Source organism: Mustela putorius, unplaced genomic scaffold, assembly GCF_011764305.1.
Source record: "Mustela putorius furo isolate JIRA1106 unplaced genomic scaffold, ASM1176430v1.1 tig00000997_pilon_pilon_pilon, whole genome shotgun sequence".
Taxonomy (NCBI): domain Eukaryota; kingdom Metazoa; phylum Chordata; class Mammalia; order Carnivora; family Mustelidae; genus Mustela; species Mustela putorius.
The window spans coordinates 888921-993768 of NW_025421527.1; the positions used below are offsets into that span (position 1 = coordinate 888921).

The 104848-nt window shown below is 58.7% G+C and overlaps 2 protein-coding genes and 41 non-coding genes across 43 annotated transcripts; 20 read left to right on the top strand and 23 right to left on the bottom strand.

The window, feature by feature from the left end:
• Positions 1–3017: 3017 nt before the first annotated feature.
• TRNAD-GUC lies at positions 3018–3089 on the bottom strand. Its single transcript has one exon. It is a non-coding gene; the product is annotated as a tRNA-Asp (tRNA).
• Positions 3090–3917: 828 nt separating this feature from the next.
• On the bottom strand, positions 3918–3989 carry TRNAG-UCC. The gene has a single exon. It is a non-coding gene; the product is annotated as a tRNA-Gly (tRNA).
• Positions 3990–4547: 558 nt separating this feature from the next.
• On the top strand, positions 4548–4630 carry TRNAL-CAG. Its single transcript has one exon. It is a non-coding gene; the product is annotated as a tRNA-Leu (tRNA).
• A 5589-nt stretch (positions 4631–10219) lies between these two features.
• TRNAG-GCC lies at positions 10220–10290 on the top strand. Its single transcript has one exon. It is a non-coding gene; the product is annotated as a tRNA-Gly (tRNA).
• A 5528-nt stretch (positions 10291–15818) lies between these two features.
• TRNAE-CUC lies at positions 15819–15890 on the bottom strand. The gene has a single exon. It is a non-coding gene; the product is annotated as a tRNA-Glu (tRNA).
• Positions 15891–16195: 305 nt separating this feature from the next.
• On the bottom strand, positions 16196–16267 carry TRNAG-UCC. The gene has a single exon. It is a non-coding gene; the product is annotated as a tRNA-Gly (tRNA).
• An 835-nt stretch (positions 16268–17102) lies between these two features.
• Positions 17103–17174, bottom strand: TRNAD-GUC. The gene has a single exon. It is a non-coding gene; the product is annotated as a tRNA-Asp (tRNA).
• Positions 17175–17800: 626 nt separating this feature from the next.
• Positions 17801–17883, top strand: TRNAL-CAG. The gene has a single exon. It is a non-coding gene; the product is annotated as a tRNA-Leu (tRNA).
• A 1620-nt stretch (positions 17884–19503) lies between these two features.
• On the top strand, positions 19504–19574 carry TRNAG-GCC. Its single transcript has one exon. It is a non-coding gene; the product is annotated as a tRNA-Gly (tRNA).
• Positions 19575–23223: 3649 nt separating this feature from the next.
• On the bottom strand, positions 23224–23295 carry TRNAE-CUC. The gene has a single exon. It is a non-coding gene; the product is annotated as a tRNA-Glu (tRNA).
• Positions 23296–23600: 305 nt separating this feature from the next.
• Positions 23601–23672, bottom strand: TRNAG-UCC. The gene has a single exon. It is a non-coding gene; the product is annotated as a tRNA-Gly (tRNA).
• An 834-nt stretch (positions 23673–24506) lies between these two features.
• Positions 24507–24578, bottom strand: TRNAD-GUC. The gene has a single exon. It is a non-coding gene; the product is annotated as a tRNA-Asp (tRNA).
• A 633-nt stretch (positions 24579–25211) lies between these two features.
• TRNAL-CAG lies at positions 25212–25294 on the top strand. Its single transcript has one exon. It is a non-coding gene; the product is annotated as a tRNA-Leu (tRNA).
• A 1620-nt stretch (positions 25295–26914) lies between these two features.
• Positions 26915–26985, top strand: TRNAG-GCC. Its single transcript has one exon. It is a non-coding gene; the product is annotated as a tRNA-Gly (tRNA).
• Positions 26986–30638: 3653 nt separating this feature from the next.
• TRNAE-CUC lies at positions 30639–30710 on the bottom strand. Its single transcript has one exon. It is a non-coding gene; the product is annotated as a tRNA-Glu (tRNA).
• A 306-nt stretch (positions 30711–31016) lies between these two features.
• TRNAG-UCC lies at positions 31017–31088 on the bottom strand. Its single transcript has one exon. It is a non-coding gene; the product is annotated as a tRNA-Gly (tRNA).
• An 837-nt stretch (positions 31089–31925) lies between these two features.
• On the bottom strand, positions 31926–31997 carry TRNAD-GUC. The gene has a single exon. It is a non-coding gene; the product is annotated as a tRNA-Asp (tRNA).
• Positions 31998–32610: 613 nt separating this feature from the next.
• TRNAL-CAG lies at positions 32611–32693 on the top strand. The gene has a single exon. It is a non-coding gene; the product is annotated as a tRNA-Leu (tRNA).
• Positions 32694–34318: 1625 nt separating this feature from the next.
• On the top strand, positions 34319–34389 carry TRNAG-GCC. Its single transcript has one exon. It is a non-coding gene; the product is annotated as a tRNA-Gly (tRNA).
• A 3661-nt stretch (positions 34390–38050) lies between these two features.
• TRNAE-CUC lies at positions 38051–38122 on the bottom strand. Its single transcript has one exon. It is a non-coding gene; the product is annotated as a tRNA-Glu (tRNA).
• A 305-nt stretch (positions 38123–38427) lies between these two features.
• On the bottom strand, positions 38428–38499 carry TRNAG-UCC. The gene has a single exon. It is a non-coding gene; the product is annotated as a tRNA-Gly (tRNA).
• An 831-nt stretch (positions 38500–39330) lies between these two features.
• On the bottom strand, positions 39331–39402 carry TRNAD-GUC. Its single transcript has one exon. It is a non-coding gene; the product is annotated as a tRNA-Asp (tRNA).
• Positions 39403–40027: 625 nt separating this feature from the next.
• TRNAL-CAG lies at positions 40028–40110 on the top strand. The gene has a single exon. It is a non-coding gene; the product is annotated as a tRNA-Leu (tRNA).
• A 1627-nt stretch (positions 40111–41737) lies between these two features.
• Positions 41738–41808, top strand: TRNAG-GCC. Its single transcript has one exon. It is a non-coding gene; the product is annotated as a tRNA-Gly (tRNA).
• A 3654-nt stretch (positions 41809–45462) lies between these two features.
• On the bottom strand, positions 45463–45534 carry TRNAE-CUC. Its single transcript has one exon. It is a non-coding gene; the product is annotated as a tRNA-Glu (tRNA).
• A 7-nt stretch (positions 45535–45541) lies between these two features.
• Positions 45542–48831, top strand: LOC123393710 (basic proline-rich protein-like). Its single transcript, XM_045086532.1, has 7 exons — positions 45542–46291; positions 46440–47198; positions 47484–47586; positions 47830–47957; positions 48017–48144; positions 48244–48545; positions 48698–48831. Exons 1-7 carry the CDS (start codon positions 45542–45544, stop codon positions 48829–48831), a joined length of 2304 nt encoding a protein of 767 aa, XP_044942467.1.
• Positions 45841–45912, bottom strand: TRNAG-UCC. Its single transcript has one exon. It is a non-coding gene; the product is annotated as a tRNA-Gly (tRNA).
• TRNAD-GUC lies at positions 46748–46819 on the bottom strand. The gene has a single exon. It is a non-coding gene; the product is annotated as a tRNA-Asp (tRNA).
• On the top strand, positions 47440–47522 carry TRNAL-CAG. Its single transcript has one exon. It is a non-coding gene; the product is annotated as a tRNA-Leu (tRNA).
• A 320-nt stretch (positions 48832–49151) lies between the features above and the next one.
• Positions 49152–49222, top strand: TRNAG-GCC. The gene has a single exon. It is a non-coding gene; the product is annotated as a tRNA-Gly (tRNA).
• Positions 49223–52875: 3653 nt separating this feature from the next.
• Positions 52876–52947, bottom strand: TRNAE-CUC. Its single transcript has one exon. It is a non-coding gene; the product is annotated as a tRNA-Glu (tRNA).
• Positions 52948–53256: 309 nt separating this feature from the next.
• TRNAG-UCC lies at positions 53257–53328 on the bottom strand. Its single transcript has one exon. It is a non-coding gene; the product is annotated as a tRNA-Gly (tRNA).
• An 835-nt stretch (positions 53329–54163) lies between these two features.
• On the bottom strand, positions 54164–54235 carry TRNAD-GUC. Its single transcript has one exon. It is a non-coding gene; the product is annotated as a tRNA-Asp (tRNA).
• A 630-nt stretch (positions 54236–54865) lies between these two features.
• Positions 54866–54948, top strand: TRNAL-CAG. The gene has a single exon. It is a non-coding gene; the product is annotated as a tRNA-Leu (tRNA).
• A 1629-nt stretch (positions 54949–56577) lies between these two features.
• TRNAG-GCC lies at positions 56578–56648 on the top strand. The gene has a single exon. It is a non-coding gene; the product is annotated as a tRNA-Gly (tRNA).
• Positions 56649–59724: 3076 nt separating this feature from the next.
• Positions 59725–80822, top strand: LOC123393711 (nascent polypeptide-associated complex subunit alpha, muscle-specific form-like). Its single transcript, XM_045086533.1, has 7 exons — positions 59725–59797; positions 60516–61427; positions 61606–61766; positions 61848–61936; positions 62366–62821; positions 80040–80252; positions 80297–80822. Exons 1-7 carry the CDS (start codon positions 59725–59727, stop codon positions 80820–80822), a joined length of 2430 nt encoding a protein of 809 aa, XP_044942468.1.
• On the bottom strand, positions 60302–60373 carry TRNAE-CUC. The gene has a single exon. It is a non-coding gene; the product is annotated as a tRNA-Glu (tRNA).
• TRNAG-UCC lies at positions 60679–60750 on the bottom strand. Its single transcript has one exon. It is a non-coding gene; the product is annotated as a tRNA-Gly (tRNA).
• Positions 61565–61636, bottom strand: TRNAD-GUC. Its single transcript has one exon. It is a non-coding gene; the product is annotated as a tRNA-Asp (tRNA).
• On the top strand, positions 62126–62197 carry TRNAE-CUC. Its single transcript has one exon. It is a non-coding gene; the product is annotated as a tRNA-Glu (tRNA).
• Positions 64817–64890, top strand: TRNAN-GUU. Its single transcript has one exon. It is a non-coding gene; the product is annotated as a tRNA-Asn (tRNA).
• TRNAE-UUC lies at positions 74613–74684 on the top strand. The gene has a single exon. It is a non-coding gene; the product is annotated as a tRNA-Glu (tRNA).
• On the top strand, positions 80287–80359 carry TRNAV-CAC. Its single transcript has one exon. It is a non-coding gene; the product is annotated as a tRNA-Val (tRNA).
• Positions 80823–104848: the final 24026 nt, after the last annotated feature.

Genomic DNA, 104848 nt, shown 5'->3' on the forward strand with positions numbered 1-104848 from the left:
CCAAGCAACAGAATCTACTCTAGTTTATTTAAATATGAAAGGATTTAGGGTTAGGGTTAGGGTTAACCCTTATCTGGAGGGCTTTGCCCTTCATGGAGGGGTTAGCCTTTGTAAGGGGCTAAAGGGCTAACAAGACTAGCCCTTTATGGAGGGCTACAGATAACTCACCAGGCATTGGGAAGCCTGAAGAAAGAGACTCCAGGCTGACTTCCAGGAATAACTCGGGAAATATTCTCTATGCAAGGTTACCACGCTCTCTGGCAAAACTGTTACAAAATAAATGACAAAGTTTCTGCTGTTTCCAGTCTCCCCCTATAGAACAAAGTTGCATTGGCCCCTATTTACTGGTCTAAATTTGGATCTCTGTGTCTCTCCATGTAACTCAGTTAGAAATCAAAATCTCACTGAAGTACATCCGGTTGGTGAAACTTAAGTCATAACCAGAACCCCAGCTGCAGAGGAATCTAGAAAATGTCATTTTTAGCTCCCCAGCCTCAACAGCACAGGAAAGTAAAGCAGAATAATGCTGGAGCAGGTGTTGAGCAAACCATCTCACGTATCGACTACAATGAGTAAACCGGAAAGTAAAAATAAAATAAATCCAACACCAAATAAAATATAAGCAGAGCATGTTCCCACCTCTGCCTCGAACATAGAGAATGAGGGGATGAAAAGTTCTAAAGAAATCCGTTGTCATGGACTAGGGTGGGCATATTCTGATAAACTGTGGCAAGGGTCTGTGCCTCTTTTTGTTCTTAACAGACAACCACTCACTCCTGGGAGTGGAGAGAAGGAAGGGCTCCAGGTCTATGTGTCGGATTCCTCCCAAATTCCTGTGGAAAAGATCCCAATGGTGTAAGAGGAAAATTTATATCATCCCATTGACCCACAATATCTAAGAGAAAGTTTGCCATCTATTAGGTTCATGATAAACAGCTCATAATTCAAGTGGAGTCAAAACTGTCTTGGAAATCAGAGTGGGACATCATTCCCAGAATTGAATATCAAAATCATGAGCAAGAAAAGACAAGAAGGGACAGCAGCATAAAAGAACACAAGCTGTTGTCGCCTAGTCATTCACAATATCCAAGAGGAAGCTTGATATTTTCTGGTTTCTCTATTGTCTCGTGGACCCAAACTGGGACTAGAGTCAATTATGTGTTTTGCTTTGTTTGAGAGGGATGTTTGGATTAGTAGCCGTGAATGATGCAATTTCAAATCAGTGGTTGAGGGATGGGCAGTCAATGAATTGAATGGAGAACCATCAGGTGGAGGGTTGGGAATAGAGTTATAGACTTACCCCATGTTATATCTCAAAATAACGTCAGAAGAATTAAAGGGATAATATCAAAAAGCAAAAGGAAATAAAATTACTAAAAGGAAAAAAGGGCAAAAACTGATCTGATATTGGTGTGGGGAGGAATTTTCTATATATGAAAACAGTTTTAAAACTACCAGGGGAAGTATTTGACTACATGAAAATTAGAAACTTCTGAAGTTCAAAAACACTATGAATAAAATTAAAAAGCAATCCCACTTTCCATCATGGTGGAGAAGCTTGCTAACCACTCCATAGATAATAATTATAAACTCGGAACAAAAAAAAATTCATCTGTAAGGCAATCAAATCAGATTGAAAATAAAGAGCATTCAAGCCCCAGAAGAAGGAATCAAAATGGGTGAGATCCTCATCATGAGGGCACTCAGACTCAGAGGTGTAAATGAATGCAGAAAACTAGTCTTACTCCTCAGGGCTTCAGTGAGGTAGGGCTTAGGGCTGCCAGAATGGATGGAAATTGAAGAAGTCAAACGCAGAAAAGAGATAGTCTCATCCAGGAAAACCAAATCTGCAAATCAAGCCCTCCTATCTTTGGCTCACCCTTGAACTGAGTATGTACTGACCACAGATTTCATGGAGGCCATCATGAAAGTAATTGCTGGGGGAGTGAAAGAGTATCCAGCAGAGATTTCAAGAGCTGGTTCAAAAGCCAGAAAAACACTGTGACAACAAAGCTGCTCAAAAACAGGAGATTCTTTAAAGAAATGATGACGTGGCCCTTAATATAGCACAACGAAGCCATTAAAATAGTGTTTTAGACTAACATTTAATGAATTTAGAAATAGTCACATTTTAAAGTAAACACCCAAGTAGGTTAAAAAACGATTTGCACAATGTGATTGCAGCTTCGCATTTTAAAAATGCAGAAGAGCTAAACACACAGCAAAATATTAGCAGGGACTTCCTGTGTGATGGAAATATGGATGCCTCTTCTTTCTTTGTGGTTTGCTTATCTCCCATGTTTTCTACATGGGCTATCTTACTCTTATATTCAGGAAAATCAGTATCTTTTCAAAGCATGAGCAGCTACTGTGTGCCAGCTGCCAGTGCGCGGCACTACTTCAAAGGACTTTAGCCCCCAAAGAGTCTTGAAAATTCTTGGCTCCTCCACATTACAGATGAAGAAACCAAAGCTCAGAGGGAAAAAATGGCTTGAACAAAAGCAGAGCTGCTTCGTGGTGAAAGGACCGGAATTCTGATTGCCGGACGAGTGCTCAGGTCTGTTGACTCACCTCGGTTGTAGTGAGGCCGCGGAAAGAGCGCCAACTTCTGAGAACGTGGGCTGGCCTCTGCTGGGTAGCGAGGTTCCCGGGAGAAAGAAAGAAGGAGGTAAGTCGTTGGTGTGGGAGAGGACCAGAAAGAACCGGACAATTTGGAGTACAAGACTCAAGGTAAGGCCCGGATCCTGAAATTGTCTTCCAGTGGGCAGCAAGAAATCATGGGGATGGGAGAAGGTAAGCCCAGGCGCAGGCCTCTTGGGTGGAAACTGGCTTGCAGAGTTAAGAACCAGGGTCAAAATAACCGTGCCCTCCAGTACTCCTGGCCATCATCCAAGAAACTCTCATGTGACAACCACGCTCCTAGAGAGAACTAAAATTATTTGGGAATAACTTTTGTTTCTTCAGTAAGCAAGAATGCAGACCAAGGAAGGGGGGGAAAAAAAAAGGGCATCTTCTTTCTCCCCGTCGGGGAATCGAACCCCGGTCTCCCGCGTGACAGGCGGGGATACTCACCACTATACTAACGAGGAAAAGCGCAGCGCGCGTCTTAAATTCATTGTTTAGGAAGTTACTTCTAAGATGCCGGGACACTGAACTCCGTGGAAGATGCCGGCAGCGCCGCGCCTTTCCTGCCTCGACTGGCACGTCACAACGGACAAGGGGAGAGCCCTCCGAGTATTTAAATTTTCTTGCAGCCACGTTAAAAAGAAACATGTACTAATTTTAATACCACATCTTATGTGACCCAAGATTTCCAAAATATTGTTTCGACCTGTAACTAACATAAAAATATATATCGATTTTTTTTTTTCGTCCTTAGTTTTCAAGCCAGTACGTATCGCACACTTGCAGACAAGCCCTTTTCCTCCCGGGCGTTAAATTCCGATTTCAGAACTGGATCGGGACTTCGGTTTCATAACGTTTGCAGCTGAAAAAGTGGATTCCTATCCCTAAGTTGCTCCGAGCGCGCTTAAACTTTCTCCAACAGCTAAATCGGGCATCTTTTTAAAACGTTCCATTTATGGACTTCAAATAACTGGTCCGCTTGCTGACGGAGACCCGCGAGTGCGGCTCCTCGGACGCCCCGCTCAGGTCCCTGCACGCAGGCCCCGGGGAGACTCGGCACCCGCACCGGGAGGTTCCTCCGCGGGTGGAAGCGCTCAAAGGCAGGCGGGAACGTGCGGCGGAGAGGGAAGCGCTCGGAGTCCAGGACCGCCCCAACGCAGCGGGGCAGGGAAGCGGGCTCCGCGGCACCAGGCGGAGCCCTGGCAAGGAAGAGCGGCGCCGGCCCTTCCTCGTTTGGGTTCGAGCTTTTTAAAAAAGCGCCCCGCGCGCTCTTCCTGGAGGAAAAGGAAGTTTGCGTTGGCCGGGAATCGAACCCGGGTCAACTGCTTGGAAGGCAGCTATGCTCACCACTATACCACCAACGCTGACGCTTGGTGCGTCTCGGCATTCCATATATAAGGAAAGTGGAGGCGGCGAATTTTTCCGACCTCAGCGTTCCGTGATCGCGGAGTGTACGGAGCTTCCCTTGGCGAGGATGGACCCCGAGATTACTCCTAGTAGGTCCGCCAGCCACCCAGGCGGGCTGGGGTTGAGGTTCGCGGAGCCCCGCGGGGAAGCGGAAGCCTCGCTTGGCGGGGGATTTCCTCCGCCGCCGGCTCCGACCCGCGCTCCCAGCGCCGCACGCGGCGCGCCCCAGTCTGGATCCGCCCGCTGTGGGATTCGGTACCGGCGATCTGCGGCCGAGGGTCGGAGGGAGACCGGCCGGAAAGGGCGCAAGGAAAAACGAATCTTTACAGTTTAGGATGGTGGAGAAGGAGAAGGGAGGAGTCAGAGACTGTGTTACTTTCCCTACTTTGCCAAGGACCCCAGGGAGAGTTCTAGTTTTAGTTAAAACGAGAAAGGCAGCATCGACATGACCTGACGTCATGATACAGCGCTGTGGGACAATCTGAAAGTGAAATATGAAAAGCTCAGGTTCTCGTGTCAGGATGGCCGAGCGGTCTAAGGCGCTGCGTTCAGGTCGCAGTCTCCCCTGGAGGCGTGGGTTCGAATCCCACTTCTGACAAAGCTTCCTTTTTTCCCCCCCCACCCCTCCTCACTTTGCTCCATACAACAAATACAATTGAACTCATGGAGAAAGGAGCATTGCTTAATCGACACCTCTTTGCCCTGCGTATCTGTATATGAATATATGCTTCGTTGTGATTATGGGACTGAATCTATTTTTTTTTTCTGTATTGTAGGCAGGAGAGGTCTATGAAATTAAGAAGCAGTTGAGACTCAGACCTATACCTAAGTATGAAAAAAAATTTGAACACTTTCTATGTGCCAAGCACACTAAGGTAGGCAGATATCAAATTGTCCTCCGACTGAACAAGGAAAAGCTCTCAACTCAGATCCCTTCATTTGCTAACCTGGCCGGAGTCTTCTAATGCTCAGACAGCCGTGTCAAACTGCGCTGGACCTCATACTTCCCATCATCGTGCCCCGCCCACTCCTACTGTTGCAGGGTGGACTGGGGAGACCCCTGGGCCCAGAGGCCGCCGCCCAGGCAGTCCCTCTGATGTGGACAGAGGCTCTTAGTCTTAAGACAAGAGAAAAATTCAGGGAGAGACCTTGGTGGTTGAGCGGTGAAAGTGAGGAGTTTATTAAAGAGAAAGAGCGCACTCTCGAGATGTGAGAGCCGGAGTGCTCAGGGCAAAGTTGCGCTCAGGGTTCGGGTCTCTTCTATTGACAGCTGTTAACCAGGGAGTCGAGTCTTTATCAGTTGGGGAGATTTCTTTGGGAGCAGAGTTTCCGTCCTTTTCTCCCTTACTTGGTCAGTTTCAGGCCTTCTTTGTTTTGGACCTGTCTGGCCTGATCTGCCTTTCTTGAGGCTTTAGTTTTGGAATGCTGCCAGGCTAGGTATCTGGCTTTCCTGATAGATAGATGACCCTGACTCCTTTGCTGCCATCCAGACCCCCCAGTTAAAACCTAACCAGCTGCTGACTCTACCACCACCACCAATTCTAATTCAGTCCCTTTGCTTTGTCACCAAAACCCAGAAAATGAATTCAACAGAACGAATCAGGAGACGTAACACAGAGGAAAGGTAAGCTTGCAGAGTTTGTTTTTGCAAGAGCTACTTTTTCCTGGCGATCACACAAAAAGATGCTTTCAGATGTAGGAGGAACTGGTTATGAAAAAATCCCGTTGCCCTTCTGGGAAGAGGACAGAACTGTCAAGATGAAGAGGCTGGATGTGTGAGGTTCACGAGAGTGAGGGGGGTGAGGACGGAAGGATTCTTCAGGTCTACTAACAAGAGTTTGCTAAACAAACTGCACTCCTTGTTATTTACTAGACTTTGGTCTTGGGAAGTCTGCCTGCAGCATAACCTATACAGAGTTGTTGGGAGGCTTAGATGAGAGCCTAGGAGCTTATTAGAAATGTGGACTGTAGCCTGCATCTCAGACCCACCAAACCCAAAGTCCATAAGATCTCCAGGTGAGGCACATACATATGAAAGCACTGGTCTAATTTAAGTGCCTTTACACAGGTTGATCTTCAACTTGGAATATCCTTTCCCTTGCTTCTCACCAAGACACGTTTTACTCAGTATCAGCTGAGCGCTCACATATGTCAGACACTGGGCCTAGAACACAAGATCAAAAGTTAAATTAAAAACTATGTCTAGGGGCGCCTGGGTGGCTCAGTGGGTTAAGCCACTGCCTTCGGCTCAGGTCATGATCTCAGGGTCCTGGGATCGAGTCCCGTATTGGGCTCTCTGCTCGGCGGGGAGCCTGCTTCCTCCTCTCTCTATCTCTCTGCCTACTTGTGATCTCTCTCTGTCAAATGAATAAATAAAATCTTTAAAAAAAAAATTAAAAAAAAAAACTATGTCTAAATGAAAGACAGTGACACCATATTCATAAGAGAGGCATGAAAAAAGATCAAGTTGACCTTAACCATGTGATCAAGGTGAACATCACCAGTGATTCATCCTGTTGCCATCACATACCCCTGATCAGATTCATGGGAGATGGACACTTCACCCAGTGGCATTCTTCTCAAAAACTTTGGTCTAATCATGAAAAACATCACATAAACCCAAACTGAGGGACAACCTGCCAAATACCTGGCTGGTACCCTTGAAAACATCAAGGTCATGAAATACAAGCTCATGAAACACAAGGGAAGAGTGAGAAACCGTCACAGATTGTGGGTTAAACATGATGACTAAATGCAGCGTAGGATCCTGGGTCGGCTTCTGAAATAGTAAAAAAAAAAAAAAAAAAAATTAGTGGAAAAACTTGAAATCTGAATACAGTCTACAGTTCAGTGAGCTGCATTATACCAATGTCAGCTTCTTAGGTTTTACAAGTCAGATCTTAACCTTAGGGGAACCTGGGTGAAGGATAGTGACTCTCTGTAGTATCTTCGTAACTCCTTGGTCAATCAAAAATCATTACACAATAAAAAGTCCCTTAAAAAAAAAAACTTTAAAATGGCTGCCTGTGAGGAATTGAAAGTGGGGCAAGAAAATGTTCCTTTTTTCATTAGAAGCCTTGTGGCAACATTTAATTTTTAAATATTGGGCGTGTATTTTGATTTAATTTGCTGTAATATTTTTGAGGAGGAACTGAGTGACATAGGTGTATTTACACTAACCAAACTACGTTAAAAAGAGAACCGCAGGCCCAGGATGGAGTCACTTATGCTGGGCCAAGTCACCAAACTGGGGCTTAATACCTAACCTAATTGCGGTTTCAACCTCCCCCAGAAATATAGTCTTAACCAGTCAGTGAGGGATGTTCTAGTCAGTACCAATGAGGGACTCCCTCACCCAGGCCCTCTCCATCCCCCAAAGGAGGAAGAGGTAAAACCCCCCTCCCCCACCCTGTTCTTAGCCCTAAAGGAAGGTGACCTTGTCTGGAACAATCCTTTCTTTTCTTTGGGCGACTTCCTTGCCTCACCCTTCTTCCTATAAAAACCTTCCATTTTGAACAAGGCATTGGAGCTCCCCTTTGCTTTCTAGATAGGATAGTACCCAATTCTCACTTACTCAAGCCAATGAGATCTTCAGATTTACTCAGTTGTTCTTTAAAGTTGTTCTTTAAAGATGCCTATTATACAAGAAACAGTCCCCAAAGAAACAAAACTGGTAACAACAGTCATTTAAAAGTAGATGAAGTCGTGTGTTTAATAGATACAACACAAATGAGAGGGTCTGAAATGTTTTCACAACAAAGCACAAGAGAACTTTCCTTCTTACAGCCTCTATGTGTTTTTAAAGAGAGAATGAGATATTTGTTGTTGAAATGCTAAGGAACCTTGTGAGTGTTGTGAGTAGGCAGTTGAGCTCCAAAAGGAGACCTGGAAGCCAGCATCGAGGAAGCCATGACCAGCTATGGGAAGGTCAGAGGCCCCCACAAGGAGCCAGATCAAACCAGGCAGGCCCAAGATGGCGATGCTATAACCAACCTGACCAAATGAGGAAGAAAAAAGCTTGAAACCCTGCTTCCTGCCCCACTTAATAAATATTCTCTGCCCCCTACTTAACAGCTGTGAATAAGAGATAGAAACCCAAACCCCACCCAAACCCAAACCCAAACTCTCTCGCCCTCCTCCTCCCTCTCTCCCTGCCTCGCTCCGTCCCCCTCACTTGGCCGCTCTCACATGTGCTCTCATCTGGCAAGAGTGTACTTTCCACTTTAATAAACTTCCCCGCTGGTGTCATTTGTCCACAGTGCTCTGTTGTCTGCTCTGAATTCATTCTCTTGACAAGACCAAGAACCTTCAGTGACTCCTTGGGGTCTAGCTGGGTTGAGGCCCCAGGGCCCAGGGTCTCCCCGGTTCACCAGATAACACAAGTACCATCATTCCTCTTGGGAAGTATGATCAGGTTGGGTGGTCCATGTTGGAAGTTGGGAGGAAACTCAGGAAGGGGAAAGTATTAATACAGAGTGTGTATGCGATATCCTCTTTTGGAGAGCAGGTTCCTAATTTAAAACCAGGATGCCTATTATACAAGAAACATGGAGGACTTAGGCCAGATGCAAGGAAAAGAAAGTAGTTAAAAATGCAAAATGACAGGTACAGGAGAAGTGGGTTGTTTCTGCAACCCTCTTTCCACCCACTAGAGACAACCCTTAGCTGCTGTTACTGTAGCCTTGCCCCAGCCAAACCCACCTGCATTTCTGAGATACAAATGCATCTCCCGTTGCTCACAGAAGAGATATAGTGTGAACTGGGTTAACTGGGAACTAACTTGCACCAGTCTGTCCTTGCTCTCATAGTGTCATTTATTTAACTGGCAGTAACACCGAGCCTGAGGACACTTCCCAGCTTCAGTCATTTGCTATAAAAAGCACATATTCACTTAGTGAATAATGTAAATAGTACAATACAATACACACTTTTCTCCCAGGGTTCAGCATCCAACTGTATTCTATAAGACTAACATATCCAATTTCACAACATCTGGGGGAAATTCTGATAATAAGTAGAGTTGCTGCCTGTTTGTGAGGTGACAACGCACAGGCTCTAGAATCGGGAAAGACAGGATTCTCAATTCCAACCTGCCCCTCCCCCGCCAAGGCACACCGAATCGCTGTGTGACCTTGAGTAAAGTGCTTAACCTCTCTGAACCTCAGAATCCTCATCTTCGGGAAGAGCTACTCCCCTATGATGTTGCCATGGGGATTAAATTAGATTATGCATGATGCATGACAGGTACTTACTACATAGCTGACACTCAACTAAGTTAATTAGTAATAGCCAGTATTTGTTGCTCATATGCTGTATGCCTAACATTCTTCGTCACTTCTTACCTAGACTAATTAATTGGACCCTCTTGGCCCTCCTGAGATAGATCCGATTTCATCACCCCCTCCCCCATATAGACAGTGAGACTGAACCTCAGAGAGTTTAACTTGCACCATATACAAAGGAATAAAGCTGCAAACCCAAGCAGAGTGATTCCAACATTGTCATTATGACGCACGATCGTCAATTTTATTATTACTACGATCATCATCACCGTCACTCCAGGACGCAGCAGCAGGAACCAGATGGGCCCACGCTATTTCTCTCACACACATAAGAGCAACAGTGACTTTAATCACACCACTCGAGGGACTCTCTCCAGAGTCCGGAGAAACTCCTTCGGTCCAGTGTCCGGGAGTGGGGCTAGTTCCCTGGAAGAACAAGGGATAAGGTCACTTGACTAGAGGTAGCTGATTAGCATATGAATGATCTCAGGGTATTAGGACACTAGACAAACTAGAATCCCAATAGATGAATTTTTATCTGAAGGTCACACATGGGAATCTTGCCCGGACTTAAAGTTTCTCTCCATTCTTCACTTTTCCAAATCTCTCTCCTAAGGCTCCAACTCCCCGAGAGGGCCAACGCTCCCCCCGGCGGGTGCTGCCCGAACCCCGAAGCCGCCGAAGCCGAAAGCGTGGCGCCGAGCGGATAGAGCCGAGGCTTCAGGGCCAGGACGTCCGAGAGCCTTTTTTGTTGTTCTTGTTCGAGTCGTAACATTTTCCTGTCGTGGAACAGAAAGGCACTGCTTTGGAAAGGATGACTCAGCAAGGACCGGATTCCCGCAGTGGAAGGGAGCTGGGGAAGCCGACGAAGTTAAAGGATGGCGCCCGGACCCGACGGGCTGTAGGCATTGGTGGTTCAGTGGTAGAATTTTCGCCTGCCACGCGGGAGGCCCGGGTTCGATTCCCGGCCAATGCAAACGAGAGTGGTTTATTCCGTTGTTTTTTTTTTTTTTTTTTTTTTTTTTTTTTTTTTTAACGAGGCGCTTTTCCATTCTTGGATTTGCGACAATGAACTAAACGAAACCAGCTAGCTGGAGCCAGTCTTCTTTTGTTTTGTTTCTCCTCCTTTACTAAGTCACTTCCCTCTGAGGAACGCGGGGCCTGGAAGGAGGAGGCCCATAACCTGCGGTGAGAACACCCGGCTCTTGAGACCCGTCCCGGACGCTCGCTCTCTCGGGTTTCCGAGGGGCAGAGGGGCATTGTCCCAGAGGCCGGCTGGAAAACACAGGATGCCAAAAAGAGGAGACTTTTCGGAGACGTGAGTGTGGAAGTGGAAGAAAGAAAACAAAACGCCTTTGTCATTTGCCCGCTGGGGAGTGGGACCGGAGTCTCCCAGGCAGGCAGAAGACACTCCCTCCTACACTCACCAGGCCAGTCCCTAAGAGTATGTAATCCACTGCAACATTAAACTTCAGTAGTTTATTAAAGGAACTTAAAGTTGACTTTTGTGTAATATATTGTTATTGGCCTAATTCAAAAGGAACTAATTTTTTAAAAAAGAGAAACAAAAACCCGTTCTCCAGAAGTGGCTGTTTTCTCCTCAGAGGGCTTGAGAACCCTTTTTGGAAGCTCAGGGGTCTTTAAAGGTAGGTAGGTAAGTAGGTAGATAGGAGGTAGGTAGGAGTCAGGGTGCAGAGGTCAGCCTGGCTTCTGGACTGGGTTTCTTGATCAACACTCTCTCCCTGTGAGAAGGAGCTGGCAAAGTCTGCTACTGGAGAACTCAGCTATACTGGAATCAGTCCTGGTAATGGGTCCAGGAAAAAAGGGAATGTTTGAAGAAGTGTGGAATGAATTACTTCCACAGTGGAAAATCAAACAGTCCTCAAAAAGAAGGAACCTATTTTATAGCCCCAGAAGAAAGAGGAATTGTCAGCTTTAAATTCATTCACTCTTGGAGTCTAGGCCAGCCAGGCCTGGGTATCACATTTGGGACATTTTAGCCAAGGGCCTGCAAGAGAAGGGTCCTCACCTCAGGAGGAAATGTGGTCTGGCCTGGGATCTGTGCTCTGGCCTGTTCAGAAACTGTCTTGTCTCAGCTCCTCCAACATTCTCTCCCAGTCCTCAGCAGCTCAAAGCCCCACCCATCCACCCCTGGCCCCAAGAATTCCAGGGAGAACTAAAGCAAACCCCCCCGGACATTAACCACACAAGCGCGCTTCCAGAGCCATTCATTTCTTTAGTTTTTAATTCAGAGAGTTTCCAATATAGAGGAGCTTGTGTTGCTGTGCTGACTTCATATTCACACTTAAATACATCCACTTATGTTTAGTAACTTAGCTTGAGTACCTTCAGAAGTAGAACAAATTTAAAGTGATAACATAAACAGGCATTATGAGGGTTGCTCATGATCCAGTGCTGAGTGCAAAAACCAAGCTGTAAAGAAAAATGCATAGTACAATCCAAAACAGTATATATAAAAGGTTGATAATGCCAACTACCTGTATATCTTTAAACAAGTCATTTTGACCATCTGGGCAATACCTTCCTCAATTTTAAAATGAGGAGATTAAACTACGTCATTTATAAGGAATTTCTAAGCTTTAAATTCTGATTGCGGGGCGCCTGGGTGGCTCAGTTGTTAAGTGTCTACCTTTGGCTCAGTGGGATCGAGTCCCACTCAGGCAGGATCCCTGCTCAGGAGGAAGCCTGCTTCTCCCTCTTCCACTCCCCCTCCTTGTGTTCCCTCTCTCGCTGTGTCTCTCTCTGTCAAATAAATTAAATCTTTAAAATTTTTTTAAAAATTAAATAAAATTCTGATTTCAAATGCTAAAGAATGTACTCATTCCACGAATTTTTGAGTGCTTTATCATGTGCCAGTCACTGACCTACACTCTAAGTATGGCAGTGAACAAAACAAAGGCCCAGCTTTCCTGGACGTCACATTCTGATAGGAGGTGGGGTAGTCAGGCAAAAAACAATTAAACAAATCAAAACCTGGTACATCAATTGGTAATGAGTACAATGATGGAAAATAAAATGGGAGACGGAGATAGTAAGGGAGTGGGGTTACGGTGTATGAAAAGAAGGCCTCATGATCAGGTGACATTTAGGTCAAGGCCATGATGAAGCATGATGTGGATATCTGTTAGGAAGAATATTCTAGAAACAGAAGTCACATGACCCCTGAACAGAAGGATAACAGAGCAGTAGATGAGGTCAGAGAGAAGGAGGGGGCAAGCATATGCAACACTTGGTGGAACATTGCAAAGCCTTGGCTTTTATTTTCACGTGCGAGGAGAAGCTATTGCTTAGCCTTGGGTAAAGAAGTGACAAGTAAAACACACGTTTTAGAGGACAATCTGGCTGTTGTGGTGAGAATAGACTTTCGGCGGCAAGCACGAGTGTAGAGAGACCAATCAGGGGCCCATTGCACAATCCGGCCCAAGTGAGAGATGATAGTGCCTTGGACAAGGTGCTAGTGGTCAGCTTGCTGGACTTATTTTGAAAGTAGAAGCAGAATTTACTGAGTTTCCATGCATTTGAGGAGCCTCTGTCTGGGATCTGTGAAAACACATTTGCTGTGAGTTCCTGTAGAGCTGCCTGGGCTGACTCTGGGCCTTGACCTTCAGAAATCCAATGAGGGTGGGGCCTCTTACAACGTAGCTCTGGAGATCACTGGCCCCCTTTTTTTCCTGGAGGCTAAAGGGTAGCTGGAGGCTCCTCAGCCAGGTTGCTGTAGAGAGGGGCTGAGGGAGGAGGAAAGCTACGGCCTGAACCAAGGCTGCTGCCACCACTGCTGCTACAGTTTAGCAAGAAAGGCCAGGAGGGCCTTGGCTCTGATTGACTTTGCAATTTCTCCAGTCTCCCTTTGAGCTTTGAAAGTCTCTCTACACGGACAAAGATGGCCCCGTGTCCAGACAAAGGGGAGTCCCATCACTTGGCAGAAGGTGATTTGATACCAAGGTGGAAAGATGAATAGAATTGCCAGATGTATAGGAGATGCAGAGGGACGGGGAGAAATGATGGTTGTTCAGGCAGAAATTTGGAATAAACAGTCAGGTCCCCTCTGGGGAGCCTTTGTGAAGCCACCCAAGCCAGGGGCTAAGGCCAAGGCCAAGACCCATCAGGTAGCCCAGAAAGTCTTCAGAGAATCTCTTCATCTCTCTCTCTTCCCAAATAAAGCACTGGATCAGCATCTCCTGAAGGGTGACCTTGGGTTCATCTGTTCTGAGGGACACTGATACAAGTTACAGAGGAAGAAGGATTCTGTGGTTACCTAGCTTTTGGCAAATGCCTTATATAACTTAGTTTAAAAGTTTTCTTTGCAATAGGGCTTCTTGGAGTCTTTAATGGGCATTATGAATATACAAGAAGAGAAACAGTGTAGCAGAATATTCTGCATTATTTTGGCCAAAGAACCCTTCATTCCGAAAAGCTGAGTCTCAAGGAATTATGGGACTGGGGAGCTGCTTTTGGAAAACATGGAGCTGGGAAATCCAGAACATATCAGCAGGTTCACTCACTGGGTAGTATTCACTGATCAACACAAGTGAGACCCCCAAAGACCCCAATAATTAGACAGCAGCATCTAACAAACAAGATGGGTTCCCTCAGATGAGGGGAAAGAAACTAACGTTTTAATCAGGCCAAATGACTGCGGGAAACAAAGGCAGTCAGTGTATTAGCGTAGGCAGACAGTTGGGTTCTAACGGGAGACCTGGAAGAGCAGTGAGGAAGCCATGGGCAGCTGTTGGGAAGGTCAGAGGCCTGTCCTGGCAGCCCTCCACCAGAAGCCGGATCAAACCAGACAGGCCCAAGATGGCAGGTGCCATGACAGGAAACCCTTGACCAAATAAGGAAGAAACTGCCCCAAGTAGTGAATTTTCTGCCCCCTAGTTAACAACTGTGAATAAAAGATAGACCCCCCACCCCCAGGGCACACATCCCGTACTCTCTCTTCCTTCCCCCTCCCCTCCCCTGTCTCGCCATAAACTTTCCCACTTGTGTCACTTGTTAGCTGCTCTGTGTCTCTCCTGGAATTCCTCCTCATGACAATGATGTAGTTCTTTTGAATGTGGGTGTGTTATTGGTGGAGTCTGAGCTGACATCCAAGAAAGAACTCTTGAGATGTCTTTAGTACAAAATGGTGGGTTGTTTTGTTTTTTTTAAAGTGACAGTACAAAGCTGTTTTTTTTTTTTTTAAGATTTTATTTATTTACTTGACAGAGAGATCACAAGCAGGCAGAGAGGCAGGCAGAGAGAGAGGGGGAAGCAGGCTCGCTCCCTGCAAGGCAGAGAGCCTGATGCAGGGCTTGATCTAATGACCCTGGGATCATGACCCTGGGATCATGACCTGAGCCGAAGGCAGAGGCTTAACCCACTGAACCACCCAGGCACCCCAATATGGTGATTTTATTAAAGCACATGAACAGGACCCATGGGTGGGAAGAGCTGTCGTGCGCTGCTCCCTGCTGCCCTGGGATTCTGAGGAGCAAGTGATTATATACCTTTCGGTCAGGAGAAGTAAAGATAAGGGAAGGGACTTTCAAAATGTTAAAGAAGATTCAGGATCTTGGGGAATGTTACAATCTGCCTATCTTAAGTATTATCACTGGGCTGCAGGTTATAAAGACATTACAGGTAAATGGGAGAGTGTTCTGGGTGAATAGCAAAGGCAATACCAGTTGCTGTTTGCTAAATAGAGATGGATTTCCATTTTAACTAAGGATATGGAGTAGACACACACCACCAGATAAAGGGCTAGGAGAAGAAACAGCATCCTGGTAAACCTGACAGGTAAACTTGCTGCTAAGCACACCTCAGCGCAGTGCTGTCCAATAGAAATGCAACGTGAACCACATATTTAAATTCGCATATGTAATAGCTTCATTTGTAAAAGTAAGAAGTAAAAAAAGTGAAAGTAAAAAAATCATCTCATCTCTAATGACGATGATCCCTCTAACTTTTATGAAATTGAAAGTCTATAATTCTTACATGCTAGCAACGGTCCTATATGTTAAAACTTACCAAATAGTGCACTTAGACATACAATATGTTATTGTATGTCATAATACACAAATAAGCCTCAACCATACATCAATTTAAACGCTTAATTCTAAAAAAAATTTCAAATATTAATATAGACAAACGACGTAAACCCTCATTTACAATATTCTTACGTTTTGAAATTCAGCTTTACATGAAAAGTATGTAATTTATCATTTTACATAATATATAATATATTTGCATTTATCATACTGTAATCCATCTTACTAAACTACAAAAATTTTTCTTAAGACATTTTATTTATTTGTGAGGGAAAAACTGAGCATAAGTAGGACCTCCGCAACATCTACCAAATCCAAATGCTTGTGATGCAAAGAAGAAAAGGTAACGTGGGAGGGAGCGGAAGCCTGCCTTGGGGGGGGCGCTTGGCCAAGAGATCAGGGAGTAGCCATGGAGCTTGGGCTAAGAGGGGGCAGGTCCCAAAGGAAAAGGAAATGCTTCCCTGACCGGGAATCGAACCCGGGCCGCGGCGGTGAGAGCGCCGAATCCTAACCACTAGACCACCAGGGAGCGTCGGATGTCCCGCCTGGCCCGCACCCCCTGGACCCGGGGCCTCCATACCACCCGCTCGCCTCTGCTTGGGCTCCAAGGCCCCTGCCTGGCCACCGAGAGCCACCCGCCCGCGCTGCCCATCCACCTGCCCCGCCGGCAGCGCCCTCAAAACGCCGCGCGCCTCCTCCCCTCCCACCGCCGCTCGACCTGGGGACCCGCTCCGTCCTCAGCACCTCAGCACGCCGGCCTCCCGCGCTCCGGGCTCCCGGCTGCCACGGGGCCTGGCCACCGGGGTCCTGGAGACGCGCAAAAGGTTGGCCTGCTGCGTTGGCCGGGAATCGAACCCGGGTCAACTGCTTGGAAGGCAGCTATGCTCACCACTATACCACCAACGCTGCACAGCCCGGGCCGCCCCCAGACGCCCGCCCAGGGTTCGGCCCCGGCGGCGCCTGCACCCTCTCTGGTCACCGCCTCTGGCCACCGCCTCCGCCGCCCAGCGCGCCTTGGCCCTGCCCCGACGACCCGCCCATCCACAGCGCGGCGCTGCTGCACGGGCCAGCAGCGGCCGCCCGCCGTCCCACCCGCGCCAGCCCCACGCGGCTGGGCCGCTCCGTGGGCCCGCCCGCCTGCCAACCGCCTCTGGGGGGGCGCTGGCGCCGCCCGGCCTCTCCTGGTCCCCCACCGCCGCCCCCCACCCCCCTTTTGCCGGCCGGGAAACCCGGCCTCCGAGATCCGCGTCCCTCCGGCCACGCGCTCCCCCTGGGCCTTCTCCACAGAGTGCTGGCGAAGGCCACATCCCGCGCCCACGGACGGCCCGACACACCCGCGGCCCACCCGTCCCCCGCGCCCCGCCTCGCCTCGCCGTGTCCCGCCCCGTCCCGTCCGTCCCGCCCCGTCCCGTCCTGTCCCCTCCATCCGTCCCAAGCCCCCGCCCCAGCCGGACCGGGCAGCGTCGAATCACCGGGGAGCCCCGGGCGGCCGGCCACTCGTCAGACGCCCTGGGCACGACGGAAGGCCCTGGCTGGGCTGTGGCGAGCCCGCAGGCGCGCGGCCCCGACGCCGAGGAAGGCAAAAGGGGTGGCGGTGGTGGACGGTGAGCAGGCCGGCCGGCCGTCGTGGCCCTGGCGGCCTCTGGCCGCGCGCTGGAGGAAGGAGGCCAAGCGCGCTGGCGGGGCAAGCGTTCGCAGAGAGCGGGGGCGGCGCCCGCGGCGACCAAAAAGGGCGTCTCGCCTCCCCGTCGGGGAATCGAACCCCGGTCTCCCGCGTGACAGGCGGGGATACTCACCACTATACTAACGAGGACGGCGGCGGCCATCCGGCCGCCCCACCGCTCTCCGCCTGCCTGCCCACGCCTACCCCTGCCCTCGACGCCCTGCTGTCCACGGGCGCCCGCCGCCTGCCGCATCGGACCCGACCCCAAACCAACGTCGTCCGCCATCCCAGCAGCCCCCCTGCCAGACTCGGGGCGGACCCCGCACCCAGACGCCCGCCCAATACTCCCGGGCGCCGCGGCCTCTGGCCTGGCAGGCGGGGATCGCGCGGGGAGAAGCCGCCCCACGGGACAAGCGAGGCTGCGACCGAGAGGACGGGCGCCCGGGAAGGGCAGAGGCCGAGGAGGGCGACGGGGGAGGAGCGGGCACGGGGGCGCGGGGCGCGGAGCGGCCAGAGAGCAGCCCTCTGGGTGCGCGGTCGGGGCCGTGCGAGGGCGGGGCGGCGGCGGCGGCGGCGGCGGCGGCGGCGGCGGCGGCGGCGGCGGCGGCGGCGGCGGCGGCGGCGGCGGCGCGCCAGGCGAGTCGGCGGGCTGTGCTCCCTCCCGCTGGGCGGCGGCGGCGCGCGTCCCCTGGCTGGCGCACACACACCGCCGCCAGCCTGCGGCAGCCTTGGCGCCGGGTCCCAGCCAGGCGAGCGGCGACGCGCTCAGCCCCGTCGTCAGGATGGCCGAGCGGTCTAAGGCGCTGCGTTCAGGTCGCAGTCTCCCCTGGAGGCGTGGGTTCGAATCCCACTCCTGACAAGCCCACCTTTTGCCCTGCCCTACCGGGGCACGGGACCCCAGCGGGCCCGGACCCCGCCCTACGGCAAGCCCTGTCCTTGCCTGACGGGCCGCCCCGACCTTGCACCCCAGCGCCAGGGGCCCAGGGCGGAGCTGCGACACCTCGACCCTCCGCACCACAGGCTTTGCGCGCACACGCCCTCCTCCACCCACTCGCGCGCCTTTCCCACCTGATCCCACACCCGCAGGCCCGGGCAGCTTGGCAGCACCTCCCTCCTCACGTGCTTTCCGAGGGCTGGGTTCTAGTCCCTCCCACCGGCCCCTGCAGACCCGCGGCGGGCGCCAGTGCCGAAAGCCCTCCGCCCGCCCGCCGACCTCGGTTCTCCCCCCGGGCTCGTGCCCGCCTGAACAGTGCCTCGCTCTCGGAGCCGTGCGCTTCCGCCACCGGGAGCAGCCGGTGGGGCCCCCTGTCCTTTCCGCACGGCCCCCTCTCCCTTCTCGCCTCTCCCCCACTCAGGTGGCCCGCGCTGCCCACGAGCCTCTTCCACCTGGACGCCTTACCCTGGCCACACCTGCCTGCCTCGGGCCGGGGACCCAGGTGGCCCAGCCACCTGCTGGCCGGCCCACCACGCGGCCCTGCCGTCGGTGGGCCTGGCCCAGGAGTCCAACCCGGCATTATTGCTCCCCTGAGGGCGGGACGGAAGGAAGCCCTGCATCCCCAGGCCTCCCACCTGGGCGCCCCAGGCCCGGCCCGCCCGGCCACAACCCGAAGACCCCAGCGCGCTCCCTCAACGCGCTCCCTGTCCGCCAGCTAGCCAGCAGCCCCTCCGCCGAGCGCTCCTGCCTCTCCACCACCGGCCCGAGTTGGACCCCCAGGGAGAGCTGCGGGCCAGAGCTCAGACACCTCGCTTCGCTCTCCTGGCGCTCGGGGGCCTCCATGTCCTACAGACGACACGCGGGCGGCGCGCACGAGCCCCCGCAGACACCCACCCCACCACCCGCACCCCCCACCCACACTCCCGCCACCCCACGGCACCCCAGGTGCGCACACACGGCCCGCTCCGTTCCCCAGCGCCGCGGGATCGCGCCCACACGGCCCGGGCGGGAAAGCCATCCGCCAAAGGGCCTTTAAAGGGGTGGGCGGAGAGTAGCTGCCTAAGGGAACGGCAGCGCTCAGCTGCACCTGCCCCCAGATGATCGCCCGCGCTGGGTGCGGTTGGGGCTCTGGCCCGGCTTCCTCCGGCTCCTGGCTTCCGCGGGAGACCCCGGCAGGGCAGCGTCTGGCGGCGGCCCTGGACCAGGGAGAAAACGCAGGAGGAGCCTAGTCCGCCTCCGTGCGCCTGTGCCTCGCTCCGCCCGTCTCCGCCGCGGCCGCCGCTCCCAAGCGCTCTAGACGTGCGTGCAGCCTCCTCTCCCGACCGCCCGGCTGCCTCCTGCTCCAGCGGAGCGGGATGCGCACGCGACGGGCGCGGGCGCTGGCGCAGGCGCAGGCGCTGGCCCTGGTCCTGACCCCGGCCCCGGCCCTGGCCCTGGCCCTGGTCCCGGCTTGGCTCCGGCTCCGGCTCCGGCTCCGGCTCCGGCTCCGTTCTGGCTCTGGACCGGACCGGTGTTTGGAGCCGTCGGTTGAGCACCACCATCGGCGCATGGGTGGTTCAGTGGTAGAATTCTCGCCTGCCACGCGGGAGGCCCGGGTTCGATTCCCGGCCCATGCAGCACGCCGGCGTCCCCTTTTGGCCCAGCGGCTACAGCGCGCATAAGGGCACGCGCGCCCGCGCCCGCGCCCGCGCCCGCGCGCGCTCCCGGCTTCCTCTCTCCCAGGCTCGAGCCCGCTGGCCTCAGCCAGCTCCGCTCCTTCCGCGAAGTCCCGCCCCTGCCTCTGCCCCGACGCCCCTTCCCTTCCTCTCCACTTGGCTCCCCCTGGGCTCAAATTCTACCCACTCCCCAAGGACCCTGGCCCCTGGCCCGACACACGCTCTCCGTGCCCCTTTTCTCTTCAGGACCCTCAGCACCCCGCTTCCCTTCCGGCCCTGCCGCCGCCCGACCACACACCCACCCACCCCGCAGCTCAGCTCAGCTCGCCCAAGCGGGCGCCACGCCCCACCTCCACGCCTTTCGCCACACTTGCTCGCTCCCTGCATCACTCCACCCATGGCTCCAAGGTTCTGCTCTTGGCACAACCAGGAGCCATGAACTTGCCACCCTGATACATCCCATTCTCCCGCAGGGGCCCTCACAAACTCTCTAGGGCGCACCGCGGACAGCCTCCCCGCTACACACACACCCCGCGCCCTGCGCTCTGTATCCTTCCTCTGCCCTACTTGGCCCCCGTGTGCTTCCCACTCCGCCGCGCTTCCAACGCTAAGACCACCGCCAGCACCAAGCTCCCCCTCCACCCACCGCCAACCTTCCCCTCTTGGCAATAGCAGCAGCCCTGGCGGCAGCAGCGGCGCCACCAAGCCCACCAGCATAGCGGCGCCTGGACCACTGCCGGCACCAGCACCAGCACCAGCACCCCTGCGGCCGCTGCCACCAGCAGGACCAAGTCCACCGCCACCGGCTCCGTGGCCAACAGCGCTCAAGTCCTTCCCCATCACCGCCACTGTCACCGACGCCATCACCAAGAGTACCACGTCCACCTCCAGCGTATCGCCGCGGGCATCATTGCCAACGGCGCCCAAGTCCTCCACCGTCTGTACGGCCACCCGGCGCCCCACCGAGACCACCACCCATCCCCAGGAACAGCGGCGACAGGACCTAGTCCACTGTCGCCACACTGGCCCCGGCACCAGCGCCCGCAGCACTGACGTGCTTCACCGTCCCCGCCGCCATCAGCGGCAACGACCGAGCCCACCACCCGTGCGCCAGCATGGGCTTCGTTGCCAGAAGCACCGAAAAGTCCTCCTCCTCCTCCTCCCCCACCACCACCACGCCCCCGGCACGGACAGCATGGCCCACAGGACCGACGTCCGTTCCGGCCACCGCCGAAATCGCCGCCGTCGCCAAGACCACCGACACCACCACCCACCACAGCAGCCCGGGGACCCTCACCGATGGACGGCAGAGGTCCACCACCACCATCCTCACCAGCAGCGGCGGCAGCACCCAGTCGTCCACCCCCAGCGACCCAAGGACCAGGGCGGCCTGTGACTCCACCGACACCAGCCCCTCCTGCCCCAAGAGCCCCACGCCTGTCCCCGGGCTCCACGCCCCCTCCTAGCCAAGTCCTTCTCAGGGGAGAAAGGGAAAAAGATCCAGCGTCGCCTTGGTCCCTTTGGCCTCTCGGAACCCCAACCCCAGGACGACCCCCGACACGTGACTGGCCGACCGAATGACAGGCGGTTGCGATCTCCCCGGCGGGGCCTGGACCCAAGGGCACCCCCCCACGGCCCGACCCCCGCTAGCCCTGGTCCGAGACCCGGTCCACTCCCTCTCTCTCTCGGTTGCCCTTGCCCGCCTGCCCGCCGGCCCGCCGGCTTCCCACCCACGCCCCTCGTACGCCACCCATTGGCCCCACACCCCCCACGCAGCACGGCACAGCACAGCACAGCACAGCACAGCCAAAGCAGAGCGGTCTTCGCCGCTCCCCCACACCTCCTCCGCCTCGGTCCTCTCCCACCACGGGGGCCCTCCAGCTTTCTCGCACGGCACCGGGGCCCACTCCCCCACCACTCGCCGCCGCGTGCTGCTCCTGCCAGCCTCCGGCTCTCCACCCGTCACCCCCCCCCACCCCGTCCCCCCGACCCTTGTACCCCCTACGCAGCTCTCACACTCAAGGCCGGCCGTCGGTCTCCGCCTCCCACGGGATCCTCAGGCGCACTCCCCCTCTGTGCCCTCCCGTCCCTCCCATGTCATCCTCCCGCACAGGTGCGCACGCGTGCCAGGCAAGGCGCTGGGCAAGGGGCCCCGGCCGTCCCGAGCCTCTGCGGAGACCCGGCCCGAGTGGCCAGCCGCAGTCTCCGCAGGGTCCCAGCACACCCACCATTCCTCGCCCCGCACCTCCCCCACCGACACACACACCCTTGCTGCCCCCGGACCTCCCCTCTTTCTGGGATCCTTTTCCCCACCGTGGGAGGCCACCCAGGGCAGCCAACACCTGCATCCTGCCCCAGCCCCCACCGCTGCTGGCACACACCCACAACCACGCGAGGCTGCTGAGGGGCCTTGCTGGGATCACGGGAAGCATCTGGACGCCCACAGGGGCTCCTTCCCACCGCTGCTCCGACCACGTCCCGGTCCTGCGGGGGTGGGGCGGCCGCGGCAGCTGGGGGCGGCGCACGGGCTGTCCGCTGGGGCTCTGTAGGGAGACCATCCCTGAGCGGACAGCCAACCCTCCGCGGACGGGGGGTGCGGGTGCTGGCGGGAAGGAGACCGTGCTCTGTGACGGAGCCGGAGGAGCACCCGGACGAGAGGACAGGCCGGGCCCGGGGTGGAGAGAGGGGCAGAGGAGATGCGGGCTAGGTGTGCCTTGAGGCGCCCCTCGGAAGGCCAGAAAGGTCGAGGGCTGGAGGGGAAGGGAGGCGTTGCGGGGAACGCGCTGGCCACTTTGCCTTGACTGGTGACGCCATTCGAAGGGCGTGTTGGCCCCAAGGCCACCCTGCGTGTGTCCGGTGGGCCTCCACCCCCTCGAGGCGGCTGGGCTGTTGGGTTCTCCCCGGCGGCCTTCTGCACCTCCCCGCTCTCCAACCTCCACTGCCCGGGGGTTGGGCTCCCGGGATGCGCCCACATTCGCTTGGCCCACTCCACGTGCCGGGCGCCGCCGTGCGCCTCTCTCCCCCCATCCCCGATGGAGCTCGCCACCCAGGTGACCCACCACCGCGGGTGCCGGGGAGACGCCGCCAACCCCGGGGTGCCCGGTGGTGGGGAAGCCGGCCCCAGCGGTGGCCGGCCCGAGGGGCGGGGGCCGGGGAGGGAGGCGACCAGGGGCTCCAGCAGGTGACCCGACTCCCACTCCCACCGCCCCCTCCACTTCAAGGCACTGACGCCGCCAACTAGCACCTCAGGATGCAGCTGCAAGGGGTCGCTCGTCACGGGCGGCCCCGGTGCCGCGGGAGAGTCCAAGCCCCTGTGGTGGTCGGCCGTCCGGGCGTCTGTTGGTGGCCCCTCCGTGGGGACGGAGGCGGTCGCGGCCTCTGGGGTGGTGGCCGAAGGGGGAAGGGGGGGCGCGGACGTCCCAGCCCACCTGCGAGGCCAAAAGGCTTGGTCCGGCGTTGGCGACAGGGCAAGGCTTGGGCTGGACGGGGCGGCTGGCCTGGTGCGGGCGCCCTGGCCACGGGGCCAGGGAGAAGCCATGGAGCTTGGGCTAAAAGGGGGCGCGTGCCGAAGCGCTGCCCAGCTGGGTAGGCCGAGAGGAAGAAGGAAGGCTTCCCTGACCGGGAATCGAACCCGGGCCGCGGCGGTGAGAGCGCCGAATCCTAACCACTAGACCACCAGGGAGCGTCGGATGTCCCGCCTGGCCCGCACCCCCTGGACCCGGGGCCTCCATACCACCCGCTCGCCTCTGCTTGGGCTCCAAGGCCCCTGCCTGGCCACCGAGAGCCACCCGCCCGCGCTGCCCATCCACCTGCCCCGCCGGCAGCGCCCTCAAAACGCCGCGCGCCTCCTCCCCTCCCACCGCCGCTCGACCTGGGGACCCGCTCCGTCCTCAGCACCTCAGCACGCCGGCCTCCCGCGCTCCGGGCTCCCGGCTGCCACGGGGCCTGGCCACCGGGGTCCTGGAGACGCGCAAAAGGTTGGCCTGCTGCGTTGGCCGGGAATCGAACCCGGGTCAACTGCTTGGAAGGCAGCTATGCTCACCACTATACCACCAACGCTGCACAGCCCGGGCCGCCCCCAGACGCCCGCCCAGGGTTCGGCCCCGGCGGCGCCTGCACCCTCTCTGGTCACCGCCTCTGGCCACCGCCTCCGCCGCCCAGCGCGCCTTGGCCCTGCCCCGACGACCCGCCCATCCACAGCGCGGCGCTGCTGCACGGGCCAGCAGCGGCCGCCCGCCGTCCCACCCGCGCCAGCCCCACGCGGCTGGGCCGCTCCGTGGGCCCGCCCGCCTGCCAACCGCCTCTGGGGGGCGCTGGCGCCGCCCGGCCTCTCCTGGTCCCCCACCGCCGCCCCCCACCCCCCTTTTGCCGGCCGGGAAACCCGGCCTCCGAGATCCGCGTCCCTCCGGCCACGCGCTCCCCCTGGGCCTTCTCCACAGAGTGCTGGCGAAGGCCACATCCCGCGCCCACGGACGGCCCGACACACCCGCGGCCCACCCGTCCCCCGCGCCCCGCCTCGCCTCGCCGTGTCCCGCCCCGTCCCGTCCGTCCCGCCCCGTCCCGTCCTGTCCCCTCCATCCGTCCCAAGCCCCCGCCCCAGCCGGACCGGGCAGCGTCGAATCACCGGGGAGCCCCGGGCGGCCGGCCACTCGTCAGACGCCCTGGGCACGACGGAAGGCCCTGGCTGGGCTGTGGCGAGCCCGCAGGCGCGCGGCCCCGACGCCGAGGAAGGCAAAAGGGTGGCGGTGGTGGACGGTGAGCAGGCCGGCCGGCCGTCGTGGCCCTGGCGGCCTCTGGGCCGCGCGCTGGAGGAAGGAGGCCAAGCGCGCTGGCGGGGCAAGCGTTCGCAGAGAGCGGGGGCGGCGCCCGCGGCGACCAAAAAGGGCGTCTCGCCTCCCCGTCGGGGAATCGAACCCCGGTCTCCCGCGTGACAGGCGGGGATACTCACCACTATACTAACGAGGACGGCGGCGGCCATCCGGCCGCCCCACCGCTCTCCGCCTGCCTGCCCACGCCTACCCCTGCCCTCGACGCCCTGCTGTCCACGGGCGCCCGCCGCCTGCCGCATCGGACCCGACCCCAAACCAACGTCGTCCGCCATCCCAGCAGCCCCCCTGCCAGACTCGGGGCGGACCCCGCACCCAGACGCCCGCCCAATACTCCCGGGCGCCGCGGCCTCTGGCCTGGCAGGCGGGGATCGCGCGGGGAGAAGCCGCCCCCCACGGGACAAGCGAGGCTGCGACCGAGAGGACGGGCGCCCGGGAAGGGCAGAGGCCGAGGAGGGCGACGGGGGAGGAGCGGGCACGGGGGGCGCGGGGCGCGGAGCGGCCAGAGAGCAGCCCTCTGGGTGCGCGGGGGTCGGGGCCGTGCGGGGCGTGCGGCGGCGGCGGCGGCGGCGGCGGCGGCGGCGGCGGCGGCGGCGGCGGCGGCGGCGGCGGCGGCGGCGGCGGCGGCGGCGAGTCGAGTCGGCGGGCTGTGCTCCCTCCCGCTGGGGCGGCGGCGCGCGTCCCCTGGCTGGCGCACACACACCGCCGCCAGCCTGCGGCAGCCTTGGCGCCGGGTCCCAGCCAGGCGAGCGGCGACGCGCTCAGCCCCGTCGTCAGGATGGCCGAGCGGTCTAAGGCGCTGCGTTCAGGTCGCAGTCTCCCCTGGAGGCGTGGGTTCGAATCCCACTCCTGACAAGCCCACCTTTTGCCCTGCCCTACCGGGGCACGGGACCCCAGCGGGCCCGGACCCCGCCCTACGGCAAGCCCTGTCCTTGCCTGACGGGCCGCCCCGACCTTGCACCCCAGCGCCAGGGGCCCAGGGCGGAGCTGCGACACCTCGACCCTCCGCACCACAGGCTTTGCGCGCACACGCCCTCCTCCACCCACTCGCGCGCCTTTCCCACCTGATCCCACACCCGCAGGCCCGGGCAGCTTGGCAGCACCTCCCTCCTCACGTGCTTTCCGAGGGCTGGGTTCTAGTCCCTCCCACCGGCCCCTGCAGACCCGCGGCGGGCGCCAGTGCCGAAAGCCCTCCGCCCGCCCGCCGACCTCGGTTCTCCCCCGGGCTCGTGCCCGCCTGAACAGTGCCTCGCTCTCGGAGCCGTGCGCTTCCGCCACCGGGAGCAGCCGGTGGGGCCCCCTGTCCTTTCCGCACGGCCCCCTCTCCCTTCTCGCCTCTCCCCACTCAGGTGGCCCGCGCTGCCCACGAGCCTCTTCCACCTGGACGCCTTACCCTGGCCACACCTGCCTGCCTCGGGCCGGGGACCCAGGTGGCCCAGCCACCTGCTGGCCGGCCCACCACGCGGCCCTGCCGTCGGTGGGCCTGGCCCAGGAGTCCAACCCGGCATTATTGCTCCCCTGAGGGCGGGACGGAAGGAAGCCCTGCATCCCCAGGCCTCCCACCTGGGCGCCCCAGGCCCGGCCCGCCCGGCCACAACCCGAAGACCCCAGCGCGCTCCCTCAACGCGCTCCCTGTCCGCCAGCTAGCCAGCAGCCCCTCCGCCGAGCGCTCCTGCCTCTCCACCACCGGCCCGAGTTGGACCCCCAGGGAGAGCTGCGGGCCAGAGCTCAGACACCTCGCTTCGCTCTCCTGGCGCTCGGGGGCCTCCATGTCCTACAGACGACACGCGGGCGGCGCGCACGAGCCCCCGCAGACACCCACCCCACCACCCGCACACCCCCACCCACACTCCCGCCACCCCACGGCACCCCAGGTGCGCACACACGGCCCGCTCCGTTCCCCAGCGCCGCGGGATCGCGCCCACACGGCCCGGGCGGGAAAGCCATCCGCCAAAGGGCCTTTAAAGGGGTGGGCGGAGAGTAGCTGCCTAAGGGAACGGCAGCGCTCAGCTGCACCTGCCCCCAGATGATCGCCCGCGCTGGGTGCGGTTGGGGCTCTGGCCCGGCTTCCTCCGGCTCCTGGCTTCCGCGGGAGACCCCGGCAGGGCAGCGTCTGGCGGCGGCCCTGGACCAGGGAGAAAACGCAGGAGGAGCCTAGTCCGCCTCCGTGCGCCTGTGCCTCGCTCCGCCCGTCTCCGCCGCGGCCGCCGCTCCCAAGCGCTCTAGACGTGCGTGCAGCCTCCTCTCCCGACCGCCCGGCTGCCTCCTGCTCCAGCGGAGCGGGATGCGCACGCGACGGGCGCGGGCGCTGGCGCAGGCGCAGGCGCTGGCCCTGGTCCTGACCCCGGCCCCGGCCCTGGCCCTGGCCCTGGTCCCGGCTTGGCTCCGGCTCCGGCTCCGGCTCCGGCTCCGGCTCCGGTTCTGGCTCTGGACCGGACCGGTGTTTGGAGCCGTCGGTTGAGCACCACCATCGGCGCATGGGTGGTTCAGTGGTAGAATTCTCGCCTGCCACGCGGGAGGCCCGGGTTCGATTCCCGGCCCATGCAGCACGCCGGCGTCCCCTTTTGGCCCAGCGGCTACAGCGCGCATAAGGGCACGCGCGCCCGCGCCCGCGCCCGCGCCCGCGCGCGCTCCCGGCTTCCTCTCTCCCAGGCTCGAGCCCGCTGGCCTCAGCCAGCTCCGCTCCTTCCGCGAAGTCCCGCCCCTGCCTCTGCCCCGACGCCCCTTCCCTTCCTCTCCACTTGGCTCCCCCTGGGCTCAAATTCTACCCACTCCCCAAGGACCCTGGCCCCTGGCCCGACACACGCTCTCCGTGCCCCTTTTCTCTTCAGGACCCTCAGCACCCCGCTTCCCTTCCGGCCCTGCCGCCGCCCGACCACACACCCCCCCCCCCCGCAGCTCAGCTCAGCTCGCCCAAGCGGGCGCCACGCCCCACCTCCACGCCTTTCGCCACACTTGCTCGCTCCCTGCATCACTCCACCCATGGCTCCAAGGTTCTGCTCTTGGCACAACCAGGAGCCATGAACTTGCCACCCTGATACATCCCATTCTCCCGCAGGGGCCCTCACAAACTCTCTAGGGCGCACCGCGGACAGCCTCCCCGCTACACACACACCCCGCGCCCTGCGCTCTGTATCCTTCCTCTGCCCTACTTGGCCCCCGTGTGCTTCCCACTCCGCCGCGCTTCCAACGCTAAGACCACCGCCAGCACCAAGCTCCCCCTCCACCACCGCCAACCTTCCCCTCTTGGCAATAGCAGCAGCCCTGGCGGCAGCAGCGGCGCCACCAAGCCCACCAGCATAGCGGCGCCTGGACCACTGCCGGCACCAGCACCAGCACCAGCACCCCTGCGGCCGCTGCCACCAGCAGGACCAAGTCCACCGCCACCGGCTCCGTGGCCAACAGCGCTCAAGTCCTTCCCCATCACCGCCACTGTCACCGACGCCATCACCAAGAGTACCACGTCCACCTCCAGCGTATCGCCGCGGGCATCATTGCCAACGGCGCCCAAGTCCTCCACCGTCTGTACGGCCACCCGGCGCCCCACCGAGACCACCACCCATCCCCAGGAACAGCGGCGACAGGACCTAGTCCACTGTCGCCACACTGGCCCCGGCACCAGCGCCCGCAGCACTGACGTGCTTCACCGTCCCCGCCGCCATCAGCGGCACGACCGAGCCCACCACCCGTGCGCCAGCATGGGCTTCGTTGCCAGAAGCACCGAAGTCCTCCTCCTCCTCCTCCACCACCACCACGCCCCCGGCACGGACAGCATGGCCCACAGGACCGACGTCCGTTCCGGCCACCGCCGAAATCGCCGCCGTCGCCAAGACCACCGACACCACCACCCACCACAGCAGCCCGGGGACCCTCACCGATGGACGGCAGAGGTCCACCACCACCATCCTCACCAGCAGCGGCGGCAGCACCCAGTCGTCCACCCCCAGCGACCCAAGGACCAGGGCGGCCTGTGACTCCACCGACACCAGCCCCTCCTGCCCCAAGAGCCCCACGCCTGTCCCCGGGCTCCACGCCCCCTCCTAGCCAAGTCCTTCTCAGGGGAGAAAGGGAAAAAGATCCAGCGTCGCCTTGGTCCCTTTGGCCTCTCGGAACCCCAACCCCAGGACGACCCCCGACACGTGACTGGCCGACCGAATGACAGGCGGTTGCGATCTCCCCGGCGGGGCCTGGACCCAAGGCACCCCCCCACGGCCCGACCCCCGCTAGCCCTGGTCCGAGACCCGGTCCACTCCCCTCTCTCTCGGTTGCCCTTGCCCGCCTGCCCGCCGGCCCGCCGGCTTCCCACCCACGCCCCTCGTACGCCACCCATTGGCCCCACGCCCCCACGCAGCACGGCACAGCACAGCACAGCACAGCACAGCACAGCACAGCCAAAGCAGAGCGGTCTTCGCCGCTCCCCACACCTCCTCCGCCTCGGTCCTCTCCCACCACGGGGGCCCTCCAGCTTTCTCGCACGGCACCGGGGCCCACTCCCCACCACTCGCCGCCGCGTGCTGCTCCTGCCAGCCTCCGGGCTCCACCCGTCACCCCCCCACCCCGTCCCCCCGACCCTTGTACCCCCTACGCAGCTCTCACACTCAAGGCCGGCCGTCGGTCTCCGCCTCCCACGGGATCCTCAGGCGCACTCCCCCTCTGTGCCCTCCCGTCCCTCCCATGTCATCCTCCCGCACAGGTGCGCACGCGTGCCAGGCAAGGCGCTGGGCAAGGGGCCCCGGCCGTCCCGAGCCTCTGCGGAGACCCGGCCCGAGTGGCCAGCCGCAGTCTCCGCAGGGTCCCAGCACACCCACCATTCCTCGCCCCGCACCTCCCCCACCGACACACACACCCTTGCTGCCCCCGGACCTCCCCTCTTTCTGGGATCCTTTTCCCCACCGTGGGAGGCCACCCAGGGCAGCCAACACCTGCATCCTGCCCCAGCCCCCACCGCTGCTGGCACACCCACAACCACGCGAGGCTGCTGAGGGGCCTTGCTGGGATCACGGGAAGCATCTGGACGCCCACAGGGGCTCCTTCCCACCGCTGCTCCGACCACGTCCCGGTCCTGCGGGGGTGGGCGGCCGCGGCAGCTGGGGGCGGCGCACGGGCTGTCCGCTGGGGCTCTGTAGGGAGACCATCCCTGAGCGGACAGCCAACCCTCCGCGGACGGGGGGGTGCGGGTGCTGGCGGGAAGGAGACCGTGCTCTGTGACGGAGCCGGAGGAGCACCCGGACGAGAGGACAGGCCGGGCCCGGGGTGGAGAGAGGGGGCAGAGGAGATGCGGGCTAGGTGTGCCTTGAGGCGCCCCTCGGAAGGCCAGAAAGGTCGAGGGCTGGAGGGGAAGGGAGGCGTTGCGGGGAACGCGCTGGCCACTTTGCCTTGACTGGTGACGCCATTCGAAGGGCGTGTTGGCCCCAAGGCCACCCTGCGTGTGTCCGGTGGGCCTCCACCCCCTCGAGGCGGCTGGGCTGTTGGGTTCTCCCCGGCGGCCTTCTGCACCTCCCCGCTCTCCAACCTCCACTGCCCGGGGGTTGGGCTCCCGGGATGCGCCCACATTCGCTTGGCCCACTCCACGTGCCGGGCGCCGCCGTGCGCCTCTCTCCCCCCATCCCCGATGGAGCTCGCCACCCAGGTGACCCACCACCGCGGGTGTGCCGGGGGGAGACGCCGCCAACCCCGGGGTGCCCGGTGGTGGGGAAGCCGGCCCCAGCGGTGGCCGGCCCGAGGGGCGGGGGCCGGGGAGGGAGGCGACCAGGGGCTCCAGCAGGTGACCCGACTCCCACTCCCACTCCCACCGCCCCCTCCACTTCAAGGCACTGACGCCGCCAACTAGCACCTCAGGATGCAGCTGCAAGGGGTCGCTCGTCACGGGCGGCCCCGGTGCCGCGGGAGAGTCCAAGCCCCTGTGGTGGTCGGCCGTCCGGGCGTCTGTTGGTGGCCCCTCCGTGGGGACGGAGGCGGTCGCGGCCTCTGGGGTGGTGGCCGAAGGGGGAAGGGGGGGCGCGGACGTCCCAGCCCACCTGCGAGGCCAAAAGGCTTGGTCCGGCGTTGGCGACAGGGCAAGGCTTGGGCTGGACGGGGCGGCTGGCCTGGTGCGGGCGCCCTGGCCACGGGGCCAGGGAGAAGCCATGGAGCTTGGGCTAAAAGGGGGCGCGTGCCGAAGCGCTGCCCAGCTGGGTAGGCCGAGAGGAAGAAGGAAGGCTTCCCTGACCGGGAATCGAACCCGGGCCGCGGCGGTGAGAGCGCCGAATCCTAACCACTAGACCACCAGGGAGCGTCGGATGTCCCGCCTGGCCCGCACCCCCTGGACCCGGGGCCTCCATACCACCCGCTCGCCTCTGCTTGGGCTCCAAGGCCCCTGCCTGGCCACCGAGAGCCACCCGCCCGCGCTGCCCATCCACCTGCCCCGCCGGCAGCGCCCTCAAAACGCCGCGCGCCGCCTCCTCCTCCCACCGCCGCTCGACCTGGGGACCCGCTCCGTCCTCAGCACCTCAGCACGCCGGCCTCCCGCGCTCCGGGCTCCCGGCTGCCACGGGGCCTGGCCACCGGGGTCCTGGAGACGCGCAAAAGGTTGGCCTGCTGCGTTGGCCGGGAATCGAACCCGGGTCAACTGCTTGGAAGGCAGCTATGCTCACCACTATACCACCAACGCTGCACAGCCCGGGCCGCCCCCAGACGCCCGCCCAGGGTTCGGCCCCGGCGGCGCCTGCACCCTCTCTGGTCACCGCCTCTGGCCACCGCCTCCTCCGCCGCCCAGCGCGCCTTGGCCCTGCCCCGACGACCCGCCCATCCACAGCGCGGCGCTGCTGCACGGGCCAGCAGCGGCCGCCCGCCGTCCCACCCGCGCCAGCCCCACGCGGCTGGGCCGCTCCGTGGGCCCGCCCGCCTGCCAACCGCCTCTGGGGGGCGCTGGCGCCGCCCGGCCTCTCCTGGTCCCACCGCCGCCCCCCACCCCCCTTTTGCCGGCCGGGAAACCCGGCCTCCGAGATCCGCGTCCCTCCGGCCACGCGCTCCCCCTGGGCCTTCTCCACAGAGTGCTGGCGAAGGCCACATCCCGCGCCCACGGACGGCCCGACACACCCGCGCCCCCACCGTCCCCCCGCGCCCCGCCTCGCCTCGCCGTGTCCCGCCCCGTCCCGTCCGTCCCGCCCCGTCCCGTCCTGTCCCCTCCATCCGTCCCAAGCCCCCGCCCCAGCCGGACCGGGCAGCGTCGAATCACCGGGGAGCCCCGGGCGGCCGGCCACTCGTCAGACGCCCTGGGCACGACGGAAGGCCCTGGCTGGGCTGTGGCGAGCCCGCAGGCGCGCGCGGCCCCGACGCCGAGGAAGGCAAAAGGGTGGCGGTGGTGGACGGTGAGCAGGCCGGCCGGCCGTCGTGGCCCTGGCGGCCTCTGGCCGCGCGCTGGAGGAAGGAGGCCAAGCGCGCTGGCGGGGCAAGCGTTCGCAGAGAGCGGGGGCGGCGCCCGCGGCGACCAAAAAGGGCGTCTCGCCTCCCCGTCGGGGAATCGAACCCCGGTCTCCCGCGTGACAGGCGGGGATACTCACCACTATACTAACGAGGACGGCGGCGGCCATCCGGCCGCCCCACCGCTCTCCGCCTGCCTGCCCACGCCTACCCCTGCCCTCGACGCCCTGCTGTCCACGGGCGCCCGCCGCCTGCCGCATCGGACCCGACCCCAAACCAACGTCGTCCGCCATCCCAGCAGCCCCCCTGCCAGACTCGGGGCGGACCCCGCACCCAGACGCCCGCCCAATACTCCCGGGCGCCGCGGCCTCTGGCCTGGCAGGCGGGGATCGCGCGGGGAGAAGCCGCCCCACGGGACAAGCGAGGCTGCGACCGAGAGGACGGGCGCCCGGGAAGGGCAGAGGCCGAGGAGGGCGACGGGGGAGGAGCGGGCACGGGGGCGCGGGGCGCGGAGCGGCCAGAGAGCAGCCCTCTGGGTGCGCGGTCGGGGCCGTGCGAGGGCGGCGGCGGCGGCGGCGGCAGCGGCGGCGGCGGCGGCGGCGGCGGCGGCGGCGGCGGCGGCGGCGGCGCCAGGCGAGTCGGCGGGCTGTGCTCCCTCCCGCTGGGCGGCGGCGCGCGTCCCCTGGCTGGCGCACACACACCGCCGCCAGCCTGCGGCAGCCTTGGCGCCGGGTCCCAGCCAGGCGAGCGGCGACGCGCTCAGCCCCGTCGTCAGGATGGCCGAGCGGTCTAAGGCGCTGCGTTCAGGTCGCAGTCTCCCCTGGAGGCGTGGGTTCGAATCCCACTCCTGACAAGCCCACCTTTTGCCCTGCCCTACCGGGGCACGGGACCCCAGCGGGCCCGGACCCCGCCCTACGGCAAGCCCTGTCCTTGCCTGACGGGCCGCCCCGACCTTGCACCCCAGCGCCAGGGGCCCAGGGCGGAGCTGCGACACCTCGACCCTCCGCACCACAGGCTTTGCGCGCACACGCCCTCCTCCACCCACTCGCGCGCCTTTCCCACCTGATCCCACACCCGCAGGCCCGGGCAGCTTGGCAGCACCTCCCTCCTCACGTGCTTTCCGAGGGCTGGGTTCTAGTCCCTCCCACCGGCCCCTGCAGACCCGCGGCGGGCGCCAGTGCCGAAAGCCCTCCGCCCGCCCGCCGACCTCGGTTCTCCCCCGGGCTCGTGCCCGCCTGAACAGTGCCTCGCTCTCGGAGCCGTGCGCTTCCGCCACCGGGAGCAGCCGGTGGGGCCCCCTGTCCTTTCCGCACGGCCCCCTCTCCCTTCTCGCCTCTCCCCACTCAGGTGGCCCGCGCTGCCCACGAGCCTCTTCCACCTGGACGCCTTACCCTGGCCACACCTGCCTGCCTCGGGCCGGGGACCCAGGTGGCCCAGCCACCTGCTGGCCGGCCCACCACGCGGCCCTGCCGTCGGTGGGCCTGGCCCAGGAGTCCAACCCGGCATTATTGCTCCCCTGAGGGCGGGACGGAAGGAAGCCCTGCATCCCCAGGCCTCCCACCTGGGCGCCCCAGGCCCGGCCCGCCCGGCCACAACCCGAAGACCCCAGCGCGCTCCCTCAACGCGCTCCCTGTCCGCCAGCTAGCCAGCAGCCCCTCCGCCGAGCGCTCCTGCCTCTCCACCACCGGCCCGAGTTGGACCCCCAGGGAGAGCTGCGGGCCAGAGCTCAGACACCTCGCTTCGCTCTCCTGGCGCTCGGGGGCCTCCATGTCCTACAGACGACACGCGGGCGGCGCGCACGAGCCCCCGCAGACACCCCCCCCCCCCCCCCCCGCACACCCCCACCCACACTCCCGCCACCCCACGGCACCCCAGGTGCGCACACACGGCCCGCTCCGTTCCCCAGCGCCGCGGGATCGCGCCCACACGGCCCGGGCGGGAAAGCCATCCGCCAAAGGGCCTTTAAAGGGGTGGGCGGAGAGTAGCTGCCTAAGGGAACGGCAGCGCTCAGCTGCACCTGCCCCCAGATGATCGCCCGCGCTGGGTGCGGTTGGGGCTCTGGCCCGGCTTCCTCCGGCTCCTGGCTTCCGCGGGAGACCCCGGCAGGGCAGCGTCTGGCGGCGGCCCTGGACCAGGGAGAAAACGCAGGAGGAGCCTAGTCCGCCTCCGTGCGCCTGTGCCTCGCTCCGCCCGTCTCCGCCGCGGCCGCCGCTCCCAAGCGCTCTAGACGTGCGTGCAGCCTCCTCTCCCGACCGCCCGGCTGCCTCCTGCTCCAGCGGAGCGGGATGCGCACGCGACGGGCGCGGGCGCTGGCGCAGGCGCAGGCGCTGGCCCTGGTCCTGACCCCGGCCCCGGCCCTGGCCCTGGCCCTGGTCCCGGCTTGGCTCCGGCTCCGGCTCCGGCTCCGGCTCCGGCTCCGGTTCTGGCTCTGGACCGGACCGGTGTTTGGAGCGTCGGTTGTTGAGCACCACCATCGGCGCATGGGTGGTTCAGTGGTAGAATTCTCGCCTGCCACGCGGGAGGCCCGGGTTCGATTCCCGGCCCATGCAGCACGCCGGCGTCCCCTTTTGGCCCAGCGGCTACAGCGCGCATAAGGGCACGCGCGCCCGCGCCCGCGCCCGCGCGCCCGCGCGCGCTCCCGGCTTCCTCTCTCCCAGGCTCGAGCCCGCTGGCCTCAGCCAGCTCCGCTCCTTCCGCGAAGTCCCGCCCCTGCCTCTGCCCCGACGCGCCCCCTTCCCTTCCTCTCCACTTGGCTCCCCCTGGGCTCAAATTCTACCCACTCCCCAAGGACCCTGGCCCCTGGCCCGACACACGCTCTCCGTGCCCCTTTTCTCTTCAGGACCCTCAGCACCCCGCTTCCCTTCCGGCCCTGCCGCCGCCCGACCACACACCCACCCACCCCGCAGCTCAGCTCAGCTCGCCCAAGCGGGCGCCACGCCCCACCTCCACGCCTTTCGCCACACTTGCTCGCTCCCTGCATCACTCCACCCATGGCTCCAAGGTTCTGCTCTTGGCACAACCAGGAGCCATGAACTTGCCACCCTGATACATCCCATTCTCCCGCAGGGGCCCTCACAAACTCTCTAGGGCGCACCGCGGACAGCCTCCCCGCTACACACACACCCCGCGCCCTGCGCTCTGTATCCTTCCTCTGCCCTACTTGGCCCCCGTGTGCTTCCCACTCCGCCGCGCTTCCAACGCTAAGACCACCGCCAGCACCAAGCTCCCCCTCCACCACCGCCAACCTTCCCCTCTTGGCAATAGCAGCAGCCCTGGCGGCAGCAGCGGCGCCACCAAGCCCACCAGCATAGCGGCGCCTGGACCACTGCCGGCACCAGCACCAGCACCAGCACCCCTGCGGCCGCTGCCACCAGCAGGACCAAGTCCACCGCCACCGGCTCCGTGGCCAACAGCGCTCAAGTCCTTCCCCATCACCGCCACTGTCACCGACGCCATCACCAAGAGTACCACGTCCACCTCCAGCGTATCGCCGCGGGCATCATTGCCAACGGCGCCCAAGTCCTCCACCGTCTGTACGGCCACCCGGCGCCCCACCGAGACCACCACCCATCCCCAGGAACAGCGGCGACAGGACCTAGTCCACTGTCGCCACACTGGCCCCGGCACCAGCGCCCGCAGCACTGACGTGCTTCACCGTCCCCCCCGCCGCCATCAGCGGCACGACCGAGCCCACCACCCCGTGCGCCAGCATGGGCTTCGTTGCCAGAAGCACCGAAGTCCTCCTCCTCCTCCTCCACCACCACCACGCCCCCGGCACGGACAGCATGGCCCACAGGACCGACGTCCGTTCCGGCCACCGCCGAAATCGCCGCCGTCGCCAAGACCACCGACACCACCACCCACCACAGCAGCCCGGGGACCCTCACCGATGGACGGCAGAGGTCCACCACCACCATCCTCACCAGCAGCGGCGGCAGCACCCAGTCGTCCACCCCCAGCGACCCAAGGACCAGGGCGGCCTGTGACTCCACCGACACCAGCCCCTCCTGCCCCAAGAGCCCCACGCCTGTCCCCGGGCTCCACGCCCCCTCCTAGCCAAGTCCTTCTCAGGGGAGAAAGGGAAAAAGATCCAGCGTCGCCTTGGTCCCTTTGGCCTCTCGGAACCCCAACCCCAGGACGACCCCCGACACGTGACTGGCCGACCGAATGACAGGCGGTTGCGATCTCCCCGGCGGGGCCTGGACCCAAGGCACCCCCCCACGGCCCGACCCCCGCTAGCCCTGGTCCGAGACCCGGTCCACTCCCTCTCTCTCGGTTGCCCTTGCCCGCCTGCCCGCCGGCCCGCCGGCTTCCCACCCACGCCCCTCGTACGCCACCCATTGGCCCCACGCCCCCACGCAGCACGGCACAGCACAGCACAGCACAGCACAGCACAGCACAGCCAAAGCAGAGCGGTCTTCGCCGCTCCCCACACCTCCTCCGCCTCGGTCCTCTCCCACCACGGGGGCCCTCCAGCTTTCTCGCACGGCACCGGGGCCCACTCCCCACCACTCGCCGCCGCGTGCTGCTCCTGCCAGCCAGCCTCCGGGCTCCACCCGTCACCCCCCCACCCCGTCCCCCCCCGACCCTTGTACCCCCTACGCAGCTCTCACACTCAAGGCCGGCCGTCGGTCTCCGCCTCCCACGGGATCCTCAGGCGCACTCCCCCTCTGTGCCCTCCCGTCCCTCCCATGTCATCCTCCCGCACAGGTGCGCACGCGTGCCAGGCAAGGCGCTGGGCAAGGGGCCCCGGCCGTCCCGAGCCTCTGCGGAGACCCGGCCCGAGTGGCCAGCCGCAGTCTCCGCAGGGTCCCAGCACACCCACCATTCCTCGCCCCCGCACCTCCCCCACCGACACACACACCCTTGCTGCCCCCGGACCTCCCCTCTTTCTGGGATCCTTTTCCCCACCGTGGGAGGCCACCCAGGGCAGCCAACACCTGCATCCTGCCCCAGCCCCCACCGCTGCTGGCACACCCACAACCACGCGAGGCTGCTGAGGGGCCTTGCTGGGATCACGGGAAGCATCTGGACGCCCACAGGGGCTCCTTCCCACCGCTGCTCCGACCACGTCCCGGTCCTGCGGGGGTGGGCGGCCGCGGCAGCTGGGGGCGGCGCACGGGCTGTCCGCTGGGGCTCTGTAGGGAGACCATCCCTGAGCGGACAGCCAACCCTCCGCGGACGGGGGGTGCGGGTGCTGGCGGGAAGGAGACCGTGCTCTGTGACGGAGCCGGAGGAGCACCCGGACGAGAGGACAGGCCGGGCCCGGGGTGGAGAGAGGGGCAGAGGAGATGCGGGCTAGGTGTGCCTTGAGGCGCCCCTCGGAAGGCCAGAAAGGTCGAGGGCTGGAGGGGAAGGGAGGCGTTGCGGGGAACGCGCTGGCCACTTTGCCTTGACTGGTGACGCCATTCGAAGGGCGTGTTGGCCCCAAGGCCACCCTGCGTGTGTCCGGTGGGCCTCCACCCCCCCTCGAGGCGGCTGGGCTGTTGGGTTCTCCCCGGCGGCCTTCTGCACCTCCCCGCTCTCCAACCTCCACTGCCCGGGGTTGGGCTCCCGGGATGCGCCCACATTCGCTTGGCCCACTCCACGTGCCGGGCGCCGCCGTGCGCCTCTCTCCCCCCCCCATCCCCGATGGAGCTCGCCACCCAGGTGACCCACCACCGCGGGTGCCGGGGAGACGCCGCCAACCCCGGGGTGCCCGGTGGTGGGGAAGCCGGCCCCAGCGGTGGCCGGCCCGAGGGGCGGGGGGCCGGGGAGGGAGGCGACCAGGGGCTCCAGCAGGTGACCCGACTCCCACTCCCACCGCCCCCTCCACTTCAAGGCACTGACGCCGCCAACTAGCACCTCAGGATGCAGCTGCAAGGGGTCGCTCGTCACGGGCGGCCCCGGTGCCGCGGGAGAGTCCAAGCCCCTGTGGTGGTCGGCCGTCCGGGCGTCTGTTGGTGGCCCCTCCGTGGGGACGGAGGCGGTCGCGGCCTCTGGGGTGGTGGCCGAAGGGGGAAGGGGGGGCGCGGACGTCCCAGCCCACCTGCGAGGCCAAAAGGCTTGGTCCGGCGTTGGCGACAGGGCAAGGCTTGGGCTGGACGGGGCGGCTGGCCTGGTGCGGGCGCCCTGGCCACGGGGCCAGGGAGAAGCCATGGAGCTTGGGCTAAAAGGGGGCGCGTGCCGAAGCGCTGCCCAGCTGGGTAGGCCGAGAGGAAGAAGGAAGGCTTCCCTGACCGGGAATCGAACCCGGGCCGCGGCGGTGAGAGCGCCGAATCCTAACCACTAGACCACCAGGGAGCGTCGGATGTCCCGCCTGGCCCGCACCCCCTGGACCCGGGGCCTCCATACCACCCGCTCGCCTCTGCTTGGGCTCCAAGGCCCCTGCCTGGCCACCGAGAGCCACCCGCCCGCGCTGCCCATCCACCTGCCCCGCCGGCAGCGCCCTCAAAACGCCGCGCGCCTCCTCCCCTCCCACCGCCGCTCGACCTGGGGACCCGCTCCGTCCTCAGCACCTCAGCACGCCGGCCTCCCGCGCTCCGGGCTCCCGGCTGCCACGGGGCCTGGCCACCGGGGTCCTGGAGACGCGCAAAAGGTTGGCCTGCTGCGTTGGCCGGGAATCGAACCCGGGTCAACTGCTTGGAAGGCAGCTATGCTCACCACTATACCACCAACGCTGCACAGCCCGGGCCGCCCCCAGACGCCCGCCCAGGGTTCGGCCCCGGCGGCGCCTGCACCCTCTCTGGTCACCGCCTCTGGCCACCGCCTCCGCCGCCCAGCGCGCCTTGGCCCTGCCCCGACGACCCGCCCATCCACAGCGCGGCGCTGCTGCACGGGCCAGCAGCGGCCGCCCGCCGTCCCACCCGCGCCAGCCCCACGCGGCTGGGCCGCTCCGTGGGCCCGCCCGCCTGCCAACCGCCTCTGGGGGGCGCTGGCGCCGCCCGGCCTCTCCTGGTCCCACCGCCGCCCCCCACCCCCCTTTTGCCGGCCGGGAAACCCGGCCTCCGAGATCCGCGTCCCTCCGGCCACGCGCTCCCCCTGGGCCTTCTCCACAGAGTGCTGGCGAAGGCCACATCCCGCGCCCACGGACGGCCCGACACACCCGCGGCCCACCCGTCCCCCGCGCCCCGCCTCGCCTCGCCGTGTCCCGCCCCGTCCCGTCCGTCCCGCCCCGTCCCGTCCTGTCCCCTCCATCCGTCCCAAGCCCCCGCCCCAGCCGGACCGGGCAGCGTCGAATCACCGGGGAGCCCCGGGCGGCCGGCCACTCGTCAGACGCCCTGGGCACGACGGAAGGCCCTGGCTGGGCTGTGGCGAGCCCGCAGGCGCGCGGCCCCGACGCCGAGGAAGGCAAAAGGGTGGCGGTGGTGGACGGTGAGCAGGCCGGCCGGCCGTCGTGGCCCTGGCGGCCTCTGGCCGCGCGCTGGAGGAAGGAGGCCAAGCGCGCTGGCGGGGCAAGCGTTCGCAGAGAGCGGGGGCGGCGCCCGCGGCGACCAAAAAGGGCGTCTCGCCTCCCCGTCGGGGAATCGAACCCCGGTCTCCCGCGTGACAGGCGGGGATACTCACCACTATACTAACGAGGACGGCGGCGGCCATCCGGCCGCCCCACCGCTCTCCGCCTGCCTGCCCACGCCTACCCCTGCCCTCGACGCCCTGCTGTCCACGGGCGCCCGCCGCCTGCCGCATCGGACCCGACCCCAAACCAACGTCGTCCGCCATCCCAGCAGCCCCCCTGCCAGACTCGGGGCGGACCCCGCACCCAGACGCCCGCCCAATACTCCCGGGCGCCGCGGCCTCTGGCCTGGCAGGCGGGGATCGCGCGGGGAGAAGCCGCCCCACGGGACAAGCGAGGCTGCGACCGAGAGGACGGGCGCCCGGGAAGGGCAGAGGCCGAGGAGGGCGACGGGGGAGGAGCGGGCACGGGGGCGCGGGGCGCGGAGCGGCCAGAGAGCAGCCCTCTGGGTGCGCGGTCGGGGCCGTGCGAGGGCGGCGGCGGCGGCGGCGGCAGCGGCGGCGGCGGCGGCGGCGGCGGCGGCGGCGGCGGCGGCGGCGGCGGCGGCGGCGGCGCCAGGCGAGTCGGCGGGCTGTGCTCCCTCCCGCTGGGCGGCGGCGCGCGTCCCCTGGCTGGCGCACACACACCGCCGCCAGCCTGCGGCAGCCTTGGCGCCGGGTCCCAGCCAGGCGAGCGGCGACGCGCTCAGCCCCGTCGTCAGGATGGCCGAGCGGTCTAAGGCGCTGCGTTCAGGTCGCAGTCTCCCCTGGAGGCGTGGGTTCGAATCCCACTCCTGACAAGCCCACCTTTTGCCCTGCCCTACCGGGGCACGGGACCCCAGCGGGCCCGGACCCCGCCCTACGGCAAGCCCTGTCCTTGCCTGACGGGCCGCCCCGACCTTGCACCCCAGCGCCAGGGGCCCAGGGCGGAGCTGCGACACCTCGACCCTCCGCACCACAGGCTTTGCGCGCACACGCCCTCCTCCACCCACTCGCGCGCCTTTCCCACCTGATCCCACACCCGCAGGCCCGGGCAGCTTGGCAGCACCTCCCTCCTCACGTGCTTTCCGAGGGCTGGGTTCTAGTCCCTCCCACCGGCCCCTGCAGACCCGCGGCGGGCGCCAGTGCCGAAAAGCCCTCCGCCCGCCCGCCGACCTCGGTTCTCCCCCGGGCTCGTGCCCGCCTGAACAGTGCCTCGCTCTCGGAGCCGTGCGCTTCCGCCACCGGGAGCAGCCGGTGGGGCCCCCTGTCCTTTCCGCACGGCCCCCTCTCCCTTCTCGCCTCTCCCCACTCAGGTGGCCCGCGCTGCCCACGAGCCTCTTCCACCTGGACGCCTTACCCTGGCCACACCTGCCTGCCTCGGGCCGGGGACCCAGGTGGCCCAGCCACCTGCTGGCCGGCCCACCACGCGGCCCTGCCGTCGGTGGGCCTGGCCCAGGAGTCCAACCCGGCATTATTGCTCCCCTGAGGGCGGGACGGAAGGAAGCCCTGCATCCCCAGGCCTCCCACCTGGGCGCCCCAGGCCCGGCCCGCCCGGCCACAACCCGAAGACCCCAGCGCGCTCCCTCAACGCGCTCCCTGTCCGCCAGCTAGCCAGCAGCCCCTCCGCCGAGCGCTCCTGCCTCTCCACCACCGGCCCGAGTTGGACCCCCAGGGAGAGCTGCGGGCCAGAGCTCAGACACCTCGCTTCGCTCTCCTGGCGCTCGGGGGCCTCCATGTCCTACAGACGACACGCGGGCGGCGCGCACGAGCCCCCGCAGACACCCACCCCACCACCCGCACACCCCCACCCACACTCCCGCCACCCCACGGCACCCCAGGTGCGCACACACGGCCCGCTCCGTTCCCCAGCGCCGCGGGATCGCGCCCACACGGCCCGGGCGGGAAAGCCATCCGCCAAAGGGCCTTTAAAGGGGTGGGCGGAGAGTAGCTGCCTAAGGGAACGGCAGCGCTCAGCTGCACCTGCCCCCAGATGATCGCCCGCGCTGGGTGCGGTTGGGGCTCTGGCCCGGCTTCCTCCGGCTCCTGGCTTCCGCGGGAGACCCCGGCAGGGCAGCGTCTGGCGGCGGCCCTGGACCAGGGAGAAAACGCAGGAGGAGCCTAGTCCGCCTCCGTGCGCCTGTGCCTCGCTCCGCCCGTCTCCGCCGCGGCCGCCGCTCCCAAGCGCTCTAGACGTGCGTGCAGCCTCCTCTCCCGACCGCCCGGCTGCCTCCTGCTCCAGCGGAGCGGGATGCGCACGCGACGGGCGCGGGCGCTGGCGCAGGCGCAGGCGCTGGCCCTGGTCCTGACCCCGGCCCCGGCCCTGGCCCTGGCCCTGGTCCCGGCTTGGCTCCGGCTCCGGCTCCGGCTCCGGCTCCGGCTCCGGCTCCGGTTCTGGCTCTGGACCGGACCGGTGTTTGGAGCCGTCGGTTGAGCACCACCATCGGCGCATGGGTGGTTCAGTGGTAGAATTCTCGCCTGCCACGCGGGAGGCCCGGGTTCGATTCCCGGCCCATGCAGCACGCCGGCGTCCCCTTTTGGCCCAGCGGCTACAGCGCGCATAAGGGCACGCGCGCCCGCGCCCGCGCCCGCGCCCGCGCGCGCTCCCGGCTTCCTCTCTCCCAGGCTCGAGCCCGCTGGCCTCAGCCAGCTCCGCTCCTTCCGCGAAGTCCCGCCCCTGCCTCTGCCCCGACGCCCCTTCCCTTCCTCTCCACTTGGCTCCCCCTGGGCTCAAATTCTACCCACTCCCCAAGGACCCTGGCCCCTGGCCCGACACACGCTCTCCGTGCCCCTTTTCTCTTCAGGACCCTCAGCACCCCGCTTCCCTTCCGGCCCTGCCGCCGCCCCCGACCACACACACCCACCCACCCCGCAGCTCAGCTCAGCTCGCCCAAGCGGGCGCCACGCCCCACCTCCACGCCTTTCGCCACACTTGCTCGCTCCCTGCATCACTCCACCCATGGCTCCAAGGTTCTGCTCTTGGCACAACCAGGAGCCATGAACTTGCCACCCTGATACATCCCATTCTCCCGCAGGGGCCCTCACAAACTCTCTAGGGCGCACCGCGGACAGCCTCCCCGCTACACACACACACCCCGCGCCCTGCGCTCTGTATCCTTCCTCTGCCCTACTTGGCCCCCGTGTGCTTCCCACTCCGCCGCGCTTCCAACGCTAAGACCACCGCCAGCACCAAGCTCCCCCTCCACCACCGCCAACCTTCCCCTCTTGGCAATAGCAGCAGCCCTGGCGGCAGCAGCGGCGCCACCAAGCCCACCAGCATAGCGGCGCCTGGACCACTGCCGGCACCAGCACCAGCACCAGCACCCCTGCGGCCGCTGCCACCAGCAGGACCAAGTCCACCGCCACCGGCTCCGTGGCCAACAGCGCTCAAGTCCTTCCCCATCACCGCCACTGTCACCGACGCCATCACCAAGAGTACCACGTCCACCTCCAGCGTATCGCCGCGGGCATCATTGCCAACGGCGCCCAAGTCCTCCACCGTCTGTACGGCCACCCGGCCGCCGCCCCACCGAGACCACCACCCATCCCCAGGAACAGCGGCGACAGGACCTAGTCCACTGTCGCCACACTGGCCCCGGCACCAGCGCCCACAGCACTGACGTGCTTCACCGTCCCCGCCGCCATCAGCGGCACGACCGAGCCCACCACCCGTGCGCCAGCATGGGCTTCGTTGCCAGAAGCACCGAAGTCCTCCTCCTCCTCCTCCTCCACCACCACCACGCCCCCGGCACGGACAGCATGGCCCACAGGACCGACGTCCGTTCCGGCCACCGCCGAAATCGCCGCCGTCGCCAAGACCACCGACACCACCACCCACCACAGCAGCCCGGGGACCCTCACCGATGGACGGCAGAGGTCCACCACCACCATCCTCACCAGCAGCGGCGGCAGCACCCAGTCGTCCACCCCCAGCGACCCAAGGACCAGGGCGGCCTGTGACTCCACCGACACCAGCCCCTCCTGCCCCAAGAGCCCCACGCCTGTCCCCGGGCTCCACGCCCCCTCCTAGCCAAGTCCTTCTCAGGGGAGAAAGGGAAAAAGATCCAGCGTCGCCTTGGTCCCTTTGGCCTCTCGGAACCCCAACCCCAGGACGACCCCCGACACGTGACTGGCCGACCGAATGACAGGCGGTTGCGATCTCCCCGGCGGGGCCTGGACCCAAGGCACCCCCCCCACGGCCCGACCCCCGCTAGCCCTGGTCCGAGACCCGGTCCACTCCCTCTCTCTCGGTTGCCCTTGCCCGCCTGCCCGCCGGCCCGCCGGCTTCCCACCCACGCCCCTCGTACGCCACCCATTGGCCCCACGCCCCCACGCAGCACGGCACAGCACAGCACAGCACAGCACAGCCAAAGCAGAGCGGTCTTCGCCGCTCCCCACACCTCCTCCGCCTCGGTCCTCTCCCACCACGGGGGCCCTCCAGCTTTCTCGCACGGCACCGGGGCCCACTCCCCACCACTCGCCGCCGCGTGCTGCTCCTGCCAGCCTCCGGGCTCCACCCGTCACCCCCCCCCCCCCGTCCCCCCGACCCTTGTACCCCCTACGCAGCTCTCACACTCAAGGCCGGCCGTCGGTCTCCGCCTCCCACGGGATCCTCAGGCGCACTCCCCCTCTGTGCCCTCCCGTCCCTCCCATGTCATCCTCCCGCACAGGTGCGCACGCGTGCCAGGCAAGGCGCTGGGCAAGGGGCCCCGGCCGTCCCGAGCCTCTGCGGAGACCCGGCCCGAGTGGCCAGCCGCAGTCTCCGCAGGGTCCCAGCACACCCACCATTCCTCGCCCCGCACCTCCCCCACCGACACACACACCCTTGCTGCCCCCGGACCTCCCCTCTTTCTGGGATCCTTTTCCCCACCGTGGGAGGCCACCCAGGGCAGCCAACACCTGCTGCATCCTGCCCCAGCCCCCACCGCTGCTGGCACACCCACAACCACGCGAGGCTGCTGAGGGGCCTTGCTGGGATCACGGGAAGCATCTGGACGCCCACAGGGGCTCCTTCCCACCGCTGCTCCGACCACGTCCCGGTCCTGCGGGGGGGGTGGGCGGCCGCGGCAGCTGGGGGCGGGCGCACGGGCTGTCCGCTGGGGCTCTGTAGGGAGACCATCCCTGAGCGGACAGCCAACCCTCCGCGGACGGGGGGTGCGGGTGCTGGCGGGAAGGAGACCGTGCTCTGTGACGGAGCCGGAGGAGCACCCGGACGAGAGGACAGGCCGGGCCCGGGGTGGAGAGAGGGGCAGAGGAGATGCGGGCTAGGTGTGCCTTGAGGCGCCCCTCGGAAGGCCAGAAAGGTCGAGGGCTGGAGGGGAAGGGAGGCGTTGCGGGGAACGCGCTGGCCACTTTGCCTTGACTGGTGACGCCATTCGAAGGGCGTGTTGGCCCCAAGGCCACCCTGCGTGTGTCCGGTGGGCCTCCACCCCCCTCGAGGCGGCTGGGCTGTTGGGTTCTCCCCGGCGGCCTTCTGCACCTCCCCGCTCTCCAACCTCCACTGCCCGGGGGTTGGGCTCCCGGGATGCGCCCACATTCGCTTGGCCCACTCCACGTGCCGGGCGCCGCCGTGCGCCTCTCTCCCCCCATCCCCGATGGAGCTCGCCACCCAGGTGACCCACCACCGCGGGTGCCGGGGAGACGCCGCCAACCCCGGGGTGCCCGGTGGTGGGGAAGCCGGCCCCAGCGGTGGCCGGCCCGAGGGGCGGGGGCCGGGGAGGGAGGCGACCAGGGGCTCCAGCAGGTGACCCGACTCCCACTCCCACCGCCCCCTCCACTTCAAGGCACTGACGCCGCCAACTAGCACCTCAGGATGCAGCTGCAAGGGGTCGCTCGTCACGGGCGGCCCCGGTGCCGCGGGAGAGTCCAAGCCCCTGTGGTGGTCGGCCGTCCGGGCGTCTGTTGGTGGCCCCTCCGTGGGGACGGAGGCGGTCGCGGCCTCTGGGGTGGTGGCCGAAGGGGGAAGGGGGGGCGCGGACGTCCCAGCCCACCTGCGAGGCCAAAAGGCTTGGTCCGGCGTTGGCGACAGGGCAAGGCTTGGGCTGGACGGGGCGGCTGGCCTGGTGCGGGCGCCCTGGCCACGGGGCCAGGGGAGAAGCCATGGAGCTTGGGCTAAAAGGGGGCGCGTGCCGAAGCGCTGCCCAGCTGGGTAGGCCGAGAGGAAGAAGGAAGGCTTCCCTGACCGGGAATCGAACCGGGGCCGCGGCGGTGAGAGCGCCGAATCCTAACCACTAGACCACCAGGGAGCGTCGGATGTCCCGCCTGGCCCGCACCCCCTGGACCCGGGGCCTCCATACCACCCGCTCGCCTCTGCTTGGGCTCCAAGGCCCCTGCCTGGCCACCGAGAGCCACCCCCGCCCGCGCTGCCCATCCACCTGCCCCGCCGGCAGCGCCAAAAAACGCCGCGCGCCTCCTCCCCTCCCACCGCCGCTCGACCTGGGGACCCGCTCCGTCCTCAGCACCTCAGCACGCCGGCCTCCCGCGCTCCGGGCTCCCGGCTGCCACGGGGCCTGGCCACCGGGGTCCTGGAGACGCGCAAAAGGTTGGCCTGCTGCGTTGGCCGGGAATCGAACCCGGGTCAACTGCTTGGAAGGCAGCTATGCTCACCACTATACCACCAACGCTGCACAGCCCGGGCCGCCCCCAGACGCCCGCCCAGGGTTCGGCCCCGGCGGCGCCTGCACCCTCTCTGGTCACCGCCTCTGGCCACCGCCTCCGCCGCCCAGCGCGCCTTGGCCCTGCCCCGACGACCCGCCCATCCACAGCGCGGCGCTGCTGCACGGGCCAGCAGCGGCCGCCCGCCGTCCCACCCGCGCCAGCCCCACGCGGCTGGGCCGCTCCGTGGGCCCGCCCGCCTGCCAACCGCCTCTGGGGGGCGCTGGCGCCGCCCGGCCTCTCCTGGTCCCACCGCCGCCCCCCACCCCCCTTTTGCCGGCCGGGAAACCCGGCCTCCGAGATCCGCGTCCCTCCGGCCACGCGCTCCCCCTGGGCCTTCTCCACAGAGTGCTGGCGAAGGCCACATCCCGCGCCCACGGACGGCCCGACACACCCGCGGCCCACCCGTCCCCCGCGCCCCGCCTCGCCTCGCCGTGTCCCGCCCCGTCCCGTCCGTCCCGCCCCGTCCCGTCCTGTCCCCTCCATCCGTCCCAAGCCCCCGCCCCAGCCGGACCGGGCAGCGTCGAATCACCGGGGGGAGCCCCGGGCGGCCGGCCACTCGTCAGACGCCCTGGGCACGACGGAAGGCCCTGGCTGGGCTGTGGCGAGCCCGCAGGCGCGCGGCCCCGACGCCGAGGAAGGCAAAAGGGTGGCGGTGGTGGACGGTGAGCAGGCCGGCCGGCCGTCGTGGCCCTGGCGGCCTCTGGCCGCGCGCTGGAGGAAGGAGGCCAAGCGCGCTGGCGGGGCAAGCGTTCGCAGAGAGAGCGGGGGCGGCGCCCGCGGCGACCAAAAAGGGCGTCTCGCCTCCCCGTCGGGGAATCGAACCCCGGTCTCCCGCGTGACAGGCGGGGATACTCACCACTATACTAACGAGGACGGCGGCGGCCATCCGGCCGCCCCACCGCTCTCCGCCTGCCTGCCCACGCCTACCCCTGCCCTCGACGCCCTGCTGTCCACGGGCGCCCGCCGCCTGCCGCATCGGACCCGACCCCAAACCAACGTCGTCCGCCATCCCAGCAGCCCCCCTGCCAGACTCGGGGCGGACCCCGCACCCAGACGCCCGCCCAATACTCCCGGGCGCCGCGGCCTCTGGCCTGGCAGGCGGGGATCGCGCGGGGAGAAGCCGCCCCACGGGACAAGCGAGGCTGCGACCGAGAGGACGGGCGCCCGGGAAGGGCAGAGGCCGAGGAGGGCGACGGGGGAGGAGCGGGCACGGGGGCGCGGGGCGCGGAGCGGCCAGAGAGCAGCCCTCTGGGTGCGCGGTCGGGGCCGTGCGAGGGGCGGCGGCGGCGGCGGCGGCGGCGGCGGCGGCGGCGGCGGCGGCGGCGGCGGCGGCGGCGGCGGCGGCGGCGGCGCCAGGCGAGTCGGCGGGCTGTGCTCCCTCCCGCTGGGCGGCGGCGCGCGTCCCCTGGCTGGCGCACACACACCGCCGCCAGCCTGCGGCAGCCTTGGCGCCGGGTCCCAGCCAGGCGAGCGGCGACGCGCTCAGCCCCGTCGTCAGGATGGCCGAGCGGTCTAAGGCGCTGCGTTCAGGTCGCAGTCTCCCCTGGAGGCGTGGGTTCGAATCCCACTCCTGACAAGCCCACCTTTTGCCCTGCCCTACCGGGGCACGGGACCCCAGCGGGCCCGGACCCCGCCCTACGGCAAGCCCTGTCCTTGCCTGACGGGCCGCCCCGACCTTGCACCCCAGCGCCAGGGGCCCAGGGCGGAGCTGCGACACCTCGACCCTCCGCACCACAGGCTTTGCGCGCACACGCCCTCCTCCACCCACTCGCGCGCCTTTCCCACCTGATCCCACACCCGCAGGCCCGGGCAGCTTGGCAGCACCTCCCTCCTCACGTGCTTTCCGAGGGCTGGGTTCTAGTCCCTCCCACCGGCCCCTGCAGACCCGCGGCGGGCGCCAGTGCCGAAAGCCCTCCGCCCGCCCGCCGACCTCGGTTCTCCCCCGGGCTCGTGCCCGCCTGAACAGTGCCTCGCTCTCGGAGCCGTGCGCTTCCGCCACCGGGAGCAGCCGGTGGGGCCCCCTGTCCTTTCCGCACGGCCCCCTCTCCCTTCTCGCCTCTCCCCACTCAGGTGGCCCGCGCTGCCCACGAGCCTCTTCCACCTGGACGCCTTACCCTGGCCACACCTGCCTGCCTCGGGCCGGGGACCCAGGTGGCCCAGCCACCTGCTGGCCGGCCCACCACGCGGCCCTGCCGTCGGTGGGCCTGGCCCAGGAGTCCAACCCGGCATTATTGCTCCCCTGAGGGCGGGACGGAAGGAAGCCCTGCATCCCCAGGCCTCCCACCTGGGCGCCCCAGGCCCGGCCCGCCCGGCCACAACCCGAAGACCCCAGCGCGCTCCCTCAACGCGCTCCCTGTCCGCCAGCTAGCCAGCAGCCCCTCCGCCGAGCGCTCCTGCCTCTCCACCACCGGCCCGAGTTGGACCCCCAGGGAGAGCTGCGGGCCAGAGCTCAGACACCTCGCTTCGCTCTCCTGGCGCTCGGGGGCCTCCATGTCCTACAGACGACACGCGGGCGGCGCGCACGAGCCCCCGCAGACACCACACCCCACCACCCCGCACACACCCCCACCCACACTCCCGCCACCCCACGGCACCCCAGGTGCGCACACACGGCCCGCTCCGTTCCCCAGCGCCGCGGGATCGCGCCCACACGGCCCGGGCGGGAAAGCCATCCGCCAAAGGGCCTTTAAAGGGGTGGGCGGAGAGTAGCTGCCTAAGGGAACGGCAGCGCTCAGCTGCACCTGCCCCCAGATGATCGCCCCGCGCTGGGTGCGGTTGGGGCTCTGGCCCGGCTTCCTCCGGCTCCTGGCTTCCGCGGGGAGACCCCGGCAGGGCAGCGTCTGGCGGCGGCCCTGGACCAGGGAGAAAACGCAGGAGGAGCCTAGTCCGCCTCCGTGCGCCTGTGCCTCGCTCCGCCCGTCTCCGCCGCGGCCGCCGCTCCCAAGCGCTCTAGACGTGCGTGCAGCCTCCTCTCCCGACCGCCCGGCTGCCTCCTGCTCCAGCGGAGCGGGATGCGCACGCGACGGGCGCGGGCGCTGGCGCAGGCGCAGGCGCTGGCCCTGGTCCTGACCCCGGCCCCGGCCCTGGCCCTGGCCCTGGTCCCGGCTTGGCTCCGGCTCCGGCGGCTCCGGCTCCGGCTCCGGCTCCGGTTCTGGCTCTGGACCGGACCGGTGTTTGGAGCCGTCGGTTGAGCACCACCATCGGCGCATGGGTGGTTCAGTGGTAGAATTCTCGCCTGCCACGCGGGAGGCCCGGGTTCGATTCCCGGCCCATGCAGCACGCCGGCGTCCCCTTTTGGCCCAGCGGCTACAGCGCGCATAAGGGCACGCGCGCCCGCGCCCGCGCCCGCGCCCGCGCGCGCTCCCGGCTTCCTCTCTCCCAGGCTCGAGCCCGCTGGCCTCAGCCAGCTCCGCTCCTTCCGCGAAGTCCCGCCCCTGCCTCTGCCCCGACGCCCCTTCCCTTCCTCTCCACTTGGCTCCCCCTGGGCTCAAATTCTACCCACTCCCCAAGGACCCTGGCCCCTGGCCCGACACACGCTCTCCGTGCCCCTTTTCTCTTCAGGACCCTCAGCACCCCGCTTCCCTTCCGGCCCTGCCGCCGCCCGACCACACACCCACCCACCCCGCAGCTCAGCTCAGCTCGCCCAAGCGGGCGCCACGCGCCCCCCCTCCACGCCTTTCGCCACACTTGCTCGCTCCCTGCATCACTCCACCCATGGCTCCAAGGTTCTGCTCTTGGCACAACCAGGAGCCATGAACTTGCCACCCTGATACATCCCATTCTCCCGCAGGGGCCCTCACAAACTCTCTAGGGCGCACCGCGGACAGCCTCCCCGCTACACACACACCCCGCGCCCTGCGCTCTGTATCCTTCCTCTGCCCTACTTGGCCCCCGTGTGCTTCCCACTCCGCCGCGCTTCCAACGCTAAGACCACCGCCAGCACCAAGCTCCCCCTCCACCACCGCCAACCTTCCCCTCTTGGCAATAGCAGCAGCCCTGGCGGCAGCAGCGGCGCCACCAAGCCCACCAGCATAGCGGCGCCTGGACCACTGCCGGCACCAGCACCAGCACCAGCACCCCTGCGGCCGCTGCCACCAGCAGGACCAAGTCCACCGCCACCGGCTCCGTGGCCAACAGCGCTCAAGTCCTTCCCCATCACCGCCACTGTCACCGACGCCATCACCAAGAGTACCACGTCCACCTCCAGCGTATCGCCGCGGGCATCATTGCCAACGGCGCCCAAGTCCTCCACCGTCTGTACGGCCACCCGGCGCCCCACCGAGACCACCACCCATCCCCAGGAACAGCGGCGACAGGACCTAGTCCACTGTCGCCACACTGGCCCCGGCACCAGCGCCCACAGCACTGACGTGCTTCACCGTCCCCGCCGCCATCAGCGGCACGACCGAGCCCACCACCCGTGCGCCAGCATGGGCTTCGTTGCCAGAAGCACCGAAGTCCTCCTCCTCCTCCTCCACCACCACCACGCCCCCGGCACGGACAGCATGGCCCACAGGACCGACGTCCGTTCCGGCCACCGCCGAAATCGCCGCCGTCGCCAAGACCACCGACACCACCACCCACCACAGCAGCCCGGGGACCCTCACCGATGGACGGCAGAGGTCCACCACCACCATCCTCACCAGCAGCGGCGGCGGCAGCACCCAGTCGTCCACCCCCAGCGACCCAAGGACCAGGGCGGCCTGTGACTCCACCGACACCAGGCCCCTCCTGCCCCAAGAGCCCCACGCCTGTCCCCGGGCTCCACGCCCCCCCTCCTAGCCAAGTCCTTCTCAGGGGAGAAAGGGAAAAAGATCCAGCGTCGCCTTGGTCCCTTTGGCCTCTCGGAACCCCAACCCCAGGACGACCCCCGACACGTGACTGGCCGACCGAATGACAGGCGGTTGCGATCTCCCCGGCGGGGCCTGGACCCAAGGCACCCCCCCCACGGCCCGACCCCCGCTAGCCCTGGTCCGAGACCCGGTCCACTCCCTCTCTCTCGGTTGCCCTTGCCCGCCTGCCCGCCGGCCCGCCGGCTTCCCACCCACGCCCCTCGTACGCCACCCATTGGCCCCCCACGCCCCCACGCAGCACGGCACAGCACAGCACAGCACAGCACAGCACAGCACAGCCAAAGCAGAGCGGTCTTCGCCGCTCCCCACACCTCCTCCGCCTCGGTCCTCTCCCACCACGGGGGCCCTCCAGCTTTCTCGCACGGCACCGGGGCCCACTCCCCACCACTCGCCGCCGCGTGCTGCTCCTGCCAGCCTCCGGGCTCCACCCGTCACCCCCCACCCCGTCCCCCCGACCCTTGTACCCCCTACGCAGCTCTCACACTCAAGGCCGGCCGTCGGTCTCCGCCTCCCACGGGATCCTCAGGCGCACTCCCCCTCTGTGCCCTCCCGTCCCTCCCATGTCATCCTCCCGCACAGGTGCGCACGCGTGCCAGGCAAGGCGCTGGGCAAGGGGCCCCGGCCGTCCCGAGCCTCTGCGGAGACCCGGCCCGAGTGGCCAGCCGCAGTCTCCGCAGGGTCCCAGCACACCCACCATTCCTCGCCCCGCACCTCCCCCACCGACACACACACCCTTGCTGCCCCCGGACCTCCCCTCTTTCTGGGATCCTTTTCCCCACCGTGGGAGGCCACCCAGGGCAGCCAACACCTGCATCCTGCCCCAGCCCCCACCGCTGCTGGCACACCCACAACCACGCGAGGCTGCTGAGGGGCCTTGCTGGGATCACGGGAAGCATCTGGACGCCCACAGGGGCTCCTTCCCACCGCTGCTCCGACCACGTCCCGGTCCTGCGGGGGTGGGCGGCCGCGGCAGCTGGGGGCGGCGCACGGGCTGTCCGCTGGGGCTCTGTAGGGAGACCATCCCTGAGCGGACAGCCAACCCTCCGCGGACGGGGGGTGCGGGTGCTGGCGGGAAGGAGACCGTGCTCTGTGACGGAGCCGGAGGAGCACCCGGACGAGAGGACAGGCCGGGCCCGGGGTGGAGAGAGGGGCAGAGGAGATGCGGGCTAGGTGTGCCTTGAGGCGCCCCTCGGAAGGCCAGAAAGGTCGAGGGCTGGAGGGGAAGGGAGGCGTTGCGGGGAACGCGCTGGCCACTTTGCCTTGACTGGTGACGCCATTCGAAGGGCGTGTTGGCCCCAAGGCCACCCTGCGTGTGTCCGGTGGGCCTCCACCCCCTCGAGGCGGCTGGGCTGTTGGGTTCTCCCCGGCGGCCTTCTGCACCTCCCCGCTCTCCAACCTCCACTGCCCGGGGGTTGGGCTCCCGGGATGCGCCCACATTCGCTTGGCCCACTCCACGTGCCGGGCGCCGCCGTGCGCCTCTCTCCCCCCATCCCCGATGGAGCTCGCCACCCAGGTGACCCACCACCGCGGGTGCCGGGGAGACGCCGCCAACCCCGGGGTGCCCGGTGGTGGGGAAGCCGGCCCCAGCGGTGGCCGGCCCGAGGGGCGGGGGCCGGGGAGGGAGGCGACCAGGGGCTCCAGCAGGTGACCCGACTCCCACTCCCACCGCCCCCTCCACTTCAAGGCACTGACGCCGCCAACTAGCACCTCAGGATGCAGCTGCAAGGGGTCGCTCGTCACGGGCGGCCCCGGTGCCGCGGGAGAGTCCAAGCCCCTGTGGTGGTCGGCCGTCCGGGCGTCTGTTGGTGGCCCCTCCGTGGGGACGGAGGGCGGTCGCGGCCTCTGGGGTGGTGGCCGAAGGGGGAAGGGGGGGGCGCGGACGTCCCAGCCCACCTGCGAGGCCAAAAGGCTTGGTCCGGCGTTGGCGACAGGGCAAGGCTTGGGCTGGACGGGGCGGCTGGCCTGGGTGCGGGCGCCCTGGCCACGGGGCCAGGGAGAAGCCATGGAGCTTGGGCTAAAAGGGGGCGCGTGCCGAAGCGCTGCCCAGCTGGGTAGGCCGAGAGGAAGAAGGAAGGCTTCCCTGACCGGGAATCGAACCCGGGCCGCGGCGGTGAGAGCGCCGAATCCTAACCACTAGACCACCAGGGAGCGTCGGATGTCCCGCCTGGCCCGCACCCCCTGGACCCGGGGCCTCCATACCACCCGCTCGCCTCTGCTTGGGCTCCAAGGCCCCTGCCTGGCCACCGAGAGCCACCCGCCCGCGCTGCCCATCCACCTGCCCCGCCGGCAGCGCCCTCAAAACGCCGCGCGCCTCCTCCCCTCCCACCCGCCGCTCGACCTGGGGACCCGCTCCGTCCTCAGCACCTCAGCACGCGGCCCTCCTCCCGCGCTCCGGGCTCCCGGCTGCCACGGGGCCTGGCCACCGGGGTCCTGGAGACGCGCAAAAGGTTGGCCTGCTGCGTTGGCCGGGAATCGAACCCGGGTCAACTGCTTGGAAGGCAGCTATGCTCACCACTATACCACCAACGCTGCACAGCCCGGGCCGCCCCCAGACGCCCGCCCAGGGTTCGGCCCCGGCGGCGCCTGCACCCTCTCTGGTCACCGCCTCTGGCCACCGCCTCCGCCGCCCAGCGCGCCTTGGCCCTGCCCCGACGACCCGCCCATCCACAGCGCGGCGCTGCTGCACGGGCCAGCAGCGGCCGCCCGCCGTCCCACCCGCGCCAGCCCCACGCGGCTGGGCCGCTCCGTGGGCCCGCCCGCCTGCCAACCGCCTCTCTGGGGGGCGCTGGCGCCGCCCGGCCTCTCCTGGTCCCACCGCCGCCCCCCACCCCCCTTTTGCCGGCCGGGAAACCCGGCCTCCGAGATCCGCGTCCCTCCGGCCACGCGCTCCCCCTGGGCCTTCTCCACAGAGTGCTGGCGAAGGCCACATCCCGCGCCCACGGACGGCCCGACACACCCGCGGCCCACCCGTCCCCCGCGCCCCGCCTCGCCTCGCCGTGTCCCGCCCCGTCCCGTCCGTCCCGCCCCGTCCCGTCCTGTCCCCTCCATCCGTCCCAAGCCCCCGCCCCAGCCGGACCGGGCAGCGTCGAATCACCGGGGAGCCCCGGGCGGCCGGCCACTCGTCAGACGCCCTGGGCACGACGGAAGGCCCTGGCTGGGCTGTGGCGAGCCCGCAGGCGCGCGCCCCCCCGACGCCGAGGAAGGCAAAAGGGTGGCGGTGGTGGACGGTGAGCAGGCCGGCCGGCCGTCGTGGCCCTGGCGGCCTCTGGCCGCGCGCTGGAGGAAGGAGGCCAAGCGCGCTGGCGGGGCAAGCGTTCGCAGAGAGCGGGGGCGGCGCCCGCGGCGACCAAAAAGGGCGTCTCGCCTCCCCGTCGGGGAATCGAACCCCGGTCTCCCGCGTGACAGGCGGGGATACTCACCACTATACTAACGAGGACGGCGGCGGCCATCCGGCCGCCCCACCGCTCTCCGCCTGCCTGCCCACGCCTACCCCTGCCCTCGACGCCCTGCTGTCCACGGGCGCCCGCCGCCTGCCGCATCGGACCCGACCCCAAACCAACGTCGTCCGCCATCCCAGCAGCCCCCCTGCCAGACTCGGGGCGGACCCCGCACCCAGACGCCCGCCCAATACTCCCGGGCGCCGCGGCCTCTGGCCTGGCAGGCGGGGATCGCGCGGGGAGAAGCCGCCCCACGGGACAAGCGAGGCTGCGACCGAGAGGACGGGCGCCCGGGAAGGGCAGAGGCCGAGGAGGGCGACGGGGGAGGAGCGGGCACGGGGGCGCGGGGCGCGGAGCGGCCAGAGAGCAGCCCTCTGGGTGCGCGGTCGGGGGTGCGTGCGAGGGCGGCGGCGGCGGCGGCGGCGGCGGCGGCGGCGGCGGCGGCGGCGGCGGCGGCGGCGGCGGCGGCGGCGGCGGCGGCGGCGGCGCCAGGCGAGTCGGCGGGCTGTGCTCCCTCCCGCTGGGCGGCGGCGCGCGTCCCCTGGCTGGCGCACACACACCGCCGCCAGCCTGCGGCAGCCTTGGCGCCGGGTCCCAGCCAGGCGAGCGGCGACGCGCTCAGCCCCGTCGTCAGGATGGCCGAGCGGTCTAAGGCGCTGCGTTCAGGTCGCAGTCTCCCCTGGAGGCGTGGGTTCGAATCCCACTCCTGACAAGCCCACCTTTTGCCCTGCCCTACCGGGGCACGGGACCCCAGCGGGCCCGGACCCCGCCCTACGGCAAGCCCTGTCCTTGCCTGACGGGCCGCCCCGACCTTGCACCCCAGCGCCAGGGGCCCAGGGCGGAGCTGCGACACCTCGACCCTCCGCACCACAGGCTTTGCGCGCACACGCCCTCCTCCACCCACTCGCGCGCCTTTCCCACCTGATCCCACACCCGCAGGCCCGGGCAGCTTGGCAGCACCTCCCTCCTCACGTGCTTTCCGAGGGCTGGGTTCTAGTCCCTCCCACCGGCCCCTGCAGACCCGCGGCGGGCGCCAGTGCCGAAAGCCCTCCGCCCGCCCGCCGACCTCGGTTCTCCCCCGGGCTCGTGCCCGCCTGAACAGTGCCTCGCTCTCGGAGCCGTGCGCTTCCGCCACCGGGAGCAGCCGGTGGGGCCCCCTGTCCTTTCCGCACGGCCCCCTCTCCCTTCTCGCCTCTCCCCACTCAGGTGGCCCGCGCTGCCCACGAGCCTCTTCCACCTGGACGCCTTACCCTGGCCACACCTGCCTGCCTCGGGCCGGGGACCCAGGTGGCCCAGCCACCTGCTGGCCGGCCCACCACGCGGCCCTGCCGTCGGTGGGCCTGGCCCAGGAGTCCAACCCGGCATTATTGCTCCCCTGAGGGCGGGACGGAAGGAAGCCCTGCATCCCCAGGCCTCCCACCTGGGCGCCCCAGGCCCGGCCCGCCCCGGCCACAACCCGAAGACCCCAGCGCGCTCCCTCAACGCGCTCCCTGTCCGCCAGCTAGCCAGCAGCCCCTCCGCCGAGCGCTCCTGCCTCTCCACCACCGGCCCGAGTTGGACCCCCAGGGAGAGCTGCGGGCCAGAGCTCAGACACCTCGCTTCGCTCTCCTGGCGCTCGGGGGCCTCCATGTCCTACAGACGACACGCGGGCGGCGCGCACGAGCCCCCGCAGACACCCCCCCCCACACACCCGCACACCCCCACCCCACACTCCCGCCACCCCACGGCACCCCAGGTGCGCACACACGGCCCGCTCCGTTCCCCAGCGCCGCGGGATCGCGCCCACACGGCCCGGGCGGGAAAGCCATCCGCCAAAGGGCCTTTAAAGGGGTGGTGGGGAGAGAGTAGCTGCCTAAGGGAACGGCAGCGCTCAGCTGCACCTGCCCCCAGATGATCGCCCGCGCTGGGGGTGCGGTTGGGGCTCTGGCCCGGCTTCCTCCGGCTCCTGGCTTCCGCGGGAGACCCCGGCAGGGCAGCGTCTGGCGGCGGCCCTGGACCAGGGAGAAAACGCAGGAGGAGCCTAGTCCGCCTCCGTGCGCCTGTGCCTCGCTCCGCCCGTCTCCGCCGCGGCCGCCGCTCCCAAGCGCTCTAGACGTGCGTGCAGCCTCCTCTCCCGACCGCCCGGCTGCCTCCTGCTCCAGCGGAGCGGGATGCGCACGCGACGGGCGCGGGCGCTGGCGCAGGCGCAGGCGCTGGCCCTGGTCCTGACCCCGGCCCCGGCCCTGGCCCTGGCCCTGGTCCCGGCTTGGCTCCGGCTCCGGCTCCGGCTCCGGCTCCGGCTCCGGTTCTGGCTCTGGACCGGACCGGTGTTTGGAGCCGTCGGTTGAGCACCACCATCGGCGCATGGGTGGTTCAGTGGTAGAATTCTCGCCTGCCACGCGGGAGGCCCGGGTTCGATTCCCGGCCCATGCAGCACGCCGGCGTCCCCTTTTGGCCCAGCGGCTACAGCGCGCATAAGGGCACGCGCGCCCGCGCCCGCGCCCGCGCCCGCGCCCGCGCGCGCTCCCGGCTTCCTCTCTCCCAGGCTCGAGCCCGCTGGCCTCAGCCAGCTCCGCTCCTTCCGCGAAGTCCCGCCCCTGCCTCTGCCCCGACGCCCCTTCCCTTCCTCTCCACTTGGCTCCCCCTGGGCTCAAATTCTACCCACTCCCCAAGGACCCTGGCCCCTGGCCCGACACACGCTCTCCGTGCCCCTTTTCTCTTCAGGACCCTCAGCACCCCGCTTCCCTTCCGGCCCTGCCGCCGCCCGACCACACACCCACCCACCCCCGCAGCTCAGCTCAGCTCGCCCAGCGCGGGCGCCACGCCCCACCTCCACGCCTTTCGCCACACTTGCTCGCTCCCTGCATCACTCCACCCATGGCTCCAAGGTTCTGCTCTTGGCACAACCAGGAGCCATGAACTTGCCACCCTGATACATCCCATTCTCCCGCAGGGGCCCTCTCACAAACTCTCTAGGGCGCACCGCGGACAGCCTCCCCGCTACACACACACCCCGCGCCCTGCGCTCTGTATCCTTCCTCTGCCCTACTTGGCCCCCGTGTGCTTCCCACTCCGCCGCGCTTCCAACGCTAAGACCACCGCCAGCACCAAGCTCCCCCTCCACCACCGCCAACCTTCCCCTCTTGGCAATAGCAGCAGCCCTGGCGGCAGCAGCGGCGCCACCAAGCCCACCAGCATAGCGGCGCCTGGACCACTGCCGGCACCAGCACCAGCACCAGCACCCCTGCGGCCGCTGCCACCAGCAGGACCAAGTCCACCGCCACCGGCTCCGTGGCCAACAGCGCTCAAGTCCTTCCCCATCACCGCCACTGTCACCGACGCCATCACCAAGAGTACCACGTCCACCTCCAGCGTATCGCCGCGGGCATCATTGCCAACGGCGCCCAAGTCCTCCACCGTCTGTACGGCCACCCGGCGCCCCCCACCGAGACCACCACCCATCCCCAGGAACAGCGGCGACAGGACCTAGTCCACTGTCGCCACACTGGCCCCGGCACCAGCGCCCACAGCACTGACGTGCTTCACCGTCCCCCGCCGCCATCAGCGGCACGACCGAGCCCACCACCCGTGCGCCAGCATGGGCTTCGTTGCCAGAAGCACCGAAGTCCTCCTCCTCCTCCTCCACCACCACCACGCCCCCGGCACGGACAGCATGGCCCACAGGACCGACGTCCGTTCCGGCCACCGCCGAAATCGCCGCCGTCGCCAAGACCACCGACACCACCACCCACCACAGCAGCCCGGGGACCCTCACCGATGGACGGCAGAGGTCCACCACCACCATCCTCACCAGCAGCGGCGGCAGCACCCAGTCGTCCACCCCCAGCGACCCAAGGACCAGGGCGGCCTGTGACTCCACCGACACCAGCCCCTCCTGCCCCAAGAGCCCCACGCCTGTCCCCGGGCTCCACGCCCCCTCCTAGCCAAGTCCTTCTCAGGGGAGAAAGGGAAAAAGATCCAGCGTCGCCTTGGTCCCTTTGGCCTCTCGGAACCCCAACCCCAGGACGACCCCCGACACGTGACTGGCCGACCGAATGACAGGCGGTTGCGATCTCCCCGGCGGGGCCTGGACCCAAGGCACCCCCCCCACGGCCCGACCCCCGCTAGCCCTGGTCCGAGACCCGGTCCACTCCCTCTCTCTCGGTTGCCCTTGCCCGCCTGCCCGCCGGCCCGCCGGCTTCCCCCACCCACGCCCCTCGTACGCCACCCATTGGCCCCACGCCCCCACGCAGCACGGCACAGCACAGCACAGCACAGCACAGCACAGCCAAAGCAGAGCGGTCTTCGCCGCTCCCCACACCTCCTCCGCCTCGGTCCTCTCCCACCACGGGGGCCCTCCAGCTTTCTCGCACGGCACCGGGGCCCACTCCCCACCACTCGCCGCCGCGTGCTGCTCCTGCCAGCCTCCGGGCTCCACCCGTCACCCCCCCCCCCCCCCCCCCCGACCCTTGTACCCCCTACGCAGCTCTCACACTCAAGGCCGGCCGTCGGTCTCCGCCTCCCACGGGATCCTCAGGCGCACTCCCCCTCTGTGCCCTCCCGTCCCTCCCATGTCATCCTCCCGCACAGGTGCGCACGCGTGCCAGGCAAGGCGCTGGGCAAGGGGCCCCGGCCGTCCCGAGCCTCTGCGGAGACCCGGCCCGAGTGGCCAGCCGCAGTCTCCGCAGGTCCCCCAGCACACCCACCATTCCTCGCCCCGCACCTCCCCCCCACCGACACACACACCCTTGCTGCCCCCGGACCTCCCCTCTTTCTGGGATCCTTTTCCCCACCGTGGGAGGCCACCCAGGGCAGCCAACACCTGCATCCTGCCCCAGCCCCCACCGCTGCTGGCACACCCACAACCACGCGAGGCTGCTGAGGGGCCTTGCTGGGATCACGGGAAGCATCTGGACGCCCACAGGGGCTCCTTCCCACCGCTGCTCCGACCACGTCCCGGTCCTGGGGGGGGTGGCGGCCGCGGCAGCTGGGGGCGGCGCACGGGCTGTCCGCTGGGGCTCTGTAGGGAGACCATCCCTGAGCGGACAGCCAACCCTCCGCGGACGGGGGGTGCGGGTGCTGGCGGGAAGGAGACCGTGCTCTGTGACGGAGCCGGAGGAGCACCCGGACGAGAGGACAGGCCGGGCCCGGGGTGGAGAGAGGGGCAGAGGAGATGCGGGCTAGGTGTGCCTTGAGGCGCCCCTCGGAAGGCCAGAAAGGTCGAGGGCTGGAGGGGAAGGGAGGCGTTGCGGGGAACGCGCTGGCCACTTTGCCTTGACTGGTGACGCCATTCGAAGGGCGTGTTGGCCCCAAGGCCACCCTGCGTGTGTCCGGTGGGCCTCCACCCCCTCGAGGCGGCTGGGCTGTTGGGTTCTCCCCGGCGGCCTTCTGCACCTGCCCGCTCTCCAACCTCCACTGCCCGGGGGTTGGGCTCCCGGGATGCGCCCACATTCGCTTGGCCCACTCCACGTGCCGGGCGCCGCGGTGCGCCTCTCTCCTCCCATCCCCGATGGAGCTCGCCACCCAGGTGACCCACCACCGCGGGTGCCGGGGAGACGCCGCCAACCCCGGGGTGCCCGGTGGTGGGGAAGCCGGCCCCAGCGGTGGCCGGCCCGAGGGGCGGGGGCCGGGGAGGGAGGCGACCAGGGGCTCCAGCAGGTGACCCGACTCCCACTCCCACCGCCCCCTCCACTTCAAGGCACTGACGCCGCCAACTAGCACCTCAGGATGCAGCTGCAAGGGGTCGCTCGTCACGGGCGGCCCCGGTGCCGCGGGAGAGTCCAAGCCCCTGTGGTGGTCGGCCGTCCGGGCGTCTGTTGGTGGCCCCTCCGTGGGGACGGAGGCGGTCGCGGCCTCTGGGGTGGTGGCCGAAGGGGGAAGGGGGGCGCGGACGTCCCAGCCCACCTGCGAGGCCAAAAGGCTTGGTCCGGCGTTGGCGACAGGGCAAGGCTTGGGCTGGACGGGGCGGCTGGCCTGGTGCGGGCGCCCTGGCCACGGGGCCAGGGAGAAGCCATGGAGCTTGGGCTAAAAGGGGGCGCGTGCCGAAGCGCTGCCCAGCTGGGTAGGCCGAGAGGAAGAAGGAAGGCTTCCCTGACCGGGAATCGAACCCGGGCCGCGGCGGTGAGAGCGCCGAATCCTAACCACTAGACCACCAGGGAGCGTCGGATGTCCCGCCTGGCCCGCACCCCCTGGACCCGGGGCCTCCATACCACCCGCTCGCCTCTGCTTGGGCTCCAAGGCCCCTGCCTGGCCACCGAGAGCCACCCGCCCGCGCTGCCCATCCACCTGCCCCGCCGGCAGCGCCCTCAAAACGCCGCGCGCCTCCTCCCCTCCCACCGCCGCTCGACCTGGGGACCCGCTCCGTCCTCAGCACCTCAGCACGCCGGCCTCCCGCGCTCCGGGCTCCCGGCTGCCACGGGGCCTGGCCACCGGGGTCCTGGAGACGCGCAAAAGGTTGGCCTGCTGCGTTGGCCGGGAATCGAACCCGGGTCAACTGCTTGGAAGGCAGCTATGCTCACCACTATACCACCAACGCTGCACAGCCCGGGCCGCCCCCAGACGCCCGCCCAGGGTTCGGCCCCGGCGGCGCCTGCACCCTCTCTGGTCACCGCCTCTGGCCACCGCCTCCGCCGCCCCAGCGCGCCTTGGCCCTGCCCGACGACGACCCGCCCATCCACAGCGCGGCGCTGCTGCACGGGCCAGCAGCGGCCGCCCGCCGTCCCACCCGCGCCAGCCCCACGCGGCTGGGCCGCTCCGTGGGCCCGCCCGCCTGCCAACCGCCTCTGGGGGGCGGGGCGCCGCCCGCCTCTCCTGGTCCCACCGCCGCCCCCCCACCCCCCTTTTGCCGGCCGGGAAACCCGGCCTCCGAGATCCGCGTCCCTCCGCCCACGCGCTCCCCCTGGGCCTTCTCCACAGAGTGCTGGCGAAGGCCACATCCCGCGCCCACGGACGGCCCGACACACCCGCGGCCCACCCGTCCCCCGCGCCCCGCCTCGCCTCGCCGTGTCCCGCCCCGTCCCGTCCCGTCCCCTCCATCCGTCCCAAGCCCCCGCCCCAGCCGGACCGGGCAGCGTCGAATCACCGGGGAGCCCCGGGCGGCCGGCCACTCGTCAGACGCCCTGGGCACGACGGAAGGCCCTGGCTGGGCTGTGGCGAGCCCGCAGGCGCGCGGCCCCGACGCCGAGCAAGGCAAAAGGGTGGCGGTGGTGGACGGTGAGCAGGCCGGCCGGCCGTCGTGGCCCTGGCGGCCTCTGGCCGCACGCTGGAGGAAGGAGGCCAAGCGCGCTGGCGGGGCAAGCGTTCGCAGAGAGCGGGGGCGGCGCCCGCGGCGACCAAAAAGGGCGTCTCGCCTCCCCGTCGGGGAATCGAACCCCGGTCTCCCGCGTGACAGGCGGGGATACTCACCACTATACTAACGAGGACAACCGCCCGCCCCCATTCCCCCCCCCCCCCCCGCCCCTCTCCACCTTCCTGCCCACGTCTACCCCTGCCCTCCACGCCTTGCCTCGAAGTTGTTTCGGGGTCCGGACGTGCAGCGTTGGTGGTATAGTGGTGAGCATAGCTGCCTTCCAAGCAGTTGATCCGGTTTGATTCCCGGCCAACGCAGCAGGCTAACCTTATGCGCGTCTCCAGGACCCCGGTGGCCAGGCCCCGTGGCAGCCGGGAGCCCGGAGCGCGGGAGGCCGGCGTGCTGAGTTGCTGAGGACGGAGCGGGTCCCCAGGTTGAGCGGCGGTGGGATGGGAGGGGGCGCGCGTCGTTTTGAGGGCGCTGCCGGCGGGGCAGGTGGATGGGCAGCGCGGGCGGGTGGCTCTCCGTGGCCAGGCAGGGGCCTTGGAGCCCAAGCAGAGGCGAGCGGGTGGTATGGAGGCCCCGGGTCCAGGGTGTGCTGGCCAGGAAGGCCACCCGCTGCTCCCTGGTGGTCTAGTGGTTAGGATTCGGCGCTCTCACCGCCGCGGCCCGGGTTCGATTCCCGGTCAGGGAAGTCTTTCTTATTCTGCTCTATAGCGCTTCGGCCCGCCCCCACTTTTAGCCCAAGCTCCAGGGCTTCTCCCTGGCCCCGTGGCCAGGGCGCCCGCACCAGGCCAGCCGCCCCGTCCAGCCCAAGCCTTGCCCTGTCGCCAACGCCGGACCAAGCCTTTTGGCCTCGCAGGTGGGCTGGGACGTCCGCGCCCCCCCTTCCCCCTTCGGCCACCACTCCAGAGGCCGCGACCGCCTCCGTCCCCACGGAGGGGCCACCAACAGACGCCGGGACGGCCGACCACCACAGGGGCTTGGACTCTCCCGCGGCACAGGGGCCGCCGGTGACGAGGGACCCCTTGCAGCTGCATCCTGAGGTGCTAGTTGGCGGCGTCAGTGCCTTGAAGTGGAGGGGGCGGTGGGAGTGGGAGTCGGGTCACCTGCTGGAGCCCCTGGTCGCCTCCCTCCCCGGCCCCCGCCCCTCGGGCCGGCCACCGCTGGGGCCGGCTTCCCCACCACCGGGCACCCCGGGGTTGGCGGCGTCTCCCCGGCACCTGCGGTGGTGGGTCACCTGGGTGGCGAGCTCCATCGGGGATGGGAGGAGAGAGGCGCACCGCGGCGCCCGGCCCGTGGAGTGGGCCAAGCGAATGTGGGCGCATCCCGGGAGCCCAACCCCCGGGCAGTGGAGGTTGGAGAGCGGGGAGGTGCAGATGGCCGCTGGTCCTTCTTTCCTTCTTGTCCTGATGCTCCTGTTGTAAAGTGCACACCCCTTTCTTATTCAAAATCTGCATGCAGTGTGTTGTGTAAGAATTGCAAGTGTTTAATATATCTTCCTTATACTAAGTTTTCCCTACTTTCTTTTGTTGTTTCTCTCCTGTCATCAATATCTCCCTTTTGCAACACTTTTCCTTTTTGGTAACTTTCTCTCTTTTTTGTATATTTTCGCACCATTTGTTATTTTGTTGCCTTCCTGGCAATAAATGGAGTTGGTCCTAGGAGCCTTGGTGATCCTGGGTAGTGACTTCTCAACTTTCTCATTTGTTTCTAGGCATTAGCCTCTAGTCTTGTGCAAATGTAATCTTCTATGTCACTAACCTTGTATGCTCTGAAAGTATGGGCTTCTTTTTTAAAGGATGGTAAGAATATATAAGGGGGTTTAAGGAAGCTTGTTGGCCTTGTTAACCTTGGGGTCTGTCGTAGTCCCTGTAAGTCTAGCTAACTTTTCCAGTGGATTTTTATAAAAAGCTTTTGAATCAACCCAAGATGTATCCAGGAGCAATCAGTGTCTTCCACGCATATGTGCTTTATTGTCTAGCATAGAAATGGCATGCTATTATTTTCTATTTTATGAAGATAACTTTGATCACATTTTACAAGCTGCATGAGCTGAATTGTTTAATTCTAGAAGAGTAAACATATGTAGAGGACCACTATTGGTGTTTTTCTGGGCCTAAGCAGGTATAATGGAAAATTTGCTTTTCTCTAGCCAGAAATTTCTGAACGGCAATATCTACCTGTGGAAATGTCAGAGGGTTTGGTAAAAATGCTCAGGCTGTACAAAACCCTGATGAATTATGTTCTTAGAATTTCGTGGAGCCGGGATAATGACATTCATTACTAAAACTTTTTTTCCTGATTTTTTTTTTTTTAAAGATTTTATTTATTTATTTGACAGATCGCAAGTAGGCAGAGAGGCAGGCGAGAGAGAGGAGGAAGCAGACTCTCCGCGGAGCAGAGAGCCCGATGCGGGGCTCGATCCCAGGACTCTGGGATCATGACCTGAGCCGAAGGCAGAGGCTTTACCCACTGAGCCACCCAGGCGCCCCTTTTTTTCCTGATTTAAAGTAACTTGCAGAACGGCTTCACATTTCACATTTCAGGGTAAGAAATTATAGTTGTTCTCATTATAAATTAGTAAATCTCTGTGGAGAGCCATGGCCCTTTGGAGACGTTTTGAATCGCTATGTGAGTGAAGGGAGGGGTGGGGTGGAGGAGTGTTCAAGCTACTCTGTATCTCAGGTCTCCAAAGGCTGTTTGATTCCCCACGGGTTGTCTAGTACTGCCTGAGAACCACATTCAGGTTGCACTTTGGAGATCACTACCATTTTTTAAAGTTACGTTTTTAAATAAACACTCAACATCTGCATTTAAAACTCAGAACTCGGAAAAAAAAAAAAAAAAGAAAAAGAAAACTCAGAACTCAGGGTTTAAAATTCATTAAGAGGCTTTGTAAGTGGTTTTCATCGATCGTGAAAGAAGAACATCATACTGATTTCCCAAGCGGTCCAGATCAGCAGCAAGTCATTTTCCCCCCGCACTCACCCACCCCTGCTCCATTCCCTGCTGCCTCAAGCCATTATCAAGTTCCTCTGGTGAGGAATTTGGTCTTACTTGTGCGCACGTCTCAACTGTGGGAGAAAGAAGCAGGCGCTTCTTGCTGGTGCTAAGAAATTGGGCAGAAAGGAAGCAAGGATCCTAGGATCGCACAACAGGGGTGGTTTAGTGTTCTGGCTTTTAGAATCACACAACGGAGACCTATTTGCAATCTCAAGGTGAGGAAATGAATCCTATAGAACAATGCTAGGATTTGACTAATGATCTAATGATCTAAATACATCCTGCAAGAAAAAAAGGTAAAGGGATGGTCTCTGTGGCGCAATTGGTTAGCGCGTTCGGCTGTTAACCGAAAGGTTGGTGGTTCGATCCCACCCAGGGACGCCTGAAATTGTATTTTTCCCCCTTTTTTCAGTCCTTCCTCTTAAACATCAAACTACTTCTAATCCAAAATTCTACACACTACCCATCTAGTGAGAGACATTTCCTAGGTCTTGCATCCTACAAGATCAGGAGCTTACTACGGCCAAACTAGAGATGCTGACATTCTTTTCCCTCTACAAGTGAAACCTTTCAGAACTGCTTTTCTGCAGAATTCCACAGCCAGTGGCCCTTTGCAAATGAGCGCTGCTAATACAGAAATCAGTTAAGGGTCTTTCCCATTTGGTTAATTCTTGAAGCAGATGCTAAACACCTGGAGAAACTCAATGATCTCTGACCAAGTTTAAAGGGGATTCAAGTTTAAAGGATTTCATGCATTAATGTGCTCTAATTTCTCCTTCTACTCCCTTACAGTTGAACACTGCTCTGATACATAGGACTGCAGCGAAGGTCCTAGAAATAATCTTTTAAGGGCTTTACCTGTGGCTCCAACTCTGGTCATTTCATATTACACTCATTTTGTGTGTGTGTGTTGGGGGGGGGAGGTCTTGTCAACTTTTAAATTTGTGTCTCCAGCATTTCTCTGAGTCCTTAACCTTTCCATGCATCCACCAGCCTGCTTCACATGACCCCTCGCCTTCCCGGCCAATCCTCTCCCAAACGGAATCCAACTTCTCCCCAGTCCCCTAAGCAGGAGTCTTCTGCAGTGTTCTCTCTCACAGTGAATGGCAGTACCATCACTTTTAGGGCAACAAGCCAGGCAGCAAGGCAACTTCCTTGAAGTTTCTTTCTCTCAAGCAGCAAACCCAACAGTCATCAAGTTCTTCCCATTTAACTTCCCTGCTTTCCCTTCCCGTTAGCCCACTGCCAGTTTCCCTGGGGGATGGGTCAGGTCAGCTTGAAAACTCCTGGTATAGTATGAAGAACGTGTTGCCAGAGCTCTGGTCTCTGTTCCCTGGCCAGGAACTCCAGTGAGCTGGGCTTCTCATCCTCTGGGATGTCCTTCTTAGCTAAGGAGTTTGGACAGGAAGACCATGGATAGAAAACTCTGTTGGCTAAATCAAACTTTCTTCCTGAAGGCTTTTAGAAAAACAAAATCCTGGCTTGTCCCTAGTCTCTGAACATGTACCTGTTATCCATCTGATTTACGCACACAGGCATTCATTCATCAAACAGATACTGACAAGGGTTATGTGCCAGGTCTGTGCAAGGAGCTGCAGATATGATAATGAGCAAGAAAACAGGTACAGTTATCACACCTACTCGGATCATAAGCAACTTCCTGTAATTCCTGAATATGTGAACAGGGTAATCTGGCTGTGCCCTCTGGGGGACTTTCCAGTATAAATGGCACCCCATGGTCCTTAAATCTTCTGTCTACCAAAGCCGCAAGGCTATGGAGGCTACAAGGCGATGCTGCCCCATATTAGCTGAAGGAAACTGGCTTCTGGAATCATCCAGATCTGTTGTGTTACCAGGTTTTCAGGCTCAGGATCACAGTGCAGGATCTTTGGCTGCATAGAGTTGAGCTGCCTGAAGTGCAGGACCTGGGTCCTGGCACTTAGCTCAGGGTATACCCTGGTGTTTGGCCACAAATTAGGAACTGCCAGCCCATGGACTCTGCCTAATCTTTGTAGTGTAATGAGTTAGACTTTCTGCTGTTAGGTGAAAGCTTGGTGTTTTACAGCGCTCTCAGAGACTGCTACCCTTTGAGCTGCAAACATCCTTCCTTTGCTCCCAGAACTCCATGTTCTCCATATCTTCATAAGCTACTTCTCTCCTTTCTAAATTGTTCCTGGTATACATGAGGCTCCTTGGGCAGTTCCTTTTCTCTCTCTCTCTCTCTCTCTCTCTCTCTTTTAATCTTAAGTAGGTTCTATGTCCAGCGTGGAGCCCAGTGACTCAGAGCTCAAGCTTGTGATCCTAAGATCACAACCTGAGCTGAAATCATGAGTTAGATGCTCAATCAACTGAGATTGTGCAGTTTCTTCTTGGTCAAAAGACTTCTGTGCTTGCTTTGGCAGCAAGCACACAAACTGGCCAAAAGGCTTTGGGTAAAGGAATAAGTTATCTGGCCCCCATATCTCTAATATACAATATTGGGACAGGTGTGGGTCACCTGCTGTTGACACTTCCGTTCGGAAGGGGGAAGTTGAAGGCACGTGACAGTCACTGGTGATGTCACTGACATCCAGTCAGGCACGTGTTGCCAGTTCCTTGATGGCAACTCACTGGGTGTGATTCTCTGTGGCTCTCACTTCTACCTTCTGGATTGGCCTTACTTTTTCATAAGAATAGTCAGTGTTTGCAGCTAATCATTTTCTCAACCTGCTTCCTGACGATAGGAGTTTGGAGCTCCAAGGGCGTCTTTCAATTTTATACTGTCTCTGTCCCTTTCAGTCCAAGCTGATGTACTTCCTTTAAAAGCTTAAAGAGTTTTTTTATAAATATATCAATATATACTCCACTTATTAGGAAAAAGCCACACTCACAAATCTCTTACAAATCAGCCCTTTTCTATATTGGGCTCCTGGTAATGTTGCTGTGTGTGAATGTCCTTAAGATCCTTAAAAAGCCTCCTTAACAGAGAAGGTCTCTGAGACATGCCCTTAAGATTGATAGAATGCCTCCTTTGTGAACCCAGATGTCCATTGACAGATGAATGGATAAAGAAGATAAACACACACACACACACACACACACACACACAGGAATATTACTCAGCCATCAAAAAATGAAATCTTGCCATTTGCAATGACATGGATGGAGCTAGAGGGTATCATGTTAAGTGGAATAAATCAGAGAAAGACAGATATTGTATGAGTTCACTCCTATGTGGAATTTAAGAAACAAAACAGTTGAACGTAGGGGAAGGGAGGGGAAAATAAAACAAAAGCAGAGAGGGAGACAAACCATAACAGACTCTTAACTCTAGGAAACAAACTGAGGGTTGCTGGAAGGGAGGAGGTTGGGAGGAGGGGGTAACTGGGGGACGGGCATTAAGGAGGGCATGGGATGTGATGAGCCCTGGGTGTTACACGCAAGTGGTGAATCACTAAACTCTGCCTCTGAAATTAATAATACACTATACAGTAATTAATTGATTTTAAAGAAAATGAATGAAATGAAATGAACGCCTCCTTTCTGTCTGAAAGAGTCTAGGAGGCACTACTTAGTCTTCTTGAGGTCTTAACAGAGATTTCCGTAGATAACAGCTCTCCCCTGGAACCATGTTTTCCTGACCGTGCCTGGGTTTGATCTGTTTGGCCCACCCTTTCTTTCTGAAGCATATGCTGGTGGGAAACTGTCCCCAGCCTTTATATCTCCTCCAAATTCCACCTGAAAACTGAGTAATTAGTCCTTTAGCTCAACTCTATTTTCTCGTGTTTTGTTATAGGCAGTGCAGGGGAGGGAAAATTCTTTTCCCTTATACCCTCTTGATTCTTTGGCTGGGGACGTATAAGATCAAGACTGGCAAAGGACAGGTCATGAGAGAAAAACAGTTTATCAAAGCATGCAGCTTACATCACACAAGAGAAACCTCATGATGAGTAACTCAAAGGGGTGGTTAGAACTTGGGCTTATATAGCATCTTAACAAAAGAAAAATAAATGTGTACAGAAATGGCAAGACAAAGGAAAGGGGTTTTGCTTTTCCATGGCAGCAAACTGTGGTATGGTTAATATATGAGCGAAGTAATAGAGTACAGTTTGCTCATGCAGGTTCCTCTTGGAACTGACTTTATGTCTCTTCCTCCTCCCCTTCCTCTTTCTCCTCCCCTTTCTCCTCCTCCTCCTCCTCCTAGAAGCCATAAACTTTTCTTAAGTTTATTTAAGCAATCTCTACCTTCAACATGGGACTCAAACTCACAACCCCAACATCAAGTCATGTGGTCAGCCAACTGAACCAGCCAGGTGCCCTGCTTTATCTCTTCTTCATGAATATAAGACCTTCCCAGGAGGGGGGAATTATGGTAATCTTCAATTTTCAGAAGTTTCTGCTTTTAGTCAGATAAGAGAACTCTGGGAAAGCTATCTTTCTGCATCCGTTGATGTTCATTTGTCTCAGTTTAAAATAATCCTTAAAAAAATAATCATTATGCCAAAGTGGCATATTTTCGATAGCATATTCTGGTCCCCTACAGCAGCTAAAGGAATCCAAACAGCTCTTCAGTCCTCTCTGTGGAAAATCACTGAGCTAATTCCTGGATTCACTAGGTGCATTTTCTATTCTTCACGCTACTGCAGGAAACAGTGCTGAGGTACTTTCTGATACTATAAGACAAGGGTGCCTCTTCCCGTTGGTTTCCAATTGGATACTCCTCATTTCACCTCCAGCCGTCACGGTCAGTCTTCCTGAGGCCTGTCAGGTTCCCAGCGCGGCCAGTGCTCCAACCAGCGCCACCTGTTTTAGCTATTGTTACGGTAGCGCTCCTTTTTCAGGCACCAGATTCTATTCTGATGATCTAGTGCTGCGTATAAAAACCACACTAAATGCAGGGGCAGAAAACAGCGTCGACCGTGTTACACTGGGGACTCTACAAGTCAGGCTTCAGGTGTAGTTCCCACCAGCCATTCAAGAAATAGAACATCATGTTACACAAAATCTCTGAGAGACTAGAAAAAAGGGGAGTATGTCCCATCTCATTCTAGGCCTAGGCAATCAATAGAGCCTGGTGAAAAGCCACTCAAGCACAGTGAGAAAGAGAAAAATACGGGTAGGGTTGTTACCTTGGGGAAATGAGGGGAATCATTTGATGAGAAGAGAGCATTGCAAAGGCACTGCCCTTAATATATAATAATATTATGTATTATATTCTGCATTAAGTCTATGAAACATCTGGGCTCTTTTTATGTTTTATTTTATTTATTTTATAAATCAATAAAATTTATTTATTTATTTATTTATTTGTCAGAGAGAGAGAGAGAGAGAGAGATGGCGCATAAGCAGCAGAGGCAGAAAGAGAGATACAGAAGCAGGCTCCCTACTGAGCAGGGAGCCCAATGTGGGGCTCGATCACAGGACCCTGGGATCATGACCTGAGCCAAAGGCAGGGGCTCAACCGACTGAGCCACCCAGGCACCCCTTGGGCTCTTTTTAAAATACTAATTTTTACTTGTGTTACCTATAGGTACTAGATTTCATGTCATTTAAGTTTGGTGGATCAAGAGAGTTGATGGGGATAAGTACAGTGATTTCCTCACTTTTCATTGCTAACTGCCAATGTGTATATTTAAATACCATAAAAGAGAAAACAAAAATTAAAAATCTAAAATGTACATTTATGACTCTAGTGAATTGAATTGTGTTCCCCAAAAAGGTACGTTCAATTCCAAATAGCCAGTACCTATGAATGGGATCTTATTTGGAAATAGGATCTTTATAGCTGAAATTAAGTTAAAATGATGTCATATTTTATTAGAGTGAACCCTAATCCAATGACTACTGTCTTTATAAGAAAAGGAGACACAGGGAAGATGGCCTTGTGAAGACAGAGGCAGTGATTGAAATGTTACTGCTATGAGCCAAGGAAAGCCAGAGGTTGCAGGAAAGTGAGTAAGACGCAAAGAAGGATCCAAGGAGCGTGTGACCCTTCAGCACCTTGGTTTTGGACTTCTGGCTTCTAGGTCTGTGAACGGATGCATTTCCATTGTGTTAAGCCTGTGGTACTCAGTTACGGCAGCCCTAGCAAACTCATACAATTGATGATGTCTTAGAATATAAGTGAGATTCACTGGGGTGAGGTCCAGAGCCAATGACCAAGAAAGAACTGATATGTCTTTAGTGCAAAATGGTGGTTTATTAAAGCAGGGAGACAGGACCCGTGGGCAGAAAGAGCTGCTGCCCCGGGGCTATGAGGAGAGAGTGGTCCATTATACACTTGCAGTTTGGGAAGGGGTCAGGGATGGCGTAAGCCCCTAAGGAATTTTGGAAGCAAGGTTTCCAGGACCTTTAGGGGCTAGCTGTTTGGGGGCGGGGGGGGGGAAAGGTCATTTGTTACTGTCTAATAAAACCTTAGTCATGAGACCCTTCAGATGTTTATCGGTGGGCCATGTGCTTGGGGATGATTGCCAGCACGTATCTTGGAGGATTTAGAGATAAAGGAAGTTTCCAAAGGAATTTTTACATGTTCAAGTAGACTTACAGGATTCTTGTTTGGGGTATGGGTCGGGAAAAAGGCTAGGATTGCCTTTTGCCCTTAGCAAAGTGTTAAGGTGGAGGCAGTTGAGTCCCCAGAGGAAGGTCACGCTGCCCGTTTCAAGGACTTGTCAGTGGGCTCTAGACAGTAAGGAAATTTAAAAGCTTTTCTTCTGCCTCTTTCCCACATAATAATTACCACCATATTGAAGTTCATTTGAAGTATGACGAGAGGAAGAGAGGACCCCTGGGGGGAAGTGGCAGTGTGTTAATTTCTTCATACTTCAGCTTGGCAAGTGTCAAAGAAGAACCAGAGCCAAGCAGTAGTCAAAGCAGCAACAGCAGATTGTGTTCAGGAACTACTGCAACAAGGAAAAGAGAACCTCAGGATAGAGCTGGGCTCAATTCCAACAAGTAGGGACTTAGAGCCAAAGATCAGAGTGGGTGTTAGTACATATGAAATTACTAGGAGAAAATATCAGCTAAGGGGGCAGTCTGGCTAAACTGACCTAAATGAATTCTTGCTCAAGGCTGGCCAGTGTGGTCAGATATCAAGAGCGGGAGGTTTTCTCAACATGGACCTTGCAGGGTGGTTGCTAAAAACTGGGCCATGCAGCCTTGACAAAGATAAAGGCTGAAGTCCAAGGTCAAAGCTGAGTTGAGAAGAGGACTTAGAGGAACCTGACTCTGGTTCAATCAAGGGAAGAGTCTTTGTCCAAAGTCAACACACACTGTCAAAAAGGAAAAAAAAAAAAAAAAAAAGAATTAAAGATCCATATGGTATCATAGCTGTATACATAAACAACAGATGAGATAAAGAGATGCTGAACGTTTGAACTTAGAGAAAGAAAACACAACAAAGAAAACATAGATCACAGAGTAAAATATATTTAAATAATATAAAGGTTATCTTACACTGAAATGAACAAACTTAAATATCTGTAACACCAATAAATATAAAATGGGATTATATCACCTAATAAGGAAAACAAATCAAGGGAATCTGGTCCCCAGATCAAAACCAGTGGCAGTCGAGCTTTCTGATCATGTGGACCTCAATTCTTGGGGAATACAAATGTGAGTCTGAATAAGGTCGGGAACCCTCTTTGCTCTAAAGAAGATGAAGTAGAGGCATATTCTATTTAATATGTGACCTTAGTTCAGTGGGCTCTAAGTTACTTCCCTAGATTCTGATTCAAAAGCCAATAATATGTAGAATCGTGAACAGTTTAGAATTCATTTATCCAGAAAGTCAAAGCCGATGACTGTTCCTATGGTTTCCTTACCAGACTCTTTCTCTGGCATGAGTTTGGCTCTACTACTGGCCTCCTAGCTCCCCCTTTTCTCTTTATCTGAGTCTGGTTGTTAATTCTCATGAATGTATGACCCACCAATAACTTCTCAATTAATTCTTTTTCTGCTTAATTTGCTAAGTTTATTTATGCTATTTGTACCCAAGACTACTAAAATTAAAACATTGGTAACAGAAATACATGGGTATCTGAAATGGTGTAAGGTCTCTGCTGGGGTAGAAGGCAGGTAAGATATTGTGAATATTCTAGAAAGAGACTAACTCAGGGTCTGCTGTATAGCAGTTAATGGTCATCTGTTGTCATCTGGGAATCTGCACGCCTAATGACTTAGGACTTTGTCACAGATGTGAGCAATTTAGACTCAGTCTAAATTAAAAGAGAACGGTGTAATCAATCCCCTACATTTTCAATTTACGGCACAGGTTAAAATGAAGAGATTTCAGTGACCTCCAAAAGGGATATACGAAATTTTCGCCTTGTCTCTTTTTCAATAATTATTTATCACACAACAACCTGCCCATATTTAAAATATGCAATATGATATTTTGACATAGTATGCACTAGTGAAGCTATCATTATAATCAAAATAATGAATATATCCATCACCCCCAGAAGTTTCCTCATAGCCCTCGATAACATCTCCTTTCTGCCCCTCACTCAGTCATGCCCCCACTGACCTGTGCCTCTCAAGCAAATACTGATCTGTTTATGGCCACTGTAGATTAGTTGGCATTTCCTAGAGTTTTATGTAAATGGAGTCATATAGGAAATCCTTTCTTTTTTTTGGTATCGTGAGTCTTATTATTTTAGTCGTTCTGGTACATGTGTGGTGTTACATTCATATCCACTAGGATTGCTATCATTTTAACAACAACAACAACAATAGAAAATAAAGTGCTGGGCACCTGGTGAGGCTCAGTTGGTTAAGAGCCTTCGGGTCAGATCATGATCCAGGAGTCCCAGGACAGCTTCCTGCTCAGCCCAGAGTCTGCTTTCCCCCGGACCCTCCCCCCTCTTGTGCTCTCTCTCTCTCTCTCTCTCAAATAAATAACGTCTTAAAAAAAAAGAAAAGAAAAGTTGTTGGCAGGAAGGAGAGATTAGAACCACCAAACATCGCTGGTGAGAATGTAAAGGACCCAGTGATTTCACTACAAAATAATTAACACCCGATTCTCAAAAGTAGTCCTTGCACAGGAACCTTCATGGCTGCACTACTCACAGCAGTGAGTAGCTTCTTGCTTTCAGGCTTGGACTGAACATCTGCTTTTCCAGGGTCTCAAACCTGTTGGCCTTGGCCTTTGGACATGAGCTGCACCAGCAGTCCCCCTGGTTCTCAGGCCTTCAGACACCACCTGGAACTAAGCTATCACCTCTCCTGGGTCTCCAGCCCACAAGCTCACCCAGCGGGCGTTGGGACTCCACAGTCAGGAGCCCCTCCGAGGCAGCTGCAGATGTGCGCCTCCCATCCGTCCCGCTCCTCTGGAGAACGCTAATGCGCCTTCCCTGCAGGTCCCTTCTTCTCCCTCCTCGCTTGAACTCCTCTGCTCTCGATTCTAAGTCCTTCCTGCAGGGAGAGGCGTCTAGTGCAGGTGTGTGGGCACCTCACCTCCCACTACCAGGAGCTGGTCAGACCCCTGCAAACAGCCTTCCTTCGGCCACCTGTTGATCCCCACCGCCACGCCCTGGAGGCCTAGTTCAGCTCGGGACACCGATGGGCAGAGAGCCCTAACCGAACTTCAGGCACCTGTGCAGGCCCTGCCAGGCCCCAAATAACAGAGTCAGGCCTGGAAGAGGGGGCAGCTCCAGGCGGGCCTGTCCCACTGGCCAAGGATATCCCTCCCTCTGCATCGGGGAGGCCCGTAGTGGGAGGAGATGAGGAATAAGATCCTTTTGGGGGGGGGCGAAGGACCCAAAGAAAGACATGTCCTCCTCCCCCAACCATGGGGCAACTACAGAAGTGGGAGAGGCCCAAACATTTTAGGAATGAAGGGGGCGAAAAAGAAAGAAACACGAGAAACGCTTGTGGTCTGAGGGAGTCAGTGATGAAAATGTAGGAAAATTGTTCTCTTCCCTGGCTTGACGTGTGACCATCTTTGTGGCAACCTTTCTGCCACCGAAGTGCCCTTCCAGCCCCTGACCCATGTGGCAGTCACTGCCTCCAGCAGCACACACCTGCTTCACGACCTTCCCCAGACGTTGCGAGTCTCTGACATGTGCCGCATCACTCTGAGGCTCTTATTCCAGGAGATGCTGCCTAAGTTGCTCTCACACCTGTCCCTGGTGGTCTAGTGGTTAGGATTCGGCGCTTTCACCGCCGCGGCCCGGGTTCGATTCCCGGTCAGGGAAGAAGAGGTTCTCTTTTGTTTGTTTCCTTTTCCCTTTTCACCACCACCTACATTGTATTGTTGCTGGAACCTGGCTGCAATCCAGGCGGGTCGCACTCAGTCTCCCAGGTCAGCCAGTGCCCGCGTGGCTCCTGACGCCTGCCAGCCAAGGCCAAGTCCCAGCATCCCCACATGAAGACGGGGGTGGCGGGGGTGGCGGGGGTGGCGCAGTCCACGTGCCTCTCGAGCTTTCCCCAGGTGATCTGGAAATCAGTTTTGAGAACCTCAGAAGGAAGTCACTGCGGAGCCAAAGACTGGGGTCATATAATTGGCTATTTTAAGAGGGTCAGTCCTCATCTGATTATGATAATTCCAGTCTTACAGGTAAAGTGAACTAATTACCATATAAAACTACATTCTTGTTTTTACAAAAAAAAAAAAAAAAAACGGCAGAGAATCTGGTGAAATTACCTGAGTGGTCTGTATCTCTGGAATGTAACTTAGGGTGTCAGTGAATGGGGGAAACATTACATCCATAACTGAAACCGTGCCTATGGCAATCCAACTTTAAGAGATGCAAGAATCTTGTGATATAACTCACACTGGTCTCATGTAGAAATTTTCGCATTGGGAAAAAAATAAACCCGTAATCTCCAACGGAGGCAGAGGCGAGTTTGAGTTTGGGTAGAGGAATTTCTCATTCTTCACAGGTACCTTGTTCCCTCAACACTGATATACCTCAGAACCACAGGACAAAAGGGATGCGCAGAACCCAGCCTGGGCGAAAACGGAGTCGCTCGGAGTAACAGTAGAACGCCGGCGGTGATCCGAAAGAAAAGATACTTCCCTGACTGAGAATCGAACCCAAGTCGTGAGGGTAAAAAACCAGCAGATCCTAACCTCTAGACCACCAGGAAGAGAGCAGTAGGTACCAGGGGGAAGCACCTCCTGACAACAGATCTTGGGATTGATTCAAACATACATTAGTAATGGGGGGGAGTGTCTGAAAAATGTCCTCAAAATTTTAAATAATTTTTGAAGGTGTGTTCTGTAACTGGAGTCCAGAGGAACAACGGAACCTGCGTAGGGGCAGTGAAGATGTCCGCAATATTCTCGCTCACCCTCCTGGTGACCCGTTTGTGCATAGCATCTGCTGCCTTAGTTGAGAGCGCCTTAGTTGAGAGTCCTAACCACTAGACCACCAGGGAGGTTTGCTGCCTTGGTTGAACACGGAATCCCGGACAGACCCACCACACAGTGGGTGTTCAGAGACTTAAGGTGGGTCTACAGCAAGCCCCTTGGCTCTGCGACGGAACGAACTGACCCTCCAGCCCAGAGGCCGCTTTCCATTCCAAGCAGAATCTGCTTCAAACAGAGAAAGAAGACAATGGTGCCCTAAGAAAAACCAAGGACCAAGAATCCTATCCTATCCTGTCTTACGTTATTTCCAGTACTGGCCACCACTTATGGTGGAAACAATGACACAGAAAGAAAGGCAAAGACAGCACAACCCAGAATTCCTTTCCCCTTCGGGCCTTCCCTACTTACCAGTAAGCTGAAGGTAGAATGTGTGTATTTAGAAGTAAACTAAGAACAGTTGAGTGAATTCTGTGCAACATTTCCACTGGTCTGATAAAGACAAAAATTCTTGTGCTCATAGGAGCTAGGAAATATGGATTATGTGACTTCAGTGGTTCTGCCTGGGTTAAATGCTTTTATATTTGCACCATCGGCTAAAAACAAATATGGAGTTAGATAAGGAGAGATTCTCAAAGAGATGATTGCAATAGAGAGAAAGGTCCAGTATCAGAAATCTGCAAATATCTCAACATTAAATGGCAAAAGGTGTTCCCTTCACAGGGAGGGGTACACAGAGCTTAGCAGAAACTTTCCAGGGGAAATTGAGGCAGCAGGGCCGCGTGAACAGAGAACACGATGAGAAAGCCCGTTTTCCAGGAAACGTATTTGCCTTTGGCCAGTGGATAGGCAGCTTAAGCTGGTAAGCAGGACACATTCTTCCTATCGGTGCTTGCTCGATCTTGGACACAAGCCGAAGTCTAAGGGCCTCTGGGGAGGAGAGAAGCTTGACTACAAGTCAGCACAGGCTAAAGCAGAGGATGAGAACGGGGCCTCGTACAATCTAATGATAACCGGCAAAATTCATCCTAATTATTTGAATTTTTCTTTACACAGAATGACATTAAATAGCAGATTAAAAAAAAATCACAACAAGTTGGGAGGGAGGCCACAGGAGAAGGGGAAAAGCTTTATATTTCACAACCTCCAGCAGCCCTTTTCTTGCTCCTTTCTGAGCAAGAGGCTCATGTTTTCATCTTCCGTTGGGCTCCACAACTCCTTGAGCTGCTCCTAGTACCAGATAGTAAGTTGCCTTTCCGGTCTACCTTTGTATTATCATGATTTCCGGCTTCTTTCTCAAACTTCCCAGCTGGAGTTCCAGTTTTGTTACCCATCTTCACTGTTCTGGGGTTTGAACAAGCAGCCTAAGACCTTGGGAATGCCCACGCTACACCTCCCATACAGGCGTCCCTAGGGGCCCTGGATCCAGCTGACTGCTCTTTTGCTTTGCCTGGAGGATAGAGGTCAGCAGCAGTTCGTGGCAATCGCCAACCGCCCTTTCCTCCAGCAGGAGCTGAGCAGGGCAGACATCTCTCCAGAGCCCTCGGTTGGATTTTGCTGACCCATTGCTTTTGCAAGGCCCAGCCCCACCTCTGCTGGCCCATTCCTGCGTGGGGCCCCCCAGCCTCACACCTCCCAGCAAACTCTGTGTCCCCGGTGGGAAGAGGGGCTGTTTCTGACTACCTGTGGGGCCAGGTGGACTTGGGCAGGGGAGGGGTGGAAACCCGGCAATGTTTCTGGCATTTCCACCTTGTGCTACCCCTATATTGGTCTCTCGCTGCAGCAGCGGGGACTGGACGCTGGTGGTCTCCTAGGAGCTAGGGCACAAGAGCCATCAAAGCCTTGTAGCTTGGACCGCCTGAGTGGCTCAGTCATTAAGGGTCTGCCTTCATCTCAGGTCATGATCCCAGGGTCCTGGGGGGGGCGGTCCCTCCTCAGCGGGAAGCCCGCTTCTTCTTCTCCCAAACCCCCTGTTGTGTTCCCTCTTTCTCTGTCAAATAAATAAATAAAATCTTTAAAAAAAAAAAAAAAAGCCTTGTAGCTTGCTGGACCCAAACTAGAATGACTCGATAACCAAATCTGACCAAAACCCCCATCTCCTTCCTCACTAGCATGGCGGTGATTTATTCCCATCTGTCACGCGAGATTGGGATCTAATTCGCCGGCCATTTAACTCGTTTGTTTCATCACTTTCTCTCACTCCTCTTACTTCCCAGCTTACAAGTAAAATCCAGCAGTTCGTTACCATGAAGAAAGACACTGCTGTTTTACAAGAAGTCCAAAGGGGTTAAGCATTCCTGATCTTGCAAGCCCAGCTCGTGCATTTGCATGGCTCTGGACTCCCCACGGGGCACTCGAAACACTGGCAGAAAGGCCAAAATGGCAAAATTACTGTGCCACCTAGAACTCTAATTTTAACTAGCTTTAGGGTTACAAAGTGAGAGAAAGTTCTGTAATTACTAATACTGTGTTTCTATTGACAGACCCTTTCTAGATTCAGCAGGTATCTGAAATATTGTGCACGTTTCCGAGTGAAGTTTAATAACAGATCAGTGATTCCTCGGCGGGAGGGGGGAAGCATTTTGGAATTCCTGAAAGGACAGCTGCAATCTTCATAGCTTCCCTGTCCCTCCGGAGCCCATAAACCCAGTGTTGGACTCTGCCCTTTGTCTCTCTTGAGAACCCCAGCCAGAAGGACCAGGAGCTCACCACCACGCCTGATTTCCACCTTCGAGTCAATGATCAGCGTTCTGACCTTAAAAATATATTTCAGCGAGAAGTAGTGAAACTGGCTTACAGAAGAGGTCGCTGAGATGCTGAGACGCCCACTCCGGCCGCCCCCTCCCGGTCCCAGCCAAGGGTCCCTTCACCCAGCGCAGGGTCCACTTTAAATGTCGACTCAGGTCTCAGCTCTGGGGGAAAGAAGCAGTGGCCTTCCTCAGGAGCAGGACGTTGAGGTGGGTGAAGCCAAGTTCTGAGCCCCAGAAGCTGTGTGGACTTCCACGTCTGGCTTGTGGAATCAGCCCGTCTGTCCGGCCACCAGGCTCAGGATCACCACGCCGGGTGCAGGGCCTTGGTGAGCTCAGAGCTGGACCCAGCAGGGCTGAGCGCCAAGCGCAGACTTACCTCTCTTCGTGAGCACCTGGATAGACCTACCTGGGGAGCCGCTCTCGCGAGCATGTGGGTCGCTGCCGCCCGCCACCTTCCGCTTTTAACTCATACTGGGGGGGTGCGATCCCCTCCGTGGAGAGCCTTTCCCGACACAACTGGCCTGCTGCCCTCTGCGTTTCAGTTTGCCTTCCGTGGTTCTCCAACTTTCTAAGTCTTAGTTTTGGTCTCTGCTGGGGGCCCCAACTCCTCTTCCCCTGACGCAGAGAGAACATGCTAGTGTCTGTCTGGCTAAACAGTGTTAGGACTTGGAGAACAATGACACCCAGTCCAAACACGCCAAGTGACTGAGAGAGCCTGCCTCGGTCATGTGCCATCGAGATATCACAAGAAATGTGGGCTTTGGTCTTCATCCCAGGACCCCCGCCAGAGCTCCTAAAACTTTTGTAATTCCCTAAGAAAGAAAAACTGGGAGGATGTTTCCTTCTCCCCTTTCTTCTTTGCCCTGGTTCCTGTCCCAGAGCTCCTAAGTCCCTTGGAACTCCCTGGAGAGGTGTGTGTTACAGTCTAAAGAGGGGACTCCTGGCGGGCTCCTGGAGAGCTTCGGGATGGGGTCTGGTCACCAGAAAAAGTATTGTGATTAGAAACTTGGAAATTTCCGTTGACACCCCCCCCTCCTCTGGAGAGAGGCTGGAGATTGAGGTCATAGTGGATCGTGCCTCCTTGATGAGACCCCCACAAAAATAGATACATTAATAAAATAAAATATCCCTGAGATAGGGGGTCCGCAGCGCTTCCAGGCTGGGGAACCCATGGAAACCCTATGCCCCTGCCCCCCTGCCCTTCCCTAGGCATCTCCTCCATCTGGTGTTCCTGCGTCGCATCCTTTTCTCACAAACCGGTGCTGGGGGGCGTGACCCGTTTTCCCGCGTTCCCGGAGTCATTCTAGCCCATGATCAAGCGGGAGGAGGTGGGGTGGGAAGCTCCGGCTGCTGTGCTTGGTTGGTCCCAAGCACAGGTGACAACTTGCACTTGTGACAGGTGCCTGGGGGGGGGGGGGGGGGGGGGCTGGGAGGGGGGTGTCCGGGTGGGACCGAGCCCTGAACCCGTGGGATCTGCCGCTGCCCCTGAGGGCCCGGGGCGGGAACGGAGCGGAGCTGGAGGACCCCGGCCGGCGTCCCGGGGCGCGGCTGGCGCGGCTGGGGGAGACGGCGCGGCCCGCGTTTCCGGAGCTCCGGGCGGCCCTCGGCGGCTCCCCCTCTCGCAGCGGTCGCGCAGCCCCAGCTCGCGCGGGGCCGGAGCTTCTCGGCGGGGGCGCGTCGGTCCCGCCCGCGGCCGCCCAGCGGCAAGGCGGCTTTGCAGGCAGCGGCTGCCGGCCGGTTTCCGTAGTGTAGTGGTTATCACGTTCGCCTCACACGCGAAAGGTCCCCGGTTCGAAACCGGGCGGAAACACGCGTCCCTTTTGCCGGCGGTGTCGGGGTCCTGCGGCCGAATCGGCCCACCCCCCGGGGCAGGAGGCCGGTCGGCGGGTGGCCTGTCCCTGCGGGGGCAGCGGGCGGCTTTGCAGCCCCCGCGCCGCCTCCTTTCCCTTGTCACTTTCCGGGCCCAGAAAGGGAAAGGAAGCCCGGGGAGCCGATGTGGCCCCTGGGGCCCCCTGGGGGTTCTCGGTCGGACTCGGCCCAGGGCCCGCCTCTCGGCCTGGGGGCGCCCCCTCCGGGGAATCGGCCAGCCGGTGCGGGGGCCCAGCCGGTGCGGGGGCCCAGCCGGTGCGGGGGCCCAGCCGGTGCGGGGGCCCAGCCGGTGCGGGGGCCGGATGGCCCGCAGGACCGAGGAGACCGAGGAGCGGGTCCCCACCAAACCCGCCTTTCCTGGTTTCTCCGTTTCGGCTGCCACCACCCGGCCGCGTCTAACGTGATCTCCTTCCTCCCTCCCTCTTCTCGGTCTCTCCCCACGAGGACTCCCCCGGTCCTCGGTTCTCAATCGGTGGAAACGGTATGTTTCCCTCTAATTAAAAAGTTATTCTCATATCCCTCACCCTCTAATTAAAAAGTTATTCTCACAATCCAACCCCTCCCCTCAGTCCAAAAATCGGGCAAAACTGCTTCTCCCTCTGACCTTCTCCTTGCTCACAGACACGTCTCCAAATAAAGAAAATCTTTAAAAAAAAAAAAAAAAAAAAAAAAAAAGACAGATGAATAGATGATCGCAAGGAAAGGTGTTCAACGTTATTTATTAGAGCAACGCAAATTAAAAACCAGGAGCTACCACGAGGTTATTCTGAGAGCCTTGTTGGGCGGTCAACAGCGGGAGGAACGGATGCACGCGGGCCCTCGGGCTGTGGATCCAAAATCCACTTTGCAGTTTCTTTAAAAGTTCAACTACTACACTGTGATTCTGCCATTCTAATCCTTGGGATTTATGTTTTAAAAAAAAAAAAAAAAAAAAAGCGAATGCAGGTGTGAAGACTTGTACCCGAAGGCTCATAGCAGCTTTATGTGTAATAGCCAGAAACTAGAAACAACCCAAAGGCCAATTAACAGGTGAAGGTAAATGGTTGTATCCCCATGCAACAGAACTCTCCTCGACACTTCACGCCCCAGAAAGGGAATGAACTATTGATAAACCACATGGATCTCCAAATAATGATGCTGGTGGAAAGCCCGACCAAAAGAGTACTATATAAATTCCATTTATATAAAATTCTAGAAAATGGCGGCCCCAGAATGGCTCAGTCAGTTAAGGGCCTCTTGGTTTTGGCTTGGTGGTGATCGCAGGATCCTAGGATCAAACCCAGGAGTCCAGGTCTGTGCTCACCGAGTCTGCTTGTCCTTCTCCCTCTGCTCCTCTCCTGCTCTTTCTCTGTCTCTCTCTCAAATAAAGAATAAAATCTTTAAAAAGAAGATTTTAAAATTCTGGAAAATGAAAACTATAATGATAGAAGCAGATCATAGTTGCTTTGGCAGTGGCAGGGGATAAGAATTAAAAAGGGGCCCCAAGAAATTTTATGGGAGGGGAGTGGGGGTGAATATGTACAGTATTTTAGCTGTGGCCAGCTCTGTTATGACTTTTATTGCCCATAGGCACTTTGACCTTCTTGGGCCACTTCCTTCATAAGAACATATTTTTTAAATATTAAAAGCCTTTAAAAATACATCAGTATAAAAATATTTTACAAATGTGTTGGTATAAGGATGAATATCAATAAGTGAAAATATCTTAATATAAAAATTCATTTCCTTTGAATTTAAAAGAATTTTTTAAGAATTAAAGCATTTTGGGGGCACCTGGGTGGCTCAGTGGGTTAAGCCTCTGCCTTTGGCTCAGGTCATGGTCTCAGGGTTCTGGGATGGAGCTCCATGTCGCATGTCGCTGGCGGGTTCTCTGCTCAGCAGGGAGCCTGCTTCCCCCCTCTCTCTTTGCCTGTCTCTCTGCCTACTTGTGATCTCTCTCCGTGTCAAATAAATAAATAAAATCTTTAAAAAAATTTAAGCATTTTTAAATTTACAATAAATTAAAGCATTTTCATAGATGTCTGACTATGGTGCCTAATAGGCAAGTCAGCCCGGGAGTTTAAAATGGTTACATTTTAAAGTTACAACTTAACAAGTTGTACATTTTAAATACTTACACCTGCATGTCAAGTTTGCCTTAACATAGCTGTTAAAAACTGTTGTAGCTTTTCTTAGAAAAAATAAACATATATGTGAAGCTTGTCCTGGATACTCATATAAATATATATTTTAAAGTTTTTTTTTTTTCATTAAAAAGTTTGTATGAGGGGCACCTGGGTGGCTCAGTGGGTTGAGTCCTCTGCTTTCGGCTCAGGTCATGGTCCCAGGTTCCTGGAATCAAGCCCTGCATCAGGCTCTCTGCTCGGCGGGGAGCCTGCTTCCCTCTCTCTCAGCCTGCCTCTCTGCCTGCTTCTGATCTCTGTCAAATACATAAAATCTTAAAAAAAAAAAAAAAAAGTTTGTACGAGGGGCACCTGGCTGGCTCCGTTGGTCTCTGTTGGCAGAGTATGTGACTCTTGCTCTTGAGGTTGTGGGTTTGATCCCTACATTGGGAGTAGAGATTATTAAATAAATTTGTTTAAGGATTTTATTAATTTATTTGACAGAGAGAGACACAGCGAGAGAGAGGAAACAGAAGCAGGGGAAGTGGGAGAAGGAAAAGCAGGTTTCCTGACCAGTAGGGAGCCCAATGTGGGGCTAAATCCCAGAACCCTGGGATCATGACCTGAGCCAAGGCAGATGCTTAACGACTGAGCCACCCAGGCGCCCCTAAAAAAAAAATTTTTTTTTTAATTCTAAGAAATCTAAAAAAAAAAAAAAAAGGGGGGGTTTGTGTAGAACAAAAATATATATTCACAGCATTAAATAATTTTTACGTGGATCTTGGGTACAGTGTTCATCTCAATTCACTGTCCTCTGTCCACCTGGATGAGTACAAAACTATTTTGGGGGGGTCTAATGTCTTTTCTTTTATCCCTATTTCCTACTCCCACCCCTGCTAATGTGTTTGATATGTACCTTGGATGGTATGTATTCTTGTAAAATGTGCAGCTGTTGTGTGTGTAATTTTTGCACTTGGCACTGTGACTTCATGGTCTCCATGTTCTTGTCTGCACATTTAGTCCTCTGTTTCTAACTGCTGTAAATAATTATATAGTGAGCATCTGCCCACTTCACTTTCCCTTCCCCCATGATGGATATCAGACTGTGATGCTCTCCCTGCTGTGACAAGCAATGCCATTGTACATTCTCTATTAAACACATATTTATAGAGAGCCTAAGTGCCAGGTACTGTTCTGACCTCTGGGGATTGGGTCATGACAAAAAGAGAGACAAAAACAAATTCTTTCCCTGCCCGCATGGAGTTTACATTCTAGTGGGTGAGACAGACATCCCAAGATAAAAATATATAGTATATTCAGTGATGATGAGTACTAAGGGGAAATAGAGAGCAGCAGAATATGAAATGTCTGGCAGTGTTCATTTGTGCGTGTTGGGGGGATGGAGTGTGGGGGGGAAGCGTTTCAGAAGTTTCAGATAGCGTGGCTGAGGAAAGGCCCCCGAGAAAGTGACTTTTTGAGTTACAACCTGAAAGAAGTGAGGAAATTAGCCCTGTGGGTAGCTGGGCACCCAGCTTCCTGGCTGGGGCGGGGGAGGGGAGGCAACAAGTGCAAAGGTCCCCAGGCCGGCTGTGTTCCAGAAATAGCAAAAAAGACCCCTGTAGCTGGATCAGCGGGCGCTAGAGGGCAGTAGAGTGCCTTGTAAGACAGAGTAAGACATTCTGGCCTTGGCTTTGCTGAGAGTTGGGAACGTGGGAAACGCATTTCCCTACGTTGCACATCAGGGCAGAGAATGCGTCTGAGAAACTACAGCCAAGCAGCAGTGGAGCAGGAGTAACTGCGGTTCCTCCGGTGACCCTGCTGCTGGCTCTGTCTGGAGCCCGAAGTGACTGATGGCTCTCGCTCACCCTGGTTCCCTACAAACTACTCCTGCACTCCTTGGTTACCCATCCCCCCCCCCCCAGCTCCTTTCTGAGTGGGTGCCGGGAGCTGGGCTGGCTGGGTTAGAGAAGGGTGGGCAAATTCCTCTGAGCTCCGCGGACCTTGAGAAAAGTCCTTCCCTGTTGCTCGGATTTCGGGGCTTTATGGAGGGTACACAGAATTCGTAGTGGCAGGCCTGTACCACCCAGACTGGCCAGGACCTTCCGAAGTCTGATCTTTGGTGGGACACAAATGGGAAATTCAGGGACGGGAAACGGACTTCGTTTCCAGGAACACACGAGTCCATGGCTTAAGCTGTAAACTGCAGGAAGCACGGTGGTCTCCTCCCCCTGCTCCCTTCTCTGCTGTCAAGCAGGACCCAGGCCGCTGTCACCCCGGGTCCAGGGAAAGTATGATGAGCCTTCAGAAGTGTTTCAGGCTAGAAACAGTGAGACTTGCCTAAGAAATAAGAAAATGGCTGGGTCACAGGTGTTTGGGGCCTGGAAGGAGTAGTCTGCACCTTAGCGTACATAGTTCGGTTCTAAAAGCAGACCCGGAGGCCAGCAATGAGGAAGCCTCGGCCGTGAATGGGAAGGTCAGAGGCCTGTCCCGGCAGCCCTCCACGGAAGCAGGATCAAACCACATGGGCCCAAGACGGCGGGTGCTGGGACTGGAAACCCGTGACCAAGTAAGGAAGAAAAAGGGCAAAACCCTGATTCCCACCCCAAGTGATAAATATTCCATCCCCTAGTTAACAAGGTCAAGAAAAGATAGAAACCCAACCCACAGGGAATGCAGGTCTCTCTCCTGAACTTGACCACTCTCCCTTCTCAAGAATGCACTTTTCGCTTTAATAAACTCTCCTACTTGTGTTACCCATCTCCTGTGCCGCGTGTCTGTCCTCGAATTCGTTTTTGTGACAAGACCAAGAATCTTTGGTATTTCCTTCAGGTCGGGCGGGCTGGAGGCCTCAGGGCTGAGGGTGGGGGGAGGGGCTAACTTCTCAGGTCACCTGACAACATGCACCACTGCTACCTATTTGTGGGTTGGGGGGCGGCCAGGGATTTCCAACAGATGTGACAGCAGCCTTAGCTTTCAGACAGGCCGCACTACCCAGCCCAGTCATTCTCCAGTTTCGGTACTGCAGGCAACGGCCTCACATGCTGCTGGGGAAAAGCGCTCCATCAGGCTGAGCGAGGGGTCTTGGGCATCAGCATCTTGCCCGCAGCAGTTAGAAGACTGCACAAACTTCCCCCTTTGTTTGGAAACAGCCAGTGCATGGCAAAGGCCAGAAATGCATCTGTAATTCCCACGATTGGGCTGTCTGTGTAAATGGTCCAAAAGCTGGAAGTACCTTAAAGCCCAGCCGTAGAATCCTGCACTGTGCCTCACGTTTGGACTCATTCAGGGGCTCTAAGTTACGTTAATTGAAAAAAGACACGGGGGCAGAGCGTGTGTAGAATGTGTGGTGTTTGGGTGAGGAAAAATGGAGAAAATACGTGTATGTGATGTGGAGAACAAAGGGCAAAAAAAAAAAAAGTAGATAAAATTACATTTCCTTGTAACACTGACAAATACTTGAGACCAGCAGAAGGTAACCCTCCTGCAGGAACTCCCAAACTTAAATGTTAATGCCTTGCTAGAGAGAAAACCATCTTAGCTTCGCAACAGCCAGGCCTCCAGAATCCTGAATTTTCTTTAACATATACAATATCCTTTTGAGGGGCGCCTGGGTGGCTCAGCCTATTGAGCCCCTAATCCTGGCTCCCCAGCTGGGTAGAAAGCCTGTGCCCTCTCCCACTCCCCTGCTTGTGTTCCCTCTCTCACTGTCTCTGTCAAATAAATGAATAAAATCTTTAAAAAAAAAAAAAAAAGTAAAATCCTTTTGGAGACTTCCCTTTGTCTTCACCTTCCCCTAACTCCAAAATATAAAATCCATTGCTCCTCACAATCCCAGGCTAGCTCTCTCTGCCCAAGAGTCCTGCCCCTGAGCTTTAACACAACCACATTTTTGCAGAAAACTCTCAAAAATTCTTTCTTGGCCCTTGGCTCCGGAACCCTACTTCAAACCATAGCATATGCATATATAAATAGCCACGTGTGTAAGCTGTCCAAGAAGCCCCTACAAGAAACGTAGCCGTGGTTGCTTCTAGAATGGGAACCGAGGGCAGAGCCAGGAAGGAGACTTACTTTTCCTCGCATACACGTTAACGGTTGAGTTGTTTTTATTACGTTCACATATTATCTACCCCAAAATGTCAAATGTTTTTAAAATAAAATAGATGAAAGTTCAGCGCGACACAAACTTCAAGTGGAATCAAGACATGAGGCATCCCGGGATGAGCAGCGCAGATTACGCGTAAATTTTCATTCCAAAGACCAACAGGGACACGTTAACGTTCACTTCCCCAAATTAGTTCGTCACTCGGTGATTTCGCCTTCCTACTCCCGGGGCCGTCCGAGTGACGTCTGATCCCTGACCCCTTTCGCGCACGAGCCGTCCCGGGAACATCGACGCTGCAACCTCCCCAGCTCACCCAACATCCGGGAAAACCCAGACCCGCAGCGACGCTGAGCCCGGAGCAGTCGGGGATGTCTCCGCCCCCGGACGTCCCCGTACCCCGCCCCTTGTCACGCCTGGCCCCGCCTCCTGTCGGCGGAAGTCCCCGCCCCTTGCGCTAAGTCACGTCCGGCCCCGCCTCCCGCCGGCGGAAGTCCCCGCTCCCTTGCCCTCAGTCACGTCCGACCCCGCCTCCCGTCGGCGGAAGTCCCGGCTCCCCCGCCCCCGGTCACATCCGGCCCCGCCTCCCGCGGGCCGACGCCCCGCCCCTCCCCCAGTCACGCCCGTGCCCCGCCCGCCTGCCGCCCGCGGACACCCCCGCCCCCCGCTCGGGTGGCCGCCCCGGCGGTCGGTCGGCTTCCCGTCAGTGAGGCTGAGTCAAGACCGGAAAGTGCGGACGAGCTGGTGTCGGTTCCCGGCAGTGAGGGCAGGATGACGCCAGGCGGGCAACGCGCCGCGGGAGGGAACAGGGCCGAGCCGGGGGTCGCGGCTGGGACGCGAAGGGGCAGGTCCCAGTCCGCCGCCCCGCAGCGTCTCCCCGGCGTCCGTGGCTCGGGCCCAGGCGCTGGGAAAGAGCGGGCCCGCCCCCAGCGGAGTAGGGGTCCCCGGGCCTGGTCACCCGGCGCTCAGGCGCGGCCGTGTTCCGCCGGGGGCGCCCGGGGGCTGCTGCGTCTGCGCCCTAAACCCCGATCCCGAATCTAGCTGTGCTGTGTAAACGGATCCTATGGATGTTCCGACGGAAGGTTCTGGTTTAGGAGAGTGCAGCAGTTCTCCAGCGTGCAGTCTTGACTTTGCTAATACACGTTTTTTAATCATAACTAATTTTTGTTTTCCATTTGCCCTGTATGAGACTAAGCGATTCACAATGCCAGTTAATCGTTTTAACAGTCTTAGGAGATAATCACCATCAAAATCCAACAGATGGGAGGTGCCAGTCTAGCGATGGGGCACGACCCAAACCCAGGTCATTCATAGTGATGTCCACAAATCGCTTTTTAAATTGGGGCGTCAGGACAGATCAGCGCAATGAATGAGGCACTTGGGCCCGGAGTCCCTGGAGAGGGCAGCTGTGAGCTCCATGTCAGACAAGGGAATGTGGCCCCCTACCCTAGGATGGAAGAGATGGACTGCCCCCTTTGACCACGGGGTGAGGTATAACCGTCCTTCAGAATGACACACTGCTCAAAATACAACTTGAACTGATGAGTTGTTCTGGTCACACAAGCATGCTTAAGGTGACCTTGAGAAAAACGTACTAGCAGCAGGCCTCTAGCGGAGGGGATGATTCACATCCTTGAAGCTGAATGGCTGGGAACGCCTGGCCTGCTCAGGCCTGCTCAGGGTGGAATGCCGCCCAGCTTCCCCTCTTCTTTGTCTCTCCCACCTCCGAGAAAGCCTCCTGCTAAGGTAGTCCCTTTAAGTGTGCTTGTATACCTGCAAATCCACGCTCCTGGACCAGACGCACGTCACTCCTCTTCTTTACCTTTTACCTGCAAGACTTGTGACCAGCGTGTGACTCACATTCCTTCTTGTTTACCTGCTAGACATAAATAGCTATTGTATCACCTTTTCTTCTCCTTTGTTGCTATCTTGTATCTAATAAATACTGGACTGAGGAGTTGTTGGGGTGACAGTCCTTCCAGCTGTCATCCCCCCAGCTGACTTGTGCCCCATTCTTCTCCCCTGTGCCCTTAGGACAGCGCAGTGAGGCAGCACGGAACCAGCAGTGCTTGTTCTGCAACTCCCTACACCCCCTGCAAGACATGCCCAAATATTCCCGTGAAGCCTTGCAGTGGGGCCAGTGCCCGAGGAATCAGATCCTCTTGCTCCCGAGGAAATGGATTAAAAAACCCTGGGAGTCGGAAGGAAGAACACCCAGCTCTCCAGCTAATCCGGGTGCAGTGGGAGTTTGGGGGAGATGAAGAGAAGAATGGATTCTGAAGAGACTGAACTCCCATCTCCTTCCAAGGAGGACACCTAGACAAGAACAAATGTCTTTTGTAAACAAGGGAATGGGACAGAGCAGCCTATCAGGCAAGCCCTTTGCGAGGAAAATGGGTGAGCTAGTTAATGTCAGGACCAGACTCCAGAAGGCCCAGCAGAGCAGCTCAACTCAGCAAAAGGTCCGCAGGAACAAGGCCAACATAGCGGAGAGCAGGGAGGTCCCAGAAGCCAGCCCAGGGCCCTGAGGTTGCCTCCTTTTCTCTGTTGCCATGATAGTTCATGTTCACTGCCGCCAGAGGGAGTGTTCTGAGTACTGCTGCGTAACAAACTGCTCCAGGGGCAAGAACTGGGAAGGAGTAGAATGGGGACAGTTTCTGTTCCAAAATGTCTGGGACTTCTGCTGGAAGACAGACCTAGAGGTGACTTAACAGGCTGGTGCTGGCATTCCCTGGAGTCACACCACGTGCTTGGAGGTTATGCTGGCTTAACCAGGTTCCACGTGGCCTTGCCATAAAGTCGGTTTTCTCACACCAGGTGGCTGGATTCCAAGAGAGAGCATCCCAAGAGCATCGAACAGAGGAGACCATCTTTTTTTTTTTTTTTTTTTACTTCGTATCATTTCCATCTTAGAAGCCCACCCCTCCAAGTCAAGAGGAGAGAGTATAGACACTACCCTTCAATGGGAGGAGTGTCAGCATCACATTTAAGAAGAGCAGTGGTGGGGCGCCTGGGGGGCTCAGTCAGGTGTCTGCCTCCGTCTCAGACCGTGACCCCAGGTCCTGGAACTGAGCCCCACCTGGACCCTAGGTCCTGGAATTGAGCCTCAGCAGGGAGTGGCTTCTCCCTCTCTTGCTCCCCCTGCTTGTGCTCTCTCTCAAATGAATAAATAAACTCTTTTGGAGGGAAAAAAAGAAAGGCAGTGTGGAATATCATGGTACAATCTTCATGAATAATTAGGAGGGATAACAGGAGACCAAACATTTACCAAGAGAGACTGAGTTAACCCCAAAACACTGAGTTTTGGTTATCAGTTTCTATATAACCACTTCAAAGTTGAGTGACTTAAAATCATTTACTATTTCCCAAGGTTCTTTTGATTGGCTGGGGCTCAGCTGGGCTGTTCTGATGGGAGTCTGGCTTGAGCAGGAACAATCAAGATGGCTTTAGGCCTTTCTCCTTGATAGTCTCTGTCTCTGGCAAGGTGACTGGACTTCTTACAGACAACTGACTTCCAAGAAGAAACGTTCCAACCAAGGCAGACAGAAGCCACAGATCTATTCAGGTGTGTACCCCAGAAACTACATATTAGTGCTTCCATCCCATTCTATAGGTCGAAACAGGTCACAGGGCCAACTCTAATTCAAAGGGAGAGGAAAAAGGGCAGATGCCCGGGGCACATTGCAAAAGAGATTTTGGGATGGGACATGCAGATGTGGTCTCTTTGGAGAACAATCACCACTACTATGCAAAACAAGAAGAAATAGTTCTTAAATTTGGCAGTCAAATTTTCTCCTATTTCTCCCCATCTTTTCATGAGCTACTTTTCTGCTGAATTGGCTGGAGTTAGTCTGTGTTTCTTTCAACCAAGGACTCTGATCTCTCATAGATACATTAAATGAAAAAGGCAAGTTGCAGAGTAATGTGCATAGTACAATAAGACATAACAATCCGGAAGGATAAGTAACAAGGGCTTACAATTATTTAGCGCCAACCTGGGACTGTAAAACTCCCAGAAGAGAACATAAATGGTAAATTCCTTAACATCAATCCTGGTGATAACTTTTTGGATCTGGTTCCAAAAGCAAAGGCAAGAAAAAAAAAAAAAGGAAAGGAAAAAAGAAAAACAAGGGGGAATACAGCAGACTAAAGCTTCTACAGATCAAAGGAAATCATCAACAAAATGAAAAGGCAACCTAGCAAATGGGAGAAAATATTTGCAAATCATGTATCTGACAGAAGGTTAATTAATATTCAAAATATATAAAGAACTCATACAACTCAACAGCAGAAAACACAAACATTCTAAGTGAAGAATGGGCAGAGGATCTGAGAGTAAACATTCTTCCCAAAGAAGATATACAATGGCCATCGGGTCCATGAAAAGATGCCCGGCATCGCTCATCATCAGAGAAATGCACATCGAAGCCACAGCGAGGTAGCACTTTGCAGCTGGTAGAAAGGCCATCATCAAGAAGACAAGATAACAAGTGCTGGGGAGCATGTGGAGAACAAGGGGACCCTCCTGCGTGTGCACTGCTGGAGGGAACGTAAACTGGAGCAGCCACAGTGGAAAACAGTATGAAGTTTCCTCAAAAAAAGTAAAAACAGAACTACAAGGGCGCCTAGGTGGCGCGCTTGGGGAAGCATCTGACTTTAGCTCAAGTCATCATGATCCCAGGGTCCTGGGGTTGAGCCCTGCCTCTGGGCTCCCTGCTCAGAGGGGAGGCTGCTTGTTCCTCCCCCTCTGCCTGCTCCTCCCCCACACTTGTGATCTCTCTCTCCCTCAAATAAATACATAATATCTTTAAAAAAAAAAAATAGAACTAAAGTATTGTCCAGCAATTCCCTTCTGGGTATTTATCCAGAGAAGACAAAAACACGTTAACACCTTCATGTTCATTGCACTGTACTGTTACACTTTCCACTGTAAAGTAAGTTCTAGGGATATGGTCCAGGAAGGTGACTAGAGTTAGTAACACCGTATTGTACATTTGAAAGTTCCCGAGGAAAAAAAAAAAAAAAAAAAGAAAGTTCCCGAGAGAGCAGATCTTAAAAGTCCTTATAAGAAAAAAAAATCGATGTCAACTAGACATTGTGGTGATCATTTCACAGCATACAAATACTGAATCATTATTTTGTCCTTCTGAAAACGAATGGCATGTTATACATCAACTTAAAGGGGAAAAAAAAAGAGAGAGAGAGAGAGATTATTTGGTACCAGAAACAGTTCCCTAACATAGTTCACCCCCTGCGACTCCTACATGAATATAATTTCTAGTTGGACATGTAGCCTTTCAGAATAAAAAACTGTATTTCTGGTCTGTTATATCTGCAACTCTGCATGGCCATGTGACACAATGAGATGTAAGTGGAAATGTCTGTGTGTGACAGTTTTAGAGATCGTTCCCTCAAAATAGCTGCTCTGCACCCTTTGGAACTACGGCCATCTTGGACTTGAAGATTAGATCCTCAAGTCCTTGAAGATCCTGCCCTTGAGGTGGATGACAGTGAGCTGGAAGGTGCCCCAGACCCTGAACAAGCCTGGACCCCGCACTTCTTGGTTTTTACATAGGGGCAAATCGACTTCTGTATATTTTAAGCCACTCTTATTTTAGCTTTGCTGTCACTTGCAGCCAAATCTATTCAAACTAGAACAGGTTTTTTCACCCAAGGAAAATGAGATCGGAATGCTGTGTATGGCCTTTTTTCCTTTTAAAAATTTATTATTGTTAGAGAGAGCAAGAGCACATGCACACATGAGTGGGGGATGGGGAGGAGCAGAGGGAGAGGTAAAGAGAGAATCTTAAGCAGGCTTCACGCTCAGCACAGAGCCCAACACAGAGCTCAGTCTCAGGACCCCAAGATCGTGCACGACCAGAGCTGAAATCGAGAGTCGGATGCCCAACTGACTGAGTCACCCAAGTACCCTCCATGTGGCTTTCTATGCACATCTCCGTTTGATTTACTAGAGTGAGAAGATACTCCTTCTGTAATTAAAAAAAAAAAAAAAAAAAAAAAGACCTCTGAAATTATGGCTAGAGGACCTAGATTCTAATTTCAGCTCCAAAATTCTTTGGTTACGGCCTTGGACACATTACTAAATTTCTCACTATCTCATTTCTTAAAATTTTTCTAAATGAGAGGAAACAATGCATATACTCTTTTAAAGTAGTTGAAAAAGACAAAAGCAACATTGCATATTACATTTCAGCTGAGAAAGTTCCTTGAGATGCTTCATGAAAAATAAGTCCAGTAGGTCGAGTAAGCAGAAGAGGGACTGCCTGTCCTCTCCCTCTGGCACTCTGCGAGTCTTCGTGCTCATCAGGAAATCAACATTGGAGAATTCCCACAGGAAAGAAGTCCCTTTCGCCTCATTAAGCCAATCAGATGAAACGAGGGCAGGAGACTTTCGATTTCCGAGTCTGGACCTTCGAAACAGGCTGGTTGGGGCCCGTGTGACAGCTGGTTTTGCAACTTCCCAGCTCTGCTGCTGTAGACAGTTTCACCTTCCTGGGCTTCCCTTTTCTCTTATGTAAATGTACTAATGCTATTCTCATTCTGTTGCGAAATCATCAAGCACGATGGTCACAAAAATGTTTTAGGGTTGCAACTTATTGAAGTAGCCCTCCGGGACAGGACCCCTGGGGCAGAAAGGGCTGAGGTTTGGCTGAGTTGAGCTGTTGGTGACAAGCTTACTGCTCATGGGGGAGGAGATGAGCAGGAGATGTTCCATCAGGAGTGTTTCTTCGAAGGTCTGCTGGTAAAACCGCTTTCGCAAGATTTCTCTGGTGCTTATCATTTCGCTCCGTAGTGACTGTGGGTGAGATGTACAGGCAGGTGGTCGTGAGACCCTGTAAGAATTTAGCACCCAGGGGCACCTGGGGGCTCAGTCAACTGGCTCAGATCATGATCCTAGAGTCTGGGGATGGAGCCCCAGGGCAGGCTCCCTGCTCAGTGGGGAGCCTGGGTCTCCCTCTCCCTCTGCCTGGCGCTCCCTGCTGCTAGTGCTGTCCGGCTCGCTCTCTCATTCACTCTCTCTCTCTCAAAAAAAAAAAAAAAAAAAAACTTAAGGACTTAGCACCCAGCTCCTATTTGATTCTTATGAGAACCCCACAGGCCATTCATCAGCCTTCTGGGCTAAAGCTGGACATTTCTCTGTCCCCAGCCCTCAGTTTTACACGGGGTTGTTGGGAAAATAAGTTAAAACATTGGCGTATTTTAATGGCTCGAAAAATGATGATGGCACTGATGGCAGTCGTCTGATCCAGACTTTTTAGGGAATTACTGACGCTGTGCCTGGTTCCTGACAAAAGGAAAAGGAAAGAGTAAAAGTCAGAAGTGGTGCAAGGCCCGAAGGATGACCTCGGGGTGTCTGCGTGCGGTGGCTCTGGACAGAAGCTCCTGCAGGGCCGGGAAGCGGAGGCGAGAGTGTTCCTGCCAGCATCGGCCACCTGCACCGGGCCACTCCCCACTTCTGCCAGCATCGGTCACCGGTCACCCGGACGGCTTCCTCCTACTCCTTGGCAGTCCTCGGCGAAGTGCACGCTCCTTGTTTTTCTTCAAGTTTTTATTGTGGCAAAATACACATAACAGAAAACTTATCATCTGAACCCTTTTTAAGTTCACAGTTCAACAGTATTAAGTACTTCCATACTGCGGGGCAACCACCACAGAGAAGGGGGCAGGCAGAGGGGGTGAGAATCCTAAGCAGGCTGGGCGCCCAACACAAGCCCCACACAGGGTTTGATCTCATGACCCTGAGAGCATGACCTGAGCAGAAATCAAGAGTCGCGCACTTAAGGGACTGAGCCAGCTTGGCCCACCACCGCCACCCCCATTCTACTTCCTGTCTCCAAGATTTTTACTAAGTCCTCATAGAAATGGGGTCATTCGCGACTTGTCTTTCTGTGTCTGGCTTACTTCTCTGAGCATCGAGCCCTCATGGTTATCCACGTTGCGGCATTCGCCCGAATTTCCTGCCTTTTTAAGGCTGAACATTACAGTGTATAAGGTTCATAATTCTGTTACATTAAAAACTAGGGTCTGAAAAGCGTTGTGATCTGGGGCCTGCCCTTCAGCAATGTGTTTGGGGAAAGAGACATGCTTTGCCCATCAGCTGTCTTCCTCGTTGATGGATTCCTCGAGAACTGTGTTGCAGTCCACACGCACGAAGGGTTACCACACTGGGTTAGCCCAGTGTTTTCCCTACAGAATTTCAGTGTGTCTGGAAATTCACCTTTTAAAGAGAAGAAATGAAGGCAGGACAAAGTAAGGTAAAGGCGCGGGAGTTCCAGTGCGCAGTTTCCTGGACCACATTCTCCAGCTCGCTGGGCACAAGAGCAAGACAAAGAGGGAATTCGGGAGGAAGACTTCATAGGACCAGTAAATGAACTTAGGATAGCCTGTATTTAGTGTTCATTTCTTTTTGATTCTTACTGAAAACGGTAAAGGGGATTGGAGACACCCACGGAATCAGCAGCTCCCAGATATTGCTGACCGAGGGGGAGACCACAGAGGGACGCAGCGGGGAAGCGTGGATTCACTCTTAGAGCTGGACCAGCTGTGAGCAGACTCTCCACTTGGAAGGTTTCCCTGCCCACGGAGTTTTCCACCGAGTCGCTTCCAGTAGCTAAGGTCAGATGAGACCTACAGTGGCCAGAACACAAGGATCCTCCCATTGTTCCCCCCAGAGGCCACTTCCAGAGTGGGCCAGGCTGAGGCCCTCCCTACCAGGCATGGAAGACACCGTGCCAGGGCTTTTCCCCGGACTGGTCTCGGGGAAGACTGAGCTTTCACACATCTGACCCCAACGTCAGCGAGGCTCCGGGAGAGTCCCGAGGGATGGGAGGGATGCCTGGAAGTCATCCCCATCACACCTTAGCTGATTCCGGAGAACCCCTGTGCTCTGGCCCTTGTCCCCTTCATCAGGGTCCCCCCCCCCCCCGAAGGCAATGCCTTATGGGCACACAGTGACATCAGCATGTTAGTCACCTCTCTCTGGCCCTGGGCGGTGGGAATCCTCCACCCACAGGAAGCTCAAGTTCCTCCCCCAAGTCTTCAAGGCTCTCAGTCCCTCCTGTTCCTCATCCTCCCAACTTCCTTCTAAAACTTGAATCTGGGGGCGCGGGGGGGGGGGGCTCAGTGGGTGAAGCCTCCGCCTTCTGCTCAAGTCATGATCTCAGGGTCCTGGGATCCAGCCCCGCATAGGGCTCTCTGCTCAGTGGGGAGCCTGCTTCTCTGCCTACTTGTGATCTCTGTTAAATAAATAAAATCTTTAAAATAAAAAAATTAAAATGACTCTTTCCCTGACTCTTTGCTCTCCCGTTGCGCAGAATCGTCTACACCTTTTTCCCGCTGGTGACTCTAGTACTCACGGAATTTAAGGAGAAGGGGGGCGGGAAACAATGAGCAAAAATTTCCTTCGAAGTGCAGGGTTCCGGGGACTAGTTATTCAGCCAGCCTCCGCTAGAGGGAGACTTCGTCTCAGAAAAGAAAAGATGGGCCATCAGGTCGAGGGGAAGCGGCGGTGTTCATTACCTCTTGTATCTAGTTTTGTGTTGTGGCCAACTCTTAAAAAAAAAAAAAACCAAAACCTTTGTTTTGAAAATAATAGAATTCATTTGGCTTTTTTTTTAATTTTAGGAATTGCTTTCACTTTTAAATTTATAATTATTTAAAATATTTACATAGTTCCGGGCGCCTGGGTGGCTCAGTGGGTTAAACCACTGCCTTTGGCTCAGGTCATGATCTCAGGGTCTTGGGATCGAGTCCCACATCAGGCTCTCTGCTCAGCAGGGAGTCTGCTTCCTCCTCTCTCTCTCTCTGCCTGCCTCTGCCTACTTGTGATCTCTCTCTGTCAAATAAATAAATAAAATCTTAAAAAAAAAAAAAAAGGATTCTCTAAAATATTTACATAGTTCCAAAACAAGGTATATTCTAAGTTTCTCTTCTAACCCTGTCCTCTCCACCTTATTCTTCCCTCTTCCCAATCATACTGTTTATTTTTCCAACTTTTTTGGGTTTTTTTAAAAGATTTTAAGTATTACGAGGCCCTATAGCTCAGGGGTTAGAGCACTGGTCTTGTAAAAGATTTTAAGTATTTATTTGGGAGAGAGACAGAGACAGAGGATGGGGGAGGAGGGGGAGGGAGAAGCAGGCTCTCGCTGAGCAGGAAGCCTGACAAACACAAGAACATACTATTCGCAGGCATCTGTCCTACCCCTGGCTCTAGTCATGTGAGGTACCTAACGGCGATCATTCATTCCATAGTAGCCCTTTAACTCATTGCTTTTTTTTTTTTTTTTTAATCAGCTCTAAGCCCAAGGTGGGGCTTGAACCCCAGACCCCAAGATCAAGAGCCGCATGCTCTGTGCACTGAGCCGGCCAGGCACCCGTGCAATTGCATAATACTCCATCGTGGGGAAGTACCATAGTCTTACTGACGTGCCGGCTGTTAAAATAATGCTGTGTTTAATAATAGCACGTACTCCTGTTCCTATTTTTGCTGGAGTATCTCTGAGGTAGATTCCCAGAAGTGGGACTGATGTGGGAGCAAAGGCAAAAGAAAAATTTTCTTTCTACTTTTGCAGCCCATTGCCAAGTCCTTGAAACAGGCAGAGTGACATCCTTTAAGAACACAGCCGCCTGGATGTTAACACTTTGCTAAGTGCAAAAGGCAATCATAGCTTAGTATCCTCCAGACTCCCTAGGATCCTGTAAGTCTTCTTTAACATATAAAAATTCCTTTGGAAACCGCCTTTTCCCCTATGCCCCAAGATACATATTGGCAACCCTCCTCCAAGCATATGCCCCTCGATACACATCTGAAGGTTCTCATGACCAGTGTTTTATTAAGCAGTAATAAATGGCCTCTTCCCAACAATAGCTCACCCCCTCAAGGTCCTGGAAACCTTGCAGCCAAAATTCCTTAAAGACTTGGGCTCTCCTTAAACCCCTCCCATCTTGAAAATATAGAATGGGCCACTCTCACGGACCCAGCGCTGTTCTTTCTGCCCACGGGTCCTGTCTACGTGCTTTAATAAAACCACCGTTTTGCGCCAAAGATGCCTCAAGAGTTCTTTCTTGGCGGTCAGCTTCGAACCCCAAACACTTCTTATATCAGGATTGCTGGTTGTGCCAGCTAGCGACTGCCGGATCTATGGTGCAGGTTGCCCCGACTGCATTTCCGCACTCAGTGTATGGGGAGTGTCTGTTTCCTCACAGCCCGGCGGAGAGGGTGCGATCACGCCAGTCGCAAGGCTGAGCTATGTGTCTCTCTGTCGTCTTAATGCACATTTTTGAAAAGTTATGAGCCATGTGGTACATTTTCATATGGTTAATAGCAATTTCTCTCTTTCTCCGTGATATGCCTTTGATATCTCTAGCCCAGTTTTCTATAAGGTTATTAGGGTTTTTTTCTTATGTATTTTTAGTTTTTATCAGTAATCTTTTCTGTAATTTTTTTTTAAAGATTTTATTTATTTATTTGACAGACAGAGATCACAAGTAGGCAGAGAGGCAGGCAGAGAGAGGGGAGGGGAAGCAGGCTCCCCGCTGAGCAGAGAGCCCGTTGCAGGGCTCGAACCCAGGACCCTGGGATCATGACCTGAGCCAAAGGCAGAGGCTTTAACCCACTGAGCCACCCAGGTGCCCCTTGTCTGTAATGTTTTAAAATATTTCCCAGTTGTCTTTTCACTTTGCCTTTAGTGGCTATTATGTATTAAAATCTGTCAGTTTGCATCCATGGAGATAATCATACATTTTGTTTCACTTTGGCTCAATTAACATGATAGATTTTAACGGATTTCCTAATATGACTGTCCATTCTCGCATTCACAGAGTTATCGGCCACTTGGTCATGATGAATATATATATATATATTTTTAAGATTTTATTTATTTATCAGAGGGGGGGAGAGAGCGTGCACAGGCAGACAGAATGGCAGGCAGAGGCAGAGGGAGAAGCAGGCTCCCTGCGGAGCAAGGAGCCCGATGTGGGACTTGATCCCAGGACGCTGGGATCATGACCTGAGCCGAAGGCAGCTGCTTAACCCACTGAGCCACCCAGGCGTCCCGATGAATATTTTTTTTAATGTGCTTTTGTATTCTGCTTGCTAATGTTTTGTGAAAGATCTTTGCATGGGAGAGCCTGGTGGGCTCGGCCCAAAGAGTATGTGACTCTTGATCTCGAGGTCGTGAGTTCAAGACCCATGTTAGGTGTAGAGATTACTTAAATAAATAAAAATTTTTAGAAAAGATTTTTGCAGGCGCCTGGGTGTCTCAGACAGTTAGGCAGCTGCCTTTGGCTCAGGTCATGATCCCAGAGTCCTGGGATGAAGTCCTGTATCTGGCTTCCTGCTCAGCGAGGAGCCTGCTTCTCCCTCTCCCTCTGTCTCCCCCAGCTTGTGCTCTCTCTGTGTCCAATAAATAAATAAATTTTTTAAAAAAGATTTTTGCATTGATATTAATAAGTGAAATGACCTACCTTGTTCTTTTTTATTATAGTCTTTGTCATGGTTCCAAAATTCAGGTTTGGGAATTCGTAACTCCCTTCATGACATGAATTTGGGAGGTTTTCTTCTTTCTCTGCGCTCTAGAGTGACTTAAGAAGGTTTTATTTTGTAAAGTTTGATAGGATCCCCTAGTGAAACTATCTGCGCCTGTTTTGTTTTGTAGGAACTCTAACTAGTTTAATTTTATGTTAAATGGTCTGTTTAGACTTTCTGTCTCCACAGGGGTCAATTGTGTTAAATTTTTCTACAAAATTATCCACATAATTTAGATTTTTAAATATACTTACAAAGAATATTTTTAAAATTTCCTCTCCTATGTCTCTTCATTTCTAATTTCATGTATTTGTGCTGTCTCCCCCACCACTTTTTTTAAAGATTTTCTTTATTTATTTGACAGAGAGAGAGACAGCAAGAGAAGGAACACAAGCAGGAGGAGTGCGAGAGGGAGAAGCAGGCTTCCCGCAGAGCAGGGAGCCTCGAGCGGGGCTCGATCCCAGGACCCCAGGGTCATGACTGGAGCCGCCCAAAGACTGAGCAACCCAGGCGTCCTTCCCCACTTTTCCTGAGTAGTTTAGCTAAGAAGGTAACTTTATTTTTTCAAACAGACTGGCTGGGACTTTAGTGTTACTTTTTGTTGTGGTTGTTTACAGACCGTTAATCTCTGCCTTTCTTTTTACTTATTCCTTCCTTCTGCTGTCAATGTTGTAATGTTTATTCATTCGTTTTTACTTTAATTCATATAGGTATTTGATATCATAAATATTTCTGATAGCTATTTTAACTATTTCTCATAGATTCTGGTTTTCGTTATTACTATTTTTCCTTCTTTTTTTCATGAATGAGTTTTGTTTTATTTTTTTTTTTAAGATTTTATTTATCTATTAGACAGAAGGAAAGAGCACAAGGAGGTAGAGAGGCAGGCAGAGGGAGAGGAGGGGAAAACAGGCTTCCTGCTAAGCAAGGAGCCCGAGGTGGGATTTGATCCCAGAACCCTGGGACCATGACCTGAGCCGAAGGCAGTTGCTTAAGCAACTGAGCCACCCAGGCGCCCCCATCATTACTATTTTCAAAAAAAATTCTACAACTTGTGTTGCGTTTCCCCTTTGACCCAAGAGTGGTTTAGCAGCATTTTTTTTTTTTTTTTTACATTTCCTGTTAGAAGAGTCTTTTTTGTTTGTTGTTGTATTTTAATACCTACTTATATTACATTGTGGCCCTAGAATACTATTTGTTTTATTATTTTTTTCCCTTGGAATTTACTGAAATTTTCTTTGAGGCCGAATGTGTTGTGAATGCTTTAAAAATGTATTTGGGGGGGTCCCTGGGTGGCTCAGTCAGTTAAGAGTCTGTCATTGGCTTGTGTCATGATCCCAGGGTCCTCGGATCGAGTCCCATGTCGGGCTGTTTCTCTCTCTCCTCCCTGCTTGTGCTCTCTCACTATCTCTGTCTGTCTCTCAAATAAATAATAAATAAAATCTTTTAAACAATGCATTTGAGGGTGCCTGAGTGGCTCAGTGGGCTAAAGCCTCTGCCTTTGGCTCAGGTCATGATCCCAGGGTCCTGGGTTCGAGCCCCACATCGGGCTCTGCTCAGTGGGGAGCCTGCTTCCTCCCCTCTCTCTGCCTGCCTCTCTGCCTACTTGTGATCTCCATCTGTCAAATAAATAAATAAAATCTTTAAAAAAATGCATTTGGGGGGAAAAAGCATATTCTCTATTATCAAGTTTCAGAGTTTAATACACATTAAGTCTATCTTGTTCATTATGCTATCTGGGTTTCTATGCTCTTGTTATTTTCACCTCATCGTTCTAGATCTGAGAGATCTAGTACCGTATCTGGTTACTGGTGTGCTTCTTTTTCTTTCTGTATTAAACATAATTCTCTCTTCTTTTTTCAAATTGCAGTAGACATTTACCTCGTAAAACGTTTTATTTATTTATTTTTTTAAATTGCAGTTTCCCCTCGACCATTTTTTATTTTTTAAGACTTTATTTATTTATTTGACAGAGAGATCACAGTAGGAGAGAGGAAGGGAAGAGATCACAGAGAGAAAGGGAAGCAGGCCCCCCCGCTGAGCAGAGAGCCCGATGTGGGACTCGATCCCAGGACCCTGAGATCATGACCTGAGCCGAAGGCAGCGGCTTAACCCACTGAGCCACCCAGGCGCCTCGTAAAACGTTTTAGTCCGAATTCTCCTTTCTTGGATAACGGCAATTGCGGTCCCTGCTTCAGTTATAAAAACCAAAAACAACAACAATAAAAGCCTCTGGTCCATTTTTGTTTGGGTCATTCATCGTTGGCCCGAGTCTCCTCACTTCAGGTGTTACATTTGCACGGCACGCTGCTGGGTTTTGCTTTGTCACATCATTTTCTTTAACAGGCACGTGGTAGACTCCTTAATAAATTTATTGATGTGATCAATATGTTTGACCTCTGATCTGCCTGTTATATATATATATGGAAAGAGAGAGGGGGAGAGCAAGCATGACCCAGGGTGGGGGCAGAGGCAGAGGGACAAGCGGACTCCATACTGAGCAGGAGCCTGACACGGAGCTGATCCCAGGACCTCAAGAGATTGTGACCTGAGCCGAAGTCAGATGCGTAACCAGCTGAGCCACCCAGGCACCCCTATGTTATATTTTTATATATTTAAGTCTTTCACTGTATGATCTATTTCATTTGCTTCCTCCTCTCCCCTCATGTCCATTTTCTAACATAGCTTCTGGTATTTGGGAGGAGTTTGTATTTTTGTTCTAATGGTTAACTTTATCCTAAAACTTTTATACAGTACGTAAGTTCTCTCTTTTTGGCTTTTGTCTGTGTGGCCACGTGAGAAGGTAGAAAATATCTATAATGGTCTTTGCCCCTTCCAGCCCTGTTCCTGGCAGAGCTCCTAAAACCCTCATAGTTTCTTAAGTGATTAGAGCGCTAGGAGGATCTTTTGCTCTGGTGTCTGGTCTCTGACCCCAGTTTCTTACACAGAGCTCCTAAATCCCTTGGAATCTCCTGGGTAGCAGGAGTGTCTTTTGTTCTGAGGCAACGCTGGGGTTGCTCCTGCATGGGGTCTGGTCACCAGACAGAGGGAGACCTGATTAGAAGTCTAGAATTTTCGGCCCCTCCCATTCTCCGGAGAGGGAGGAGGAGCTGGAAATGGGTTAATGACGGGCCACGCCAGGTGACGAGGGCTCCCTCAGAATCTCAATAGTGCAGGGCTTGGGGGGCTTCCAGGTGGGTGGGTACGTGGAGATCAGGGGTGAGGGTGTGCCTGGGGAGGACGTAGAAGCACCACACCTCTGCCCACACCCCTGCCCGAAACCTCTCTTCCCACGGTATCCTTAATCATATCCTCTTATAATAATGAGCTGGGAAACAGGACGTGAACAGTTTTCCTGAGTTCTGTGAGCCACTCTGGCAAATTAATTAAACTCAAGGAGGGGCTCCTGAGAACCCCTCCCTTACAGCCATCAGGCAGAAGCCCAGGTGATAGTTGGGAGTTGGCAGCTGCCACCTGAACTGGGGGTGGTTGGAGGGGGACAGCTTTGTGGGACTGAGCCCTTGACCTCAGGGACCTGATACACTAAGTGGACTGTGTCGGGATGGGGTTAAACTGCAGGCTGCCCAAGTAGACTCGCAGAACTGCTTGCTGTGGCCCACCCCACCCCCCACATCTCGTGTCCGCAGAGCCGACTGTGACAGCAGTGTGCCCTTAATATGGAGAAACATCTAACCAATCTAGGAATCTCTCTCTCTCTCTCTTTAATGTCTTGCTGAGCACTTTCTATAACATTTTTTTTTTTTTGGAGTGGGCTCTATACTCAACTTGAAGCTTGAACTCACGACCCCTAGGACAAGAGTTAAATGTCTCACCCACTGAGCCCGCGCTCTCTTAACAGCCCTCTTCTTGCTCCCTAACTGGAGGCAAACTCCTTCTAGTCCTAGTTAACATCTCTGTGCCCAACAGTGATGCTTCTCACAAACTCTGCCTAAACTCTCCTCACTGATAGCTGCACTAGATTTCAGGGCTGCCGAGAACCTGGGAACATAAAAGAATACATATTCATGGTTTTTTGAGATCGTGTTTCAATACATGATAAAGTAACAGTATCTGTTTTCAGACTTTCTGGTCACCCTCCTTGTTGTCCAAGCACATGGCTATCATATGCTACAGTTTCCATTACAGCCAAGGAAACACAAATTTAATTCTGACCACTAGTGAGAGATATTGATGTCTCTCGAGTCATTTGGGTTGTACACAGCGTGTTCTCTGGATTCCTCAGGAAGGGTTCTGATCAATAATATTCTTCTTTTAGGGAGTGTGTGGGGAGATAGAATAGTTTCCAAAAGAGGGGAAGAAAATAGAATCAGAAATCCGTAATCTATAGAGAAGTTTTGAAGTACCTTCTGTCTCTGCAGCCGGCCATCTCTTCCCTGCTTACTGTGCACAGAGCTGTACCGTGTGTCAAACTCTAAGGGAATATACAGAAGCCATGGGACATGGCTTGTGTGAAGGTGAGCCAGTAGCTTGATTGGATAAGATCCTGTGAGCCCAGGAAACTAGGCACTAGCCAGCTTCTAGTCTAAGACCCCCTGCCGCATGTCCCAGTGAAGCAGCAGGCAGGGTATCTTGGAACTATCTGGAAGAAACCTTGGGGAGCTGATGGTGTGACTAGAGACAATGATTCAAGGGTCAAATGGTAATAGATGAGATGCCCAAAGTTTTCCTAATGAGGGCTTACTAATGATTTCTGGTACTAAAAATTACCACGGGGAACAAATACAAATAAAATAAAATTACCATGGGAAGAAAAATACATCAAAAGTACATGTTGCTGACTTTTGGCTGTTATACGTTAGAAAACACCCAATAAGGTAGTTTATCTAACAACGCAAAAATTTTTTAAAGATCTTTACCTATTTATTTGACAGAGAGGGAGAGATTACGAGTAGGCAGAGAGGGAGGCAGAGAGAGGGCGGTGGGCTGAGGTGTCGGGATGCGGTGGGGGGGGGGCAGGCTCCCCGCTGAGCAGAGAGCCTGATGCAGCCTTGATCCCCAGACCCTGAGATCATGACCTGAGCCAAAGGCAGAGGCTTAACCCACTGAGTCACCCAGGCGCCCCTAACAATGTAAATGTTTGAGGGAGAAGTTACTCTAGCTTTAATATCTGGGAAGGAGTATGGGATGAAAGCAACTTTGAGATCTAATCAATTCCATCGGGACTCCAAATTTTGCCAGAAAATCTGACACATGGCTGGAGGAGGTGTAACCTCTTTGGAAGGCAACCAGGCACTATCTATCAAGATCAGCAGGGCGCCAGGCTGGCTCAGCCCATGGAGCGTGGGACTCTCGATCTCAGGGTATTAAGTCCAAGCCCCACGCTGGGTATACAGATGACTTAAAAATAAAAATCTTAAGGAAAATGCAATACCCTTTGACTGTATAATTTCATTTCTGTAAATTTATCTCTCAAATATGCTCACAAAGATGCAAAATAACACCTGTACAAAGTTACTCATCTCTGCATTGTTTTAACAGCAACAAAACTGCATGTTCAACAATAGGACCCTGATTAGATAAAGTGTAACACATCACCATTGCTCCTGTGCAGCTGTAACAGAGCTCTTTATGCGCTACTGTGTAATGGTACTCCAAATGTATTTTTCTTTTGTTAACATTTCATTTTTAAGTAATCTCTACACCCAACAAGGGGTTCGAATT

Coding starts and splice junctions, on each gene's coding strand:
- LOC123393710 (XM_045086532.1), top strand. CDS start 45,542: ATGTCCCGCCTGGCCCGCACCCCCTGGACCCGGGGCCTCCATACCACC. Junction 47,199..47,483: donor GCCAGAGAGCAGCCCTCTGG/GTGCGCGGTCGG, acceptor TTCAGGTCGCAG/TCTCCCCTGGAGGCGTGGGT. Junction 47,587..47,829: donor GGCCCGGACCCCGCCCTACG/GCAAGCCCTGTC, acceptor CGGCCCCTGCAG/ACCCGCGGCGGGCGCCAGTG.
- LOC123393711 (XM_045086533.1), top strand. CDS start 59,725: ATGGAGCTCGCCACCCAGGTGACCCACCACCGCGGGTGCCGGGGAGAC. Junction 59,798..60,515: donor CAACCCCGGGGTGCCCGGTG/GTGGGGAAGCCG, acceptor CCCCGCCGGCAG/CGCCCTCAAAACGCCGCGCG. Junction 80,253..80,296: donor CCGCCCGCGGCCGCCCAGCG/GCAAGGCGGCTT, acceptor CGGTTTCCGTAG/TGTAGTGGTTATCACGTTCG.